The sequence below is a fragment of the Populus trichocarpa genome, chromosome 16, assembly GCF_000002775.5.
Source record: "Populus trichocarpa isolate Nisqually-1 chromosome 16, P.trichocarpa_v4.1, whole genome shotgun sequence".
NCBI classification, from domain to species: Eukaryota; Viridiplantae; Streptophyta; class Magnoliopsida; order Malpighiales; family Salicaceae; genus Populus; species Populus trichocarpa.
In genome coordinates, this window is record NC_037300.2 from 1,533,996 (window position 1) to 1,645,123 (window position 111,128).

Consider the following 111,128-nt stretch of genomic DNA (forward strand, 5'->3'; position numbering starts at 1 on the left):
AAAGAGCTCAAAGAGCAATATGGTGGCCTACAATCAGTCCTGATAACCAGTATCGCACCGAAACTGTCAAAACACTCTGCCTATCTCCGTCAAAACCGGGAATGGGCTCGGAAGGTTGAGGGCAAAAATTTCGAATTGAGGCAATTGATATGCAATAGTCCGGAAGATATTGTCAATTGTATTTCCAAACTCAGAAGGCAAAGGAAGGGTGAGATGGTGGTTGTGAATTGGTATTTTACACTCCACAAATTGCTTGCACAAGATGGGGCAATGGAGCAAGTGCTTTCAAAAGTGAAGGATTTGGGAGCGGACATCATGGTAATTGTTGAGCAAGAAGCCAATCTTAACAGTCCTGATCTTTCGGAGCGGCTCGAACAATCATTCCAACACTACTCCCCTTTTTTTGAGTCACTGGAGGAAGATTATCATAGAAATGTGTTATGGGAGATGTATTTCAGGCGACAGATTGGGAATGTGGTGGCATGTGAGGGCGTTGACCGGGTCGAGCGGATTGAGTCATTTGCTCAGTGGCAAAATCGCCTATCTCAGGCTGGGTTCTGTCCAGTTCCCCAAAAGGCAAACAAGTTCGATGAAGAGATTGTAATCGAAGAGAAGGAAGGGCATAATATCCTGCTACGTCGGAGCGGTTGTCCGCTGGCTGTAGCCTCAGTTTGGAAGGTCACTGATCCACCTCAATTCAGTGGCGGTGAATAATCCAATTCCATCCTTTCCTTTCTCTTCTCTTGTTATACTAATTATCAAGCAATAAATTCGTTGTGTGTATTTTCACTTTAGGCTACTGGAAAAACATGTTGACAGGTCTTTACACAATGCAAGATACAGTTGAAGACTCAGAAGGGATGGATACAGTTGATGACTCAGAAGGGATGGCGAGCTCCTCGGAGTCTGAGGATGATGAAGAAAAGGATTCTCTAGTTTGCATAATGGCAGATAGAAACTTATGGTCCACACAGGTATCGTTCTTCGTTTCCAAGATTTAACAAATTCCCTCGTTTTATCTTTATGGCATGGGGAGATTGCAACAACTTCAAATTAAACTTACAAATATAATTCTTGCTTTGATAAATGGCAAAAAAATCAATCTAAAAGAGTTTGATCCAATATTGGTGTCGTTGATCTCACAGGGCTCTTCAATGAATCGAATAGCTGCTTCAGCTAAGTTATATGACATATTGGAATATATATGTGATCTACACAGGTTACCACTGGCTGTGACATGGATTTCCTATGGACAAGATGGTAATACAAATTCAAAGGGAAAACGTATTCTACGTATTGATGATAGCGCTTGCTATGTAAATAATTGGTCAATGGGAAAATTTGTGGATGAATATGCACGACATCATCTCGAGGAAGGACAAGGTATCGCCGGAAGAGCACTTCAATCTAATATTCATATCCAGCATGACATTTCCGTTCTTGATCCAGCCGAATTCCCTCATGCGAGTAACTTAAGTATCTGGCATAACAGAAACTTTCATGCTGTTTTTGCTATAAGGCTAACAAGTACCAACTCTTGCAAGGATGATTACGTATTGGAATTTGTTCTCCCAGAAGGCATGAAAGATACTTCAGAACTAGAACTTTTGATAAATAAGGTCTTGCGTACATTGCAGAGGAAATGTTTAAAGTTGTGGAAAGTTTGGGTCAGAGAACTAAATGAGGCTAGTGGCTCTGAAGTTAGATTGGATGATGAAAGAATGTCAAACATCCCACATGAAGATGTTTCTAGGGTTTTTCAATTGCCATCATCCGATGGTGTTTTAGAAGGAAATGAATTCATGACATTGAACCCAACCAGCAATCAAGCAGAAGAAACACGCGAGCCTCTTGGACAGGTGCTCTTCTATACTGAATTCTTGTCATTTTTTTCTTGAAGAATGAGTTGATTGCTATTGTATTTTGTATTGGAACTTTTTTTTTTAATTTTTAATTTTAAAATTTGACTTAATTTAATTTTTATATTAATTTTAATTTTAATTTTTATAATTATTATTTATTTATTTTTTATAATTTTTTTAATTAAAATTTTTTATCTATTATATTTGATCCTTATTTTCATTCAAGATTAATTTTAATAAATTTTAATAAAAATAAAATATTAATAAATTATTTTTTATTTTTTTTTCATGACATAGTTAAATATCAAAAAATATTTTTTAACTTACTTTTTATGACATTATAAAACACTAAAAAATAATTCATTTTTTAAAATTTTATTTTTTTAATTATTTTTTAGCAAATAAATAAGTTCGTGTCATTTGCTATAACAAATTCTAACAATATAATTGGATTAAATCAAAACATTTTAAAAAAACCTTTAATAAGTTTAAAATTAAAAATCAAACCAAAAAAAAACATTAACTTGTGATTCGCTACAAGAAATTCTAGCCAGCAGAATTGGGTTCAAGGTTATTTAGACCCCAAAACTCTAAATCATCTGCCTTGTCAGATGAACAGAATAGACCCTCTGTTTTGGATGGACACCCATCATGTGTCCAATCACAGCCTTCTATGTGGCAGATTTCCTTTCGCAGATTGCGCAAGGGGTGGACTAATTATCATGTTGCCAATATCCTACTTCCCTATCTCTTGACAGGACGTCCAAGAACAATCTGCTATACCCGCACCTGCTCTGAATGGTGAGAATTCATTGCCCAGTGTAGATGGTGGCCTCCAGAGTACTAATAAACGAAGAAAGATATCAACTGTGTGGGACATGTTCGATAAGCATCGGGGAGAAAATGGGGAAGTATGGGCCACATGTAAGTATTGTATGAAGTATAGAGCAGAAAGCAAAAGAGGAACTTCAAATTTGCACAAGCACTTAAAAAATTGTTCGCCAAGCAGACAGGACGAAGCAGAGCAGCAAATTTTGGTTGAGACAGGTGACTTGAGTACTAGCGTCATCCAAGGGAATTTTGTCATAGATCAAGAAAGAAGTCGTCTGGACATTGCGACAATGATGATTAAGCATGGATATCCCTTGACTATGGTTCAACATGAGTTTTTTGTGAAGAATTTTCAGCCAGTGTTTAAACTTTATTCAAAAGACGTAGTTGAAGCTGATGTCCTTGCTATTTGCAGACAAGAGAAGGAGAAACTCGTCAATTTTTTTGATAAGCTCTCTTGTCTCTTGAGTTTAACACTTGAATTGTGGTCATCTAATGACAAAATGATGACCTACTGTTGCTTCACCGTGCACTTCATTGACGATGGATGGCAGCTGAAGAAGAAGATTCTTGCTTTCAGGAACTTACGGTACAACTATGACATGGGGACTGTACATGAAGTCTTTAAAAGTGTGCTTACAGAGTGGAGCATCAACAAGAACGTTCGCTTCATATTCCTGGATATAACTCCTCCAAAGGATCACATGATTGGAGAATTAAGAAGTAAGGTTTCTGATCAAGCCCCACCTATCCATGGACCTCTTTTCTGTGTTCCTAGTTATGCCCACATTCTCAGTCTCCTTGTTCAAGATGGATTTTCTGAGATAAGGAGTGTGCTATATAAGATAAGAGAATGTATAGAGTACGTCAGAGGAAGCTCACTTATAAGACAGAAGTTCCAGGAGGCAATTAATAATCGGAGTTTGCTGGACAGGGAAATGCCTACTCTAGATGTTCCCGCGAGATGGGACACCACCTTTCTTATGCTGGAGAGTTCATTGGAATTTATAACAGCTTTTAATCACCTAGAGCAATTGGATGATGATTTCAAAGTGAATCCATCTGCGGAAGAATGGAACAAAGCAACAGCCGTATTTGAGTGCTTGAAAGAGTTCTACAAGTCAACATGCAATTTTCCGACAAGTAGAGATGATTATTTCCTCAGTGTTCGTGATGTTTATAAGAATTTGCAAGGCTGGAAACAGAGCGATTATGTATATGTTCGCGCTATGGCAAATAGAATGAAGGGAAAATTTGACGAGTATTGGGGAGAAGCTAGCTTGGCTTTGGGAATCTCAGCAGTTCTTGACCCGAGCTATAAATTGGACATAATTGAGTATGGCTACCGGCAGATATACGGCAGTGATGCTGACTTGCACTTATCCAGATTCCGTTACGATCTTACATGTGCATACCATAAATATGCAAAGGACATCAGCAATCAGGGACCATCTTCTTCTGCCATGGCGGACGTGAGTCGTTGTACATCATCTGATATTAGTTTCAAAGAGTGGCGCAAGGGTAAGTTTGAACGCAACATGGTGCACTCACAATGGAATGAGCTTGATCAGTATCTACAACTGCCTCCGGAGAACTTGGATAAGGATGGTAACGTATTAGCTTGGTGGCGAGACAATGCTCAAAAATTTCCAGTGCTGGGAAAAATGGCTCGTGATTTCTTAGCAATTCCAGTATCAACTGTCATTTCCAAGTCATCAGAGGTTATGAAGATGGCATCAGTCCATGACGGTGTTCTTCCTGAGATAGCCGAGGCTTTGATATGTGGAAAGGATTGGTTGGACAGCCCTAACTGGAAGTAAGTTTTCCTTTTCTTTTTGCTCGATTTAAGTGAGATGCTTTTGTATCTCTGCTATCTGTTTATTTATTTCTTCTTCTTCTTTTTTCTTCAGCAATTGATCCATGTTTGGATCCTCACTGGTAGTTGCTAGTACTGTGAAATAAGTTTTTCCCAGGTAAACACTGGCCTTGTCTTTTATTTCCAAGAACAAGATTTGTCTGCAGAGTGAAAAATCAAAATGCGCATATAATCTGCAGTCTGCATGAACATGAAAACTAGGCTGGAAAGTAATTCTCAAATGAAAACAAGTAGCAAGTAACAAGGTACATTATTTTTCTATGCCGCAGGGTCAACCAGGCTGAGCATATCTGACTTGGATGCTGTTGAAGAATACTGGACATTAGAACCTGAAGTGACGAAGACTTATTATTTGCTTAATTTTATCATGAATTTGAAAGAAAAAAAAATTGATGTAAAAAATGACTTGAAACTTCGTGCCAGTGCATTTTGAAAATGTATTTGACTTAAAAAGACGTGAAATTGATATATTTTTTTTAATGTTATTTGATGATTTTAATATTTTGTATCAAAAATTAAAAACAATTTCAGTAAAACTCAATTAATTTATTAGATCAATTTTCATGTGTAGTCAAGTTTCATATGAGATTTGTTTTTTTTATTAAAATAAAATAATATTATTTTTAATTCATTAAGGTGATCTATTTTGACTAGATGATAAATTAAAAGAGTATTCAAGAGTATAATAATACTTGTTTTTTAAAGTATTTTTTATCTTTGAAATACAATAAAATAATATTTTTTATTTTAAAAATTATTTTTGATATCAATATATTAAAACAATCTAAAAATATAAAAAATAATGTTAAACAAAAATAATTTAAAAAATTATAAAACACAGATTGCATAGTAACCTCAAATAATCAAGTTTTATAATTATGACTCATACAGTAGCCTGCATATTGTGGAAGATAATTGATGTTTTTTCAGCTCAGAAAAAAGCCCAACTAAAAACATTGTATGACCAGGCCCAGACCAACTGTCACTGAAAATAAATATCCAACAGCTAAAACAAGCTTTTAAGCCCAGATCAAACTTTATGACCAGGCCCAGACCAACTGTCATTGTAAATATTTATTTGCATTCACCAAAATAATTAATATGTGAGAAACAAATTTAGCCCTTCATTTCAGACCAGCAAAATTATGTTTGCATTATTTCACCTATGATTATGTTAATCATATTTACATTAATTTTTTTAAAAAAAAAATCATGGTGGCCATCAAAATAAAAATAATAATCATAATGATCATTTGAATTAAATGAATAACAATTTATATTAATTTATATTAATTTTCAGCCCTTACTAAATAAAATATTATTTTAAAGATTCATTAGAACATATATTTGAATATAAATAACATTATTCAAAACTAACAACCTAAATTAGATTTATATCTTGAATAATAGAAGAAGAAAGATGTAGAAATTAAAAGGTTATATTATTCAAAATCATTTTAAATTCTTGCTCAAAGTAATCTAGTCTCTAAACTTTAATTTTTTTATTCAAATATCATAAAATATTTTTTGGTAAAAAATCAAACTTTTTCTTATTTATGTTTTTATCTCTGTTATTTTATTTTTTTTCAAATTACATAGTTTCCCGGATACCTATTATGTTTCTAAATTATTACCTGTGATTAAAATTAATAAAAAATTCTTCAAAAACAGTTTAGGTAATGAAATTAAAAAAATAATAATTAAAGTACAATTTGATCTAAAATCCCGGATAATTTTAACAATTTAGCCAAATTGAAAAGAGAAAAACAAAGGACCATTTGGAAACGTTTCGAAACTCTTATGAAGGTTTTCCTTTCAGTCTTTTTCTCTGGGTGAGAGCAAACCGAGGTAGAGCTCACTTTCCTTATCCAAAAGAACCACACAGGAAGGCCACAGGCAACGTAAACTAGGAAACCCCCAAAGCCAAAAAGATTGCAGATTTCCTTTCAATCAAAACGAAAATGCCCCTCCTTCTCTCCAATCCTCTCACCTCGCTCTCTTCACTTCCCCCCTTTTCATCTCCAACTTTGGCCTTCATTGCAACACCAGGTACCCACTTCTTTAGATTTGTCTCATGTTTGCAGTTTTTGCTAATATGGGCTGTATCGACGGTGAATTTTATTATTTCTGCTTTTCAGCACTTGTTAGTATAAGCTTATATGGTTTCACTTCATGCTCGCCTGGCCATTTCATCAAACACTTATCACTTGCTTCCTAAGTTCAACCAGTTTTTGGATGCTCGTGCTTTCTATATTATTTCTAGGAAGACTGGTCTTTTCTCTGTTATAACCCATTCAATGTGGGTTTTGCTGAAAATTCCTAAATATTTTATCTTTCTCTTGATTTAGTCTTAAAGGCTCATATCTGAATTTTGTGCTCATGCTTTCTATATTAGTTACCATGAAGTTTGTTTATTTTGCTGCTGTAACCCATAATTGAATCTGTGTTGTGCTTAAAATTACGAAATATTTCATCTTTCACTTTAATTTAGTCTTCAAGACCCATATCTGAATTTTGTGTTATTTTTTAGTTTCCAGGCTGGACGTGAAAGCCTTTGAATTAAAGTTTAAGACTTGGAATGGAGTCCGGTTTCAAAACCCAATTCGTGGAAACAGAATTGGTGCAGTTATTGTGAGAGCTTCTTCGGATATTGATGGAACCGCTCCTACAGAGACAAGTGAGCCTCCTGTAGAAAGTAAAGAGGAGGTTGTGGCAGTTGATAAGTTGCCATTGGAGTCAAAGTTACAGGAGAGAGAAGAACAGAAGATGAAGATGAAATTGGCGAGAAAGATCAGGCTTCGAAGGAATAGGCTTGTTAGGAAGAGGAGGATGAGAAAGAAGGGTCGTTGGCCGCCTTCTAAGATGAAGAAGTTGAAGAATGTCTGAGCGTTACCTCAAGGTTCTGCTTGCAGGTTTAGTGCTGATCCTTTTGGTTCTCATGTAATTCATTTTGATTTTTCTAGTTTCAATATTATTTTATGATCACTTATGTTTTGTTGATTTAAAAGTTGAGAATGTTGAAGAATACAATGCATCTCCAGTTAGTTCTCACAAGTTCAATATTAGATGGTGTAAGAATTGCATTTCTTCGTTCAATTCATTTGCACTTATTGGTCGATTGACGATCCATTCTTGTGAACAACTATCATATTAGACAGAGTTTAGTCTGTGAGAGAGTTGGATGGAGGAGTAGTCAATGCCAACCAGTGAATGATGCTTGGGATTGGGAGTTTATTTAGTTTCCTGTGTTGGAAGTATCATGGGAGGCCCTGCCTAAGTTTCCAACAGTAATGGTCCGAGGAAAATTGGATTCTTGCTGAGCAAAGCACTTAATTCTTACTGTTCTATCAAATATTTAAATAAATGAAATTCATCATCATTTCACTGTTTAGTAATGAAGACCTTGGAGCTGTAAACAAGTGAACATGTATGCTTGTGGTAATAATAAAGAGACTTGTTGCTTTCCATCTCGTTATGATAACCCACCCTTCTGAACGTATGAAACGTTGAAGAGTTTAAGCAAAATAGAGAAAGGGATACTTGGGTTTGCAGGGATGATTTGAATATTAAAAGATGCAATTTTGAAGTCCTATGACCTGGAGCAGAACCTCAACACGGGAAATTAGAAATGTGGATTCTCCAGATTTTAATGTTTAATATTTGTATTAAGAAAAATAAGGTGAAATCACTGGTTTAACCTTCTGAGTGTAGGTTATTATTATTAAAAAATCAATTCAGCTCATTAGTTTAAACTGTGAAATAAGATCCTTATAATATATGCAATTATGTGGTGGGAGGGGTTTCGCCACATTTTGTTTTCATTCAAGAACTAATTTAGCAAAAGGCAGGGATTGTCTTAAGATGATCTGGGAATACTATATGATGAATGCTGTGCTACAACAGCTATGGCATTGGCTTTCTGATTTTGGAGGACTGGAAATTGATAACAGTTATGTTGCTGCTGTTGTTACTGTTTCTTTTTTCCTCTCGTGTTCCGTTGACATATTCAATCCAGGCCCAGCAAATGTTAACAGGATGGACCATGAAGCATACTAAATTTTCTCTCCCATCAATCTAAGCTACCAGCATCAAACATACTGGATCGCGCTTAAATCCTCTTAAACCATAGGTTGGACAATAGTAAGCAAGGCTTTTGCACACCGGTGGGGTGATTAATTAGATCTTCTTTTATGGAGAAACCTGATGTAAACTAGGCGTTCTCACACTCCTCTTGTCTCGTGAGAGTATGTCTTTGCTAGTGATAACATGAAAACAAAATGATGAACAAGAATCAGTTATTGTTTCGGGATAGAAGAGGTAATGATAGTTGGATAAAAATAAACATGTTTTTTATATACAATAACAAACACATGCCCACATTAAACAAGAAAAGAGTGGTATTGTCAAGTAAATAATCAAAATAAATATTCTTAATTATTTTCTTAAAAGATAAAAGGAAAAAATCAAGGAATTAAACGAATTAAGAGATGATTAAGTATTTTGTATAATTTGTTTTATTCTATTTATTTTTCTTGTTGTATGGTTATATAAACTCTACATATAACATATAAACACACACATATACTCTAGCTGAATACAATGCCCACATTAAACAAGAAAAGAGTGATACCACTGAATACACAGCACAAATCCAATGTGTAAAATATTTCTAGCTGCATTTTATAATAACAGTAGAATTACTTAAAATAGCAACCCCCCACAAAAAAAAAAAAAAAAAAACACTAGAAATGGGAGTATTTTTTTTAAAAGAGGACTTGCAAAGGACTCTCCAGCCAATCCCTCCCACATATTAAAGCCTCTACAATTTCAGGACGTACGTGATTAAAGGTTGAGTTCATCTTCACTGCTTCTTCAGCTGCAGAAGATTTTGAAACAATAGTTGATACAGGAATTGCAAAGAAATCACGAGCCATTCTTCCGAGTATTGGGAATTTTGGAGCATTGGCATGCCACCATTCCAAGACATTATAATCCTTACTCAAGTTTTCTGGAGGTTGCTCTAAATACTGATCAAGTTCAACCTTCTGCGAATCCAGCGAATTGCTTTCATATTTACGCTTCTGCCACGCCCTGAATCCTTGAAGCATATCTTCAGAAGTTGGATTAAATGATGTGCAGCAATTCACATCAGCAAGAGTGGAAGTGGATGCTGCCGGATTACTGGAGTCACTAGAATATCTATGGTACACCCTTTTAAGATCGTTATGGAGTCTTGGCAAGAATAAGTTTGCATCACTGCCATAAATCTGGCTGTAGCCGTACTCCACAACATCAAGTTTAAAGCATGGGTTGAGAATTGTTAAGATTCCCAAAGCCAAGCAAAACTTGCTCCAAAACTCATCAAATCTCACCAGCATTCTATCTGCCATCGAGCGAACAAATGCATGTTGGCTCCTCTTCCATTGTATCAAATTCTTATAGACACCACAAACGTTCAGGAAATACAATTCTACGCCTGTAGAAGCATTGCTTGCGGACTCATGCAATATCAACACTTTCAAGCAGTCCAGTATGATCGTTGATATGCTCCACTCTTCCACGGATGGATTCACTCTGAATTCGCTGTCAGTTTGTTCAAGGTAAGCAAAGGCATTTCTTAAGTCTAATGCATTCTCGAGCATCGAAAAGGTGGTATCCCATCTTGTAGGAACATCTAGAGAAGCCTTGTTCTTGTCTTGCAACTTCAGTTGATTGATTGCCTTCTGAAACATTTCTCTTCTATCTTGTGTTCCATTGACATATGCAATAGATTCTCTAATCTTACAAAGAACACTCTTTATCTCGAAAAGTCCATCTTGAATAAGAAGATGAACAATTTGTGCATAAGAAGATAAAAAACATTCATCCCCATTGAGAAGTGAGTCTTGGTCAGAAAGCTTACTTTTTAATTCTCCAATCATCTGATCATTTGGAGGAGCAATATTTAACCATATGAAATTCAAATTCTTGCCAATGCCCCACTCTATAAGCACACTTCTAATGATTTCTTGTATAGTTTCTGCATCGTAATTGCCCTGTAGATTCCTGAAAGCAAGAATCTTCTTCTTCTGCTTCCATTCATCATCAATGAAATGCAAGGTCAAGCAACAGTATGTCATCTTTCTGTCGTCAGACGACAGCAATTCAATTGTTAAACAGAACAGACAAGAGAGGTTATTGAAACATCTGATGAGCTTCTCCTTCTCTTGTCTATAAATAGCAAGAACATCAGCTTCAACCATGTCTTTCGAATGAAGTTGAAACATTGGCTGCAAATTCTTCACAAAAGTTTCGAAAAACTCATGCTGAACCATATCCAGTGGATATCCATGCTTAATCATCATTCTTGCGATGTTTAGATGACTTCTTTCTTGATCGAACACAAAATTTCTTTGGATGGAACTTATTAAATCATCAGATTCAACCAGAGGTGATGATTGTTGTTCTGCTCCTCCCTGTCTCTTGGACAAGCATTTTTGTAAATGTTTATGTAAATTTGAAGTTCCCCTCGTGCTTTCAGCACGATACCGCTTATTACAATATTTACATGTAGCCCATGCTTCACCATATTTTCCTTCATGCTTCTTAAATCCCTCCCACACACTGGATACCTTTCGTTTTTTGTTAATAACCATGTCTCGGTTGGCATTGCCATTGCTAGGCAACTCTCTTTCAGCATTTATACCAGGAGTAGCCATTGCATATTGTTGTCTGACTTCCTGTCAGGAGATTGACAAAAAGGATAATTAACCACATGAAGCATGAAGCTATTTATAGCCAAAAATACAATGATATAGACTCAGTTAAGACAATCACCTGTTCAAGAGTCTGATGTGTTTCCATCCCATCACTGGTCTGGTTAGATATGTCTAGTTCCATGATTTCATTTATGCTTGGCATACCATCTGATAGTACCATTTGAGAGCTCCTAGAAACAGCTGCTGGTGGGATGCTAGAGACACCTACCTCCCCAAGCATTGCTCTGGAGCCATTAAGCTTATTTGTTTCCATACACCAAAGTTTCCACAAATTACCGCATTTCTTCTGCAAGGTGCATAGGAGTCCATTTATTGAAAGATGTTGTTCTGAACTTTCTTTCAAGTGAGGAGGGAGAAAAAATTCTACTACGTAATCGTTGATGCTGGTGCTGGTATAGGTGCTTGTGAGCTTGATTGCAACAGCAGCATGAAGGAAATACTTGTGTGCATAGTCAACGAATGGATAATCGACCGCATCCAGCAGAGAAATATGAGGAACAAAATACAGATTCGATTGAAGTGCTTTACCAGCAATACCTTGCCCTTCCTTAATATAGCACTCCACATATCCATCAACAAATCTGTTCTTCCAGCAACTGTTTACATAGCAAGCCATATCCTCAATCTGTAGAATACGTTTCCCATTTGAATTTGCATTACCCTCCCCACCATGGGAAATCCATGTCAATGCCAGTGGAAACTTATGTACATGACATACATATTCCAATGAATGTCTATATTTTAACAGCACAATATGTATCAGAAATCAAATTAGGTTACTGATGCGGATCTTCACCAATTTTGTTTAAAGAAACTACAGGACGATGGAGGATTCATTCCATCAAAAAACAAGAAGATTCAAACTGAAGCTGCAAACTAGAGGAAAGTAATTGGAAACTTAGAAAGCTACCCTTGGAGACCACATACTGTCTTCCCTATCATCTGCTTGTTCATCCACAGACTCAGAAGAAGTCATCAAGTCAGACTTCTCAGCTAGAGGGAACATAGTTACATCTTGTAATGTGATAGAACCTGTCAAAGAGATTACCAGTTGTCCACATTTCATAAAACCACAAACTTATGAGCATAAACATCGGTATGGGGATAACATAACAGAAAGGAAAAGAATGGAATAAGGTAATTCACCATCACTGAACTGAGATGGGTCAGAGTGTTTCCAAACCGAGGTGACAAGAAGGGGGCAATTGTGCCGATATAGCATAGGATGTCCATCCTTCTCTTGTATTCTGTATTTCAACTGGAGAGTATGTCTATCGTTCTTCCACCACTGTTGCATTGGATGAAACCCAGCATGCAATAGCCGCTCTTGCCATTGATACAATGACTCATGCCGCTCGACCCTGTCAATGCCCTCACATGCCACCACGTTCCCAATTTGCCGTCTGAAATTCCTCTTCCACAACTCCATGCCATCCACATCGCGGTAGAAGTTGTCCTCCTCTAGTGAGTGAAAAATAGTGGAGTAGTATTGAAATGACTTGACAAACCGGTCCATGAAATCAGACCCGTTATGATTGGCTTCCTGCTCGACAATTATCATGATGTCTGGTTTTAAATCCTTCACCTTTGAGAGCACCTGCTCAAGGGCACCTTCCTGTGAAAGCAACTTGTGAAGTGAAAACGACCATCTCACGACTAGCATCTCATCCTCCCTTGTCCTTCTGATCTTAGACACACAACATTCAATGATTTCTTTCGCATTATTGGCCACCACTTGTCTCAATTCAAAATCAACCCTGAGCCGTTCAGCAGCTCGAGTGAGTTTACTGCGTATTTGTTGTAGGTAGTCAAAATTCCTTGACAGTTTCGGCACGATGCTGGTCAACCGAAAAGATGGCAGGCCACCAGGCTGATTCGCAAGATCTCGCATCAAATCATGCCACAAAGAGGTGTATAGCATGACTGAGAAATCAATAACATGGAGTGGTTTATTTCCAGTGCGGAAGGCATGGATGGCATGCGTGGTGGTGAAGTAAGAAAACCAGTAGAAAGGATAAAATACATAATTGTAGAAGTCCTCTAGATTTGAGGAAGGTACTAACGGCAAAGGATATCGAGGATGCAGTCCATTGACTCGCCGGACTAAAGCCTCTGCAAAGTTTTTCACAACCTTCCTTGTTGCTATGTTGGGTTCTGTAGAAACTAGATGTCTGATTTCCTCCAGAAGTGACTCTGCAAGATCCAGATTACCACCTTCAATTGCCTTGGCACTCTCCATCAATTTATTGAAGAGAAGATTGGCCATTGTAAGCAACAAAATCTGATGAGCTGAATCAAATGTTTTGTTTTCTCGGGAGTAAAATAATATTAAAAGACGCCAATGGCATCCCAGCTGCTTCCTCGATGCTGGTAAATGTTTTCATGCAACTGGCAGTCCATTGACTTTATTTCCATGAATTGAAATAAGAAAAATTCAGTAACGATAAAAAAAACTTAATGCTTCCAAGCTCTAAAATCACAGAACTAAACTATAAAAAAAACTCTAAGTTAAAAGAATCTTTTGAATCTAATTTAGGCATAATCTCGTTAGATATCAGTGTGCTGACCTCATAAGCAACCCAGCTCTATCCAATGATAAACTCGTTTAAATCGTCCAAACTTTCTCCAAATCAAGATTTATACAATAAACGACGACTGCATCATAAGGATGTGTTTACTCTCTAGAGATCAGAACTTGATCTTGAATGACAACATCGACAGTGCAGAAATCACTATTTTATTTGTCTTTCAACAGTGATATCGAAATCGTGTATATATATAATATATAGAAATCACATTAATTTATCAGGGATTGACAGGCAGTCATTGACTTTACTTCCAAGAAATGAAGTATAAAAAAATTCGCTCTGAAAAGTCCTCCTTGAGAGGCATTTTTTTAATCAGAACTTGATCTTGAATGACAACATAAACAGTGCAGAAATCACAATTTTACTTGTTCTTTTAGCAGTGATGTTGAATCATATAATTCTTTTTTTCTGTAGCAGTACTTGTTACACTATGGGATAGGAAAAGTCTTGCTTCCACTTCATTGCAATTGACAATTGACAACTGAGCTAACCCCAACAGCAAATGGCTATGCAGAAATCATAATTTACAATGTCCCAAGACTGTTCCAGGAAAACAACAATCATGCACAGGTTGTTCCAAAATTGGGTTGCACTTGAAAACAAAAAATTATTAAGCCAAAATCACCACAGGTAAAGAAAAATCAAGTTGGTGGACCTTCTTTGGTAAATGTTCCTCTAATTTCTTATCAGACTCCCTTTTGATCTCCCATTCTTTCCTACAAACAAGTATTTTCAAAATTTGGTAACAGAAAAAAATTTAGCTAGTATTTGTTTGGCATCGAGGTTGAATCTACTTTTCATTCAAATTTAAATTTTTACTTTGTTTTAATATATTTTCAAATAAAAAATATTTTTTACAAAATAATCGATGAAAACACAAAGTAAAGAAGCTGAAGAGGTCAGAGACGAGAAGAACCATTTTTCTACTACTTTCTATTTCTACACGCAACCAGTTATAACACTTGAACAGCTCTCATTGTCATTGCAGCATAACAAGAAATCTCCATTCTTCCAAGTTATAACCAAAATGTCCCTCCGAATTTGAGTCCACCAGGCCGCCACCCTACAACTTTTAACCAAGTTAAGGTCAAAATAGTATAGAGTTAACAATATGGTCCGGCACTTTCACCATTGTCAAGCCTCGGAAAGAAAATAAGAGGACAGACAAAACTGATATATTGATTAGTAAATTCAAGTTTACAAATTGTGAACTAAGTACAAGAACCTTTGAGGAAAAAGAAAAGAAAAGAAGAAACCTAAGCAATAGAACTTAATTAGTGTTAAAAATAATCCTATAAAAAACTAACATGAAAAATCACTACTCTAGTCAGGAAATAGGTCCAGACTTCATGGCCATAAGCTCATCAACCTGATCATCTTCATATAGCGTTCTTCCATTTGCAATGCTTGGAAGTTAGCAAACCATGCAATTGGGCTCATTCTTCAAGTGCTGGATGAAGCCAGCATCCATAACGGGACAGCTCTCACTTCTGGCGTTACTGCATTGTCAGAAGTTGCCGTGTTCTCGCAAACAACGGCAGCAGGGAAATTAAAACCCTTCATCGCCATTGCAGCTATTGCAAGAGAGCCATCTGTTGACTTTCATCAATCATAAACCCAAAGTTATTGGAAGAATCTTCAGTAGAGCGGCAAATTAACTCCAAGCCCCATGATCTTCTGATTTTCAATGGTGTGTGATTCTTCTGTTGGAAAGCTATGATACCAATATGGTTGAAAAGCTCTGATATCATTAATTGTTGAAAAGACTAAACAATCAATTATTTAACATCGCAAGCTTTTATTCATTACATTCAACACTCTTAAAATTTTGAATGCTTTGAAAATTATAACATTTAATTATCATAATCTAATAAGAATTCTAACTAACTAATTAAATAAAGATTTTAATTAACTAGTATAACACAAATCCTCTTTATCAATGATTCTACTTACACTAGAATTTTTATTAATATCTAAAATCTTCATTGCCCGCCATTATTGGTTCAGTGCTGATGATTGGATCCTCGTTGAAACTCTGAACAATATTCAGATCATTGAAAGGTAGCTTCCGATAGACCCATCAACTCATAATCCTCGACTGAAATAGGTTTTTCCTCATGATTGCCACTAAAACATGCAAGAGCCATCTGTTGATGTTCATTGATCATTGGTTCTTGAATGAAGTTTCCAAGCCCAGGCTCGAATTGCAATCCGACAGGTTCACCGTTGACGAATGATATCTCATCATCAAAAGAATATGCAGTAGAGAAACCTCCATCATTCTCCCATGCAACAGAAGCCGCCTCAAGCCACATCTCCTGATTTGCAGTAATCTGCTGCGGTTCTTGAGCTAGTGACAGATCAGGTCCCGAGTCGACGGTCACGGATGCCCCAAGCTCCATTGAAACTGTTGCAGCCTCAAGCCACGTGTCCTGATTCTGGATAATCTGCTGGGGTTCCAGAGCTGGTGACCTTATAGGTATAGAGTTGATCACTATGCTTTGCATGATCTTGAGTATGTCATCATCTTCAGCAACTTCAAAAACTTCTGCATTGATGTGTTTCCTTTTTCTTGAGGTTGGTTCCTTATCATTTGAAGAACCACGTTCACTCTTCTTGAGCTGAGAGATCACAATATTTTCAGAAATAGATTCTGAACCATACTCCAACAGTATCCAACCATCCTTGACTGGTTTTCCATGTTTGTGGTATCGAAATCTTTTCTTCGTTCCAATAACAACTCCTTCACTGGATTTTACTTCCTTGCCACCATCACCATGCCAGGTACCGCCATGAGTACCAACACTTCTATTCATATTCTTAATACCATTGGTTGTTTTCTTATGTAACGTTGTAAGAAAATAAAGCCCATTATCACCAAACTTGTGACCCTGAAATTTGTTGAATATTTCCCAGGGTTCTTCTTCACCATAAAGATCGTAGTCCTTGATCAAGGTGGCATCTTCTCCATGAAATCTTCCATGAATCTTGTTGTATAGATAATAGTTGATCAGTTCTTCTTCAGTGGGGACGAACTTGAATCCAGGAGGTGGGCGAGGAAGACCGTTTTGCATTGTGCAACACAAGAATATGATTAGGGTTACGATATTGATCAATGACAAAGAGAGCTGCTGCTAGGGTTTTTCTTTTTTCATGAGGAGAGATCAACTGGTTTATATATAGGGAGAGTCAAGGAATCAGTTTAGTGTTTGGTTTAATTAGGATTATTACAGATATACTGCGGATTATCCAATTAAATATAAGTTGTCTAATATATATTAATTAATATTTTTAGGGTAAATTCCCAAACACGGGTGGATTGTTTAAACGGTTGCAACGATATGGTGGAAGAAGACAATGGGAATGGTAACGGTTGCAACGATATGGTGGTTAAAAGTGGTTGATGTTGCTTCCATTCCTATAGGCTTCCTCTTCTCCCTCAACAACAATGCTAGCTTTCCGCAGGTTTCCCCGCCATCATCGGTATATATCTGATTAATATTTTCTAAATATCTCTATATTGGTTTTAAATATTCCTTATACATAATGGCAACTTTTTTTTAAGAAAAAAATATAATATATACAAATCTTAATAATTCTCGTTAATATTAGTCTTAATAAAATATTAATTAGAAATATTTTTAAACAATATTTTAATATAATAAAAATTATCATAATTATAACTACCGTAATTTCCTTTGTAATCCATATTTTTATATTTATAACCACCCTAATAGGTGAAGAGGAAAGTGAGTTTGAGGAAGGAAAAAGTTATTTTTCTTCTTTTTTTTATTTTTTGAATGAAATTAAAAAAAATAATTAAAACATTTCAGTATTTAAGAGTGAAATAGAAAAAATTAATTAAAAAAAGCAAAAAATATCTATGTTAATCCAGGTAAACTTATTAAGCATGTGATCACGGGCATAAGATTGGAATAAACTCATAAAAAAATAATAAAAAACCACAAAGTCAATAAATCAAATGTTAAATGAAAAAAATTAAAAAAAATCAATTTTATAAAAAGACCTAAAAAACTAAAGTTAACCTATACTGAAATTCAAAACTCATGACTTTAGTCATGAGTTTAGGACCAACTTTATAGAAAATAAATCCTAAAAAAAAAAAACAAAGCAAAATTATATATTAATAAAATAGTAAATGATGAAACTGATTGAAAACGCTATAAAACAATAAATGATAATTAAAAAAATAAAAATTAAATTTGATATAAAAATATTTTGAAATTTAATTATGGGTGACGTTGAAAATAAAATTTAATTAGGAAAGGGATAAAATATTATTTATGAAAATATGAACCTAATAATCTTTGTTTGCTTTACTATATCACTAAATCTATTCTCATAACATTAAAAAACAAATTTACGTTGATATGATTATATAACCAGAATATCCAAAAATTCTGAAACACAAATAAACGATATTTAAAACGTAAAAAAAAAAGTAAAGGTAAGCATAGCTTGGTCCGTATTGACATGGTAATAGGTGCGAGCTCATAATATTTATTTATTTATTTATATTATTACATTTTTTTAATCATCTAATTTATTAATTACAACACTAAAATGCATAATTATTAAATTTGGACCGCCCATTTTATTAATCCAGAAAACCTAATCTGAGTTGAATTTTTAATTAAACCAAATAATATATTAAACAGGATAAAAACCCAATTCAAATTTGTTTAGGATTGATATCACAGAAAAAAAAAACAAATAAAGGGCTATCCTTTAAATAATAAAAGTTAACAAATAATCTCAACGAACCAAACTTTTTAAAAATTAAATTAGTGTTTTTAAAATAATTTTAATAAACTAATAAAAATTGAAAAAATATAATTTTAACCGTGCATTTAATATTAAACACATAAATCTATGGGTCATCAAATAAACAAGGCCTAATACATCTAAGCCCAGTAAAATCCGATAATTTGCAGCCCATCTAAAGCCTGCCTCTTTCCATATCTCCTTGCACCCAATAAATAAAACTTCTCCCGCAGATTTCTTGCTCAACACCCCAAGCTCGCTCGGCTCTTCCTCTTTTTCTGCTCTTCTCCTCTGCTCTTCCCCACACATCAATCAATCATTATCATGTCGGCGATGGTACTAGACCCGAAACCCGCTCCAGCCACGGAGCCAAGATCCGACCTTGTACTGGACCCATCAACCATACCCATCGAAGACGACGATCTTTACAGTCGCTTAAAGTCTCTCCAAAGGCAGCTCGAATTCATCGAAATTCAAGAAGAGTATGTGAAAGATGAACAGAAGAATTTAAAGCGAGAACTCCTCCGTGCGCAGGAAGAGGTGAAGCGGATCCAGTCGGTGCCGCTTGTAATCGGGCAGTTTATGGAGATGGTGGATCAGAATAATGGGATTGTTGGGTCTACTACGGGTTCGAATTATTATGTCAGGATTTTGAGTACGATTAATAGAGAGTTGTTGAAGCCGTCGGCTTCTGTGGCGTTGCATCGTCACTCTAATGCTCTCGTTGATGTTCTGCCGCCGGAGGCTGATTCTAGTATTTCTCTGCTTAGTCAGAGTGAGAAACCTGATGTTACTTATAATGTAAGTGATAAACTTTTGATTTGTGGGTTTTTGAATTTGGGGTGTTCATAATTTGTAACTTGGTGATTTGACTAGCTAGGGTTTGGTAATTTGGGGTTAAGGGTTTTTTTGGTTTGCTAGGGTGGGAAAGATTGTGTTTGTGATGTAAGGTTCAATTTTTGAAATTAGGGTTTTTTGGGGCATGTCGATTGGTAAATTGGTGATTGATTGAATTGGTTTTTTTTTAAATTTGGGTTTGTAAATTTGGTTTAAGAGTTTCAATATTTACCTAAGTTGATATTCTTGAATAAATTTGGTTTAGGAATTTTCTTTTGGTTGGGATTTGGGTTTTTTAAGTTACTAATTTGGTGTTTGAGTAGCTAGGGGTTCTTTAATTAGGGTTATGAAAAATTGGGGTTTTGTATATTGGTTCTGTTTTTTGAATTAGAGTTTGCTGTATACCCAAATTGCTGATTGATTAACTAGGGGTTTGAATTTTACAATTTCTAAAAATAGTCTCATTTAGGGTTTATTTTGTAGTTTTTTGCTTGGTTCGGTACCCTTGTGGATAAATTGTTTTCACGCGAACACTGCTGTTGCTAAATATATGGGTTTTCTGAAAAGAAGTCAGATTTTGTTCTTTGTGAGTTTTTGTAGTTGGAGCCTGATTATTGTTTTTTCTCTTAGGCCGTAATTTTGTTTTAATGGGGGCTTCTTTAAGTTTTTTTATTTTTAATTGTTGGTTTGAGATTTTTTTTAACTACTGGAATCTAGAGAACTGTGTATGTTTTGATTTCTAGTTCTTGCACTAATGATCAAGTGACATAGGGCCACAAGCTGCAATATTCATTACTTTGTGTCATTTAGTTTCTCATTTGAGTTCAAGAATCTAATCTCAACTGACACATGTTTCCTATTCTTCTATGATATTGCCAGGACATTGGAGGATGTGACATTCAAAAGCAGGAAATTCGCGAGGCAGTTGAGTTGCCACTAACTCACCATGAGCTGTACAAACAAATTGGTATCGACCCGCCTCGTGGTGTCTTGCTCTATGGTCCTCCTGGAACTGGAAAAACTATGCTTGCCAAGGCCGTTGCTAATCATACAACAGCGGCCTTTATTAGAGTTGTTGGCTCTGAGTTTGTTCAGAAGTATCTGGGCGAGGTATGTTTTGCATGTCCCGGTGGTGTTAAATTATTTGAGTTATCATTAACAGTTTCATTTATTTGCATGTTTTAGCTCTTCTTATGAAAGTTCTTAGAATCTGAAATTAGTTGTCTATTCCCTGATAAAGATAAAATCATGTAATTCATTCCTCTATAAATCCACCTGATAACCTTTTCTTGTCTCATGTGATATCCATCTGAGGAATTAAAAGCAGAATCATTGTTTTGAGAAGTCTCTTGACATTTGGTAGCTTTACTTTGTGGACATACTTGACTGGTGATGATTGCCTACATTTGCACCCCCATTATAATTTTTTTCCCTTCTTTTATTCCAGGGTCCCCGTATGGTTCGTGATGTTTTTCGTCTTGCTAAAGAGAATGCCCCAGCAATTATTTTTATTGATGAGGTAGATGCTATTGCTACTGCTAGGTTCGACGCTCAAACTGGAGCTGATAGAGAAGTTCAGCGTATTCTGATGGAGCTCCTGAATCAGGTATGTGTGATGAAAATCTTTACATAATTCACAATAAAAGAAATTGTCTGGCATGTAAAGTCGTGTTTTTATACTTAAAAGGGTTTTTTGTTCCAACCATAAATAGCTTCATTATGATGCACATGTTATGTTGGTTGCCTTACTGATCAGTTATCTACTTTTGTTGATGATTGAATTCTGCTATAGATGGATGGGTTTGATCAGACGGTAAATGTCAAGGTCATAATGGCAACTAATCGGGCTGACACTTTGGACCCTGCACTTCTGCGTCCTGGAAGACTTGACCGGAAAATTGAATTTCCTTTGCCTGATAGACGGCAGAAGAGGCTTGTTTTCCAGGTAATTTCTTTGTATGTTTCAAATGGCAATATGTTATTTCTCATATTTTATAAGATTGATGGATTCATCCTCTTTGAACATCTTCTTATGTTCTGACATCATTGTTTCACAGCATCTTATTTCACAATGTATTGGCATTCTGGATTCAGTGGAATTTACTTTGAGTTGGTTTGTTTTTGTGCAGGTTTGCACTGCAAAAATGAATTTAAGTGATGAGGTGGACTTGGAGGATTATGTGTCTCGACCCGATAAAATTAGCGCTGCTGAGGTTAGTTGCTTTTGCAATTTTTTGTTAGCAGCTGGTTTTTCAAACCTGCATTTTCTTTCTTATACATTTTGCATATTTTCTTTCACCTGATATCTTCAGTGCTACTCCCCTATGGAGATCTTATAATCATTGAGGTTCTGGTTTATTTGGGAAGGAAAACAAAGGCTTGTAGGAATCAGAGGTTGGATATAAAGTTAAAGCTATATATTATGGTTTTGTTTGTCACAGATAAGGTCATAAAGTTCAGTAGATGTCTTTAGTGGTTCTTTAATGTCAAGCTAATTAATTTCTTATAAGATGCTTTTTATTAGGGATAATGTGGGTAACTAGACTTCATAGAACTCTTGCATTATGTAGTGATACTAACAGAATATTGCATTACAAGGAATGTGATGTAGCAAATTTTTGGGATTAGGTTATGCATCCCATACATTGTGGATATGCATTTGGTATGTTATGAACTTTTCAATTTTTGGTCTGTTCTTCTCCCTTGGGCCCTTAGCTTGTGTATGAAGGTTTTCAACTGTGAAATAAGGTGGATATTAGAAATGAGAGAGGTTTAGATTGTTAATGGGAAGAGGGGTTCAAAAGCAATTCCCCCTCCCCATACCTGTCTATACTAATTTTGGCTCTGACTAAGTTTCTTATTATCACCTGCAATTGAATGGCTGTTTACAGATTCAAGCTATTTGCCAAGAAGCAGGCATGCATGCAGTTCGCAAGAACAGGTATGTCATACTTCCTAAGGACTTTGAGAAAGGCTACCGAACCAATGTGAAGAAGCCTGACACTGACTTTGAGTTCTACAAGTGAGATGTGGAAGCACGCACATCATTTATCACACAACTCGTTGCTCATGTTGGTGAAGTTATGTAGGCAACAAACAATCTGCTCACCTTTTGATTTTGTTCTGTAAGATATTGAGAAGAAGATTGCATTATGTAGTTTGGTTTTATATGCATTTGGAGTCATTTTCTCGTTTCAACTCGATATATTTTCTGTTTTACATTCGTGTTTAGATGATTTATGAAGCTGGACATTATCACTTCTTTCGCAATTTGTTAGGGGTTTGACTGTTTGCCAATCGTAGCTTATGAATGGTAGACATGCTATGTTTCTTTAAGAATGCCATCTCCTCGACAAGTGAATGTGTAAAGGAAAAGAACTGTTAGTGATGTGGCCTAGAAATGTGGATCAGCCAGGATAGGGTTGCTGGTTAACTCTAATAATAGGCGATTAGATTGCTTGATCAACTGAAGGATGGAAAAAGATGTATCTAAACAAGGCGGACAAGGTGTTTAGGCAGTTGTAGCCCTTTGTTTGGCAGGTAGAAATCCAGTTTTCTGTGTCAGAGCTGCCATGCCTGTGAACCCTGCCTTCAGGGTTTCTCAGGTCACATATTTTCCGGCACTCGCAACTTCGTGCTCTGCTTCTGTCCTTACTTTCATAGGTATTTTTAAAAGGGTAGCATTAGTGATCAGGATGCAGTCAGCTACCTAGTTTTGTCTCCATCATCAAAACTAGAAAATGCTGCCGTAGATTACATATAATGATTCTTGCTATCAGTTTAGCAGCAGGGCCCTAGCTTGAAACCAACATGACTTGTTTACGGGCTGGGCTTCTTGATGAAGTGCCCAATTCTGAGATAGGGATGAAAAAGATTCAAAGTATGAAACCATACCTCTCCGTTTCATATCCGTTCTGATAAATACCCATGAAGAATGCTTGACGGGTAATGGGACTGGGATGGGCTAGAAAGTCCTACCCGTCATTTTGCAGAGATAGGTCCCTAGGTACAAGTCCCTCTTAAAATTTATCAAAGGTACTAAAATGTTTTAATAAGAAATATTAGGACTAAAAATCTTAATTGGTGGCATTACATTTAAGGATAAAAAAAAACATCTACTTGGTTTTAGGCTTACGTTATGGGTTTGGTGGTCTAGTCGATTCAAGGTGTTTTATTTTTAAATAAAAAGTAAAAAATATTAAAATAAAATTATTTTAAAAAAAATACTGAGTTTTTCCACTAACACGGTCGGGGTCAGGTTCTAGGTTAGTAAAACAAGATATTACAAGTAGGGTTAGTAGGGCAAGAAAACTACTAACTAATAATAGCTAGGGGTCATGAATTTAATTTAGATGGATGCATCGAGAAAGATCGTTCAAATAAAATAATTAGTTAATCTAAAAATATTTTATTCTGTTGAGAAACAATTAATTAGTCTTATGAGTCCAACACGCCAATTAACTATTTACTAAAAGAACATAGCCTTGTATTGTTCATTCTCTGATACCTCTGTGTGCCTGGCTCGTCCTTTTCCTTTCTTTTTTCCTAAGAAAATATTGTTTTGGCTATTTTTTTTTTATTTCATTCTTTTACATTGTTTGATATGCCTGATAATTTATTTTGGTTTGTGTGTTAAATTATATTCGCATTGTAAAAAAAAAAAACTTATCATTATATTGGTGCCTGTGATGTCAAAAACCTTTTTTTTTTTGTGAAAAATTATAATTTAGGCCATGTGATTTTTTACTTTTTCATTTTTACTATTTGTTCTATATGGGTTTCAGTTTTCACTATTAAAACTTTATTTGCTTTACGTCTCGGTTCCTAAACTTTAAGGGAAGGGATAGTGCTAAAAAAAAGATAGAGAAAATAATTGATATGCTATATTTTAACATCCAATAAATATCTCTTAACAAGAAAAGTCTCATTAAAATGTGCTTACCATTCATGTCACCAAAAACAATAAATGGATATGGACTCAAGAAAGGTTATCTGGTTTATTTTGATTTTAGTGTTTTTGACCAAAAAAAAAATTAAGTTAAGTCAGGTTTTAATCGGGTTGACCAAGTCAATGGTGAATCATCCAATTGATCAGGTCCTAACATAACAACTCTTATTCGATTTTATTTGAAAATCAATCCAATCCAAGAGCTATTTTGATGGAATACCAAGTTGACCAATCATATTAAATTAGGTTTAATAACACTATCAAAACATTTCATGCAACAATGCTTATAAAATTGACCAATTACCAGTAAAGGAGGAAAAGTATTCTTCTATGTAATAAAACAACTCGGCTGAATTGCACTTGTTTTATTGTTTATATGAATAATAAAGTAGATGTTCTTCCCCCCTTTTTTTTTTAATTTTGTTATTTTTTTCCTTAATCTCATCCTTATTTCTTTTAACAATCATTCAGATTGTTTTTCAAACGACCAAATCAACTGAGTCATATCGAGTCAACCCCTACACATTTTATTTTAAACCTAGTTAGATAAGTAGTCAGGTTGAGTTGCTTTTAGACCGACTAAGTTAACTAAATCATGTCGAGGAGACTCTCATAAAGTTTAATTTAACAACTAAGTTAAGCAAGGAGCTGGGTCGAGAGATTTTTTTCGTTAATTTTGTCATTTTTTCAATTTTATTTTTATATTTTTTTACTAGGTTATCTTTGGACCAACAAAATCGAGTGTTCACACAATTTAATTATAAATTGAAGTTAGATAAGAAATTAGATCGAAAATTTTTAAAGTTGTCTTGCTGAATTAGATTTAATAATAATATTAAATAATTTTTTATAATCTGAAGATTTTTTATTATTTATTATGCTAAAAAGTTTTTTTTGATCCGCGGTACAGTGTTAGTATAAACGAGTACTAGAATAAGGAAGAAAGAAATGGGAAAGTGGTCAAGGCTTTATGGTCTACGCGTAGTCAACGGTTATTAATGATCTCAATCTCCAGGAGCCCACTTCGTTTTGGCGGTAGAATCAATGAATCATGTGTCTATGGCAAGTTAACAAATGATTTTCTTTTTCAATCAAGGAATAATCTCACTCACAAATAGTCTTGAATGTTCATTGGACGTCAAGAAACTGAAAATATTTTGGACTGTCCTTTTATAGAGAGTCTAACTGTTGTCAAGATATTGTTCTAAAATACTGTTGAAATTAGTGTTTTTGAAAAAATTTAAATTATTTTTTATTTAAAATTAATTTTTTAAATATTTTTAAATTGTTTTAATATGTTTATGTTAAGAATAATTTTTAAAAGATAAAAAATATTATTTTAATGAATTTTCAAATAAAAAATATTTTAAAACACAACTGATGCTACCGTGCTTCCAAACAACAAAACTTATTAAATAGCCATAACTAGTATGCCATCATGTGTTATAATGAATTGGAAACTTATCTAAGTCTCTGTCAAAAGAAGAGAAAAAAAAACGAGAAATGTGAGTGATCATCTTTCCAAAACAAGTTAAGAGAATAGTGATGCCTATTAATTGCATTCAAATTCAGTATTTAGCAATGATAATTACTTTCAAATAAGACGTTTAATTAGTAATGGAGGAATATTAATTAGATTTACTCTCTAACTCACTCATTTTTCAACAAGAACACTGTTTGAAAAATCCTATGATGTTCAAGTTGTAACTATTGGATACTTGCAGTGCAGAAGAGAGATTAACACAAAGACAACATAGAAAAGATTAAGCGTATTTTGTTTTTAGAATGAAACAATTAAGCATAGTTTCTTACAATTACTGTTTCTCACATACAGAGTTATAATTAATTACTCTCAAGTCCAGTTAGGAAATCCTAGAAAGATTGGATTTGAAAAGGGAAACCAGAAAATATTTGTTGACAAGGAATCAACCTTAGAAAATAAATTAACTTCAATAAGTATGATTACCACTTTTATCCCCCCAAAAAAAAGAAAAATATTTGAGTCTAAATATCTTTTTTATAGATATGGGAATCAAGAATTGAATATGAGTGCTTAAATTTTCTCTCTTAGCCTCAAGTTTAACCATTTACCATGTAGTATTTAGTTATTTATAGAAAAAGATTTTAATTTAACCTTGGTTTTAAGTTTACACATGATGGTTTTAACTTTTAAGTTTAATTAATGGATGATTGAAGACTGATTAAAAAAAAAGGAAATGGGAATTTAATGTGGAATTGGTAATTAATTTATATTTTTTTTATATTAACTTTAATTCTTAAAGTCTTTCACAAAAAAAAAATGAAGTCAAATTAAAAAACAAAACAAAATGATGTAAAAAGGAGAGTTAGCAACCATGTACGTATTTCAAAGCCAAATCAATACGTACCCTAAGCACCTGTTTGAGAGTGTGGTTGCGGTTATTTTTTAAAGTGTTTTTTACTCAGAAATGTATTAAAATAATATTTTTTTTATGTTTAAAAATTATTTTTGATATCAGCGCATCAAAATGATCTAAAAACATAAAAAATATTAATTTGAAGTAAAGAAAAAAATAAAAAAAATTTAATTTTTTCAAAAGCACTTTTGAAACGTAAAAACAAGAAATGAACTAATTCTTAAATTAAAGTTGTTTTTCCTCATATCATTGCCCTAAAATTGGAAAAAGAACACCTTAACATCAATAAAGAGGGAAGAAAAGGAAACCCTAAAATGAAAATTAAACATGAAGGACACAAGAAGTCAAAGGTCAAAACTATTCATTAGTTCCTTGCCATTTCTGTTCCTTAATGATACATGGAATACGAGATATATTTCCATGCATGGAGGATATGAAATCAGTTCTTCCTCCATATATACCTCACACCCTCATCTCTTTCAAAGCCACAAGCAAACTCAAACTCACTCCATTAGCATAAAACCCTTGTTATCAACTCTTGCCATGTCTTCCACAGAGCAAAATAGGGCTGCAGAAAATATGAATAGTAATAGATCAAGACTTGATCTAAGCCTAATGGATTTCTTTGAGGGAAACTCGAGCGGAGAAAGGCGAATGTTCAAATGCAAGTACTGCAAAAACAAGTTCACCACTTCACAAGCACTAGGAGGTCATCAAAATGCCCATAAACGTGAGAGAGCCATAGAGAAGAGGGACAAATTGCTGAGTGAGCATATGACTTATATACCATACCCATTTTGGGACATGGCAATAAGATCTCCCATGCATTATTCTTCTCTTGGCAAGAACCTAGGGGTTGATACGAGTTCTATGATTCATAAGCCCTATAGCCATTGGTTCCGTGGTGGTTTTGGACAGGCCGGTGGACGGCGTTATGGGGGGCCATCAAGGCCACATATTATGAACCATCAACCTAGCTCGTCCCATATGCAAAATGGAGGGCTTCAGCCTATGCCTAGCAATATCCTTACAAATGGCAACCATACTGGGGGATCTAGCACTTCAAAGAATCAGAAGGAAGAAGGGCCAAGACTTGAGTTGTCGCTTAAACTTTAATCAGCCATTTCTCTAGCCATTAATAAGCATTACATGCATGTTAAGTTATACCTTCTTCGAATCTTCGATAATACTTTTCTATTTCATTTTAAAGCCCGTCGTCTTGAGGTACACAATCTAGCTCCTTCTCAAAAAGCTTTGTTCCTTCCTTTCACGTGTGGTTTTTCCTTCTTTGAGAGTTTGGTATTGTTTTGATCTTGACGATTTTATAATCTCAGAAGAGGAGAATTTGGCAAACAGTGCACCAGTAAAAAAAAAAAAAAGACATGTTATTAAGGGAAATTAATCTGATTACTCTCCTACCAAGAAAGGAATACGCGAACTTAATATTTAATGAAAAAATCCTGAAATATTATAGTTTTTTTCATTATAATTAATTTGATGTTCAAAGTGCCCTTATACCGTCAAGCAACAGTGTCAACTTATGGCTAATAATCACAAATTAAATTATACTACCACAAAAAAAAAAATCATAAGTTTAATTAGGTTAGATTAGTTCACCGCATTGATGATGATTTGAGCAGCCAATTTACTGGAAGTAATACAAGCTTACAACACTTGGTTGGTTAATTTGTTTTCCAATTAAGAGTAACTACTTGGTTAATTACAATTCAGAATGGCTCTTGTCCACTCATAGAAAATGAAACTCATCATAATAATTATTTATAAATTTTTATTTTTTTAAAAAAAATTGAGTGATCAATGTACCGAAATTACCTCAATTTGTTATGATTTTGACTACTAGGGTTTAGGGAAGTAAGAATTTCGACGTGAGGGTGCCAAAGTATAAAGATATATATAATAATTGTGCATATATTATATATCTTTATACTATATAATTTGTGAAAAGTAACTCTTAATTTTCAGTCTTAATTTAAAAAATTTTTTATATATAAATAATTTATGATAAAAATAAGTTAAGTTTGAAGTATTATGTTCAAAACAAAAGCCTAAATCAATTAGTAAAATTCATACCAAACGAAACCTTAATTTTAATTAATAATTTCTTAATAACTATTATATATAAGCCGTAATTAGAGAAGGAAAAATACAAAAAAAAAGTATATGGATATATATAAAACATTCATAAACAACGTTAACAATTATATTTACTAAAACAAAGTTTGAAATATGCTTGTTAAATATACTTGTACTCGTCAATTGTTAATTAATTTTTTTGCTAGGATTGTTAATTCTAGTAAAAACAAGTAAAGGTTTTATTACACAAGTTCTTGCATGTGGTGGCTTGTACTATATATATACTCTATCATTTAGATGAGATCGTCCATATTGTAAGAGTTTTTTTTTTTGGCATTCTTCAACTTATCAGTCACACAACACACGCAGACAGCCTCCTCCTCTCCCTCTAGACCAACACGACAACCCCTTGTCTCTGCAAAAAGCTTGCAAACCAGCTAGTAGTTTATTGTCCTTGAAACACCCAAAACTCGTTTTCATCTTCGTCTCCAAACCTCTAAGGACATCTTCTTTCTTAAAAATCACTGCTGCAGCCGCTGCCAACTTAACATGTTGCAATTTCCAATCCTGAATTTTTTTTATATATGTTATAGTTTTAAAATGCAATATTTACTTGATATTATGTTTTCTATTCGTGATTTCTTTATCTATTGTATTTGAGAATCGCAATAATTTTAAAATATGATATTTTATCAAAACTTTTTATAATTGTATTATTTTACTAGATTTTTTTGCGCTAATAGCCCAAAATCTTCCTAATTTGGTTGGTGATGATGCGGAGAATTAGATAGAAAACACTTTCTACATGTTGTGAAAAATTAAAAATATATTGTTATTTGTTGATTATATCAAACTTGATTTTTGGTTTTTTTATTGTTATATATTATGATTTGAATTTGTTTTTCAATTTTATCCTTTAGAATTTGGTTTAATTTGATTTTTATATCAACTTTGATTCTTATTTTTTTTACTGTTATTTGTTTTTCTCTTATTATTTTTTTAATTGAAATCTTTTATCTATCAGATTTGGTCTTTATTTTTATGATTTTTTTATTTAAAATCATTTATAAAATTGAAATCATTTTTAATTTCATTGTCTTTCAACTTTTTTATCAGTCAGATTTAGTATCCATTATTTCGATTGCTATTTATTTTATTTGAAGTAATTTATAAAATTAATTAGATTTTTTTTCAATTTCAGCATCCTTCAAATCTTTTATCTATTAGATTTGGTCCTCGTTCCTTTTAATAAACTTGAAAATAAATAAAATATTAATAAGTTATTTTTCAGCTTATTTTTCATAACACTACTAAATATAAAAAAATAATTCACTTTTAAAGAATTCACTTTCTATAGAAACTATTTTTAAAAAAAAAAACTATTTTTCAGCAAACAAATAAAGCAATTAAGCTATTATACAAAAACATTACAAATATTACTTTAATAGGTACGTACTGCGATATCTAACATATTTAAATTCTTTAAATCATGAATATTAATGTATGATTAGTTATTAAAAAATTACAAATAAATTATCTTGTACTTTTAACATTATTTCATTACTAATATGCTTGTATTTGTATTGGATGACACAAATTATATATCAAGTGAAGTCGATACATGTTACTGGAATTCTTCAATTTATTTATTTTTCATTTGAACCTTTTCTCTTTGTTTCAAATAGAAAGTTCAAAGAAATAAATAACAATATCCAATAATTAATTATATTTAAGAAACACATAAACAACAATGTGATGAATGACCAATAATCAAATATAACAATTTAAAAATACAATTAAACAACACTTATTCAAAAATACATCGAATAAAAATACTAAAAGAAATTACTTATGAATTCTTAATCTTAGAACTACAAATTGCTGGAAATAAAGGAATATAATCTTGATATGCCTCTAGAAAAAAAACTAAATCAAGTATATAAATATTCACATAACCATAACTAACAAAACTAAAATACTAGAATTAGATTCCAAATATTTAGGTGAAGATTTTGTGGAATGAGCTATTTTCAGTGTAGTTATTAATCTCAGTTTGGTCTAGTAAGTTGACCTCATAAATCTACTATTTAAATCCTAACATATATAATTTTAATTTGAAATAGTTTTGGTATTGACCTAGTTAATTCAAATGACCCAGCAAGTTAACCCGTGATCTAATTAGGCTAAATCTAATTCAAACCTAAACAAGTTAAAATTAATTTTTTAATAATAAAATAATATTTTTTAATTAAAAAATTAATAACTTGATGTCTTTATCAAATCAGGTCTTGGGTCAGATTAACAACTGTAATACTCAATGTATGGTCCAAGATAAGATTCATTGGGCTTTTCTCTTGACCTACTACTTTACTAAGAATCTGGATGGAATGGCACCGACCCTATTTGGCGTGTCAAATAACGTGAACGCCCGACAACGTGTAAGCAGCGAGCCTCCTCTCATAAAAACTACACACCCTGTGAGTCTTCACGTAACGAATCCCAAACCCTCGCAGATTTCCTTGACAAAACAGTCACTCCTACTCTCCTCCAAAATCTTAATAAGAAAAATCCAATCAAAACCAAATCTATATACATTAACGAATCCCCGCACTCGTCTCCCGCTTCAAAGAACAAAAGGGTCACCTGCACCATCTTTTGTTTCTCTTCTAAAACCCATCTGTAAGGGTTTTTCTGTATATTTTCCTGTTATCTAGACTGGATCTTTTTCTATCTCTTGTTTCGAATCTGTTGTTATATATATTATCTCATGTATATTTGTGTTTCTGTGTGTGTGTTTCTTTCCAGGTTCTTTTGGTGGGGGGTTTTTGCATGATGGAGGACAAAAGTTTTAAGGGTTTAAAAGTTGAAGGGATGACAAGTCAAAGACAGGATTGGAGAGCGGAATTGACATCTGAAGTCAGAAAGAAAGTTGTCGAAAAGATGTACGCTTTTTTTTCTTTTTAATTTTATTGATTAAAGTTTCTTTGTTTGTTTGTTTGTTTGATTACATGAATAGGGTAAGTTGATGTCTTCTTGTTTTACATATTGTGGGGGTTTTTAAGTATTTTTGGGAATTGGGATAATAAGAAGTGAGTTGGAATAGTTGTCTGGTTGCTTGGTTACCAGTTGAGAGTTTCAGCATCGCATGTCGTATGCTTGGAAGTTTTTTTCTATCGTGAGTTATTGATATGTCAGACACCGGGTCAAACGTCAGGTTGAGGCCACGATCAGAAGTTGAAGCATCTGGTCATGGTAGACACGGCGTAAACGAAAACATCTGGTCAATGATCGACTAAATGTTTCCACACAGGGTCATCTAGTCAATCTTTCACTGAAAATTAACATTGATATGTCAGCACCTGCTGAGTTATCAAAATTACCTAAGAAATTTGAGGAAAGGTATGTTAAGATCAATCTATCTGGTTTCGTCAAGAAGCTCGCTTCAGGATCGCTTCTCCTTTGCAGTTTTTGTCCCTGGTTTGATATAAAATACCAATGTGTTTCCAATTATTTTAAACTTCAGATTTGCTAACTCTTTGTCTACAAGTTTATGCTGTCTTGATTTTAAATTAAGTATCCTGTCACAGGATGCTTCTTGAGAATTACATATCAACAATTGTTACTCTGATAAACTTGTTATTTACTCATTTCAAATGCTATAATCTTTCATGATATGTTAGTTATGAAAGGAGGAACTTTTTATTGAGTTTGTGCTTTCTTGCTATGACATGATAGACTGGGAAACTTGAAAGACCACTACAAGATGCAGGCTTCTTCTGATCCTGAATTTCTAAATCGGCTAAGGAACATTGCTGTGCAATTTGAAGATAAGACATTCAGAAATTCAGCAACACAGGTAGTCATATTAATCAAATTTCAAACGCCACTTGACCAATCTGCTGTGTGCAAAATGTTGATTACTTATCGGTTCGGGCTGTGCTCTCGGAAGTATGCTGTTAACTTTTTCGGCGATCTTTTTCTCTATCAGCCATGATTTGGTGACAGTTATGTTCTATTTAATTTCCTTTGCTGTCAATTATCCACGGAATTTTTACTTGGCAAACCATTAAAGGAGAAAATATTATATTTATTTCATCATCTTTTATTTCCTTCATGTTTCAGTTTCTATCAGTATAATTGATTGTTTTTTCCTATGTAAATATCTTCACGATATTCATTCCGAATTGTCGATATCTTCCACAGCTTCTTATCCATTTCTTATATCCCTTGAGTTATTTAACCTGACTATTGAAATATGATTCCATAGATACATAAATTAGCTGCTAGTATTATGTTATTTGGTTTTATTTTGTTATTACTTTCCTATTATTAATTATTTAATATGGTTTTTGGCTCATAAAGTTTCCTTTGTGTCAATTGTTCATTCTTCGGTCTCTTCTTTGTTTCTCAGGGAAGTTATGCTTATACAATAGGTAAGAAGATGGGCTCATTTGGTACCATAAAGTCTGAAGCTTCCCAGACAACAGGTAAAAATCCCTCAGGTAAGTTGTTTTATGGAGTCGGACTTAATACCCAATACAGTATTATTATGCCTGTAGAAAGCATGAGAATTACAGTGGTTTAAATGCTCTTGAAATGAACAAGTAGAAACAAGATGACAAGTTACAGTTCCAAAAATTTTGTGTAACAGAACGCAACAATTTTGCGTCTTCCATTCGTTTTGCTTGTTATATTTTCTCTTGCTTTACTTCTTTGTATGCTAAAGCCCTTATTAGTTTTTAACCCAAATTTGCACAAAACTCTTGCAGAAGTACAGACTGCACTGTTCTTTGTATTAGAAGCTACAGCATTTTTAGGCGCTACTTTTCTGTATATAATGAGATTGATTTGAAGGAACTATAACTATTGATTTAACCTATTCTTTTCTGTCACAGGTCTAGGTCAGACCTCAATTGTAAATGATGTTGGTCAAAGCTCGGAGACAAATGCTATAGCACAATTTTCCCAATATTTGGTTGGTAATAATTTGGTTGAACAAAATATGCAACCAAATATGTCTCCTGATTTTCAGAGTGAAGTACCAGGAAGCCAGTCTTCAGATCAGAAGCTGATGTACCAGTTACAACAGCAGGAGTTTCAGGATCAAATTCTGAAGGATAAGGTCCAGAATATTAGTAAGAGGTTCGCCATCCAACCTGACATTCATAACCGCCAACCTCATCAGCGGCAGAAGCATGTTACATCACAGACTTCTCAGAATCTATATTCTCAGCCACCATCAGCATCACCACAATACCAGCAATCATCATTTTCACAGCCATCAAATAGCACAATGTTTCAACAGAATCAACAACTCAGGCAGCAGCATGATGCTTCAGAGCAGCGACAGTGGTCGATGCCCCAACAAAACGTTTTACCATCATTCCAGCAGCCCCTAGGCCAACAACGAGATGTTTCTGAAATTCAGCATCAGCAAAAAATGGCTGGACCACAATCAATTATCTTGAATTCGCAATTGCATCAGAGTTCAAGCCACATGATTCAACAACAAGGGGTTACGGCTTCTGAACAGAAAGTCCAGAAAATCACACAGCCAGTTCAGTCGCATCAGATTCTGGGTTCTCAAAAACAAAGTGGCTTGTCGCAAGAAGGGATCCAACCAAGACCTCAAACTTCAGCTTCCTTTCATCAGCAGAGGAGTATTGCTGATCAGCAGAAGCTTTTTCAGTCACATAGGTCATTTGCCGGGTCCTCATCAGGTATCAGCTTCTTCCAAAGTTTACTCATGTTTGCAGGATTTGTTATATATTTCATCACTTCATGGTGCTCCTCCTCTTGTATTGCTTGTGATTGCAAACAGTCCTGTAAAGCCAAACCCAATTCAATTGAATATCTTGTTTCTTCTGCTTTGCAAGGCCTTTTCTGTCGTCGTGATCTGACTCTTTTGGTGTTGTAGTGTGATGCTCCACAGCGAGGTGAAAGGTTTATTATCAAAAGCATATAGCTTATCCTCCTTTGATGTTACCTTTTGATTGAAAGCACAGGGTATCCTTCTTTGATTCAAAAGCAAAGCGGCCTTCTTTTAAAGAGGCTTGTGCTTGTGCTTTCGCTTCCTGGGTTATTTTAACCCCATCTTTTCGTATTACTGTAGAAATGTGCCCTATCAATTTCATATTCAAAATATTTTTCATGAAGTTCGCAAACATTTTCTTTCTGTCTCTCTATCAATATTTTCTTCTGTTTTGTTTTCCCTCTTTTAGGGGCTAATAATGCATTATCAATCTTTTGTAGCATCAGCAGAGCCAAAATCATCAAACCAACTTGCCAATACAGCGGATGGGCATGATGCGGACTATCAAAAGGTAATTTTTATTGATTAAACTGAGTATTTCTTGAAGTTTCCATTACGTTTTTTGCAAAGGAATATCTGTCATTTGCATTGCCGAAGTATTTATCATTTCATATGGAATCTGGATAGGAAAAACGATAGAATTTTTATGATCATACTATGAATTGGTCATGTGGTGACGGCACCGTCCCCTCCCTGTTTGGGAAACAAAAATAAAGCTATCTCGGACACTCAAATCTGATGTATTCTAATGGTTGATAATGAAGTCAAAGATTCTTGCAACTGATTAGAATATCTTTATTTCCTTTGCAGCTTCAAGACTTTAAACAACAGTATAGGCCACAAATGGAATACATATACAAAAATTTGAAGTCCCTACTTGACAAGGTATATGAGCTATTTCACTTCCTGCACTCTATAACTTGCTCTGGTTTCCTGAAGCACATATGTTCGCAGATGCCATAGATTGACCAGCGTTTGAGCTTTAATCCGTTAGTTTTTTTTCCTGCAGAATTTTCTGCTAATTATCACCTTTGATCTTTCCTGCAGGAAACAGATCCAGATCAAGCTATGAGGTACATGAAGCAAGTGATTTGGATAGAAAAAAACATGCCGATTTTTTCATTACAGCGGAATCAGATGGCAAATGCTTCCAAGGAGAAGTTGCAGATGGCTCAGCAAGCTATTATTAAGTTTGTGAACTACTTTCGGAAGAAGAGCTCTGCCTCTGTTGAGCAACAAGCAGACCTTTGTCTGCAGAACAGTGGTCAATCCCAAATATCTCAGCCTCCTCTAAACTGGAATGAGAAACTCCAGTTTCATCCAGTGAATTTAACTATGACAAATGGTTTGGGCAGTTCATCTCTCACATCTTCGATGCAGTCAGGGTTTCTAAATTCACGACCCAGTTTCTTCAGCTCACTTCAATATAGTTCTGGAATGGATTTGGAACAAAGGAATGGACCTAGTATGGTTCAGCAGCCTGCAAGGAAAACAGGCATAATATCTAGCAATAACATTGTGAATGCTTTCGATTCTCCGTTTGCTCATCAGACAACGCTGACACAGAACCTCGAGCAGCAAATGCAGAAACAAAATATTCAGCACAAAAAGGAACAGATGCTGATCCGTAACAGCCAAAAAAGTGGCTCTCCAGCTATGGAATCTCCAGAAAATCTGCATTTACCACTGATATCAACAACTATACATCAACCACACTCCAGTTCTCCTCGAAAATCTCAGCTCTCTTCTGCTCGTATGGACCAGCAAACTTTTCCTTTAGCTTCTCCCGCTTCTACTCCCTTGACTTCAACATCAGAATATGTCGCCTTTAACCAAGTTGATAGCCAGACACAAAGTCACAATCAATCTACTGCAAGCGGCACACCTGGGATATCAGCCTCCCCTTTACTCGAAGAGTATACTAGCTCCCCCAACACATCTGACACAAACCAACCACTCCAGCGTTTACTTCAAGCTGTGAGTATATTTTCTCTGTTTGCTTCTCAGCACCTAAATGTCTACCAGTGTCCCTCTTGATATGATCAGACTCTGTTCCAATTAATTTGAAGTTCCCAATACATAAATTGATATCATGTCATGGAATGCCAGCTATCCCTTCATAACTACTATTTTTCCTTCCGAAATAAAGTTTACATGTTTATGTGGATGATCAATGTTTTCACAGGTAAAATCACTATCACCAGATGTATTAAGTGCTGCTGTCCATGATATTGACTCAGTTGTCAATGTGGTCGATAAGATTGCTGGCGGATCAGCTGAAAGACACTCCAAGGGTGCTATTGGTGAGGATTTGGTGTCTGAAACAATATTCCATGTACAAGAAAGGAACTTTGCCTTACAACATTTAAGCATGAAAGACAAAGAGATGGAGCACCAGTCTAATGCAATGGCCTCAGACACGATCGGGCAGCCAATGGATTGGATATCTGATTTTGATTCAACTGCAACATCTAGGTTCAATAAGCTGAGAACCGAGGTATTCATCTGGTCCTCCATACTTTCACTCTTGTATTAAGTGCTTTTCATTGAATCCTGTCCAATATGTCCTACATCTGCTGCTAGGTTATGTCCTGTGCTTTATCTATTGTAGTTCATTTAACACTTCTCTTTTAACTGAGATTACTAAAGGTGGAAAGATGGTTAGTAATACTCATAAGCACAAAAAAGACTGTCTCCTAGATAATTAATCTAGTTCCCATTAATCCTTAAATGGAACATTTTGGTTGGATGGAACTCTCGGATTGCTTTCACTTGATGAGGAATTAGAATCTAAAATCAGCAATTCTTCCGGATGTGTCACTTTTTTCAGCAATTACAACATTATGATTCATTCTATTCATTGTAAGGTTTTATTTATGTTAACTTCCACATGTCAGCAAGGCTTGTACTTGCTTCTTCGTCTCATGCTTCTAACTCGCACTGCTTATTGCAGCCGAGGAACGATCTGTTGAACGAAATCAGACATGTAAACAAGCTGTTAGTCGAAACTACTGTAGATGTTGATTCAACAGAAGATGATTCTTTACCTGAAGCTAGTGCAGGAACCATTATCAAATGTTCCTATACGGCTGTGGCCGTCAGTGGAGATTTTAAATCATTATCTTCATCTCCCATGGTCAGATTTTCAAACTAACTGATTGATTGCAAATACAGTTTTTATTGATCATTTACTAATATATTAGTCCCTTTCATCACTGCTTACAGTTTCCAGAACTTACCTTGCGCTTGCTCGTTCCTGCCGAATTTCCAAATTCTTCTCCAATTATCTTAGATAAGTTACCTTCTGGTTTGAGGTGAGAAACTGGAAAATTCTTTGTGTTTGATTTATTGCTTTTCACTTCTGAACTTGGATCAAGTTTTACAAGCTGTATAGAATCTGATCCGAAATGTCTCCTGTTTACCTATCTCGGACAATTTCATGACAGTGACGAGCTAGAAGATTTGTCGGAGAAGACAAAATTGAGATTCAGCGTAGCTCTTCGGAACCTTTCAGAGCCCATGTCTCTTCTGGAGATAGCAAGGACTTGGGATGCTTGTGCTAGAGCTGTGCTTTTAGAGCATGTTAAACCACTCGGAGGAGAATGCTTTAGTTCAAGATATGGCACATGGGAGAATTGTCTAACTGCATAACTTGTTGATTGTTATATGGATTATACTCTTCCGAATTTTTCTTCCCTTTTATTTCGAATTGAGTTATGCTAATGAAATTTTCTTGAATATAATTGTTTCTTATTTGGTATGTATAAAAAATATATGAAAAAAACTAAAAGACAAGAATTAATTGATGCGGGTTCATGATTTATTAACAAAGCTAGTTTTCGTAAGATATTTTTATATCTTAGGAAGTTTTGATTTATTTTCCTTTTTTTCAACTTACTTTTTTTTTAATCAACATTTTTCAATTAAATCAAATATAAAAAATAAAAAAATTAACAAAATCATATTTTATCAAAAACAAACAAATGAAATATCTTAATAAATATAAATGACAATTTAATTTTAATGGAATAGATATTAACCTAATCAACTCGAATTGAAACAGAGCAAAATCTATCAAAGAATCTTGCTACTAGCTATCTCTAAACCTCATTATACTTTCAATGACTCTAGGCTGTGAATCCTACCTCACTTGTTCTTCTTCCTCCTTTTCTTGAATTGTTTAAAGAATCTTGCTCCAGAAAATAAATCCTATTGGCCTCTTCTTAAATCTTTCAATGAATTCCATCCAGAAAAATAAAAGGCAAAATTTAGAGTGAGTTTCTTTCTTATACATGTACACGTTTAATCCTTCCATGGAAGTTTCTTATTTATGTCCAAACCAAAAGCAAAATTTAAGTACAAAATCAATAAAATTTTGCAAGGAAACAAAGATATGTGAAAGTAATTCTACTAAAAACACTTCCATCAAGCAAATCTTTAACCTCTAAAGAACCGAACTTTAGTAGCCTTCATCAACGTCCTCAAAAGCCCAAGAACGTTCTTCACATAGCTTTGCCTCTTCTTCAGGAGTAAAGTCATTCTCAATCCCAAAAAACTTTCTCATATATTCAACACTCTTGTTCTGAATCCTATCAGCAGCAGCCTGGCTAAGCAGGTCGAGCAAGTCTTCAGCCTCTAAGTACTTGGCCACAGTGATCATATCCAGCAACTCTTCATTACTCTTTTCTTTAAGAAAAAACTCACTGATTTTTTTCTGCTTTTCTTTATCTGGGTTTTCTTTAAACATGACGTGTTCCTTGCAGAACTCAATAAACTGTGAGAATGGCTTGGCCAATATATTCGGGAGAGGAACAATTTTGGTTGACGGAGACTGATCTTTCAAGAATGATTTAACTATCACCAATATTTCCATCGCCACCGAATCTTCCACTTCAAAGATCGCTTCGTCTGAGATTTTCAATGTGATTATCTTGGTGCTTTTTGTGGTGGTTTCTGCGGTTGTTTCGGTTGAGGGTTTGGAGGTTTCGGTAGTTTGGGCTGAGGAAGCCATTGTCAAATCGGAGAGAAACGAAGAAAAGAAAGGGTTGAAACTTGAAAGCAATGACGGAACGTGGTGATTTCCTCGAAGGGAAGGGTGTCTTTATAGGATTTATAGTGTGCGGATTTACGAAACTATCCCTATAGTGTGCGAATTTTTTTTATCTAATTTTTTTTTCTTTTTATTCTTAAATATTAGATTTATTGGGTTATTCTAGTTTTATAATTCGGGCCTCGGATTTAATTGGTTAATTCGGTTGATTTAAATTTTTTTTAATTGGTTTTTTTTTTCAATCTCATCCTTCAACATTGAACTAATTGAGAATTGAGTTTCAAGATTTATTTTGGTTTGCTTTTATAAGGTTGTTTCATCTCATGACTCGAGTTACAGGTTTGATAGATTAACTTGAGTTAACTCAAATTGTTTTTTTGTTGTCTCTTCTATAATTAATTTTTTTTATTTCAATTACATCCTTCAATATTAAACTCATTGGGGATTGATCTTCATAATTATTTGTTTCAATTTGCTTTCCATTGGGTTATCTCAATCTCATGATTCAGGTCGCGAGTTTGATAGGTTAGCCAAGATTGACTCAGGTTTGTTCTTTTTTTAATTGATATTTTTCTTCTTCATCCTTTAACATTAGATTTATTGAAAATTGGCCCTCATATATGTTTATCATGATCTTATCACCCAACATGCGGATTAGTAGGTTAATCCGGGTTAACCTAAAGCAATCCAATATGTTACTATCTCAAAATTTAAAAAAAATATATATATATATATATTTATTTTGATTCAAACTATATTTTTACCACAATTCAAGTAAGAGCAAAGGCAGAAGAAAATCAACAGAGTTAGGAGCTGTAAGCAATTCAGAGCCGTTATTTATCCCTTCCTTTTGTGCTAACAAATCTGAGACCAATGCTGATTTAACAAAATCTGTAGAAAATACACAAATCTGTAGAAAATTGAAATCATTAACATGAGTAAAACAAGCTATGGACAAATAGTTGTATGCAAAAACATCCCTATTGGCACTCGAAATACTGTAAGCTTGCTAAAGAGAGCAAGCTTATTTTTCACAAAGATTTTCTCAAAACAATGGAGGATTGAAAAATGAGAACTTAACTATACAAATCTCTTATGTTCAGTAACACTTCGTTGATTACAATGACCAAAATCAACACAACAGCCTCTTCGAAAGACACATGCTAATTAAGCCCAAATACCTAAAACCATTAAACCAAGGTGAATGCCCTAAAACTGCTACTACACAGGACTAGAAGGAGCCATAACTAGCCATGATCAAAGGCCAAATTAAGACCAAAGACCAGAACTACGTACTGAGACATTAAAGCCATAACAAAACATTGACATCTGGATCTGTTAAGCATCACCACAAAGAACTCTAGTGCCCACAAACATCAAACACCAACCGGAAGAATCAACCGTCCTTGAAAAATGGAAAGAATGTAATACAGATTAATCAAAGAACATATACCGCTAATTCGGACGAGGGAAATTTGAGACCCGAATTGCAAACTTGTAGGCAAAAAAGCAATCTAGGGTCGCGTACTTTACTTTGTCAATAGGAAGTATATTCGACCTCCAGTCGCTTTGAAGAAAGTTAGAAGGCTTTATATACTGCTTCGAGAAATCCATGGATACCATGTTTTGTATAGACAAATTGGCAACGTTACGGTACCTTGTTGGATTTGCAAGACAGGCCTGACATGGAATATCAAACCAGTTTCTCACAACAAGATTGTATGCCTGACGAAGATATTGGACTTTGTACAGCATTTCGAAACCGAAGAAATCTACATGATCGTGATTCAAGAAGTGTTCCAGGGAAGATCTTGGAAAGTTATCTGGAGGAGAAACCTGATAGATGATGCATGTATGCTCATAACAGAACTGAAGTGTAACAGGAGGGTAGAGGTTGGCATCATTAACGAACTGGTCCCAAATCATGTCCATAGATACCCTTAGTCTTCTGCCTCCATGTGGAACGAAAGCCGAAAGCAACTCAGCAATCCAATTCGTGAGGTATGTAGCATTACGGGTAACGGTTGTGTAACAATGCATGTTGTCACATTGCAGTTCATAAGCAAGATAGTTCTCAATATGATTTCCACCCAAGAAAACCATGCTAGGTTCAAAGGTTTTCATGAGAAATCAATAAATTGCGAAGGCTATAAAGCTGGAGTTTAGAGAATTGGGAAGAGAATGAAAAGAGAGACAGTTCTTGATCAAGAAAAGGGTCTTGATCAAAGAGAGTGGAGGTTCTTGATTGAGAAAGACAGTTCTTTATTGAGGGAGAAAAGGAAGGGCAATGGTAGAGGCAGCAGAGAGGAGAGGAGAGGAGAGGAGAGTTTTATATATGCTGGTGACAGGTTCTGCTAGTTTTTAAATCATTTTCTTTATCTCCAATAGTAAGATTTGTAAACTAATTAATTATTATCATGTTTTCTTCAAGCAAACCTAAGAATAGTAGAGGGACTCGATTCAAACAATTTAAAGAATAGAGGGACCAAGAAGGTAAAGTCCATTGTTAATTTAGGTTGTTTCTCCTAAACAAAACAAAACATAAATAAATAAAATTCTTAAGACTATTGGAACTAATGTGTAAATTGCGAGTTTAAGGATTGTTTTGTATTTGGTATCATAGCCAAGGCAATGGAAAGGAATAAAAAAGTGATTGAAAGTTAAAATATTGTTTAAGTACTAACTACAGAGTCATTCAAACATTTACAGTAGCATCATCGCTTAAGCATCACCAGAAATTAAGAACACCAGTGCCCACAAACACCAAACACCAACCAGCAGAATATCAACAATTCCTTGAAAAATCGAGCTCCCAATTTTATAACAATGCCACACAAGAACTAATCTTGATTAAAGAATGTGATACAGATTAACTAAAGAACCAATACCTCTAATCTGAACGAGGACAAATTGAGACCCGAACTGCAAACTTGTAGGCAAAATAACAATCTAGGGCCGCGTTTATTACTTGATCAGTAGAAAGTTTACTCGACCTCCAGTTGCTCTGAAGAAGGTCAGTAGCCTTTGAATACTCCCTTGAGAAATCCATGGATACCATTTCTTGTAGAGACAAATCCACCTTGTCACCAAACCTGGCTGGATTTGAAAGACGGGCTTCAGATGGGATATCAAACCAGTTTTTCACAACAAGGTTATATGCCCGACGAAGATATTCGACTTTGGGCTTCATTTCGAAGCCGAAAAAATCTATGCAATCGTGATTCAAGAAGTTCTCCAGAGAAGACGTTGGAAAATTATCTGGAGGATTAACATGATAGATGATGCAAAAATGCTCATAACAGAACTGAAGAGTAACAGGAGGGTCGACCTCGGCATCATCATCAACTGGCTTGTCCCATATCATGTCCATGGATACCCTCAGTCTTGTGCCACTATTTGGGGTGGTAACCAATTTACATAGGTTACCAATCAGATCCATGAGGCGTGCAGCATTACTAGTAACGGTTGCGGTACAGCGCATGTTGTCACATTGCACATCAAAAATCTCAACGCCCTCACGATCATTCCCACCCAAACAAATAGAGCGAAGATTAAAGCTTTTCATGAGGAGTAAATTGGTAAGTTTAAAGCTTGAGGTTAGAGAATTGGCCAAGAGAAGAAGAGAGAAAGTTCTTGATCAAGAAAAGGGTCTTGATCAAAGAAAGTGGAGGTTCTTGATCGAGAAAGAAAGTTTCTTGATAATCAAAGAGAAAGTTGTTGATTGAGAAAGATAGTTCTTAATTGAGGAAGAGAGAAAGGGTAATGGTAGAGGTAGAGAGGGGAGGGGAGGGGAGTTCTCTGTTAGAGTTTGTTAATGAAACGATGAGATTATATATATGTACATATAAAACGATGAGTTTTATAAGTTCTTAATTGAATCTCTTCAATCTCCATCCATATTTGTTGCATTCAAATTGTAGGTGTTTCTTTATGAAAAAAAACCGGATCATCAATGAAAAAGTTGATGCTTGCTTGAGCACAAAGAAAAAACAGATGCAAGCAAGCACACGTCTACTGGCACTCAGACATGGGGCAAGTTCGTAAGAGATTTTGTCACCAAAGTAATAGAAAGATTAGAGCTTAATTCACTGCACGAATCTCTTCTTTTCATTATAAGTACTTCACTGATTTCTTTCAATTTTTGAAAGTTGAGCATACAACAAAGAAGTAGGCTAGTTTGCAAGGACCCAATATCATCAAGACAGGATGCATCAACATCCTCTTCAAAAAAACAGCAGGTAAACCCTATCAGCATACAAAGGAAACCCCCTAAAACTGCCTACTAAAGAGAGCTAGAAGTAACCCTAACTAGCCATTAAAGTCATGAGAAAAATAAACACCAAACCATCAGAATCAACAGTCTCTTGAGAAATATTTGAGCCTCCCTGCAGGTGCAGAAAAAAAGAAAACAAAAATATAACACCACCACCCAAGAATTAATCTTTAAACAACTTATCATGTATAATTTCTTAATCATGATTAAATAATTGTTACAAATTAATTAAAGAATCACTACCTTTATAATGGAAGAGGAAATGTGATCAGATTTGCAATCTTGTAGACAAAAAAGCAATCTAGGGTCGCAAACATTATTTTATCGAGAGAAAGTTCACGCAGCCTCCAGTTGCTTTGAAGAATGTCATCAGGCTTTAGATACTTCTTCGAGAATATCACGGATACCAGTGTTTGTAGAGGCACGCTGACGTCATGGTTACGGAGGAATGCTGGGGTTGAAAGACAAACCTGACATGAGATATCAAACCAGTTTTTCACAACAAGATTGTATTGCTGACGAAGATATCTGACTTTATACAGCATTTGGAAACCGAAAAAATCAACATAATCGTGATTCAGGAAGCTTTCCAGGGAGAATATTGGAAAGTTCTGTGGAGGAGAAACATGATAGATGATGCAAAAATGCTCATAACAAAATTGAAGGGCAACAGGAATGAAGAAGCTGTGATCATCAACGGACTGGTCCCAAATCATGTCCATAGATACCTTCAGTCTTTTTCCACTATTTGGGAAGGTAAGCGAAAACAACCTAACAATCCATTGCATGAGGCATATCTCGTTATCAGTAGTGATTGTATAACAGTACATGTCGTCACATTGCACATCAAAACAATCATAGCGCTCAAGATTATTCGAACCTCTGTAAGCAGAGCGAAGGTTAAAGTTATCCATGAGAAGTAAATTGCCAAGGCTATAGAGCTGGAGTTTTGAGAAATGGGAAGAGGGTGAAGAGAGGCAGTTCTTGATCAAGAAAAGGTTCTTGATCTAAGAGAGTGGAGGTTCTTGATTGAGAAAGACAGTTTCTTGATAATTAAGAGAAAGTTGTTGATTGAGAAAGGTTTTTTTTTATTGAGGGAGAAGAGAAAGGGCAGAGAGAGGAGAGGAGAGGTTTTTGTAAATGAAATGATGGGATCAAAGACACATATACGTGCGTGTTTGGGGTGCAAAACAAAGAAGGGAACACGAGATTTAATATTTCAGCACGGCAAATACTGTGGAATTTAAGTTTTTTACATGAAAAAAAGTTTCAAAAACACAGAAGAAAGAGGATAATCAAAGGAATATTGAGAGTTCAATTATACAGGTAACAGGTTCTGCTCGCTTACCGTTTGCTTTTTGTTATTAGATTGAAGGGTGGTGGTTCGTCTTCTTAATTCCTAAGAAAATATGGCCGGGCCATGCTGGATCAACAGGATAACTGATGTTTTTCAAAACAATCGTAGTTTTAAGTTTTTTTAAAAGAAAATAAAATCTCAAAACAAAGCCCTTTCTATTTTATTTATAAAAAAAAAAATAGGTTAACACACGTTAATCCACCGACCAGTAACTTGATCTTTGAATGAGGTCAGCTGTTATTACTATAAACTAATCGATTGACATTTGGCTGGTTTCTTTGTAAACCGGACTCCACTCCCCTGTAAATTCCAGGCCTGATGATGATCCAATTCAATTTTACACATGAATAAAACTCAATCGATTGGTACATATGAAACAATAATCTTGCTTGTGTTGAGCCGGTTCAAGATAAAAACCGCTTGTGAAACCTATAATAGGTTGGGGAGTAATTTGTAGATATCCCAAAGAGTTGCCATAGCAAGTTAGATCAATTCTCGCAACTCATGAATAAACCTTATTTTAGATATAGCTTTAAAATTATGCTGCAACAAAAGATTTAGTAAATATATATATAAAAAAAAAATACTAATCTCCTAAGGACCAAAAATTTAAGGTAGTTTTTAACGAATTGGTCATAAAAATATATTAGAAACCTGTGTTCCAAGCTTTTGCGCCTCTGAGGACATGATTTGGCAGCATACTGCAGCGACTGCTATAAGATTACGACAGTGATCGGCATAACTTGATATTTTATAATTTTAATATGTTAATGATAGAATTTAAGAAAATTATTTCAAAAAACAATCTCAAACGCACAAATAAAGATGGATCGTCAGCCTGTTGAAAAGGACAGGTCGTGTGTTTCTTCTCTGTTTCTGTGAAGATGGATGTTGATTGCTAGACACAGAAAATCAAATAAACCGAGCATATAAAGTAGAAATCATTCTGCGCTGTAAGATAATGTAACTGTGACGATGTAAAAACAGTGCAATACATTGAAATACTTTATAGCAAGCATCCAGTAAGATGCATAACTAGAAGCCCTCAAATCCCATCATGAACCCTAGCTCAAGCAGCCACCAAACTCTCCCCAATCTTGCAAGACAAAAAGGCATCAAGACAAGCATATTGAACTTGAGCAGGAGTAAGCCACGGATTGTCCCACCTACTCAGAGTGATCCTTTTCGGCTTCTCAATCTCCTTCCCCAAAACTTCCCTCGCCAACCTTTTTACCCCTGAATTCTTCCACCTCGAATCCCCCAATTTCTCAGCAGCTAAACCCCTTAAATCCACTGCATTCCCCACGCTCAGCTCATAATCCTCCGTTAGCTTCTTCACATCACCCTCAATACCCACCCCAACAAAAGTATAAGTCATGTCACTCAAAAAATCATGAAGGGATTGTGGGATACCAGTGGGACAATGCAGGAGTTGAAAGATCAAGCAGTCATTGCCAGCTGAAAGCTGGAGTGTGGCAACTGGGTTTTCGATTCGACGGAACCTGTTGGGCCTCCACTCGACGTCAAGGCCAACTATAAGTGGACGGTGAGCATGGTTGTTGTTTTGGAGGAGTTTTTGTTGGGTTTCGGCGATCCATGTGTTGACGAAGGAAGACGTGTGGGTGACTAAAGTGTGGATCCTGTCATCGAAGAATTTGACATCGTAGAGGTTGTGTGTTTCGTACGGGAGGTGGTGGTTTTCAATGCTGATTGCCATGGTCGTGGCCGACGAGGTATAGCTGTTGATGGCTGAAGGGGGCCTTTTAATGGTTTAACACCCTAAGCTAAGAGTACCCAAGTTGCTGGGTAAATTCCATTTTAAACCCTATAGATTCATCACCAGTGTTTCACTTATATCTCTGTAGTTCAAAATCTTACAATATTACCATTCTAATTTCTGAAAAGCTCTAATAATATCTTAAAATGAAAAAAAAAAAATACTTTTATTTGATAACTAGGTTGAGTTCGGTGGATTCGGATATGATTGTCTTGGGTTTGGATTGTGTTTGAATTTGGAATGTATTTGGATTTAGACACTTAACTCTAACCCTAACCTCTCAATTTGAAACTAGTTAGGGCATGTCTATTGGATTAATTGGGTCTTGATGACATCAATTGAGTTTAATTTTAAACTCGATTTGGATTAAATCTTGATTTTCCCGATATTTTGAATCAATTTACAATGTTAGGCTGAACTTAATAACTATAAAGTATAATTAATATGATAAACTTTATATATATAAAGACATGTCATGCTTTCTGTCATTTCAATCAATTATAAAGTCGTATAACATTGCAAAACTTCACTACCAAGTTATCTAGTATTTTAATGAAAGTGAAAGGACAACATTTTATTTTTATAATACTTTAATGGAAACATTGATATAAAGGTGGATTGATATTATTATTTTTTTCCATCAAGGAAAAAAATAAAATGAACATATTAATTTATATCATTGTTGTTTTTAATAAGTTGTCTTAACATCAATAATTTACTAGGTTCATAGGATTGATTTTATCTAATTATAAAACTCAATTCAAGTTATGTTTTGAATGTATTTGGTATTGGCTCAACTTCTCGAGTTGAATTTCATAAATAATGCTTAGATCGATCTGATCCAATTATAAAACTCAATTCAAGTTGTGTTTTGAATCTATCTGATCTCAGCTCAACCTGTTTTAAAACTGAATCAAGCCTTCATGGGCTCTTGTCTTTTACAATCATCTTTAATCAAAGGTAAAACATAAAGATTTTTCATTGTAGTTAATGAGTTAAATCATTATTCATTGTAATAGTGATATCATAATTTTATCTCTTCATCCAAAAAACTTAACACCAGCTATTAGAGGCATTTAAGTTTTTTCACAATGTCCATCAGTCATTACTAAATTGATTGAAAACAAATAAATTTTTTTTCATTTCAAATACATAATCTAACGACAAAAATATCATTGGAAGCACAAATTTTAAAACTAACATCAAGGGGCAATTTTGTATTTTATAATGGTTCTACTGTTATTATCAATTCAGTCAATGAGAAATTTGTTATTTAACCAAATATAAAAAATAAAAAACACAATGAAACAATTAAAATGTCCTTAAAAGCACAAATTTTAAATTGGTGTTAATGGATTTTTTTATCTTTTCATAATAATTTTTTATTATTATCAAGTCAGTTTAGAAAAATTTTAGTATTTGACAAAATATAAAAAATAAAAACAAAAAGGTTGGGCATGTATGGTGCCTTCTAAAGTCCAAAAATGCCTTTTTTGTGTCATTGAAAGCATCGTCGGGTCCTTTTCCTGATGGTGCGGCACGTGTCGGTGCTTATGGTCTGATTTATCATCAATAAGCCTTTTTTCTCTCTCTCCTCCTTTGAAAATTACAATTTTTCCCTTTTTATTGCTATTATTCTAACTTCAGTCATTATTCTTTTTATTTCTAATTTTTATTATTAGTTTTTTTGTAGAAGTTTTATCTATTTTTAATTTCATCTTTTAATCTTAATTTGCCATATATTATTTTTTTATTCAAAATGACCTCATTCTTTTGGTTATTTTTTTGAGCTTATGTTGAATTGATTTTTCTTTTCAAATTTACCATTCAATGAAATATTTATTTTTATTTTTTAATTCAATTTTGATCCTCATTCTTTTTTATTGTTTTTTGTCGTTTTGTTCAATTAATTTTTCTTTTCAATATCATTTTTTAATCAAAAATAAAATTTATTTTGTATTTTAATTTTAATCCTTATTTTTTTATGATTGATATTTTTTCTAAATAAATTCGTTAATGTTTAATTAATTAAAAATTAAATTTCATAATTTTTTTAAATAAAATATTTTTATTTAATATCATGAGTACTCGGTATTTACTCCTACTTTTGCTACTTTATGATTTGCAATTTGAGGACAGAATCTTTCTTAATTACATCAACAAAATTAAGACCTTCTGTAATTTCATTACATACCATATTACACACAGCTGTCCAAAAGAAAAGTCTTTATCTTTATGTCTTCTCTCCTCGTGAGTCATGACCAAGAATAATGGCAGAGAAAAACAACATTGAAAAACCTTCCAAAAATCAAGATTCCAGCCAAGACCCACCATTACAAGCTACTTCTTCTTCAAGCCGGGAACTCAAGAAAGAAAAGCAAGGAACAATCAGAGAATCCAAGAGGAGAAAAAGCTGCCCTACAGCACTCGACAGGATTGAAGAATTCACTCCACCGAACTTTTCCTTCACTTTTGACTCCCAATTCAGCACCTATTCTCAAGAATTCACACCCAAATTCGGATCTTTCAACTTGGTGCCATCAACCAAAGAAAGATTGGATGATACTGTTCTCTGTTTTCATCAGAGCTCAGAAAACAAAGAAGGCCATCAAGAAGATAAGCAGCAGGTAGGGGTTAGTGAAGAAAGAGTGGTCGGTGTTAGCACATTGAGGAGGTCCATTGATGGGATTAGAGAGAAGAAGTGAGAGAGTAGAGAATAATTTGGGATATGTTTCATCTCATGTATGATTAGATTAGAGAGAGTGCACTAGAAGAACATAATGTTTCATGTAATGGAATCAAAAAGGGTAATAATTCTGTCTTCGATCATTGTTTCTCAACGAGCATCAAAGCATCCTTCTTTATCTTTCTTGTCTTTAATTTTCTTTCTTTAGGTGGACTAGGCTGGCAGTTTGAGTGGGTCATCATCACTTACCAGGTGCAGTTCACGTCCACGTGCGGCCTTCAATTATTTGGCTTATTTATTATTCCTTTTTTAAGACCTTCAACCATGATGTGGTGGAGGGTGGAGTTTGGAGGGTCATATGGTGGGGTTTCAGAAAGCATAAATGGCTGGGTCACGTAGATGTCAAAAAGAAAGGAGGAAGAACTATGGTTCAATGTTATATTCGTTGAACCGGGTTGATCTGAAAAATTCTAAATTCCAAACCTGATCTATTTTGGGTTCTAGTTAAATCAAATAAAATATTAATCTGATAAAATCTAGTTGACTAGGCCAAAACTGATTAGGTCAATGCTGAGAAAGTTTTTTTAATTAATGTCAGATCTGGTTTTTGGATTGTGAACCAGCACATAAAATTTTCTGGATTAATAGGTTATTTATTTAATTTATAGGTCAACTAAGATCAATCATTTCTATTAAAATGGTATCATTTTTTTAAATTCTTTAGAGTTAATATCAACAAGTTTAAATTGAGTTTGATTTGATCAATTTATCGAATTAATCAAGTTTTACCATCTTAATTTCTTTGACGATTCAACTTCAAACTCGGCCCAACTCACTGAAGTTGTGTTTAACAACTATAGTTTGTATGGTCACGTAAATGGGTCCAAGCCTATATTGATGCCTTAGTTGTCAAAGTGAAAGGATGAAGAACTTGGTTGTTATGCTTGTGGAAACATCTTATTTCAAATTGATATTTGATAATTGTGTTGCCTTGATTTGCTGTAATGATATGTAATTGGGACTGAAATTAAATTTTTTAAGCTTTTTTCTTGCCTTCATATTTTCCAGCAGTATCCAGTGACTTCGAGGAATTTTTAAAAAAAATTCATTTTGAACAAAATAATTGATTCAGTAACCCACGAGATAACCGGTGACCTAATAACCTGCTCTAAACCATGTCCGACCCCAAACCAGGTCTGACAGCCATGAACTTGAGAAGCTGAGAAGAGAAGCTTTTGCTATAAAGATAAATGCTTAGCAGAAGCTAAAATCCAAATCCCATTATCTACAAAGTATATTAACATAATATACAAGTTTTTTATAGGCCGCAAAACACTACACTTCGAATTGTTTGACTACATATAGTCATAGCAGTAATGGTGCGTTGCTATTGTTTATTACCAGCATGCTTTTATTAAAAGGACAAGCTTTAAAAGTATAGATTGGCATGCCATTACGCCCACTAATTATTCTGTAATGGACCATTTCTACTGTAAAAGAGGAATTTTAGCATGGATGTTGATTCTCACAAGCGGTTCATGTGAACAAGTACATCCCAGATTTGTCTCATGTTGTCCAAGCTTATGTATGACTTCGAGCCCTGATTGCTGCAAGATATATTTGTCGGGGAAGATATCACTAGATTTACAAAACATAAGTCTCCGGTCTTGGAACCCCAGTTAGTTGCTTTTCAAAGGAAATCTTTTCCAGACCTTTGGCAGCTTGATGCTTGCCTGTAACCATCACTATCGTTTCTTGATTCCCTTGCTCGTCGGTTTCTTCAACCGAAGGATGTGAACGTCCACTCCCACGAACAAGACCTTTGATGCTTGATATGAGTTCTTTGTCATTCATCAGAGACTCTAATGTCACGTGTACACCTAAGCATGACAGAAATATACAGCTTTGTTTATTAGCTGGAAACAAGAGGAGCTAGAATTCAAACATTGAGATGCCAACCAAATCTATAGAAATGGAATTGAAAACATACGGTATCTCCAATAATGCTTTGGATTTGTTGGGTCATTGATCGTCTCCTCTGCTGCAGGGCGTGTCGTGTACTCTTCTTTTAATGCTAACAAGTCCTGATCATTAAAGAAAAGCCCCTAGTTTGTATGAATTTATGTTGGCTAAATCGGTCTAATACATGAAATGAAATATTCACTGGTTAGGATATGGATTTCCCTAAGATTTGATGTTTGATAATAAAACCAGGTCACAGTACCTGAAGAGGGAAGATTGCCCACATTGATGGAGCTTCAACATGTTGCCTTAGGACAAAATGTGCAATTTCTGGAACACATCGACTAGGCGGGATTCCATCAGAACCCACCACGTTCTTGAAATATCGACATCTTCTTTCTTCATCTTCCTCCCACCAAGCACGCAAGGTTGAGCAGTCATGACATGATGGAGCACACACCTGAAGCACGTTAAGGAATTGAGGTTGCCAGCCCAATTTTATATTACATTCTAATGGAGCTGAGCAAGGGCACACATGCGCCTCAATGATATGTCCACAATATCGACGAGAAATATAACACAAGAAGTCTGGAACTCACCGTCATGTAGCTGTATTGAGAAGGAATACCAAACTCCAGGTCAGGTTCACTGGACATACGTTGAATGCGTAAACCTATCAATCCTAGTTCTTGCATGACCTGCAAACATTATCCAATCATGCTTAATTTTCATGGAATGCGGATTGGAAGTAATAAAGTAAGTGAAAAAGAGAAGAGATGTAGGCAGTTAGAGTTGAAGTTGGGAAGGATTCGACAAACATACAGGGTGAACACAAGCAGGAATTAGACCCAGATCTTCCCCACAGGCTAGCATATCTGATGAGTCCAGGAGAGCAGGCAAAGTCTTCAAAGCATTTTGCCTCCATAGATTTTCTTGCCGATGGAAATAGTAATCATAGTACAGTCTTTTGAGAACATTTTTGCTGTATTGCATAACAAGTAAGAGAAGCTATATCAGCAGGAATTGAGAGGTTTGATGAGATGCAAGGAAACAAACTAGTACTTGGTTATAGAACACCAGAATTATTGGTAAGCAAAAAGGGGATGAAAAGCTTTAGTTTACTACATTCTTCTATGGGTCACTCAATCCAAATGAACTAGGAATTTCTCACAGTAGATATGATTAGGGTACCTGTGGTCATCCAAATCCTGAAAACTTGAAGTGTCCTCAAGATTGAAACGAGGGTAGAATTTACTTTCATCCTCAGGATCTCTAATAAGAACTATATTCTGCAAACAGAATTAATAGATAAAAACCAAGAACCGAGACTAGTAATGAGAACAACCATCATCAGTCACTCTAAAGCAGTCAAGAGACAGGTCTAACATAAATTCCATATAACAAACTTGTGGTAATATAAATATTTTTCCACTATATGTTACCTTCAGAAGATCAAACAGGTCACGGCGTATCTTGTCCTCGCTCTCCAATAACATGGACTTTTCTGCAAGCATCTTCAACTTGGAAGCAATCTTTTTCTCCGTGTCACAATCCTCCTTGAACTAGATTAATTTGAAGAAATATGAGTCAACTAATTTTTCATGCCAAAACAAATGCACCAAATATGATACAATAAGATTGAAGCAGATATAAAAAGATATGAGATGATGAGAAGGGATAAGAATTCAGAATCACTTTCCTAACAGTAAGACTAAAATTGAGGCGTAGGGAATATAAGTCGGAGCTTTAACAGAATGGAGACCATAAAACAACTTGAAAGAACCAAGAAGCGATTCAATGGAAAAAATTTAATATCAGAAATTGCAGACAGGTCAGTCAGTTCATGTGACAAGGTTCCTTTATGACATGAATTCACGAGCCTATTTGAGGCTCGATGTGAGTCACAAATTCATCACTAGACCAACCTAGGTTCAGTCAAAATGCTAAGAGGTAACCTCATATTATTGACCAGAAACATAAATTTACCACATAGCGGCCCTTCTGATAATCGTTCAGAAAATTTGACACAATAAAGGTCCAAGAAGCTCCAAATCTTTCCTGATATCAGGAAAAAAAAAAAAAAAGAGAAGTGTAAATCAACACGCTCATAGTATCTGATTTAGTTTTTAGGTCATATGTCAAATGCAATGAGTTGATAACCATCAGAAGTGTGGACCATATAGCCAACACAGAAAAGTCAGTAACCTGTACAAATTCCTGCCGGATATATGGGAGGCTCAGGCGATCAAAGTCCCAAATTCCTTCTCTTTCAAGTTCTTCCTGCAGCAGATGCATTATTTGAACATGTTTAATAGAACATGAAAAAGGAATTTCTCTCACAAGTGCTTCAAGTACTAGTGCTGCAAGGGTAGCTTAGGCTTTATAAGAACTCCAGTTCCCTATACCAAATCCTAAAATTCTCTTGCATCACTTAAAACTCACTTTTCATGCAGGAAGGCTAGGAGGGTCCTACTATACCTTACTTAGAGGGATAGATGGTCTGAATTTTCCAATCAGACCTGTCATGGCATGCTCTGGAAGCTCCCAGATCCTAAAGAAACCCAGAATATGATCAATCCTGTAAGCTGTAAAGTATTTTGCCATCTGTCATAGAAACAAATAAGTTTTTCATCAGCAAGAGATGAAAGCACAGTTAAGACAAGATCATCATATTCAGAGTACAAAACCTGTGTTAGACGAGCACGCCACCATGCATAGTTATCTTTTGACATTTCCTCCCAATTATAAGTTGGAAAGCCCCAATTCTGCCCATTTTTATCAAAGTAATCTGGAGGTGCTCCTGTGGAGGTGTTCATGCGGAACAAATTTGGATAGACCCAGGTATCTACGCTGTTTCTGTCTACACCAATAGGTAGATCTCCTTTCAATATGACACCTTTCTTTCTTGCATATTCTGCAGCTTCTGTCAACTGTCAGTTCATTATGACACAAACAGTATAAGACCGGCTGCTGGCTTAAGAGCAATTACAAATGGGAGACAAATATCATCAGACCAAATGAAAATACCTGTGTATGCAAATGGAATTGGATATAATAATGGAAGCGAATTATGTCATGGTGCAAGCTGTCTTTTGAGACAAGTTTCTCAACCTGCATGAAAATGGTGCCATTTTGTCAGAGAATTTAAATAACATAACTTTGGTTATGAAATTGAAACAAAGATCTATATTACCTAGTTATCATGTATGATAAGATCCAATAAAATTTGATGAATGATATTTAATCTTAGGTTAGATGAGTGAAAACCCAAAGAGATAACAACCTTTTTTTCTGTAAAACAGGAAAAACGACCCCATTGGCTGTGATCTGATGTTTCAAAAAAGTCCCGCAAAAAACAAAAGGCTGCATAGGGCTTTAACCATTGCTGCAATCAAATAAAACATTCATTAGAACACCAATTGGCTCTAAAGAGAGTATAATCAAGGACAAAAATGACCAAAGTTCAAATTTCAAATCGAAGTACTTTAGGTGTAATAGACATGATCATAGGAAGAAGAAAACATAAGTCTGTAAGACCTCATTCTCTGAGAAATATTTCTGAAAGGATCTAGAGTTAAGTATCAAATCCTTCTCTTGTACAAACACTTTCTTGGCGATTGAAAGTTTAGTAGCCAGAGTAGCCTCATAATCAACATCCTGCACAGGTCCAAGCTCAAACATGTTAATACAATGGCTGGATCAACCAAAGAATCTTATTTCTAATCAAAACAAAGTTTATGGAACTTTTTTTCTCTTTTTGTTTAGAAAGACAAAAATCTTTCTTATCAAAATGATGTTTGGAGCAGCCTAACATGAGCACTTGTTCCCTCCCGTCCAAGAATTCTAATAAGGGATGTAAAATGGAGTTAAGTAATAAAAATAACATGTTTTGGCTTGTTGATCTCATGCCTTTACAACGAGCTAAAGCACTGCAAAACTGATCCTGCGTGCCAGTCCATGGAGCTAGCTTAGAACATCATGGTTCACTTTTTTGCTATTTTTCTTATACGATTTTCTTGATTGGGTCACAACACATCATTAAACACAACAGAGATGAACATCAGAAATGTGTTTCTTCATGAAGTTGAAGAATCACTAAAAATAACTACCTTTCCATCCAGCTGCTCTCTAGCTTCCTGAATTTCTTTCTGCCAAAAAAAAAAGGAAAGGAAAGGAAGGGTGTTTACAACAAAAAGTAATGGATAAAACTTTAGTTGAAAAGATAAGAAATAGTTCGCCAGAAATTGCCAGCATATAATAAAGAAAATGTCTTCTAGTATCATGTTGGATAGAATTAAATGAAAAGCCAATGAAACCACCTTGATAGTCTCTGGTAGGTTTTCTGAAAGTGCCTCTACTCTCAGGTATAGTGGATGCAATGCAAACACAGATAGTGAGCTGCATGACCAAGAAAACGAGGCAAGAGAAAACTTTAAATGAGCTTGCCAATCGAATCCTTGTTTGCTACAATAATTAAGATAAAATAAAAATTGCATGGATTTTTTACTGGGACACCTTGAAATTTTAGAGAAACTCGAGCCTGCTTTCTTAACTAGGTGATTTAATTAAAGACATTTCTATCTTTGGAAAAATCAATTAACTATGCCTTAAAACAAACTATAGAGTCCCCTATAAAACTAAATTATATGTTCTATAAATGATAGTTTTGTTGCCTACCTGTATGGATATGAATCCCACCACATGCCATGCACAGATGTGTCATTGATCGGTAGAAGCTGGACTAAATGGAATCCTGACACTACTGCCCAATCAACAAGAAGCTTTAAGTCAAGAAATTCACCAACCCCCAGATCAGCTTCTGATCTAACAGAAAACATTGGTAATGCAACACCAGCACCCCTCCAAGGCATTTCCTATTAAAAACAAATTGATGAATTATGATCACAATTAAAAAGTACCTTGCAACACAACATATGCTGACCTATAAGTGAATCTTTGTAGCTTACTCGCATCATGCCATCTGAGAGGAAAATATATCTTGGCGGAACTTTAGAAGAGTCAATAGAAAGGTCGCGATGTGCACCAGTTTCCAAAGAAAAGTTTCCAGCCTTTCCGTATTTGCAGTACTTATACGTAAACAACCATTAAGGAAGACAGACAGGGACACGCATGAGGAGGGGGGCGGGGGGAACAGTATGTAACAATAACCAAATAATTCATGAAACATCCAACTGTTTGAGGGAAATACTTCAAAAGGATATTTTATTGGAAAATCACCCTTCTGCATCAAAGCACCTGCCTGCCAAACTGAGTCACCAGCATAGTTAAGTTTAAGTCCATCCTGAACTTTCCACTGCCCTAACTTTGCAGTGCTGCCAATTACGTATACCTGTACATATCATACTTCATAAATAGGTGCAATGCTGATAAGATCGTGCATAACTTTGCTTGCATACAAATGTGGTCAGCTCAATAGGGAGAGAGAGAACTTACTGATGTCTCTTCTTCTACATCTGGACAGCAAATTTTGAAATGGACAACGACTGCATCTACTGTAGTTCAGAGATCACAAATGAAAAAGGTCAGCAAACAGAAATCAGGCACAAACATTAACAAGGATGATGAGTGAATAATAAATAAGCCTATACAACGACCTTCCTTGTCTAACTTATTCTGAATCCCAAGGGGTCTCTCTATGTTCAAACCCCAACTTCGACGAAAGATGACATCTTTGAAGGCACTTCTGAAAGGGATGGCATCACCACCAGCCTGGATTCCATGAAAATGAACGTTTACATCATCAAAGTTACATGTAAAGAAACCAACAATTTTTTTTTATTAAGAAATTCTAAACTCCTCTAATCAACGAATCATTATGAAGCCAATATAATCCTAACTATGAAGAAGCAATTGTTGTTATTAGACTTCTTCAATCTACAAGAAATCTGTTGGGTTATATGTCAGAGTAATGCCTTTACATACATTTCCAGAATAATGGGAACAGAAAGAATCCTTTAAAAAAAAAAACATTTTTTGCAAGATGAATATGGGAAACACCAATTCGCAAAGCATGAAAAGGAATGGAAGAATGGAGCGCAAAGCGTCACCTGCCAAAGATCATGAAGCTCCACATGCTCTCCACCATTTATCCCCTCGGGCAATACTAATTTACGCTTCTTTCCCATCTCCCATCTCAACACACTCTTCTTATCATCCACCACATAGTAACTATACTCACCACTGAATTCACTTGGTACTGAAATACTTCCACCCCATATGAGCTCCTCACCTTGCTGCACAGGGCTCAATAACAAGCCTTTCTTCACATCCCATGAACCCAGGACTCGTTCAGATCCACACACAAGCAGGCTCTGACCCCATTGAGTATAATATGGTAATCTAAAACTCACATTCACCGACTTCGCTGTCTTGGTCCCAGAAAACAATCCCAAATTCGCCATTTCTTTCAGAGACAAATCAGACCCTGATAATATTTCTTGAAACCAATTTGCATTCTGTTAGTATCTACTTAAAAAAGTAAAATCTTGCAAAACTAAGTGAAAAACATTAGCATAACTAAAACAATCCAAAAAGCTAAACATTAAGAACTTGAAGAATTGATTCAAAATTCTACATTTTGACCAAAACCAGCAAGTGCCCAGATCAAAATTACAAGTGATTAACTTGAAAAGGAGAAAAGGACTGAATCTTTAACCGAAATATGAGCAGCAATCACCTTAACTTCAACCAAAACAGGCTGGTTTCCACGTTTTGTTCAAGAGTAACAAACCGCTGTGCCTCTTATAGATACATACAGGGGAATCTAACAGTGAGATTTGTTTGGTTCCAATGGAACAAAAAGAGAGGTGAAAGATTAGTTTGCAGATTGGGAAATGGATATCACTTTCTCAATGCAAAGATATTTTCAATTTTCATTGATTCTTTATTGGAAAGAGAATATGCAAGTTGCTGAGCTCTGATATTTTTCTGTGAATAAGAAAAAGACAAGAAGAGTGTGTCTTTTAGCTGGTTAGAGAGATGGGAATTCAGAGCTCTTTTCACGGGAAAATCTCACACACACTTACGTGTCATGACTCGGAGAGAGAGAAATGGAAATTCAAAGCTTCTCCCAACTTTGTGTCCCTTGTTTCTGGATCCACCTCCATTTATTAACAAACTTACGTGTGTCTGAATATATATATAGACACACACACACATGCTGTTTTCAAGAAAAGCGAAATGAATCTGTTTTTACTTTCTAGTAGATGCCTGATATGAATGCTTTTCTTTTTTTAATATGCATGTTATCATAGTTATTTAGCTCAATGAATTGATCTGGAACATGGTTGATTCAGGGTTCAGGCTAGTTTGGGTTGCACAAAAAATAAAAGAAGGAATTAACTTGGTTTTATCCTATTAAAAATTTAGTTTGGTTTATGATCCCAACAAAAAAAATATATGTTAATTATTTTTAAAAAAAATATTTTAATATATTTTTAAATAAAAAATATTTTAAAAAACAATTATTATCACAATATCAATATCAATATCAAGCGAACTCTAAATAATTAAAAGTTGACCTCATCTTCGACCTCTCTTTTTAATATTTAGAGTCCATACTGTTTATATTGTTTATTTGAAATCAATTTTCTTTTGAAATTAAATTTAATTATAGTGTTTGAATTGAATTTAATTAATAAATAAGTTGAAATTACATATTTAAAAAAAATTATTTTATTTTGTTTTCTATGTAACCATTATTTTAAAAAAAAACTATATGAGTATTTTAAAAAAATTATTTTTAATATTAAATTTTTTTCCTATTAAAATTATAAATAAGATGAGTTGACCTTAATTGATTTTTTATAAAAAAATTTAAAAATTAAAATCTATTCAAAATTCAATTCTTAATAATAAGAAAGAGAATTTCCAACTTGAGATGGACCGAATAACAATGATTAAGAACAGGAGAATAAAGCGCAGAGGCTATTGTTTTCAACTTTTTAGTGTTGTCTCATACCATATTACAAGGATGTTTTTCTTGTCTCTTCCTCTAAGATTTTTTTCAGTCCAAAGAAATCAAAATCTTTCATTTCAAAAATCGAACCAGGATTGAACCGAATGAAAAAATTAAACCGATTGATTTGGTTCGGTTCATTTCGGTTTTATATTTATTAAAACCAAATAAATCTAATTTAAATCAATGGGCCTCTAGTTTGACTGTTTTTTATATGCTTTGATTTAATAAGCATTTAATTTATTATATCTGGGTTGATTGGGTTTTGGTCATGGTGCTTTTTTTTATTTTGAAAATTGAAATTGAATTGAACTAATTTTTTTAAATAAAATATTCTGACTGAAATTATTTAACAAAATGGAAAAAAATCCAATTAATTTTGAGTCGATTTTTATAAATATTCCAGATAATATTACTGATTTGCCCACCCATATATTTTTAATATTATCTCAAAACACAAAGCATATATTTTGCTCGGCTAGACAAAGCTAGCTCGCTCGCTCGCTCGCTCATGATAAGGGAAGTGGATAGAAAATCTGCCACCACATACAGAAATTTAGCAAGAAAGCCGAGCAATTCACAGAGTACTAAGATGAGATATCTATAAAAATGTTTTCCTTTTTATCGGCGCTGAGATACTACTTAGATAAAAAAAAAAAATTAATATAAAAAAATATATATATTGTTAATGTTTTTTTTGCAAAAAAAAAATTAGCCCTGTAAAGATTAATCCGATATAATTTGATTGACTTTGCGAGTCCACAAGCAGCCTGGACTCCCTATAAAAATATAGTTTAATTTAAAAAAAATTCAAGGTGACATCTTTTTTTATATATTAATATAACAACATATTGAAGTAACTTAGGTCAATTCATATTAACAAGTCAAATTCACAACTCGGGTTATGAGATCATAATAATTATATCAAAAGCAAATCAAAACAAAATATAAAATATAATTATCAATCAACTTAATGTTGAAGAATGAAATTAAAAAAAAAAACTAAAAAAACAACTCTAGTTAACCTATCAAACTCGCAACTCGAGTCATAAAACCGGGTTAACCTCATAAAAAGCAAATCACAAAGTTTAATTCTCAATCAGTCCGATATTGAAGGATAAAGAAAAACCAATTAAAAAAGATCATAAAAATTACTCGGGTAAATTCATCAAACTCATGATTGGGCCCTTGAGACCGAGATAATCTCATAAAAAAAATAAAAAAACAACCTGATTTGACCAGGGTTAACCTGTCAAATCTGCGACTTTGGTCATGCGACTAAAATAACCCCATAAAAAGCAAATCAAAACAAATTATGAAGCTCAATTCTCAATCGACCCTGTCTGATCGAATATTGAACGATAAAATTTGCAAAAAATTTAATTAAAAAAATGACAAAAAACAAATCAAGACAACTCTAGTTATAAGGTCAAGATAATCCAATAAAAGCAAGCCAGAACAAATCATGAAATCTAATTCTCAATCAAACACAACATTAAATGATGAAATTGAAAAAAAAAAAAAAAACTAAGTCAACCGGGTTAACCCGCAAAACCCGCGATCTAGGACATGAGTCAAGGAACTCAATAAAAAATAAATTCAATATTGAAGGACTCGTGACTTGAATCATGAAACCGAAATAACATCTTAGAAAGAATAAAAAAACAACTTGATTTAATAAAGATTAAAATGTTAAATCCCGTTATCCTAGTCATGAGACTAAGATATCCTTATATAAAACAAATCAATGTAAAGCTTAATTTTCAACCAACCCAATGTTAAATGATCAAATTTAAAAAAAAAACATAAAAACAACTTAAATCAACTCAGGTTAACTCATTAAATAATTAAAATAATATAAAAAGCAAATAAAACAAATCAGGGAGCTTGATTCATAATCAATTTAATATCAAATGATAAAATTAAAAATATATATATAATAAAAAAATATAAGTCAATTGGATTAACCCAACAAACCTACGAATTAGATAAGTAACTAAATAAAAAATAAATCTAATATTAAATAATAAAATTAAAAAATATATTATTTAAAAAAAATAAAAAAAAGGAAAAAAAAAAAGCATTATTCATTATAGGGGTACGATAAAACCCTCTTTTAGTTTTTTTTTTTTTTACGTACAAAGCACTTAGTTTGACGTGAATAACGTTTTAATTTGAATAAAAAAAACATTAATTCATTTAAACTCAGTTAACCTATCTAATTCAATCTATACTTAATTGGGTCAACACCAATAAATTTTTTAAAAAATAAATAAAACAATTCTATTTAAAAAAATAGTAATCCAATAACTTTTTCAATTAAAAATATATTAACATGATATTTTATATATATTTTTAATATGAGCATCAATTTAATACTTAAAAAACAAATCGAACCAAAAACCAAACTCTCTAAACCTGCCTTTTGTGAGTCATACCCCAGGTCAAGTCTAGTCCCGTTTTTTTATGAGGAATGCAAATCAGTAAACCTTGAACAAATACAAAAGGAGGTATTTTTTTTTTCATCTAGCCCGTCACTAGTTTATTTGCTTGTTTTTGCCAAGCAGTTGATTCTTTCTCGGGCCAATGGAGCACGAAACATGATTAAGCACGATTCCATGAACAAGCATTTGCGGCGCTCGTGCCATGCCAGTGCATTACTGGGCACTGATCAGTATTTTTTTTTTTCCTTTGAAGACTCAACCTATCAATAACCAAACAATGCTTAGCTCTATGATACACGCTTAACAGTGGTGCGGGGTTAGGGTTTGAGACTGCTATTGCGATGGAGCCCAAACAACAGTAATATTAATAAAAGTTTGCGGACCAAAGTGCTCATCTGACCTGTGACGTTAATACGAGATCAAGATTGAACCATATCTACCCAATATTCAACCACCATATACGAGATAAAGCTAGATGAGTTCAACAGCTAGACTGAAGGAGAATGACGGACACTTAGGATCAAAAATCATACCTGATTGACTTAGCAGGGATGAGATACAAAATGGTAATTTGATACACTTGTTCTCTTCTTTTCTTTTCTTTTTTTGGCTTTTTTTCCTCCTTACATTTCTGCAGAAGAGAATACACAAAACAGCAGCAATGCAATCAAAGGCCTGCCACCTCTGTGACTTTGACCTCAAAATGCATCTGTATGCTGAACTTTTAATCAAATATTTACACGCACGAAAACAAAAAAAAAGAGACATATATCCACTAGGATGGGAGGCAAGCCCTTTGCGTTGCTCCCACTTAAACTCCTCCGGTTTCTTCGATCTGTCTGAATTGAATGCTGAATCCCAGAGCAGTGATTTTAACTAGAAAATAGATTGTTCCCCTTTTCTTTTGTTATAGTTGTAATACAACAGCAATTAGGGATAGTACCCATTGAACAGTGAGAAGACCTGCAGAAGCTGCAAAATTAGATAAATTTAGTCCATGGCATTCATGGGAATGAATATAAACATTTACATAATATGGTCCAACAGTTCCAACTCATTGGTGCATGATAGATTCGTAAAGAGTGATTTCCATTGTCCAGTCTGAGGAAAAAGATGATTTTAGAAAATAAATGTCACAGAAACTCAAGCTTGAGAAAAATGCATACCAAGTAAAAAAAGAGAACAAAATAGAATCAGTATATCAAGCAATCACCGCACAACGTTTCATATACAATTTGCAGAGAAAGAACCAGAATGAACGATGAGGATGAGCAGCCAGCAAAGAAAAATTCATCATCGCATTTACAAAGAAATGAGTGTTAGATTTGTCTGTGATGTGAAGCACTTGGAAAAGATTATTAAATCTACTCACATGAAGATGGCGATGGTGAAGGTGAAAATGGCAGCATTGTGTCAGAATGCTCATCAGATTTACCCCTTGATGGTGGCTGAGCATGGGCAAAAACTACATTTGGCAAAGGACTAGATGCAGGAATTGATTGGGAAATCGGTGAAGGTGCTGGTGATACTTCCGGTCGATCATTGTCGGGTTGAGGCAAGGCAGCAAAGTGAGGAGGACTACTAGGTGCCACTGAAGGGGCTAAATGAGACCTCTTTCCACCATTCCCTGTAAACCTTCTTTTGCGCCCAAATTGACAACCAGGAGGATTTGCTTCATGGTTGTTATGAGGTGCAGATGAACTTTTCAATGGGGCAGGTGAATCATCAACAGGTGCAGGTGCACTTCTCTTAGGTGGAGGTATAGGTGAAATTGCAGGAGCATGGGCATCATGGTGGTGGTGGTGGTGTTGGTGGTGGTGGTGGTGGTGGTGTTGGTGGTGGTGGTGAGGAAGAGAAGTAGGAGAAGGTGAAGGGGCACTGCCTTCACCACCATGGAGTGAATGTTGCAATATAGATGATAGACGAACTTGCTTCACTCTACCAAAAATAGTGTTATTCAGGCCAAGATTCTTAGAATTACCCCTGATAGTTTGAGCCAGTTGCTTTAACCTGGGGGTATTCCCAATTACCAGCAGAACTGACGATTTAACAGTGGTAGGGGGAGACACCGTTGAACCTTGTGAATTCCATAATTCTATATACAAGTTCTGCATCCACAAAAGAAACCATCAGATTCTGCATAGCAAACACTAGAGTGGTAAATGAATAAATTCTCTTGAGAAACTGATAGGCATATCTCTATTTGGGTAATCATAGACTAAAATCTGTGATGAATGAAAAGTTATTAAACGCATGAGTTTTTTTCTCCCTGTCAGAAAAGAAGAGTCTAGTTATAGAAACAAAACCCTTCCTTTACATATTTCTAACAAGTCACTTTTTACACAATTTCAAAGGTCCCACTCCCAATACACAACCACCCCACACTACAATCTCAAACACATTCAAAAGCTGGAATACTGAACCACTGCAGTAAAGCAAAACCTCACATGCATGTATAGATACAAATAGATGTTACATAAACTGCAAAACAGGTCATGTTTTAAAAGAGAAGGGGCAAATTATTGTCAAACCTCAATGGGCGTTAGATGCAGTCCTGCCTTCAGTTGACTTTTCAGCTCTGCAAATTTTTCCCGTATTTGAAGAATAGAGAAGTTCAAGGTGAAGTTGAATGGTATTTGCACTTTCTGCAAAAGAAAAGCTCTCTGTGGTGGAATAATAGTAATTCCACCAGGAAATTTAAGTACCTCAAAAGAGGATGCATCTCCGAACAAGGACTTAGTAAGTTCGAGGGATGAATCGTTTACAACCAAAGACACAAAAGAGCCCCTGATTAGACTTTGATCAGTTGATGATATTTTTGAATCATTTTCAAGTGGATCAACCCCAAACACAACCTTTGTTCTGTTTGATCCAGCCAAAGGTTCTAGAGACAGGATAACCACCTGTTTGAACATATAAATTTGAATCAAAATTGAGGAAGTACAAATTAAATAATATAAGACTAATGGAACAAGTGAATACCTTGGTATTAGGAACTCTCATCTCATCAAAAATATCACCCTGAAGCTTCAATTTATTGTCCTCCAGCAAGAAAACTGGCTTTTTGACTAGGAAACTTGCTACTATATCATGATCTGAATACATGAAAATTGAACACATTGATACCAAAGATTGAAAGAGTGAGTTTCATGATTTGAACCCATGAAATAATTTGGAAAAAAGACTTAGGCAATGATATGCATATCAAATAAGCAGGAGCGTTCACTGAATGCAACCACATAACAAATAGCATGAAAGGCACATTTTCATTTGCCCTTTTTTATTTCAGCTTTAAAACCAACCATGTTCTCTTATCTTTTATTTTCTTAGCTATTCTTTTCTTTAGGAGAAATAATCCACTCACTGTAAGACACTAGCAGCATAGCATAAGCATCCAGGGATATCTACAAATCCATTGATGTTTATCTCACAACGGAATCCAAAAACACATGCTGCGTTGATGAAACAAACCTAAACACCTGTAATTACCAGGTGATAGTTTCACTCATATCATTTCCGCTTATATGTTCCAATACATTTAATTTGACGTCTCGATTTCAAAAGGTATGGCACCATAGGACTGAAGGTGATTCCTAATTTAAAATAAAAAATGCATGAACACTACATGTATGCTTTTTCAGCATCCATTTCCAAGATCAGTCATGAAGAACACAAATGGTAACTAAATTAAAGCCACAAATTCAGTTCAAATTATCCACAAGCTGAACTAAGCTTAATAACACTTCTGTCGCAATTAATTGGGACTGTTAGCCATACAAAATCATTACTCAGTATAGACCTCAGCACTAACTCACTTGCAGCATCTAACAAAACCAGCCATACATGACTAAAATATAAGCCTAACATTCATGAAACAATGATAGAGTTGCAGATTCCAACACCGTATTAAAGCTTCAATCCAAATATCTACACTATTGAGTGGAGAGGTGGTGGTGGGGAGGCTAACACATTTGAAGCTTGTAAATTCATACTCAGTACATATTCATTATGGGACTAGTCAACAACAAAAGTGTGCTACTCAGGAGAGACAAATTGCAACAACGAATTATTCAAAACAAAGAAAAAGCTTTAGCAAGAACATAGTGGCTTCTCTATCATTACACAGCACATATGTGGCATACAAAGTCCACATATGCGGCATACAAAGACCAGTTTTTGTAATATGAACAAATACTCAATTAGTTTCAGGAGGCCCATAATGGAGCAATTATTTTGTGCAATCAATGTTTCTTGTTTTGCATAAAGCATAGGTTATATTTAACAAAACTAGCATGAAACAATACAACATATCCTGACCGTCTATATTTCAGTCTTAAACAATCCATATTTCAGAAACCCATGTCTCAAAGTATAGGTCTATTCCTCAAAAGACCAGACCTTTACCCAAATTAGAGATGCAAAAGACCACCACCTTAATATAGAAATTCTAATACCCAAATTCTTCCATCAGTTGTATTCCTAGCTTGAACAAATCTAAAAAATCAAAGTTGTCAAACCACGTTAAGATTTTCAAGCTACAGACTCTTTAATCGGTAAATACCATATAGTCTTACCTTGTTTCACAGTATTCTCAATCAATTTCTTTCCATACATTTTCTCACCAACCCAATACCCACCAACAGATCATAACCACTTAAGAAACCCTAAATTCAAGCAACCCCATAAAAAAGGAAAATTAATAAATTCTACGTTCCTTTTTTTCTCACATTATCAACCAAACACTACTTAACAACCTCAGCCAGCAAAAACCCACGAATTCAATACAAATAAAAAAATAATAATCCAGATCTATCCACGGTTCAAAATGCCAAGCATCCACGAATTCAAAAGCCCAGAAAAATAAAAGTAAATAAAATAAAAACCCTACCTTTAATCCTGTAATCTAGATCCAGATCCCCCTGATCTGCAAAATGTAGAAAAGGAGGCAACCAAAAAACAGCAGAAAGAAAAACGGCAACAGATAATAAAAGTACAAAAACACATCTAAACCCGATAAACCTAGTAACAGAAAAATTCCCTTTACATCCAAAACAATAAAATCCCCTCTCTACATTTTGCTCTCCATTCTCACCACTTGTACCTATCCCTTGTTCCTCTTCACTTCCATTAACACTATTTCCCACTTTCCCCATAATGTAGCCAATGTTACAACACAAAAGAACCCCTCCCCCCCTCCAAACTATGGTCCTTGTTCTTCTTCATGGTGAAAATGGACTTGGGTTGTTTGGTGGTGAATTGGGTCTTGGTTTGTTGAACCCATTTTTTGTTTTGGAGTAAGAAAGTGAAAGAACAACAACAAGAAGAGGAGGAAGAGGAGGGGAAATGGAGAGTACTAGAAGAAGGGAATTTTATTAGTGAAGATGTATTGTAAGAGGAGGAGAGAAGGACCCTTTAGCTCATAGTACTAGTAGATATATTTTTTTATAATATTTTTTTGTAGTTTGAATTTGTTTATATGTAGTGGTAATGGTGGAGTAATAGTTAGGGTTTCAAGTTGGAGAGAGAGTGTGTGTGGAGTAACCACCTGTAAATGACAAGGATGGTCTTTTTAGGTTAAAAGAGATGGCGGTGGTTTATCTGTTTTTTTTTCTTTTTTTTCAAATTTATTTTCAATTTTTTTAAATTCTACTTTAAATTATAATGCAATTTCGATTTTCAATATTTAGAAGCTTGGAGTTTGGACATACTTGGCAGGATTTAGATAAATTGATCACATAATCGATGAGAATTGTTATGCTTAGGGTTTTTATTTCTTTCATGTGTTAGGGTTCAAAATTTTAAGTTGTTGTGAATATTGAGATCTTATATAATAATATAGATGGTTTGAGTTCATGGTTGAAATTAGTTTTAGCATGGGAAATTAATTTCAAAAAATTAATTATCATAAAACTAAATTTAATTAATTGTGTTTATATGATAGTTTGAAGATCACAATTAAAAAAGTGAACTTCAAGTATTTCAAAAAAAAAGTTTTGTGAGTGTTTTGTAATATGGTGAGAGGTTTTTGTCAATTAAAAAAAATATGTTAAAATGATTTTTTGATAATTTATTTTTAATTTTCATCATCAATGCTTCAAAGTTATGGAAAAGCATCTAAAAAAATTATCTAATATTATTTAGACAAACAACAGTTTGAAAAGTACATAAGGTCCATATTTTAAAAGTGTTTTTAAAAAAATTTAAATTTTTTTGTTTTAAATTAATAATTTTTTGGTATTTTCAAATCATTTTAATGTGTTAATGTCAAAAATAATTTTTTTTTTAATATATTATTTTAATATATTTTTTAAGTATATAACACTTTGAATTAAACTGCATTATCAAACAGCTCTTTCATCCCAATTCAGTTGCTTTTATTCTATGTAAAAAAACAATGATAAAAGGTATTTTTGAGTAAATTTACATGTCATGATAATAAGTTCAATTTTTGAAAAAACAAATTAAAGATACACTCTGTATATGTATATATATGGGAAACATTAATAATTTTTTAAAATATTAATTCTAAAATTTAAATTTTTTAAAAAAAGTTAATAATCTTCGGTGATGAAATTTAAAAATTGTGAAAATGCTAGCATTTCAACAGTACTTGAACAGGATTTAAAAAATTGTTAGTGCAAATTTGATTGTTATTATTATTATTATTATTATTATTTGATTGTATATAAGAAGAAAAAAAAAGGGGGGGGGGGGCCACGGAGAGTAGTGAGTGTTGATGGAAATCGATAGGGCACCACCACCTGCGCACTAAACAGGAGGCTAGATGCGTGGCTTCATGGAAGCGGAGGAAGCTGTGATGATTTTATTCGAGGAGACACTGCCTTAGTGGAGACTCTGCTGGAAAACCATTTTTGACTCTCCTTAGTCAAATAATATTTACTGCATAATACTATTCCTTCTTGTAGTATAGCGTAAGCCATCACACTGCTCATTTTTAAAAATCATTAGTGGAGTGGTGGTGAAGACAGACAGGTTCCTGGATTTCAAATAATCCCGTTACAGTTTCATGCAACTGTCCCCTCTTCCCTGCATAGAGTTTCAAGTGAGTTTTTGAGTTTGGATTTAAAATTTAAAATTTTATTTAAATTGTTTTGATATGCTAGTGTTATAACTGATTTATAAAAAATAAAAAATATATTATTTTAATGTATTTTGAAGCAAAAAGTATTTTGAACCGCAATACCTACACACTCTCAAACATCCTAGTTTGATTTAGGTTTGGCTTGATGTAAGATTCGGTTTATGGGCAAGCAAGATTAATCGGAAAGATATATTTAAAAAAAATCAAAGCAATATTATTTTTTAAAAAATCAACAAGTTTTTTACAGTGATTTAACAGGGTCATAGACTGACCTATCTGGTAGACGAGATCAACTTTAAAATTGATGTATTTTTGAGTAAAAAACATATTGAATTGCAATCGCTACCACACTCCTAAATACCCCTTTATTAAACACGATTTAAGTTTGACTTGATTTAAAGTTTGGTTTATGAGCAGATGAGATTAACCAGAAAGATATATTTAAAAAAATCAAAACAATATTATTTAAAAAACATATAAAAAAATTAACAAGTTTTTTCCTGTGATTTAACGGGGTTATAGATTAACCTATCTGAGAGACGAGATCAACTTTAAGGTTGATATTTTTAGAACCAATCCAAGTTAACCTGTCAACAAGAATTGTGGGTTATCCCATCAAAAGAGTGTTTGGCGTTGAGGTTAAATCTGTTTTTTGTTAAAATTTAAATATGTACTTTGATTTTTTTTGTTTTAAAATTGTTTTAATGCGCTGATATAAAAAAAATAAAAATATATTATTTTAATAAATTTACAAGAAAAAATATTTTGTAAAATAACAATTATCATACTTACCAACAGCTCCTGAGATTCTCCATTAACCAAAAAAAAAAAAAGAGAAAAAAGTTGGAAACTTGGAATGTGACTAGCTGGTTGGAGACCTGGTTAGAGGATATATGTAGTTGTGCCTTTTAAACATAAACTAGTCGCTGTGTATTTGTGACTAACATGTGCCTCAAGGCCATACCTTGATTTAAATAGCTGGAATGTCTCTCACTCACATTAATCTATTCCCATAATTAAAGTAAATATAGCCTTAATTTGTAATTCAACATTGCTAATAAATCATTCATGCATATTTATTAAAGTGTACTTTACATATATTAGAAAAACTCTTTTATAAAAGGTGTATAAAAGGTGATTAATAACATATTAGAAAAACTCTTTTATGAAAGGTGATTAAGAACTCAATAATCATCGAGAAAGATATAAAAACAAGCAGATTTCAAGAATTTGTTTGATATAATGGTTGCGGTTATTTTTTAAAGTGTTTTTTATTAAAAAAAATATCAAAAAAATATTTTTTTATTTTTAAAAATCATTTCTGACATCAACATGTTAAAATGATCTAAAAACACCAAAAAAATTTAATTTGAAGTAAAGAAAAAAATAAAAAAATTCAAATTATTTTAAAAACTCTTTTAAAACATAAAAACAATATTTCAAATGTTATTGTGCATTTTTATTAGGGGTGTTTAATAATTAACAAGCAAGGGTTTCTTGAGTTTTATTGGATTGAATAGTTGCATTTGCCCGTAAAGGTTTTGACTTGAGATTTAGAAATTGTTGAATGTTTTGCTGTGATGGGGCACGCAATAAATGGAGTGAATTTATTTTTCATGTCATGAACAACATGTGAATATTGATCGGTTTTTTAAATGAGATTTAAATCAGCTATCTCGTGTTACTAGTTTGACTGAAGAAGATTCTGGTCACGAGATTAATTATGAGATTTTTAGGAGAGTGGTGTGTGGTGTTTTTTTCTAAAATATCTTTTTTAAAAAAATATACTGTAATATTTTTTATATATATAAATATGCCAAAATATTTAAAAAACATTAAAAAAACATCATTTTAAAGTCTTTTAAAGTCAAAAATAAAAGTAAAAGCCGCGTCAAACACTCTAAAATTAACATGAATTATATAAATACATCAAAATAATTAAAAAATATTAAAAAAATATTATTTTAAAACTTTTTCAAGCTAAAAACACAAGTAAAAACTGTGTCAAACACCCCAAAATTAACATGTGAGTTGTCATATCAATTTAAATTGTTATTTTTATTTTTATCAAAACCGTAGTTTTATTTAAAAAATAGTCTTAACTCAATTAGATTTAAAATGGGTTTGATCGATTCAACCTTATTTAGGGATGATTATTTTCGGTTTGGTTTTTATAAAAAAAAGAAGTAACCAAACCAATTTTTTTTTTAAACAAACCGCAACCGGTTCCAGTTTGGCTTGGTTTTTTTCGGTTTGGTTTTTATAAAAAAAAATGACCAGACCGAAATTTTTTTTAACAAACCAAAACTAGTTCAAACCGGCCGGTTCCGGTTTGGATCGGTCTTTTTTCGGTTTGGGTTCGGTTCAATTTTTTCGGATTCAGACTTATAAAACTGAAACCGAACCGAATCGATCAGTTTTTTAAAAATTCTAATTGGTTTAATTGGTTTTTTTCATGGTTCGGTTTTTTCAATTATTTTTTTCTTCTAGATTTAATCAATTTTTCTATTTTTTTCTTCAACCCTAACCTAATTACAGGTCATTCAATCGAGTCATATATATATTCGATCAGGATAATGTGGGAAAATGATTTGAATTGAAACTCTACAGGCCATGCTCTAGAGTCTAGACTAGTGATTTATTAGATGAACTCACTTCAAATTTTAATAACCATGAACGAGAGTTTATCATCCGTTCAACTCTATTGTATCACTATTGAATGACATAAGATGATATTGACTCGGGATTGTCGGCAATGGATGGCTCCCATTTTATTAGAACCACCTTAAAATTTTGAAATTTGAATATGTTAAAGATACTTTAACTATTCTGCAGTTGTGTGTTTCCTATTATCCTCGTAATGGTAAAGGACTTGAGATCTGTACAGCAGGTTTCGTGTTCGAGTCAGGGCGTGCATCTCTTGTAAGAGCCTGGAACAGCCGGAGTTTTACTCGTTCACCTGGACCCACAAAGTGCGCTTTCTAAAAATGAGGTTTCCTCGAATTAAAAAAAAAAAAAAGTGTTTCCTAGTATGATTGTTATTGTATTTTAAAATATTTTTTAAAAAATATATTTAAATATAATATTTTTTATATTTTAAAAGTTATTTTTAAAATCAATACAACACATCAAATATTTTTAAAAAATTTATTTTTTTCAAAAACAGTTTTATAGAAATGTTTTTCTTTTTTCTTGCCAAAAACCCTATCCTATGATTCTCCTTGGACAAAGAATGCTCGAGCGCTATCCAAAAGGTTGCAGGAAAATTCAAAACAGAAGGTAGTGTCCAAGATGAGGATGTCCAGAAATTCAAACCAAGAAGAAGATGCAGACAAAAACTGCGCTGTCCAAAATTCCAAGAAACAGGAATGCGTATATTCAGCCTCCTGGTTTAAATCAGCTAGCTGTAATGCTAACAAGAGACAGGAGACTGGCTTCACAGTGGCGTTCTTCTGTTTTTCAAATTCCCTGAATTCATAGCTTGGAGTTATTCGATATTTTCTTATGAAATATTATTCATTGATTAGATATTTAGAATGTGTTTGGCATCATGGATTGGATTGAATAATACATGTTTTATCCCGTGATTGATGCACGTATCCCTCCACCGAAATAAGATTAAATTGATTTATGTAAAAGTTTATTGTTTTTTTTAATAGTCTATTTTAGCGCATATATTTGATTTTTATGATAATTAATCATTACCGAAAATCTATTTGATCCTCTAATTTTATGGCATGTACAATCTAGTTTTTAATTCGTGAGGTTTTTGCAATTAAGCCCTCTAAGGAGATATTATTTTTAATGAAATTGATCAGATTCTAGTATACTAAACGAGTGACAAATAAATAATAAATATTATAAAAAAATAAAAATAATAATATTGGACAAGCTTGTTTTACCATGATAGGATAAGAATTTTATCTTGGAACAACTTTTAACGGAACAATGATGAATCATTGACATGTTCAAAAAGTGCACTGAACATATTATAATTTATTTTGTCATACTTTATATTATCATATCCTACACACCAAACACAACCTTATAAAAAAAATTTTAAAAAAATAAAAAACATGTGTTTATAATTTGTTTTTCAAATTATTTTTTATATGAAAGTATATTAATATAATATTGATAATATGTGTATCCATTAACATTTTTTTGCATGTGTTTCTTAATGATTAGTGTTGGGAGCTTTGCATGTTTAATTTTAAGGATTCTCTGACATATATTATAAGAGTGGACGTTAACTAACTATCTAGGTGGTGACCCAGTGGTAAGAGTTCGGGACCAAGAGGTTTGCTCCCTCTGTGGTTTCAGGTTCGAGTCTTGTGGTTGCTCATGGCCACTGGAGGCTTACATGGTCGTTAACTTCAGGGTCCGTGAGATTAGTCGAGGTACGCACAAGCTGGCCCGGACACCCACGTTAAACTAAAAAAAAAAAAAAAAAGAATGGACGTTAACTGTATATATTTATTGGAATTGTAGTTATTCGTATTTTCAAGCGAGCTTAGTGATAATTGCACTATAATTACCATCTAATAGTTCACAAATTACTCTAAAGTAATGCTAGAAATATCCACAAGTGTTATGTACCTTCGAGATCAACGACCTTGATCTTTGATGGACCTAAGTAGCATATGAAATGTACCTGTTTACTGGAATTGTAGTTATTTGTTGTTATTGTGTTCAAATACACTCACAAGATAATTGTTGCAAGGGGCATAATAGTTATAGAATCTGTAATAGCCCGATAGACTAGCCTGATTAATTGATTTGAAATTTGACTGGCCCGGGTTGGAAAAAAAAAAAAAAAACTCAATTGAGTTGATTAAATCTAATTTACTTGTTAACTCGATAAAAACTCAATCTTTTATTATTTTATCGGGTTTTTTAGAAAAATTAATTAATACAGTATCATTTTTATTATTTTTTAAAAAAATATTGGAGGACCATCCAGAGTCAATTATCTTGAACTAGGACTGAGCATTTTTGGTGCGGTCCGGTTTTGGACCAAAATAAACAATCAAACCGAATTATTTTTTTAAGTTTTTGAACCGAATCGAAAACCGGTTCAAACTGATTAATTTCGGTTCGGTTTGGTTTTTTTCCCTTCCAAACCGGTTCAAACCGAAATTATTCCAATTGCAAATAAAATTTGTTCACAGTCCCAAAAAAATCCATACAGTTTTTCTCATTGTCTCCATTTCTTTCTGCTATTGTGTGGCCACAAGTAGTGGGGAGCACAACCCAGAGGAGCTAAGCCCATGACCACCACTTTTATAACATCAACATTGTACAAGCATGATCACAGATCTCACTGTGTTGTCAAACCAGAGGCCGCAGACTTCTCTTTGTCTAATCATTGCCTTTGATAAAGTTCCAGAGCCTATTCTTGCAAACAACCTTTTATCCTAACTGCATATTTGAAGCTTCTTCTATCAAAGAGCTTGGATATCTTTCGATGAGTAGGTCCAGAAAGAGAGTAAGCCTGTAACTTTAGGTTTGTAGAGAGTAAAGGGAAGGGAGAAAAATCAAAGAGAAGAGATGCAGAGAGAGGAGAGAGATATGCAGAGAGAGGGGAGAGATATACAGAGAGCAAAGGGAGGGGGCGGCGGCGACTGAATGTTACTTTAGGGTTAGAAAACATCATATTTATACTTGTTTTTTTTTAAGTGCTGGTTGGTTGAACCGGTTCGGTTCGATTCGGTTCAATCGATTTCAGACTTTAGAAACTGAAATCGAACTGAACCGGAATTTTTTTGTGATTTTTTAATCGGTTAATTCGGTTTTTTTGCTCACCCCTATCTTGAACCGTAACCCAAGCTTTTCTCCAGAAGGGGTTTTATAACCATGGCAAGGGGAGCTCAACTTTTAATATCTACTAGCCACGTGACCTGCGCTCAGACGCAGGTCAAATATTTTTATTTTTCATATAAAAAACTACACATGCAAGTTTTTTCAACGTAATTTTATAGTTCAAAAAATTTAACGAAATAAAAAATGTATACACGCATGTAATCAAATAAGCTAGGAATTATGCATGCTAATAAATAAAAAAATCATTAATGACACCTAAAAACAAAACTTGAAAAACCGAGAAACAGATGTAAATCAAGATATTTTATCTCGAAAAACATGACATTAAATTGATTAAATAAAATAACAAAAAAAACATTTAAGGCCACACGTATTAAAAATATCATATGAAAATAAATATTTTATTTTATTTTTAAAAACATAGTTTATCTATACAAAAAATAAAAACAAACCATGGATGAATTAGGAAAAGCTCTCCGAAAATTATACGCATAACCAGAAAATCAATATTATTTAAAAGAGAATATCTAACCAGAAGAAGATTAATGTGAATATAATAAAGTTTTTATTAAAAAAACATTAATTCAAATAAAAAAATTAGGGAAAAAAAGAGTCAGACGTTGTTGGGTCTAGGAAATTAGGCCACCATACCTGACCCATTTAACCAGGGCCCCCAAGCAGGCCCACCAGGGAAGACCCGCACTACCAGACCCTCTTTTTTTAATCTACACTTGGGGTGGATGACATGCCTTTAAAAGAAAAAACAAATGACGCATCATCTGTTTTGCCTAGATTTCAACCATTATGGTGGCCGAAAAATCAGGGTATATGTTCTTTTAACTCAAAAACCTTTTTTTTCAACTTGTTTTTCACCCAAAACACTTATATAACACCTTATAAACCATAACAAACTTATCTATAACCTCAAAAAACCGAACTCAACCTGAAACCAAAAATCAATTCGAGCTCAGATTTATTTTTTCATTAACTTTTAAGGTACAAAAACATATAACATGAACTCTCATCATCAAATGGAAGAATTTAACACAAAATCCTCTATTTTGGTGGCCTAAATCGGTGTTAACGAGAAGTTTCTCTTTTTATCACCGAAATCCGGCGACTCCTCTATGTCTCCTCTCTCAACTAGGTACCAAAAAATAAAAATAAACAAGCATATGTAGCAAAATGGAATTAGAACAATTTCAAGAAACCAAAATTGTATAATTTGCATGATTGTTTAAGTTAGAGGACTAAAATGTATTTCTTCAATACTCATGTTACGACATCCATGTTTGCTAGTTTTTTTAATTTTGTCCCCCCTCTTCCAATCTTACAATTTCATAAGAATTTGAAATTAATTACTTTTTAAATAGGACTGAATTGCTAAAAAATAAAATTTGAGGACCTAATTAAAAAAAATTACATTGTTTTTAGAGTATAGTATAACATGTTAATCACGTCACATTAACCTTTTTCAGCAAGACGACTAGAATAAAAACGATCACTGTACCTGCAATTATCCTTTGTTTTACTCGTAAGCAAATAAAAGTCTTGTAAAGTTCGAAATATCCAGGGAGGGACGTGAGTGATGGGGAAGCTTTCACCGTATTAGAAAGCGAAAGTACGCCCGGCAGCTGGTTACGGTGCCTTCCAATACAGGAATGACTAATGAACCACACGCACCGGTCACGGCGGATAGGTGGGTCTCACCGCCCCCACACGCACACCCGTGATCGACGTGTATTTTGTGTGGCTCGTCGTTTTGCTGTGTCCTCCCTTGTGCTTTTAGACTTTTTTGAGCCAACGGACAACCCAATACGAACACATTGACTTCATTTTTTCAATGATATTTTGACCATTGGATTTGAAACGAGAACTAATCTCAGCTATAAAAAAAAAGTAATTGTGGGTGCGGTTGAATTTAGCTTGTATAGATTCATCAATTTTTTTCCATCCATAATTTAGATTTTTTTAAAAAAAACCAAAGACTATCTTATTTATATTTATATATGAATATATACAAAGAGAGTGTGCGTTGATGAGTGGCTGGATTCAACCATAGTTTAATAAACTATTTATAAAATCGAAAATCTCTTTTATTTAATATCTTTGAATATGTGTTTTGTAATGTGGATTTGATGTTTGAATATGTGTTTTGTAATGTGGTGTTTTATGCTTTTGAATTGAAAATATATTAAAAAAGTATTTTTTAAAAACATTTATTTTAACACATTAAAATTATTGAAAATCACAAAAAAAACATGAATTTAATATATTTTCATGTAATAAATAATTTGAAAAATATTGAAAAAAAAATGCTATGCTAAATAGCAACAGAAAGAGAAAGTGAGTGTACGTAATAAAAGATAACGAAGAAAATGAAACAACAAGGATAATAAATAATTTTTTTTTTAATTTTAAAGAAACTCGTTCATAAATTTTAATTTTTGGGAAAATAAATTAATAGAAGATTGATGAATATATATGGACGATGATAAAGTAATGCGCTCATAACCCCCTCTGGACCGACGCGTCTCACAAGCGTGTTACGAGCACAGGCATGAAGTGATGCCTTGATTTAATCATATTCTTTTCTCGTGTTATGATATCGTTAACAAAAATAAGTAGCTTTGTTGCTTTCTTTGTGATCTCAGGTTCGAGTTCTATGATTACTTATATGATAGTTATTGGAGGCTTATATGGTCGTTAACTTCAGGGTCCGTGAGATTAGTCGAGGTACACGCAAACTGGCCCGGACACCCATATTAAACTAAAAAAAAAAAGTAGCTTTGTGTTTCACTCTCTGTCGTGATATAAATGAAATAAATTAATGGTTTTTTGCCATTCTCGAGCAAAATTATTAAATTTGTTACTGGAGTAATAAAATCCTTTTCTCATGTCCAATTTATTATCATACAAGAGACAACTCATTTTTTTTCAATTTCATTCATTAATATTAAATTAGCTAGAAACTGAGTTTCTTAAATGAATAAAAATTTAAGATTTCACAGTTTGCAAATTTGAAAAATTAACTTAGATTTAGAAAGTTCACTCAAGTTGGTTTGTTTTTTTCTTCATCTTCTCGAGCTCGTGTTTATTTTTAGTTTCATTATTTAGCATCTATCTAGTTGAATATTGGGCTATACTATTTTTTTTATCTGCTCTCTATATGATTTATCATCGATTCTGAAAATGACTCGAGTTATTTCATGTTTTTTTATTTGTCGTTATTTGTTAAAGTTAGATTTTTAAAATTAATTAATTATAAGCACTCGATGTTCACTTCATGATATTTTATTTGGTTTAGTTTTTGAATTGTTACCCCAACAACGAGTGTAGCCTAATTGAAATCACAATGACGTTTGAATTGTCTCGGTAAATTTTTTTAATGGTGGAGTGATGTGCACGATAGAATGACAATAAGTCTCCGATGAGTTTTTATTTATTCTCATCGTGAGTATGATATTTACAATTTATTTTTCTAGTTAATCATTATTAATTTTTTTATTCAATTTATTTAATGTCAATGGTTTTTTTTAATCATATTATTGTTTATTAAATATAGTTTATTAAGCAAGCCTTTTTTAAGTAGTGATTTCACTTTCATCTTCCCTTTCATCACCAAAGAGTCTTATTTATATTTATGTATGAATATATACAAAGAGAGTGTGCGTTGATGAGTGGCTGGATTCAACCATAGTTTAATAAACTATTTATAAAATCGAAAATCTCTTTTATTTAATATCTTGATCAAACTAATAAGTTGTTATAATAAATAATCAATAGCATATTTGTTTCAAAATTTTAAGAAATTTATCTTAGAAAATCATAAGAAAGCCACAATCAAGGATTAAACCTGTTTCTTTTTAGCTTTTAGTTTCGTATATTTTTATAAAAATATATTAGAATTAAGGAAGATTTGATTGTTTGAATATGTGTTTTGTAATGTGGTGTTTTATGCTTTTGAATTGAAAATATATTAAAAAAATATTTTTTTAAAAAATTTATTTTAACACATTAATATTATTGAAAATCACAAAAAAACATGAATTTAATATATTTTCATGTAATAAATAATTTGAAAAATATTGAAAAAAAACTGCTATGCTAAATAGCAACAAAAAGAGAAAGTGAGTGTATGTAATAAAAGATAACGAAGAAAATGAAACAACAAGGATAATAAATAATTTTTTTTTTAATTTTAAAGAAACTCGTTCATAAATTTTAATTGTTGGGAAAATAAATTAATAGAAGATTGATGAATATATATGGACGATGATAAAGTAATGCGCTCAGAACCCTCTCTGGACCGACGCGTCTCACAAGCGTGTTCCGAGCACAGGCATGAAGTGATGCCTTGATTAATCATATTCTTTTCTCGTGTTATGATATCGTTAACAAAAATAAGTAGCTTTGTGTTTCACTCTCTGTCGTGATATAAATGAAATAAATTGATGGTTTTTTGCCATTCTCGAGCAAAATTATTAAATTTATTATTGGAGTAATAAAATCCTTTTCTTATGTCCAATTTATTTCATTCATCAATATTAAATTAGTTAGAAATTGAGTTTCTTAAATGAATAAAAATTTAAAATTCCACAGTTTACAAATTTGAGAAATTAACTTAGGTTTAAAAAGTTCACTCAAGTTGGTTTGTTTTTTTCTTCGTCTTCTCGAGCTCGTGTTTATTTTTAGTTTCATTATTTAGTGTCTATCTAGTTGAATATTGAGCTATACTATTTTTTTTATCTGCTCTCTATATGATTTATCATCGATTCTGAAAATGACTCGAGTTATTTTATGTTTTTTTATTTGTCGTTATTTGTTAAAGTTAGATTTTTAAAATTAATTAATTATAAGCACTCAATGTTCACTTCATGATATTTTATTTAGTTTACTTTCCGAATTGTTACCCTAACAACGAGTGTAGCCTATTTCAAATCACAATGGCGTTTGAATTGTCTCGGTAAATTGTTTTAATGGTGGAGTGATGTGCACGATGGAATGACAACAAGTCTCCGATGAGTTTTTATTTATTTTCATCGTGAGTATAATATTGACAATTTATTTTTCTAGTTAATCATTATTAATTTTTTTATTCAATTTATTTAATGTCAATGGTTTTTTTAATCATATTATTATATTAAGCAAGCTTATTAAATATAGTTTATTAAGCAAGCTTTTTTTAAGTAGTGATTTCACTTTCATCTTCCCTTTCATCACCCTCTATAACTGTGTCCTTGGATTTCGCAAGGGAGTACACGTGGAGTCCCGATCCCTAATACCTCACAAGCTAGTACTCTAAGACGTAGAGCTCCCATTTCGGTATAAATTACGATTTCATTTTCATGTGAATGGTACCGACGCCGTAGCAATACCTAACGTCTTTTCATGCGATGTGATTCTTGTGATTTTCTTTATTCACCAGATACGTATAGATAAGTAAATACATGAGAGTAATTTGAGAAGAATTGAAGTACCATTGGACCTTTTTCCCTAGGTTGTTTCATGGCCGTGGAATTCTTTTTCTTCAAAAAAAACAAAAATTTAAATAGGAAAAAAACTCATATTACAAAATTACCACGGGTGAAGTATTGGGTTACAGGGTTGGGATTGTTTGAGATTGTGGTTGCGGTTTAAAATGCTTTTCGCTTAGAAACGCATTAAAATGATATATTTTTTTATTTTTTAAAAATTAATTTTGAAATCAGCACACCAAAACAATCTGAAAATATGAAAAAAATTGAAATTTTTAGAAACGCTCTATAAATATTTTTATTAAAATTATGATGCTTCATTTTTTCTTTTCTTATTAGTGTTGATCTTGTCGAGTTTGGATGAGGTTTAGTCAAATTAATTAGTTATTGAAAACGTGATTGAATTAACCAAATATCTTGTTTAATGCAATTAAAAAATCAATTGAAGTATGATATTAAATTTTAAAATTCAATCATATGCTGGAGATAGAATCTTGCCCAACAAACATGGGCCCATCTAAGATCCCATGAGTTGAATGGAAGTTGAGCAAAGAGTATTTTACTGTCATGAAAAAACAAAATCCTGACCGACAAGCGGTCAAGTTAGATTGTTTTGATGTTTCAGCAGCTATGTGTTGAGTGTTACTGTGGCGGAGACAACGAGCTTACTACAAATGCCAAACAATAGACGATGACGAGATAAATAGAATTGTTGACGTGGAATGACGTTTTGCTTTGTGATTGTTCAATGGTCCTATGCTGTCGTTCGTTTGATCGGAATAGATAATAATAATTTTTTAAAGTATTTTTTATTTAAAAATATATTTTTAATGTTTTAAAATTATTTTTGATATTAAGACATCAAAATAATATAAAAATATTAAAAAAATAAAATTTTTTAAAATTTTTTTAAAAATATTTTTAAAACACAAAAATAAATAAATCTTAGTGATAAAGTGCTCAACAAAGATTTTTCAAGCTTTAAAATTATAATTTCTATTATATATATAATTAAAAAATTAATCTTGTTAAGACTTCTTTAGATTTTACAAAGTTACAAGTTATCCTCTAGTCACTTGATTTTTTCTTGATCGAACGTGTTTTTTAAAATAATTTTTTATTTAAAAATATATTAATATATATATATATATATATATATATATAATTTTTTTACATATAAACATATCAAAATCATTAGAAAAATAATAATAAAAACATTGATTTAGTATTTTTTTTAAAGTTAAAAACACTCTTGAAAAACACTAAAATAAAAACACTCTCATACACACTAAGAAATGTTTGAAATTATGGTGCACAATGCTTTTTAGAATAGTTTTTTACTTCAAATACATTATTTTTTTTCTGTTAAAATTAACACATTAAAATTATAAAAAAATATTAAAAAAATTAATTTAATATCTTTTTAAACTATAAATAGTTTTGGAAAGTTCCTACAGCGGGTAACGGCTAGGCTCTCTAGTTTATTTCCAGAGCCGAACCCACCTTCATAGCGCAGCCTAAAAGCCCAATACCATATCGGCGAACAGACCCAAAAAAAGAAGCAAAAGAGCCCAATCATATCACTATAAAAAGCAAGCAACAGACATCGGTCTACTTTCTCTCCCACTTCTAATTTCTCTCTTCATTGAGTTCATTCTTCACTTCTTCACCATCGTCAAAAGAAATCCAAACACTAGACACACTCTCACTCTCAAATCTCTCAATTTTTTCTGATCTCTCTTCGTGCTTTTTTTTGGTTTTTAATTTTCGATTTCACTTCAATAACTAATCAATCAGTATGGGCAAAAACGTTGTTTCTGATGAAGGTAAGGAAAATCGCTAGCTCTACCCTAAAAACCCTAAACCGGCCGTAGTTTAGTTTTGTAATTTGCTAACGCATTTGCTGTTTGTGGTTTTGGTTTGGTGTGTTTTTGCAGATGAGGTGGAGTTCGAAGACGAAGAGAGAGAGCCTGTTGATGGAGATAGAATTGACCGCCGCCGCCACCACGACGACGACGACGACGAGGATGGTTTGCACTTGCTTAACTTTTATGGGTTTTTTCTTGGAGTTTTTCAGGTTTAATTCGAGTGGGTTTTTGTTAAGTTTTGGGTTACTGGGTTTTGGTTTTTGTTTCTAGGGCTCTTTGCATGAGCTGTTTATGATGTTTATTTTGAGGGAAATTATTTTTTTTGGGGAAAAATGGGTTTTTTGTTTTTGTTGGAAGGGAAGTGCTGAATTGTGTTTAGGAATGCGTGATTTAGTTTTGTGGTTTTTGCGCAGAAGAAGGGCAGGATGAATATGAGAAGGATGATTTTATAGTGGATGATGTTGAGGAAGAAGAGGAGGCGGATGAAGAAGAGGAGAGGGCAGATAGTGATGAAGAGAGGCTCAAGAAGAAGAAGAAAAAGAAGAAAAGGTCTGTTTCTCTTTACTTTCATTGTGTTTCTGTAGTTTTTCTATGGTATATAGAATGATAGGAATTTTTATGACTGAGTGATGGACAATGGATTACGAGTTGTTTTATTGGCAATTGTGGTTTAAAAAAATGGGGCTATTGGTGTTAATGATGCTTGTTTCAATGCCCTCAGAGAAGCTGAGGATGTCCTTGATGAAGATGATTACGAGCTCCTGCGGGACAACAATGTGTACCATCATCGGCCAAAGGTTGTGAGCTTTGTAATGTTTCTCGTCGATAATATTGCAGGTCAATTCTTGCACTGTTTGTATAGATGAATAGTTTGGCTTATTATTATGAGAGCTTTGCTTAAAAATTATGTCAGGATAGCAAAAAATTCAAGCGTTTGAAGAAAGCTCAGAGGGATTCAGATGAGGACCTTTCTGATGACGAGTTTGATGGAAGCGGTAAAGGTGGGCGAACTGCTGAGGAGAAACTGAAGCGCAGCTTATTTGGTGATGATGAAGGCATGTGCATCCTGCTCCTGTTTTTCCAATTATGGTATTTTGTATACTGAGTGCTTGACATAGTAATCATGTCTTGCATTACCACAGGTGTTCCACTTGAGGATATGCCTGAAGAGGAGGAGCAAGAAGAAGTGGAAGAGGATGCAGACATTGGTGATGAGGATGAGATGGCTGATTTTATCGTGGATGAAGATGATGAGGATGGAACTTTAGTGAGGTATGGCTTCCATTACCCATGCAATTCGTGTGGTTTATGTTACCTTATAAGTGTCTTTTAATTATTTTGCTCATCATGTAGACGCAAGAAGCTAAAGAAAAAGAAATCTCGGCAGGCATCTGGAGCTTCATCTTCTGCTTTGCAAGAAGCTCAAGAAATATTTGGTGATGTTGATGAACTCATACAGATGCGCAAGCAAGGTTTAGAATCTAGTGAATGGAGAGAAAGGAGATTGGAAGATGAATTTGAACCAACTGTCCTATTTGAAAAATACATGACTGAGAAAGATGATCAGATTCGGATGATTGATATTCCAGAAAGAATGCAGGTTTTTTGACGCTTCTATTTTTGAGAAATTACTACTGTTTTGATTTCTCTCAGTTATCTTCATGCTGGCATCCGTTCTTCGCTCTTTTTATATTTATAGGTATCCGAGGAAAGCACTGGTCCTCCTCCATTGGATGATTTCAGCATACTGGAGGAGAGCAACTGGTTATATAGTCAGATTGCAAGCGGAACAGTACCTTTGTTTGCCAAGAATGGACTGTTTATAAACAAGGATGATGTTACCCGATTTTTGGAATTACATCACATTCAGAAGTTAGATGTTAGTATGTGTGTGTATATATATATAATTTTCGCATGTTATTTTTTGTTGTTTTGATCCAATTTCACCTTAGTTTATTGACGTTCCATTCTTGATTTTAGATACCCTTCATTGCTATGTATCGGAAAGAGGAATGTTTAAGCCTGTTGAAAGATCCCGATCAACATGAAGACAATGAAAATTATGATGACACTGATAAAAATCCCACATTCAAGTGGCACAAGGTAAGTAACTTATCATGGGATTGACACCTTTGTTTAGCTCCAGAGTGAAGCTCACACATCAGGAGACATAATAAAATTTTTAGGTTCTAAACATGCACACGGTTCCTTTTAGGTTCTTTGGGCCATCCAGGACTTGGACAGGAAGTGGCTACTTCTTCAGAAACGAAAGAGTGCCCTCAATTCATACTACAATAAGCGCTTTGAAGAAGAATCTCGACGGATATATGATGAAACGAGACTTAATTTAAATCAGCAGCTGTTTGAGTCAATTCTTAAATCACTGAAGACTGCTGAATCAGAAAGAGAGGTTGATGATGTCGATGCAAAATTTAACCTGCATTTTCCACCAGGTGAGGTTGGGGCTGATGAAGGACAGTACAAGAGGCCCATGCGGAGATCACAATACAGTATCTGTAGTAAGGCTGGCCTATGGGAAGTTGCAAGTAAATTTGGTTACAGTGCCGAGCAACTGGGAATGCAGTTATCTTTATTAAAGATGGTGAGTTTGCAGAGGCTAGTGATTGTTGATGTTTTTATGGAAGCATAACTTTTTTGTTTCATTTGATTTCAGGAGGACGAGTTGCAGGATGCCAAGGAAACACCAGAGGAGATGGCTTCGAATTTTACATGTGCAATGTTCGAAAGTCCCCAAACAGTTCTTAAAGGGGCTAGGCACATGGTATGAATCGATGCTTTTATTTTCCACATCTACAACTACAAAATGTTATACTGAATGATGCTTCATGAGGTCGAGTTTGAATATCCTTCAACCATTTTTTTGTGTATTCTTTCAGGCTGCAGTTGAGATAAGTTGTGAGCCCTGTGTCAGGAGATATGTCCGTTTCATTTTTATGGACAATGCTGTTGTGTCTACAAGTCCAACGGCAGATGGGAATGCTGCCATTGATTCCTTCCATCAGTTTGCGGGTGTCAAGTGGTTGCGTGAAAAGCCAATCAAGATGTTTGAGGATGCACAATGGCTCCTTATCCAAAAGGCTGAAGAGGAGAAACTTCTTCAAGTCACTGTTAAGCTTCCACAAAAAGTTATGGATCAATTGATTGAGGACTGTAATGGTCGCTACTTGAGTGTTGGTGTCAGTAAATATGCTCAACTGTGGAATGAGCAAAGGAGTTTGATACTGAAGGATGCACTCTTTGGTTTTTTGTTACCTTCAATGGAGAAAGAGGCTAGATCCTTGTTGGCTAGCAGAGCTAAAAACTGGTTGCTTTATGAATATGGGAAGGTTCTGTGGAATAAAGTCTCTGTGGGACCATATCAACGGAAAGAAAGTGATGTTTCCATGGACGATGAAGCTGCACCTAGGGTGATGGCCTGCTGTTGGGGTCCTGGAAAACCAGCAACTACTTTTGTGATGTTAGATTCATCTGGGGAGGTTTTAGATGTGCTTTACACTGGGTCCCTTACATTAAGATCTCAAAATGTTAATGATCAGCAACGCAAGAAAAATGATCAGCAACGTGTTCTGAAATTTATGACAGACCACCAACCTCACGTGGTGGTTCTGGGAGCTGCACACTTGTCTTGTACTAAACTGAAAGATGATATTTATGAGGTAAACAATAATGAACTTGTCCTCGAATCTTGATATTTTTTGCGAATAAATCATGTCTCAGATGCTGTGATTTTGTTATGTGTGTGCTGGACTGATTCATGCCATTGTTATATTATTATGTAAAGTAGTTGAGATGCTGTCTATATGAACAAAATTTCCTGCTACCAGGGCAGTAAGAATTTCCCTGCTTCCAACATAGTGGATGCAGATGCTACCAGGTTTTAGGCAGATTTAATTGTTTAAGGAACACTTAGTTGTTAGAAGCTTTTATTTTGCTCCCAGACTTGTGAAATCTTTCCAAAGTATCTACTAATTAACACAGTGATCTACCTCAAAGTGTATGGCCATGAATGCTCCATATACCATTGCATTTGATCATCTGGGCCTTCTATGAGAAACCACGCAGAAGTTTATCACAAGTTCACATCGTTTTGATTGAGACATGAGGCTTTTCAGATATTTCTCTTCACTATTTTTATCAAATGGTTTTCTCGATAGATATAGATATGGGATAAGGCACCGTTTGGGAGTGAGTTTCAACATGCTTTTCTTCAAAATTTGAATTTTTTTTTTGCTTCAGATTATTTTTTTTAGTGTTTTTGTATCGTTTTAATGTGTTGATGTCCAAAATAAATTTTAAAAAATAAAAGAACATTATTTTGATGTTTTTCCAAGCAAAAAGCATTTTAAAAAGCAACCATTACCACACTCCCAAACACCCTCAAAAAGTTCTCTTTTCTAAGCCTTGGAGTTGGAGCTAACATCTGTACACCTATGTTATGAAAAGCAAAGTATGTGAAGTCGTGAACCATAACAATTAACAAAGAACTTATTTTTCTTTCGAATGAAAGAAGACACATAAGATGTTATCATTTCCCTAGGTTTGGATTTATGGAAATTTTGTGGAATTAATATTGTAGCTCAATTTGGACGAGTGCCTGCAACCTGTTTGAAAATAAGCTGCTTAGCAGAAAATGATAACGAGATCACTACGTAATGTTAAAAGCAGTAGAAAAATGTTTAATCTATTAATTTATCAAAAAAAAAAAGGCTGCAGGAAACCTTTTTTCCCCCTTGTTTTATTGCTGAAACTCTACTGTTACTGGTCTATTTTTTCCCAGTTGTCATATTTGGCCAATTTATTTGAGTTTGATGAGAGTAGAATTTTAGGTCCTTTTAGGGCACTGTAACAGATTACTTTCGAGATGTTTCTCTGGCAAATATGCTTAGAAGCAGGAGAAACTGTTGTACTGGTTTTAGTTTCTTTGTTCAAGAAGAAGGATCTCTCATTACCCCTCTTTCTCGTTATTCATCCTTCTCACATCACTTTTTACTGTTGACATTTTCAAAGCTTCATTGCAGCTCAAATCAACATTGATTCTGCTATGCTCTGTCTATAACTTGTTTTTGCGAGGAGTTCCTTTTTGCTTGAGTGTGTGCGGTTGTCATTTATAGTATTTATGTGATTCTCTTTAGTTCATTCTATCTGGTGCTTATTTTATTTCATTCCACCTTTATCAGATTATCTTTAAAATGGTGGAGGAAAATCCTAGAGATGTTGGACATGAGATGGATGAACTGAGCGTTGTGTATGGGGACGAATCTCTCCCTCGTTTATATGAAAATTCTCGGATTTCTTCTGATCAACTACCTGGGCAGTCAGGTATGATATATTGTCTTGCTGCTGTTCTTAATCTTAAAAGTCCATTATTCATGCAGATAACCCTGTCTTCTCCTATGTTCTCAGGCATTGTTAAACGGGCTGTTGCTCTTGGCCGTTGTCTGCAAAATCCTTTGGCTATGGTTGCAACACTATGTGGTCCAGCCAGGGAGATTTTATCTTGGAAACTAAACCCTTTGGAGAACTTTCTTACCCCTGATGAGAAATACTTGGTGATTGAACAAGTTATGGTAGATGCCACAAACCAGGTGGGCCTTGACATTAATTTGGCCACAAGCCATGAATGGTTATTCGCTCCTTTGCAGTTCATTTCTGGGCTTGGACCTAGAAAGGCAGCATCTTTACAGAGGTCTCTAGTAAGAACTGGAGCGATTTTCACTCGCAAGGACTTTGTTACAGCTCACGGTCTTGGTAAAAAGGTGTTTGTCAATGCAGTTGGTTTTTTGCGTGTCCGGAGGAGTGGCCTTGCTGCTAGCAGCAGCCAGTTCATTGATGTGTTAGATGATACGAGGATACATCCAGAATCCTATGGTCTCGCACAGGAGTTGGCAAAAGTTGTTTATGAAAAGGACAGTGGTGATGCAAACGACGATGACGATGCATTAGAGATGGCAATAGAATATGTTAGAGAGCGGCCTAATTTATTGAAAACATTTGCTTTTGATTTGTATTTTAAAGACAATAAGCGGGACAACAAGAAGGAGACTTTCAAAGATATAAAAATGGAACTGATACAAGGTTTCCAGGATTGGCGTAAACAGTATAAAGAACCAACCCAGGACGAGGAATTTTATATGATTTCAGGTGAAACTGAGGATACCCTTGCTGAAGGGAGAGTTGTACAAGCCACGGTTCGCAGGGTGGTTGGTGGAAAGGCAATATGTGCACTGGAAACTGGTCTGACTGGGATTCTTACGAAGGAGGACTATGCTGATGATTGGAGGGATATACCTGAGTTGTCTGACAAGCTGCGCGAAGATGATATACTGACTTGCAAGATCAAATCAATTCAAAAGAATAGATATCAAGTGTTCTTGGTTTGCAAAGACAGTGAGATGAGAAGTAACCGATATCGGCAGGTACAAAACCTTGATCTCTATTTTCATGAAGACCAAAGCAGTATGAGGAGTGAGCAGGAGAAGGTTCGCAAAGAGAGGGAGCTTGCAAAGAAACATTTTAAGCCTAGAATGATTGTTCATCCACGCTTCCAGAATATAACTGCTGATGAAGCCATGGAGGTACCTTCTTGATGCCTTATAATTGTATACTATTGGTCACATGTTTAATAGATCAAATCGGATTGTGAAAACTATCTTCCCATATGGTTCAATTGGAATTCTTAAAAAGAAATTTTGCATTATTTTCATTTCTGCCTTGTTGCTTGATTCCTCTTCATCTGTATTCACATGACCTGGGGTTGGATTCTACCTATATTTTGCTTTGGATTAGCATTATACTCTGAAAATCTTCATCAAAATTGGTTTGTTTCTCTTTTTCACAATTGTTTGTTAAATCTAAATTTAGTTTTTCTTTAATATTTTTTTTCTTGCAGTTCTTATCCGACAAGGATCCCGGAGAAAGTATTATTCGTCCTAGTTCTCGTGGACCTTCGTATTTAACTTTAACTCTTAAAGTTTATGATGGAGTTTATGCTCACAAAGACATAGTCGAAGGGGGGAAGGAACACAAAGATATCACAAGTTTACTTCGTATTGGGAAGACATTGAAAATAGGAGAGGATTCTTTTGAGGATTTGGATGAGGTTGGTTTCTTTTATTTCAGCTTCTCAGTTCAAAGGCTTCTCTTGTAATTTGTGTAATCATTACAGGAGTTGGAAAAAAAGAACACAACGTGTTATGGTTGCTCTTGCATATTCCATTGCGATGAATAAACACTTGTTCTCTTGTCCCTCATTTCTTGATATTGCTAGATCAGTGTTGACTTTGTTTTGGATGTAGGTAATGGACCGCTATGTTGATCCCTTGGTGGGCCATCTAAAGTCAATGCTAAATTATCGCAAGTTCAGAAGTGGCACTAAAGCAGAAGTTGATGAGCTCCTAAGGATTGAGAAATCACAACAGCCTACTAGGATAGTTTATTCGTTTGGCATTTCTCATGAACACCCAGGGACTTTCATTCTCACTTATATAAGGAGTACAAATCCACATCACGAGTATGTTGGTCTATATCCTAAGGGATTCAAGTTTCGAAAGCGCATGTTTGAGGACATTGACCGGCTTGTGGCATATTTTCAAAAGCATATAGATGATCCCTTACATGAATCAGCACCATCAATCAGGTCAGTTGCTGCCATGGTCCCAATGCGAAGCCCTGCAACAAGGGGTTCTTCCTGGGGTGGTTCAACGGATGAAGATGGCTGGAGAGGGCAATCTTTTGACAGAGATCGTTCTTCTGGTCCAGGTTCCAGGACAGGTAAAACATTTTTCAAAAAATGAAGGTGGATATACAATATGTTGATGCAAACCATCTAAGATACCATTGGTTTGCCTGTTCAGTTTGTTGAAGGCTTTGGCTGAACAGTGCTTGCATGAGGTTTTCTTTATTTCTTATATGACCCCTGCTTAGTGACTTAAATACACAAAATTCTAGCATGAAAAACTAACGAATTTTTTAAAACTTTCTGAGTTTGCATTTCTGAGTCCATTAAATTTTGATCCTGTTAGTATTTGAATTCTCCAGGATAACCCCAACTTGTGGAGTTACCCTGATCTTGATGAAAATAGTGATCCATATTGGATGCATTGACTAAACCATCTATGCTGCTAAAAACATTCGCTTTTATGATGCTTAAGATTTCTTGGTGTACAGCAGGTCTCCAGGGCTGTTTCGGCAGACTAGAGAAGTGCCTGATCCACTTCAGATCTAGTGAACATATTAGGCTGTCATCTATATTTTGCTTTTGCCTTTGGTTCAAGCTTAGACCAAGATTTTGGTTTTCTTCTTATTTTCTCTTATCTGTAAAAATCTTTTATGCTCTCCCATGTTTCATTTTCACAGGTCGAAATGATTATAGAAGTGGTGGTAGTCGAGATGGTCATCAGAATGGGCCCCCAAGACCATTTAGTGGGCGAGGACGTGGTCGCGGATCGTATAACAGCACCAGAGGAAATAATAGTGGCAATGAGAGGCAAGATTCTGGTTATGACAAGCCCAGATGGGATTCAGGTACCAAGGATAACGATGAAGGTTGGGGCAGTTTCCCAGGTGCCAAAGTCCAAAACTCTCCTGGCAGGGAAGCCTTTCCTGGTGGCTGGGGAACTGGTGCAAGTGGTGGTGATAATGGTGGTCGGGGCCATGGAAATGGTGGTGACACTGATAGTGGGAATGCTGGCTGGGGTAATACTAGCTTGAAAAGAGATTCAGCACAAGGGGGCTGGGGTGCTGGTGGAGGTGGAAGTGGTGGTGGTGACTCTGGTCATGGAACTGGTGGTGGAGGCACTGACAATGGGAATTCTGGGTGGGGTAATAGCTCTAAAAAAGGTGGGACACAAAGTGGCTGGGGTTCTGGTGGAAGAGGCGGTGGCGGCGATGTGGGTCAAGGAAGTGGTGGAGTCACTGACGATGGGAAATGGGGTACGGCCTCTAAGAGAGATTCTTCACAATCACAAGCCGACAATGGATGGTCAGGAGGTGGTGGTGGTTGGTGAAGCAGCTAAACATGACCTGTAAATTTCCTTCCTCGTAGTGATCAGCTGGAAGCTGGTAAATGACTGGAAGTAGTGTAGCAGCGTAGCTCTAGGGATCTGTTGGAAGCTGTAGGAGAACCCGGTACGGTTTTTCCTACAGCATATCATGATTTTCACTTTCTGGCTGGTGGAAGGACCCTTGAATTTTTTTTTTTGCAATATTGCAACATGTATTCCTCCTATCATGCCTTTCTTGTGAACGTCTTTGATTGGCTCCTTAATGCATAAGGTAGTTGTTCTGCTCTATTATCGACCATCTATCCAGCTCTGGTGAACGTCCGATTCTAACCCCATCAACTTTCTCGTGCTTGATTGTACACCTTGAGTTGTTTACAATAACCCAACAGGTCTTTATTGATTTACCATTATCCTTAGTGATGATTTTGCAACATTTCGAGTCCAAGGAAAAAGAAAAAAAATGTCAACTTCGTACTGAATCGTATCCTTGCGAAGTTATTGACGTCTATAAGCTCTCAATCAAACCTGTTGAAAAGAAATGGATACTTCATAGTACATAGCAAGAGAATCTAATTATTAATCTTTAGCCTTCCTTGTAAAAAATGCTGTAGTTCCAAAGAAGTTCAACGCATAGTTATTAATTTTTAAATTTGGATCGCCCCCACCTCATGACCTAACCATTGATCCGGTGACTCGTGGGTTAACCCAGCAACCCAATAATACAGGTCTTAAATCAAATTAAACTCATCAAATCAAACTCTAGACCGGCCTGACAATTGATCTGGTGGCGGTCTGACAATTATACTTCAAAGTGCATTTACAGGTTGCATTTGAGCACTCTCCCTCCAAGTAAAAATCAGAAAGACAAGACAGTTCAAGGCTCCGGTGCACTTGAGCTAAGACCAACTTCAAAACAATATTTCACATGTTGCAGCATTCTATTTCCTTCAATACACCTATCTTCGGAGCTAAGATTTTCTCCGGCAACATAACCAGCAGCTTTCTTTAGATCAGCATCTACTCAACCCCTCCAACAATACGTAAAGATCATTTGATTTTTGGTTGTGTCAACAACGACAAAGGGGGGAAATTCAGAGCCGACATCAACCACCCAGGCACATCCAGGGGCCTTGACCTATATCCCTCATAGAAGTCCTGACTTCTGCCAGCTTGCTCCAACGACAAGCAGCAGCATGCATATTAGCAATCAACACATAGTAAACTGGATTTTCAGGCTTCATTTCCAACATTTCTCAGCTGCCATTCCCTTATCTCTGTATTACCACGGATCAGGCAGGCTCCTATAAGAGTGCCCCACATAGCAGTGTCTGGCCTTTAAGGCATACTGGTGATTAATTACTTTGCTTTATTTAACAATCCAGCCCTCCCAAAGAGATCAACCATGCAAGAAAAGTGCTCCTCTCCAGGAACTATACCACAGAGAGTTGACATCTTTTCAAACATGTTTCCTTTAGCTACTAGACCAGAACGGCTACAAGCACATAGATGATAGAACTGCCACCATAGTGACCAGTTATAAATTTACCACTCGGGCACGAAGGGGAAGAATGCTTGCAATAGTCACATAATTTGGTTCAATCCCAGAAAACAGCATCTCTGGAACTGGAAGGAGGCTTCCTCAGATCGGTCCATGCTAGTATAAGCAGAAAGCATGGAGTTCCAAGTAGTTATACTCTTGGTTTCCATTGATTGAAATAAAATGTCAGCATTTCTTACGTATCAAATCCCTCAAAACAACTACGAAATGGCAGAAGCATGAATCACTGTTCCTAACTTAATGGCTTCAATGTGTGAACATGCACCCAAGCTAACAATCATTGCCGCTGGATTCAAATAAATGCCACACCTTCTCATCTGAGAAAGCAACTCAACTGCTCCTTAAGAATTTCCTGTTTGTACGCACGCTCCTGCTATAGTGTGCGTACAGACAGGAAATGTTAAAAGGGGCACTTGAGTTGGAAGATAAGTGAGATTATTGGGTCTAACCCCTTTATGTACCATTTCTCTATCTGCTGAAAGATCCTCTCCATAGAGATAAGCAAGTTCCAAGGCAAAGGGTTCAAAATATTTGAATTCACAGTGACGATATGGGCATCAGTAAAAAGGGACAAACTTGGAAACCAGAATGAGATGATTTTGAAATCCCAAAGAGATAGTGTGGGCATGGAGCTGTTTACCCTGTGGGAGTGATTTAAGGTTGGTACAAAGAGTAAAGTAATGAAGAAGTTGAATGTAAGATTACATGACGAGTGAGAATAAACAAAAGGGAAATGACCCAGTTGCTAAATTTTTTTATTTGGTTTGAGAAACTGAAGTTTCGTCTTCTTTGCTGTTGTTTAAGATTGGAATCTGTACTTGTAAAATTAGCAAGCAGAACCTAGGAGGAGTTTTCGCGGTCTCCATAGTCGTCGGTGTAATATACTAAGCTTGATTTAGTGACTCTTTTGAAAGATGTCTGTAGATGCACGAAAGATTTTGAATGTGGGATCAATAAAAAATGTTAAAGAGCTTCATTCGAGTCTCTTTCGAGCCTTTACTTTTTGGTGTGCTTCTCTTGCAGCTTGGTATTACCAAGTTGGTATTTCTCTGTCCTTTCACCCAACAAAATAAGATGCATTGAGAATTGAAATAGGGTTCCGTTCCCTTGTAAGAAGGGATAAAAAACCGTGAAACTTGAAAAGCAAAACTCTCATAGTCATTAAAAACATTTTGCATACAACCACTAGCATGAAATTTACTTTGTCCAATGCTTATAGAACCCTTAATTCCAAGTTTTAGTTCAACAATCAATCCGCGTTCTTCCTAGATTTAGAAAATGTTTTCTTTCAATCCCATTGCCAGCTTGATGAAACAAGAGAGGCGGGGCAACCAAAAAGAGACAAGTTATTTGAGCAAAAACCTAGGGAGATTCAGTACCACCATCAGGCACAACCAAGATTATAAACATAGTGTGTTATAAGCACATGTGATTAAGAGGAGAATACTAAAAAGTCATTTACAGTAAAAGTTTCAGCGAAAACATGAATGGTCCTCCATTACTTTTCAAACAAAAGACTCCACGCTTGTAACTTCAAGGACTCAATTCTCAAACCACTCACTCCAAGATAGTAGGTCAACTATAAATGGAGGCACCATGATTCATTTAGACAATGACAACATACTGTGTTTACAACATATTAACACCCTAGTTAAAAGGCCATCCTGAATACCCCATATGGGGGTTGTTTTCATGCATGGCAGGAGAGCTGCTTTCAGGAGTCTCATCATGGTTTGAGCTTGAATTAGATGAGCGGAAGGGCCACAGATAAGACAATGGATTGCGTCTTCCTCCTCTGCTATTCTCCCTTCCACTATAATTGCTGCTTCTGCTTCGAGAGCTTGAGCTTTGATAACTGTGTCTGCTACTTGATCCTTGTGGGGGTAGCTCCTGGCGACAAACAGGGCACGAATTATGCTGGACTAGCCATGGGACTATACAATCTGAGTGATATAAATGATCACACGGCATTTGCCTTGCTTCAGATCCCAGCTCAAATTTATCTTTGCAGACTGGACAGTGCGAATCAGAACGAAGATGCTTTTGTGTGATCTTAATAGTAGGCATCGCATCAATTGATGACCTGGTAGCTGGGGGAGGGCCCCGCTGATCATTAGCTGAAAGTTGTTCGAACAATTCTTCCAGTCCAGGGCCTATAAAGTAGTCACCTGCATTACCCCTTGCAAAGGCAACACCGGGAGCCCCAGAAAAGAGAGCTTCAAACCCACCATTTCCAGACAACCTAAAAGGAACTTGGCCACCAAAGATCAACAAAGGACCGAAACCTGGATTATGTCCAGGAACTGAATCTGATCTTGATCTAATATCATGATTATGGCTTCTATCTGCCATTCGCTGCCTCATAAAATCTGAGAAAGCTTCCATGAGCCCAAATCTCTGGTCACGATCATCATCACTGTCCATTCCAAAGAAATCCAATGGACTGATGCGGTGCATATCATCAAGTTCTTGGACAAATCCTCCACTGCAGTAGGGGCAAGCCGAATCTCGCCCACGCAGTCGAACTGGCCGCCTGCAACTGTAACACCAGTGGGTATTTCTGCTGCTTGACATCCTCTCCACTTGTCTACTCTTCCTCCTCTGAAAAGGTTCCCAGCACAAAACCCAGTTCCAGTCCCAAAGCACCTAAACTTTAACAATTATCTACAGCATACTGCCTGACAACGAGGAAACCACCACATTAAATACAAACTCCTTATTATCGACAAAGCAATCCGACAAAAGATTCAATCACCATATGAAAATTGTCTCACCCAAAAACCTAATAATTGCATTCCTACTCAATCATTTTCCTCGAGGTGATGTTTGCTAAGAAAATACTATGCAAAACACATCAAATTCTATCAATTTCTCAAACTTATACAAACACCCTCTCATCGAGCTAAAATCAACTCTCAAATAAAGTCAATCTCTATCAGCTGGACATGCACACACCAATACACACACTAACACATTATTGAATGCTAATTTTTCAATGAATCCATTGTCTACAAAAAAATCAATTAAAATCTCCAGAAAAAGAAAAAGAAACAAAATGAACCCAGATACAGATATACAATAAACTATCCACCACAACAGAATCGGCAGAAAAAAAAGTTTCTTTCTTGCATAATTTTTATATCTACTTAACAAGCCACAATCACTCAATCAAACAGGAGACAAAAAAGACTCCATTTTTACTTCGTTTTCTAAATTCAATCACAAAAAATAACCAATTCCATGAACGCACAAACAAATAATATAAAAAAAAAACAGATCAAACCCAAATAAGGAAACAAAGATGTCAAGATTAAACAGGAAGAATTGACAGAAATACATTCATACATAAATATGAAAAGAAAGCAAGAATTACTTACAGATCAAAACTTTATGCTACCTTAACAGGAAAGATTAAAAGGGGTTGTCTGGATCTGACAGTAGATTCTGTGTGTGTGCTAGAGAGAAGAGACTTGACTACAGTGGAGTGTGCAGCGGGTGAAAAATGGTCAGGAGAAATGGAAGGGAAGTGGGATTGTTTTATCCTAAAATACGCGTGGTGTGTAGCACGCCAACAGTGTTAGTGTCCCTTAACTCTCTTGTTGTTTGCACCTTTGGAATTTGTGCCATCTTACCGGGGTCAACACCACCCCTTCTAGGAGAGTGTTCGATACAGGTCAGAAGTTGTTTACACGGTGCTTTTTTTATTCGGAAATATTTTTAAATAATATATATATATATTTTTTTTTATTTTTAAAAATTTATTTTTAATATTAGTGTATTAAGATAATTTAAAAATAAAAAAATAATTTAAAATAAAAAATAGTAAACTTAATGAAGCAATGGCTTAATGTCGAGCTTAATCACTCTATTCTTATAAAATAAATTAAACAGTAGTTTTAATTTAAAAATGAATAAATTAATTTGTTAATCACCATTGATCATAGCCATCAAATTTGAATTGGTCTTATGAGTTGATTTGGTAACTCACTAATCTAGTGTTTAACTCGGTTTGAATTTATTATTAAATTAGTTTGGATATTGATAGGTGATTTATTAAATTAATTAAAATTTATTTTTAAATGATAGTGTTTCATTTTATTTTTAAATCACTAAAATATTACTGTTTTGATTGAGCTAACAATCCAAGTCATTAACGGAGTTAAATTCCAGACAAATTAACTATATTATTGATCATGCTTGATTTAATATTTGATTATTTAAAAAAAAAACTTCTTTTCTCTCAATGTTTCCGTATTATTTGTTTTTTTTCTTTAATTTCTTAACACAAAAAAGTGAAATAAGTTGTAAAGGACTATAAAACGCGTGAAAATGATCAAGTTATAAATTGATTTAAAAACATAAAGATTAATTAATTATTTTTGAAAGTAAAGGGACCATTTAATTCATTTTTTAAAATTATAGGGACTAATTTTTAATTTACCAATTACTAAACGAACAGTGCTATGTTTTCCACATTAGTTTCTCGTAGTTGATTTCTTGCAAAACTCGCTAATTACATTAATTTCTTTAGTATTTAATATTATTCAATAAATTGATTTTTATATTTTATTAATAAATAAAATTATTTTTACTGAAAATTATGAATACAATGCTGTTAAGAAACATGTTGCTGTATATATTTCAAAACCGGCTAATTAGATTCGCTTCATGTTTTAATCAGTTTAAGACTTGATTATTAGATTGGTGGATTAAATTGTGAGTGCTAATTTCATAGTTTTGAAATCTGGCTAGGTTTGGCGGGTCAACTCGGGATCTGATCTATCAGAGGCTGGAACCGGGTCAGGTTTAAAAAAACTAGGGAAAGACAAAACCCGGGGTGACCCAGCTGGCCTAGCGGGTTGCCCCGACGACCCGGTTGACTTGGTAAGACCTAGTCAAAAACCTGGTTGCAACTCGTCGACTCTTGTTTTTTTTTTTTACTAAAACGACGTCGTTTTGATTTTAAAAAAAAATTGACCCGGACGACCTGGTGACCCGGTCAAAACCCGGAACCTGGACCTTGGATCGGGCTAGGTTTAAAAACTATGACTAAATCAATCCATATCAATATCTATAGTTATTTTATACAAAAAGATAAAATCAGGCTAGGTTTAAAAACTATGACTAAATCAATTCATATCAATATCTATAGTTATTTTATACCAAAAGATAAAATGACATCATTATTAATAAACTTTTTTAAATAGATTCTCAACAAGTTTTACATAAATTTAGCTAGGTTAATTAAGTTGCTGATTAACCCACAAAATCATTTAGATTTGACCACATCAATATTCAAAACAATTTAAAATAAAACTCAGCCTGGATCAGTTCTTAATCTATACCGGGCAGATTTAATAACTATTCTTTGTAATCTCACCCCTAGTGCTTGTTTGAAAATCATTCAATTGATGACTCTTTTTTAATGCTTTTTATTGAGTTGTTCAATTGCTTTTTTACCAAGCATGGAGCGGATATTTTGTTTTGGTGTGCGTTAATTACTAGGACAAAAAAGAGATTTGGCTTAATAATTCCCTTCGTTGGCATAATGGGAATTATCACTGAGTCCTCACACTGTCCGGTGGCCAGAGCATCGCATGATCATGTGTTCTTGGAAAACTAGCCATTTAGGGCCCACCATGATGAGCAACCTCTGCCATATGAACTGTAATTAAGCAAGAGACAAAGGAAAAACAAGTACTACGACACCCAATTGGTCCAAACATTTGCTAGCATGGGGCGTAGGCTGAGCTGTGTTCTTTGGCTCCTTACCTTGGTGATGCTTTAACCATGATAATTGCAGAGGGAAAGAAAGTTGTAAGAGAAAACATGCTCTTATTAGCATGAATGTTTTCGTCCACCTTTCTCCAACCCCATAGGCATTGCTAGGATACACTCTTTAAGCTCCTGCTATGAGGCTGCCATTGGTTCCTCGTACATGTGGATGTGTTTTATAAGATACGAGGGGAGAGGAGAGATTTTACAAGACCAGCACAGGAATTCCTGCAACATAGTCGAAACCAAAATCGAGAGCAGAATAAGCTGCAAAGTGTATGGAATTGGTTCTCGAACTAGTTCTAGTCCAACACATGTTGTGTAAAACTCAGGCATGTTCGTCAAACTGAAGACATTCCCCTCTCTTTTATACCTGCATGTGTCGGAGACAATTTTAATTAAACCATCAAAGAAGGTTTGTTTGTTGAAGAAAAGCCCAATGGCTAGGAGGTAGCAAACTATCAATCATCTGGTCAAAAATACAACACGCCTCCTTGCAGAAAGTCCCAGTTACTTCTTTGATTGTTTCAATACGTTGCAGAAGAAAACTCCTCCATGCACAGGGACATGCGGTACCGCTGCACTGGAAGAAGGGATAAAATCAACTCTGTTTACACCAGAACCTCATTCAGCATCACTATCATCTCCTCTCTTAGATATAGGTGTGTAACGAGAACTAGAGATCTTGGTTTGTGAAGCAACCTCGGCATTCTTTCGCAAAACAGCCCCTGGTGATGGGTATGGCCGCTGTTGGAATAGGGGACCCTGACAATCAGAGAAGCATAAAACAAATGAAATGCCACATTACTTTGACATATATTGACCAGAATCAACATAGTCTACATCTTCACCTCTAAGGGATAGAGCTTGAATTGTATAAAATTAAAACACTGCAACAATCTAGAGCGAGAGGAAGATGTCAACGCAAACCGAGATTCTACTCCCTCACACAGGAGATGTTACTGTGCTTGATATGGCATACCAGTAGATTCGTCCAAAGCCTCCACCCAATCTTCTAAAAGAGGTAAAGGAGATGGAGTGTGTAACTGAAGGTGTATCATTTGACATTTCCCACTGGTTGTTTCCAGTGCTTTCATTGTAATAATATGAAGGACCACTATCCTTTGCTTCCACCTATCATTTGGCTACTCCCAGTAAAGTTAATTTATGGGAGTAATTTCTTTGAATTCAATGTGATATTCGGAAACCAGATAGCTCAGACATGGTAGACAAAGCAAAGAAGAAGAAAAACTTAAAACATTAAGTGAAAGAACCTACGGTGACAAAGTTACTCTACCATCATTCCCTTGTAGATTTCTTTCATTATAGAGATATACAAAATCAACCTACGGTGACAAAGTTGCAGGGTTAATCTATTAGCTGAACTACAATAAGGACAAAGAACAAAGAACATAGACAAGTTCATACGTTTGAAATGAGCAAGATTTGCACAATGTCAGAATTTTGCTCATCACACAGCCTTACATAATGCGTAAACAAAGTTGATTTGGCATTGCTTTTCTCTTCCAAGATTGAGTCCTAATATATCACAGATTAGTATATTGTTTATCTTTTATTCTTTGACAATTAGGTCCTAATTATCATAATTTTTTGCAACTCCTGTGAATCAAAGTTCCTGTTTCTTTGATGATTGTACTAGTACCCATCACGAAGCATATTCGTATGTGCGAGATCAATGATGCTTGTGCCTCGCTTGATCTTAAATTAAAGAGCAGAAAATGCCAATTTGAAAAGACCTGGTCATACTGCTGGAATCACAGCAGCTGACAAGTTATTATTATCAGCAGTGCCTTCCATTTTGCCTTTTCCAATATGCATTATCCACCACACAATCAGTTGCCGAAGGAGGAGAACCGCAAATACTCCTACCACAAGTGGTTATTATGTGTCTACCGGTGCTTTTATATTACTTTCTAATTCTCTCCTCGTATTTTGATGTTAAAACTTGTATTTATCATTCTTAAAACTTTTATTAAGATTCTAATACTATAAAAAATAATTATTTCAACTCAAAAATTTAAATTATTCGATAAACTTTCAATAACAGTTTTATATTACTCTTAACAATACACAGAAAGATCAATCCACAAACCTGTATTTCACTGCATCATGGAATTGCGCTGCAAATGAAGAAGCTACAAATACTGCCCATGATATCATTTCACCTGAAACCATAATGAATAAATATTTTGTCCTTGCTTTAAATAGCTTCCAACAATATCACTTTCTTGGTATGGAAGAAATACTCTGATGATTTTAATAGACTTCAGCCTGTTAAATGAGTGGTTCGACCACTTTTAAAATCCTCGAATTAAGTCCCTCCTTCGTTCATGTACTTGAGTGAATTTCACCCATTGCATAAGCATGTGTGGTGGTTGAAATTCAATTTCATTCGGCCATGTATTCTGTGTTTGATTTATTTTTCTTTTATATATTTATATTTGAACTTTTTATGGTTCAATCTTCTTATGACTCGTACAAATAACATATAAAACATGCAAAGACACTTTCAAACACAATACAAGTGCACACATGGCGTTTTGTTACTGTTTCGAGAGAAGAAAAAATAAAAACAATAGAAACAAAGAAGACATATTTCTATATCCTTCATTTAAAAAGACAGATAATAACCAAACACAACCGTAATATCCAGTTTGAATAACCAGCATGAAACCAGCAATCTTGCAAATTCAAAGGGTGACCTTGACAAAAATGCTCCAAAACAGAGGCACATGATCTTTACTTATTGGAGATCTCATCTTGCTTCTGTGACTTTGGTTTTGCTGCTGAGCTAACTTCTGAATGACCATGACCCTAAATACAATTTAAATTATCCTGCAATCAACTGAGAATTCTCTATAAAGATTCAGTTATGATGTAACTATAAGAAGATGATATTTTGTTCGAGGAATCAGAATGGGGGTGATATGACCCAAAAAAGGGACTCTTGAACCCGGGGGGTTGTAAACTATGGGCCATTGCTTGGTGCTGTGGGAAAGTATTGGACTTGCGGTCACAAGAATGCAGGTTCAAGTCATAAGAGCAGTCCCTCGATGCAAAGCTGTTGAAGAGTAGGACTATCTATAAATCTTAGATTCAATGATCCTATTTCTGTTCTGGCATAACTGAGTGATAGTCCTCATAGTGAGTGGAAAATCAGCTGAGCTGCAGCCGACTTCCAATCACAAAAGATTGCCTCTCTCTAATAGACTTCAGCCTGTTAATTGAGTGGTTCAACTAATTATAAAATTAACACGTATTTGAATTCCTGAAAGTTAACGAGTCTTCAAATTTAAAGGCAAATCTCAAAAATTGATCTTCCAAGTACACGATGAAAGTAAATTGAGACTCCAAAAATCTGTATCTTATTTAATTATCTGGAGGTTTCTGTGGAATGGTTTTTGCTCCCTCCTGGACTTCGAGGCTGTCTTGATGCTGATGCTGATGCCTCAATCTTGAGGTTATAGTTTCTGGGTTGTTATTCGTTTTGTGCCAAAAAACATATTTATCAAAATTGCCCAATTCAAGTCCAAATGTGTAATAAACATACAAGTACCGACTAACTGAGCACAAGAAGGAAATTCCTCCTAATTTCATCCACAACAGCCAGGATTACCTGCCAACGATGCTATTTCCAATACCAGGCTTGAACATGGTTTTAATCATGATTGCACTTCAGAGGACACCTATTGGTACAGCACCATCACTGTGTCTGAACAGGCCTTGCTAGAACAGTTGCAATTCTAGCTGTAGTTTCTAAATCTTATGTTTGTTCAGGCGAATTGTTGTCACCAAGTCAGATTTTACCAATAATCTCTACACGAACAAAGTCCACCCTTAAAGTGATGAAATCGAAGTCGATCTCTAACGATGATATCTCGATTGAATGCTCGAGAAACAAACTTTGTAAATTCATGGCAATCTCTACAGACTCTCAAGTTCTTCACAATCCGAAGACTTGTTCCTTCAGGAGTTTTCGCCAAACCAAAAGCAATTGCCAGCTTCTCACTATGATATGTGCTGGAAGACTCCAAACACTCTTCAGAGCACGATCCATGAAAGATGAATTGAGACTTGTCTTCTACATAACCAGCCATGGTGGCCTTATGTGTTACTTCCTCCAATTTTTGATAAATCATTCCTGAATCAGGATGTGACTTATCATCCACAACAAATCTGTGAACCTGGTCAGAAACTTCAATCCAGCTCCAACCAGGAGTGGTCTTTATTCCTTGCTTTTTTATTAGTTTTCTCATTCTGGCAACACCTTGTTCATCATTGGCTCCAGCATATATGGTAGCAAGTAGTACACAATCCCCTGCATTTACTGCCCCAAGCTGAGACAGATTCCTCATAGCAATTTCCCCAATCACTACATTTTTGTGAATCTTGCTAGAGCTAAGCAGAATTCGCCACAAAACCGGATCATCCTGCCATGGAGAATCACCTATGATTTCGAGCGCCTTCTCAAGCTTCCCAGCACGTCCATACATATCCACTATGCATCCATAATGCTTAATTCCAGGCTTGACATTGAACTTAGAGCTCATTTGATGGAAAAACTCAACACCCTCTTCAACTAATCCTTGATGACTGCATCCACACAACAAACCAAGAAACGCAATTGAATTAGGTCGCACTCCTGCCTCCAACATCTGATTGAAAAAATAAATAGCTTCATCACCAAAACCATGCACTCCAAACCCAACAATCATAGAGTTCCAAGTAAAAACGTCCCGCGGCATCCCATTAAAGACTTCAAGAGCACCATCCAAGCTACCACATTTAGCATACATATCAATAAGCGCATTCCCAACAAACACATTTCTCAACAATCCTTTCTCACTAGCAATCCTATGCAATTTAACCCCCATATTCAAAGCACCCACATGAGAGCAAGACGAAATCAACCCAACAAGTGTAAACCCATCAACACCCACGTTCTCATTTCTCATATAATCATAAATTCTCAACGCTTCCTGGTGATAACCCGCCTGCGAATAACACGAAATCATCGCATTCCACGCAACCAAATCTCTTTCAGGCATATTATCAAAAACCATTCTTGCAATCTCAACACACCCATTCCCCCCATAACACCTCACAAGACCAGTGCAAACAACAACATCTCTTTCATACCCAGTTCTTATTATAGACCCATGAACCTCTTCACATTTCTTCAAGGCCTTAATTCTCTCACATGCCTTGAGAGTAAAAGAGAAAGTGAAAGTATCAGGACCAGAAACCGAGTCAAAAAGCATGCGATTATAGTAAAAAATGGCTTGAACAGGAGATGGGCTTTGAGCAAATCCTCTGATGATAGAATTCCAAGCTTGAGTTTGTGGGTTTAGAATGTGTCTAAAGAGGTGTTGTGCATAGGGTAATGAACCTGAGATTGAAACAGCACAGAAATTCAAAATGCTGTTAGAAATGGCGGGATGGTTTTGAAGACCGTTAACAATGACATGAGCTTGGATTTTTTTAAGCCTTGTCAAATTATTGCATCCTTGTAAGACTGTAAGAATGGCATTGGCTTTTGATGTCTCCAAAACCATCATGTTGCTAAGAGGATTGTCGCTATGGAACAATCTCTGCTGGTGCCTGATAACGGGTATAATTTTCCTCGAGAAGTGATTAGTTTACTGAATCAGAGTGGTGGTGGACTGGGGGTGGCTACTGGCTAGGCCCTTTGTGTGCGGTGAAGATGTTTCGTTATTGGGCTTCTTTGGCCATGTTTCATAATAGATTGAGTGCAAACTAACGTTTAAGCCATACATGTTCACGCAAGAGGAGGCCCGAAAAACAAGAACCAAGTTCAAACCTCGATTTAAACGTTAATGAGTTCTAGTTGAAACGACACCAATTTTCTATAGGTTTGAAGCCTGATCTGGGTCGGTCTGGGATAAGACATGAGCTACGAGTTAGGAGATTCAAGCCAAGTTAGCTTTATATATATTAAATAACTAAACTGACGTGTTGATCAATTTTTTTATTACACAGGTCAAAAGGTTGATGATTGAGTTTTATCTGGGTCTTAAGTTGATTCAAGTTTTTGATCGGGTCAGTCTGATTCAATTCTTTTTTTATTTTTTATTCAACTAGACCGGTTCAAGCTTCTGATTGGTCAAGTCCTGAGTTTACCTGCCAAGCCAATCTGAGTTTTATAATGAGGTTATTTTCTCTTCAATTACGAAGGTTTTTTGTTTTGTTTTTTTTTTAAATGAAAATTATAGTTATTAAATTTGGTTTGACTTAGTAGACTGATTTGGTAAAATTCAATTCACCCGATTAGGTTTTAATGAGTCAATTGATTCAATTAAAACCAGATACAAATCTTGTTAGGTCAACACTACAAAGAAAAAATTAATAAACAAAATAATGTTATTTTATTAAAAAAAATAGTCAACCCAACAACCTTTGAAGTTGACCTGTTACAGAATTCTTTTTCGAGTTAGCTTTTGTATCAAATTTGATAAAAATTGAATAGATTTACCGTATATTTATATACCCATTATAGAATACCTTGTTAGAGTTCAGGGTAAATTACACTGTGCAGGTTTTGCTTTTTATTTGATGAATCTAGAAAATAAAATCTAAAAAATAAATTTATTTTAACATATTTTCAAAAAAAAAAACTATTTTAAAAGACATATAATTACAAAAACCTGTCGTAGGAGGGAAGAGTACAACAAGAGTACTCAAGAAAAATTTTCCCCAGACTAGCTTTCTTGCATCAATCATGTTGCTGGATCGATCATATTTGAAACGAAAACCATGTTGTATAGGAGCAATCATGTGGCCAAAAGAGCAATCACATCGTCTTTCACGACATAATATTGTGCCTTTTGTATTCTTATGCTGTACTCCTTGCTTGTGAATCAATATTTTCCCTTCTTGGGTCTGCACAGCAAGCTCTGATTTACCTTTATCTTTGTATATCCAGGGATTTACGTGTACATATGATCTTCAGGGTAAGATTAGTATCATAAGTACCCTTGAGCTTCTGTGCCTGAAAGGGAAGACAAGAAGATTCCATTTAATTTTTACAAGAAATTAAAAGGGAAGGAAGGGGGAGCCATTGAAAGAGACTTCTACTTGCTTTTTATAAGCTTCCCTCTTCCTTTATCCCTTTCTTGAGCTTAACGCATCAGGCATCCACCGATAGGTTCATTCATGTCCTACCAGCAAAAAAGTGTGTCATCATTTTCACCATCCCTTTTGCCCTTACTTGCTAGCTTTTTATCCTAAAATAGAGGTTTTTTGGGGATCTGTTAAAGCAAAAGGTATGCTAATTGATTCCTTGATCTGGGACAGAATTCTTGAGCTAAAGCAATATGGTTTTCTTTTTGAAGCGATATGGTCTGTGCCCGGTTATAGATTATCAGCAGCATCTTGTTGATAATTATGATTTCGATGAACAGAGATTCTTGATTAATTCTCAATATAATTTTCTTGAGATCTCAGCGTGTGAAGGGAGCCCACTCAAATTAATTGTGAAATAACTATATAAAGCGATGGATAAAAACTGAAACGAATTTCCATGAAAGCAATAAATATTATCTGGCCAAATTACTCCCAACAAATCCTGATGAAGCACAGGACACGAAAATGGCCCACAGATGTCTTTATAACCTGATGGATGAGGTCCCAAATCCAGGAACCAAGAAAAGGCCTTCCATGGACGGCAGCTATTCTGCATGTGAACATCACAGTCGCCCATTTAGCTTTCGTTTACTTGTGTTTTCGCCCATTTAGCTTTCGTTTACTTCTGTTTTTCAAAGTTTTTTTTTAAATTATCTTTAATATAAAAAATTATCAAATTAATCTTTTTATAGTAATTTTTAATAGTTTTAATTTGATAATGTAAAAAATAAAAAAAATATTTCAATATATTTTCTATTAAAAAATACCATGTATTACAATACCAAACAAATACTAAAAGTTGAAATTTCTAGTAGCATACTCCTACTCATAACTATTAAATTTTACTTCATTTTATGAGTTAATTTAGAAAATTCAAGATTCAAAACTTTGTTCGGATTAAATTTTTAAATGAATAAGATAAGAATATCATCTTTCACATTTTAAATAAACTTTAATATCGAATATTTATTTATATATATATATAATCACATGAAGGAGCGCATATTTTACGAGTTTCTATCTCTTTTTTACAAAACAATTATTTTTTAAAATCTTTTGTGGGTTCATTTACAAGCAGATATGGCTGTAAAAAAGTGTTATTTTAACCTATACAAATTACAAAAGGTGTATTCTATGACAAGGCTTTTATTTTTTACTATTTGTATCATCTTTTTCACCATTTAAGTTTGATGTGAAATGGATTGGTTGATGCAGCCATTGATGATCCACATCCATTACATACCATCAGTACCTCTCTCTATATATAGGCAGGGGACCAGCATTTAGATTTCACATTGCATTTTTATTTAAAATATATATATAAAAAAAATGAAAGAATTGCAGAGAGAAAAGGTGACAGATATTGGAGAAGTCCTAAAGGCTAAACTTAATATTTGCCCCTACAGTTTCAGAATGTTTCATCTTCACCCCTACAGCTGTAGTTTTCCCAGTACCGTCCTTAAAGTTTCCATATATTTCAATGTTGCCTTTAATAGTTGATTAGCCGATTAAACCTTTTCACCAACATGCCCAGGTTTGGAACTCCCTTTTTTTACGTTTTTCATTAAATTGCGAGAAATTATCAAGTATTATTGCTAAAAAAATTAGTAAATAGCAACAGAAACACCGACGGGTAATATTTTATTGCTACTTTCAGCGATATAAATGACCAATGTGTCAAAGAATCAATTCAATTCAATAACTTAAGCTATTAGGTGAAGTTTTAAGATATAATTTATATTATTCTATAACATAACCCCTCAAGTAAAAGTCTTAGGGCTTGAAACTTTCACAAACTCATATTATTTTGTGTTTAATTTTTATCAAATAAATAGAGATAGTGAGATTCAAACTCCTGATCACTTGATCATAAGGACTCTGATATCATATCAAAAAATCATTTTAACCCAAAAGTTTAAGTCATTAGATGGAGTTCTAAGATATGATTTATATTATTATCTAATATGTTGAAATGATACTTACATCCTGACAAAATATTTGGTCGGTGTTTTTAAATTTTTCATGTAGTGTGTATAAGGATTTGAGAATCTTTAATTAACAATCACAAAAAAAATGACTCAAAGATATGCACTTTGATTTCCTCAAGCAATCCAAACAAACGAAGGAAAGTTAATTTCTTAATCACTTCCTCACATTCCCTCCCTTCCATATCAAGTTAGCAATGGACGACAACTCCTTACTTCTCCATTCTTCTTCATGACATTTCTCATCACCGAACACAATGCTACAATGATTGATGTCCACCTTCGAATGAAGCCAAATAATGTTTGGTGAAAGTTTAACATCCCATATGAAAACAGATCCAACACCACAGATTATTGATCAGAGAGCAATCAAAATCAAAATCAAAATCAAGATTGACATGGTACGGCAGATCAAAACAAAGAACAAGTCCAGCAACATTACATGTACGTGGTCCATGTGTTGTTTCTCACGAGGACAAGTCTAACCAACTAAGGTTGCCTGATAAATAGTCTCCATACAAGTGTTATCAATGCGGTGTTCGCCATGCATGGTTTACTCTCTCCTTTCTTTGTTCATGTATTTTGAAGTCAATGCATGACCCGCGAAGATTTCGTTGCATATTATGAGTATGGTAATTTTTGGTTAGCTCCTCACTTGCTAGCTAGCTACCCGTCGGATAAATAGATTGAGAGAATTATATTACAAGTTCGAGACATGATGTTATACTTTCATGTGTATTCGGACAACGATTTTTCCTCGGTCAAGACAAAAATGTAGAGCATGAAATGTAATTATGAATTTCATGTAGTGAGGGGCAAGAGGCAAAGCCCATGTTGCTGGTGGTAGCTGTGATAGCAAATGGGAAAAAAATCCTCAAATTAATCAGGCAGAATTAAGTCCATGAACATCATTGCTCGTGAGACTCCACAAGGCTATATACTCTTGACCATGCATGTTTTCTTAAATATATCAAAATTAAATCATTACACTTGAATGATTTCCTGTCTTAGTTTCTTCATCTGTTTTGCTCATTCACACAACAATCGAATGACAGTTAATTATGCATGGTGGTAATTAAATGGAAGCTTCCATTTAAATGCAATAAACATTAATCAAGATCGAACTTGTTTCTTATGTCTTAGAAGTCGACTGTATTGGCTGCTCCAATTACTAAATTTTTCCCGTAACAAAGAGCTCACCAAATAAAAAAAATCATCCTTGTAAACGAAGCAAGCATTAATCACGGCAGACACTTGTTCTGTTATGTTTTAGTTTCTGTTTGACTGTACTAGTTTCTACTTTTTAAAATTATTTTTTGGATAAGAAAATTAATAGTTTTTATATTTTTTTATGATTTTAATGCAATAGTATATATTAAAAAAAATCAAATCCAAAATCATTTTAGTATATTCTTAATTAAAATATACTTTTAAAAAATATCTTTCATCTCATCGCATTATCAAACACACACCGTAAAACTTCATTAGACTTTTAACTTGCTTTCCCTTTATCAATTTTCTATTTTTACAATTATCTTGCTTTTACTAGATTATTGTCTGCTATAGATGTTATTATCTTGAATTTCAATTTAAAAGTAAAAGAAAACTATGTGATAAATTATTATTGTTCTCTCATTAATGCACTAGTAAATAACCTGAGAGATCGATACAAATTTAGTTTCGAAAAAAATGGCCCAAAATACCTTAATATCAAAATAAATTATATATTTTATCATGTCAAATTTACATAAAATCGAGGATAGGGAAAATAATTCTCATAAATCAGCCATTTTTACGCAAATGACATGTCTAAAGTCTAACAGGAATGGATTTACGTCTGAAAGCAGAGGAAACTAGTTTCATAATAACCTTAAGAAATTAAAATAGCTATATATTTTTTTTGTTTTCTTGCTAAAAACTCCGTTTAACGCCGTTATAACAGAAATGTCTTGACGGCCCAAGCCGACTAAAGACATTAGAAGCCACTCCGTGCTAGCCAAGCCAAGCCAAGCCGAAGTTGAAGAGAGGAAAGACTTGGGGGAACAAGACTGTCTGCTTCTAGGGAATAAAACCAAAAGCTTTCGGTGTATAATTAAATAATAATAATAATAATTTAATAATTAATTAAAAATAATAACAAAAACACTCAAGTCAAATCCTATCTTCTGCTTTAATTTTTTTTTATTAATATATCTAACGTACACGTCACGATTTCGTCATGCCACGTAATCATGTGACATCATCGCTCGCGCCATTTATTCCTTTTTCTTAGAATTGTTTGTTTTTTGTTTTTTGAAATTGAATTTTTATCAATCTAAAGTCTCCCTCCGCGCCTATCAGTCTATCTTTCTTGTCCAAAAATGCCACCTGTTAGGGTCATTGTGGGCCATTGATTAACGGGCATCTACTTTAAGGAAGTGATTTTATTTTATTTTCTTAAAAAAAAAATATTTTCCAGTGTAATTGGCCAATATACATTCGATAAAAATTCTATTGACGTACTTGATTACGAAATTGTTTGTAGCTATCATTAGCGAGGATTTAACCTTAAACACATATTTAGTCTCCTTTGTTTTTATGTTTTGATGGTTTTCAAGTATTTTTTTTAAAAAAAAATTAAATTTTTTTATATTTTTAAATCATTTTGATATATTAATATTACAAATAAATAAAATATTATTTTAATATATTTTTAAATAAAAAATATTTTAAAAACCAATCATGTAATAACCGAACTTTTAATTTTCACAGCTCAAGCAAGCCCTAGTTAATTGCGATCCTTGTTGTTCATTCAATCTTTAGAGGTTGAACCGAGCTTATAAACCCTTTAATGAGTATAAATCTAACACATAAACAAGTTCAACAGTGGTGAGTTGATGAAGAAGACACGATCAGTTCACTCTGAGCTTATATCATCACCGATCTAATTTAGGCTTCGGGGTGCTCTTAGTGGTCAAACTTCCTCGGATCGTGTATATTCATCATGTGAGTCTAGGTGTGCATTATTGGCTCAACGTGGCTCCTTGCGCACCATATATA

At 34.5% G+C, this 111,128-nt stretch overlaps 15 protein-coding genes across 25 annotated transcripts; 5 read left to right on the top strand and 10 right to left on the bottom strand.

Annotated features, from left to right (window-relative positions):
* Positions 1-6,406: 6,406 nt before the first annotated feature.
* Positions 6,407-7,665, top strand: LOC18108976 (50S ribosomal protein 5 alpha, chloroplastic). The gene is made up of 2 exons (XM_024588171.2): positions 6,407-6,618; positions 7,100-7,665. Exons 1-2 carry the CDS (start codon positions 6,531-6,533, stop codon positions 7,453-7,455), a joined length of 444 nt encoding a protein of 147 aa, XP_024443939.2. The 5' UTR covers positions 6,407-6,530; the 3' UTR covers positions 7,456-7,665.
* A 1,512-nt stretch (positions 7,666-9,177) lies between these two features.
* On the bottom strand, positions 9,178-14,054 carry LOC7458894 (zinc finger BED domain-containing protein RICESLEEPER 2). Of its 2 annotated transcripts, XM_052447733.1 has the most exons (4): positions 13,895-14,054; positions 12,474-13,730; positions 11,386-12,359; positions 9,178-11,288 (listed from the first exon to the last, which is right to left on the bottom strand). In XM_052447733.1, exons 3-4 carry the CDS (start codon positions 11,941-11,943, stop codon positions 9,333-9,335), a joined length of 2,514 nt encoding a protein of 837 aa, XP_052303693.1. In that variant the 5' UTR covers positions 11,944-12,359; positions 12,474-13,730; positions 13,895-14,054; the 3' UTR covers positions 9,178-9,332. The 2 variants fall into 2 exon arrangements, with proteins under 2 accessions (XP_052303693.1, XP_052303694.1); XM_052447734.1 differs by lacking the exon at positions 13,895-14,054 and having other exon boundaries at positions 12,474-13,862.
* LOC127904444 (DELLA protein GAIP-B-like) lies at positions 12,226-13,593 on the bottom strand. The gene is made up of 2 exons (XM_052448129.1): positions 12,474-13,593; positions 12,226-12,359 (listed from the first exon to the last, which is right to left on the bottom strand). The coding sequence occupies exons 1-2, from the start codon at positions 13,591-13,593 to the stop codon at positions 12,226-12,228; spliced, it is 1,254 nt and encodes a 417-aa protein (XP_052304089.1).
* Positions 14,055-15,966: 1,912 nt separating the features above from the next.
* LOC7464048 (NAC domain-containing protein JA2L) lies at positions 15,967-16,989 on the bottom strand. The gene has a single exon (XM_002323167.2). The coding sequence runs from the start codon at positions 16,987-16,989 to the stop codon at positions 15,967-15,969; it is 1,023 nt and encodes a 340-aa protein (XP_002323203.2).
* A 1,937-nt stretch (positions 16,990-18,926) lies between these two features.
* Positions 18,927-22,799, top strand: LOC7464049 (26S proteasome regulatory subunit 6B homolog). The gene is made up of 6 exons (XM_002322557.4): positions 18,927-19,501; positions 20,417-20,647; positions 20,985-21,143; positions 21,330-21,482; positions 21,667-21,750; positions 22,429-22,799. The coding sequence occupies exons 1-6, from the start codon at positions 19,025-19,027 to the stop codon at positions 22,561-22,563; spliced, it is 1,239 nt and encodes a 412-aa protein (XP_002322593.1). The 5' UTR covers positions 18,927-19,024; the 3' UTR covers positions 22,564-22,799.
* A 4,697-nt stretch (positions 22,800-27,496) lies between these two features.
* Positions 27,497-27,997, top strand: LOC7458895 (zinc finger protein 3). Its single transcript, XM_002322558.2, has one exon. It carries the CDS (start codon positions 27,497-27,499, stop codon positions 27,995-27,997), a length of 501 nt encoding a protein of 166 aa, XP_002322594.2.
* Positions 27,998-31,415: 3,418 nt separating this feature from the next.
* On the top strand, positions 31,416-38,540 carry LOC7458896 (mediator of RNA polymerase II transcription subunit 15a). 2 transcript variants are annotated; one of them, XM_002322559.3, is made up of 12 exons: positions 31,416-31,654; positions 31,781-31,917; positions 32,711-32,831; positions 33,387-33,477; positions 33,871-34,695; positions 35,228-35,298; positions 35,598-35,672; positions 35,835-36,764; positions 36,973-37,284; positions 37,741-37,923; positions 38,013-38,101; positions 38,234-38,540. In XM_002322559.3, exons 2-12 carry the CDS (start codon positions 31,805-31,807, stop codon positions 38,436-38,438), a joined length of 3,015 nt encoding a protein of 1,004 aa, XP_002322595.2. In that variant the 5' UTR covers positions 31,416-31,654; positions 31,781-31,804; the 3' UTR covers positions 38,439-38,540. The 2 variants fall into 2 exon arrangements, with proteins under 2 accessions (XP_002322595.2, XP_024443383.1); XM_024587615.2 differs by having other exon boundaries at positions 33,387-33,462.
* Positions 38,541-39,042: 502 nt separating this feature from the next.
* LOC7458897 (SKP1-like protein 14) lies at positions 39,043-39,848 on the bottom strand. The gene has a single exon (XM_002323168.4). It carries the CDS (start codon positions 39,796-39,798, stop codon positions 39,247-39,249), a length of 552 nt encoding a protein of 183 aa, XP_002323204.4. The 5' UTR covers positions 39,799-39,848; the 3' UTR covers positions 39,043-39,246.
* Positions 39,849-41,292: 1,444 nt separating this feature from the next.
* Positions 41,293-41,940, bottom strand: LOC112324538 (uncharacterized). Its single transcript, XM_024587974.1, has one exon. The coding sequence runs from the start codon at positions 41,938-41,940 to the stop codon at positions 41,293-41,295; it is 648 nt and encodes a 215-aa protein (XP_024443742.1).
* Positions 41,941-46,397: 4,457 nt separating this feature from the next.
* On the bottom strand, positions 46,398-47,269 carry LOC7464052 (3'-5' exonuclease). The gene has a single exon (XM_002323171.4). It carries the CDS (start codon positions 47,182-47,184, stop codon positions 46,537-46,539), a length of 648 nt encoding a protein of 215 aa, XP_002323207.1. The 5' UTR covers positions 47,185-47,269; the 3' UTR covers positions 46,398-46,536.
* Positions 47,270-51,184: 3,915 nt separating this feature from the next.
* Positions 51,185-58,967, bottom strand: LOC7458898 (4-alpha-glucanotransferase DPE2). Of its 3 annotated transcripts, none has more exons than XM_024587995.2 (23): positions 58,590-58,965; positions 57,961-58,337; positions 57,508-57,622; positions 57,347-57,405; positions 57,115-57,242; positions 56,860-56,986; positions 56,570-56,766; positions 56,212-56,290; positions 56,002-56,040; positions 55,430-55,549; positions 55,176-55,277; positions 54,920-55,003; positions 54,580-54,822; positions 54,371-54,496; positions 54,098-54,172; positions 53,879-53,950; positions 53,335-53,454; positions 53,084-53,181; positions 52,715-52,874; positions 52,492-52,590; positions 52,155-52,352; positions 51,921-52,014; positions 51,185-51,810 (listed from the first exon to the last, which is right to left on the bottom strand). In XM_024587995.2, the coding sequence occupies exons 2-23, from the start codon at positions 58,312-58,314 to the stop codon at positions 51,575-51,577; spliced, it is 2,925 nt and encodes a 974-aa protein (XP_024443763.2). In that variant the 5' UTR covers positions 58,315-58,337; positions 58,590-58,965; the 3' UTR covers positions 51,185-51,574. The 3 variants fall into 3 exon arrangements, with proteins under 3 accessions (XP_024443763.2, XP_024443762.2, XP_024443764.2); XM_024587994.2 differs by having other exon boundaries at positions 57,961-58,349; XM_024587996.2 differs by lacking the exon at positions 53,879-53,950 and having other exon boundaries at positions 57,961-58,349; positions 58,590-58,967.
* A 3,861-nt stretch (positions 58,968-62,828) lies between these two features.
* On the bottom strand, positions 62,829-67,851 carry LOC7464054 (uncharacterized). The gene is made up of 5 exons (XM_002323173.4): positions 67,203-67,851; positions 65,297-65,409; positions 64,846-65,217; positions 63,687-64,422; positions 62,829-63,286 (listed from the first exon to the last, which is right to left on the bottom strand). The coding sequence occupies exons 1-5, from the start codon at positions 67,465-67,467 to the stop codon at positions 63,222-63,224; spliced, it is 1,551 nt and encodes a 516-aa protein (XP_002323209.4). The 5' UTR covers positions 67,468-67,851; the 3' UTR covers positions 62,829-63,221.
* A 14,480-nt stretch (positions 67,852-82,331) lies between these two features.
* LOC7464055 (transcription elongation factor SPT6 homolog) lies at positions 82,332-91,895 on the top strand. 2 transcript variants are annotated; one of them, XM_002322561.4, is made up of 17 exons: positions 82,332-82,542; positions 82,654-82,746; positions 82,998-83,133; positions 83,306-83,381; positions 83,498-83,639; positions 83,727-83,856; positions 83,938-84,184; positions 84,284-84,463; positions 84,565-84,687; positions 84,800-85,186; positions 85,259-85,366; positions 85,482-86,261; positions 87,783-87,924; positions 88,009-89,180; positions 89,495-89,704; positions 89,901-90,375; positions 90,961-91,895. In XM_002322561.4, the coding sequence occupies exons 1-17, from the start codon at positions 82,515-82,517 to the stop codon at positions 91,608-91,610; spliced, it is 5,079 nt and encodes a 1,692-aa protein (XP_002322597.2). In that variant the 5' UTR covers positions 82,332-82,514; the 3' UTR covers positions 91,611-91,895. The 2 variants fall into 2 exon arrangements, with proteins under 2 accessions (XP_002322597.2, XP_052303992.1); XM_052448032.1 differs by having other exon boundaries at positions 83,001-83,133.
* A 2,670-nt stretch (positions 91,896-94,565) lies between these two features.
* On the bottom strand, positions 94,566-96,784 carry LOC7458900 (probable E3 ubiquitin-protein ligase RHC1A). Of its 6 annotated transcripts, none has more exons than XM_052448035.1 (2): positions 96,563-96,784; positions 94,566-95,766 (listed from the first exon to the last, which is right to left on the bottom strand). In XM_052448035.1, the coding sequence occupies exon 2, from the start codon at positions 95,737-95,739 to the stop codon at positions 94,813-94,815; it is 927 nt and encodes a 308-aa protein (XP_052303995.1). In that variant the 5' UTR covers positions 95,740-95,766; positions 96,563-96,784; the 3' UTR covers positions 94,566-94,812. The 6 variants fall into 6 exon arrangements, with proteins under 6 accessions (XP_052303995.1, XP_052303993.1, XP_024443293.1 ...); XM_052448033.1 differs by having other exon boundaries at positions 96,543-96,784; XM_024587525.2 differs by having other exon boundaries at positions 94,566-95,839; positions 96,563-96,782.
* Positions 96,785-102,592: 5,808 nt separating this feature from the next.
* On the bottom strand, positions 102,593-104,671 carry LOC7464057 (pentatricopeptide repeat-containing protein At3g56550). The gene has a single exon (XM_002323176.4). The coding sequence runs from the start codon at positions 104,517-104,519 to the stop codon at positions 102,765-102,767; it is 1,755 nt and encodes a 584-aa protein (XP_002323212.4). The 5' UTR covers positions 104,520-104,671; the 3' UTR covers positions 102,593-102,764.
* Positions 104,672-111,128: the final 6,457 nt, after the last annotated feature.

What these genes read in the sequence shown, in the direction of transcription:
- LOC18108976 (XM_024588171.2), top strand. Translation starts at nt 6,531, where the DNA reads ATGCCCCTCCTTCTCTCCAATCCTCTCACCTCGCTCTCTTCACTTCCC. An exon ending in GGCCTTCATTGCAACACCAG is followed by an intron (nt 6,619 to 7,099) that starts GTACCCACTTCT and finishes GTTATTTTTTAG; the next exon opens with TTTCCAGGCTGGACGTGAAA.
- LOC7458894 (XM_052447733.1), bottom strand. Translation starts at nt 11,943, where the DNA reads ATGGCTTGCTATGTAAACAGTTGCTGGAAGAACAGATTTGTTGATGGA. An exon ending in CACATCAGACTCTTGAACAG is followed by an intron (nt 11,289 to 11,385) that starts GTGATTGTCTTA and finishes ATCTCCTGACAG; the next exon opens with GAAGTCAGACAACAATATGC.
- LOC127904444 (XM_052448129.1), bottom strand. Translation starts at nt 13,593, where the DNA reads ATGGCCAATCTTCTCTTCAATAAATTGATGGAGAGTGCCAAGGCAATT. An exon ending in CCCATCTCAGTTCAGTGATG is followed by an intron (nt 12,360 to 12,473) that starts GTGAATTACCTT and finishes TCTCTTTGACAG; the next exon opens with GTTCTATCACATTACAAGAT.
- LOC7464048 (XM_002323167.2), bottom strand. Translation starts at nt 16,989, where the DNA reads ATGCAAAACGGTCTTCCTCGCCCACCTCCTGGATTCAAGTTCGTCCCC.
- LOC7464049 (XM_002322557.4), top strand. Translation starts at nt 19,025, where the DNA reads ATGTCGGCGATGGTACTAGACCCGAAACCCGCTCCAGCCACGGAGCCA. An exon ending in AACCTGATGTTACTTATAAT is followed by an intron (nt 19,502 to 20,416) that starts GTAAGTGATAAA and finishes TGATATTGCCAG; the next exon opens with GACATTGGAGGATGTGACAT. An exon ending in TGATGGAGCTCCTGAATCAG is followed by an intron (nt 21,144 to 21,329) that starts GTATGTGTGATG and finishes ATTCTGCTATAG; the next exon opens with ATGGATGGGTTTGATCAGAC.
- LOC7458895 (XM_002322558.2), top strand. Translation starts at nt 27,497, where the DNA reads ATGGATTTCTTTGAGGGAAACTCGAGCGGAGAAAGGCGAATGTTCAAA.
- LOC7458896 (XM_002322559.3), top strand. Translation starts at nt 31,805, where the DNA reads ATGATGGAGGACAAAAGTTTTAAGGGTTTAAAAGTTGAAGGGATGACA. An exon ending in TCAGAAATTCAGCAACACAG is followed by an intron (nt 32,832 to 33,386) that starts GTAGTCATATTA and finishes TTTGTTTCTCAG; the next exon opens with GGAAGTTATGCTTATACAAT. An exon ending in TCAATAAGCTGAGAACCGAG is followed by an intron (nt 37,285 to 37,740) that starts GTATTCATCTGG and finishes TGCTTATTGCAG; the next exon opens with CCGAGGAACGATCTGTTGAA.
- LOC7458897 (XM_002323168.4), bottom strand. Translation starts at nt 39,798, where the DNA reads ATGGCTTCCTCAGCCCAAACTACCGAAACCTCCAAACCCTCAACCGAA.
- LOC112324538 (XM_024587974.1), bottom strand. Translation starts at nt 41,940, where the DNA reads ATGGTTTTCTTGGGTGGAAATCATATTGAGAACTATCTTGCTTATGAA.
- LOC7464052 (XM_002323171.4), bottom strand. Translation starts at nt 47,184, where the DNA reads ATGGCAATCAGCATTGAAAACCACCACCTCCCGTACGAAACACACAAC.
- LOC7458898 (XM_024587995.2), bottom strand. Translation starts at nt 58,314, where the DNA reads ATGGCGAATTTGGGATTGTTTTCTGGGACCAAGACAGCGAAGTCGGTG. An exon ending in ATGTAGAAGAAGAGACATCA is followed by an intron (nt 57,243 to 57,346) that starts GTAAGTTCTCTC and finishes TGATATGTACAG; the next exon opens with GTATACGTAATTGGCAGCAC. An exon ending in AAGGGTGATTTTCCAATAAA is followed by an intron (nt 56,987 to 57,114) that starts ATATCCTTTTGA and finishes ATGGTTGTTTAC; the next exon opens with GTATAAGTACTGCAAATACG.
- LOC7464054 (XM_002323173.4), bottom strand. Translation starts at nt 67,467, where the DNA reads ATGGGGAAAGTGGGAAATAGTGTTAATGGAAGTGAAGAGGAACAAGGG. An exon ending in TCTAGATTACAGGATTAAAG is followed by an intron (nt 65,410 to 67,202) that starts GTAGGGTTTTTA and finishes TCATGTATTCAG; the next exon opens with ATCATGATATAGTAGCAAGT. An exon ending in TGCATCTAACGCCCATTGAG is followed by an intron (nt 64,423 to 64,845) that starts GTTTGACAATAA and finishes TTGTGGATGCAG; the next exon opens with AACTTGTATATAGAATTATG.
- LOC7464055 (XM_002322561.4), top strand. Translation starts at nt 82,515, where the DNA reads ATGGGCAAAAACGTTGTTTCTGATGAAG. An exon ending in ATATTCCAGAAAGAATGCAG is followed by an intron (nt 84,185 to 84,283) that starts GTTTTTTGACGC and finishes TTATATTTATAG; the next exon opens with GTATCCGAGGAAAGCACTGG. An exon ending in CTGCTGATGAAGCCATGGAG is followed by an intron (nt 89,181 to 89,494) that starts GTACCTTCTTGA and finishes TTTTTCTTGCAG; the next exon opens with TTCTTATCCGACAAGGATCC.
- LOC7458900 (XM_052448035.1), bottom strand. Translation starts at nt 95,739, where the DNA reads ATGTCAAGCAGCAGAAATACCCACTGGTGTTACAGTTGCAGGCGGCCA.
- LOC7464057 (XM_002323176.4), bottom strand. Translation starts at nt 104,519, where the DNA reads ATGATGGTTTTGGAGACATCAAAAGCCAATGCCATTCTTACAGTCTTA.